At 36.4% G+C, this 129,445-nt stretch overlaps 7 protein-coding genes, 1 long non-coding RNA gene and 1 other non-coding gene across 15 annotated transcripts; 5 read left to right on the top strand and 4 right to left on the bottom strand.

Annotated features, from left to right (window-relative positions):
* Positions 1-20,662: 20,662 nt before the first annotated feature.
* LOC124534608 (beta-ureidopropionase-like) lies at positions 20,663-22,032 on the top strand. The gene has a single exon (XM_047110541.1). The coding sequence runs from the start codon at positions 20,834-20,836 to the stop codon at positions 21,995-21,997; it is 1,164 nt and encodes a 387-aa protein (XP_046966497.1). The 5' UTR covers positions 20,663-20,833; the 3' UTR covers positions 21,998-22,032.
* Positions 22,033-22,385: 353 nt separating this feature from the next.
* On the bottom strand, positions 22,386-23,922 carry LOC124534609 (eukaryotic translation initiation factor 2 subunit 2). The gene has a single exon (XM_047110542.1). It carries the CDS (start codon positions 23,813-23,815, stop codon positions 22,877-22,879), a length of 939 nt encoding a protein of 312 aa, XP_046966498.1. The 5' UTR covers positions 23,816-23,922; the 3' UTR covers positions 22,386-22,876.
* A 1,021-nt stretch (positions 23,923-24,943) lies between these two features.
* On the top strand, positions 24,944-28,303 carry LOC124534727 (28S ribosomal protein S30, mitochondrial). Its single transcript, XM_047110717.1, has 5 exons — positions 24,944-25,701; positions 26,315-26,453; positions 26,561-26,702; positions 27,077-27,232; positions 27,475-28,303. Exons 1-5 carry the CDS (start codon positions 25,259-25,261, stop codon positions 28,242-28,244), a joined length of 1,650 nt encoding a protein of 549 aa, XP_046966673.1. The 5' UTR covers positions 24,944-25,258; the 3' UTR covers positions 28,245-28,303.
* Positions 28,304-38,275: 9,972 nt separating this feature from the next.
* On the top strand, positions 38,276-44,056 carry LOC124534602 (putative elongator complex protein 1). Its single transcript, XM_047110533.1, has 8 exons — positions 38,276-38,754; positions 39,206-39,428; positions 39,510-41,952; positions 42,038-42,204; positions 42,273-42,492; positions 42,629-42,833; positions 43,466-43,616; positions 43,912-44,056. The coding sequence occupies exons 1-8, from the start codon at positions 38,416-38,418 to the stop codon at positions 43,980-43,982; spliced, it is 3,819 nt and encodes a 1,272-aa protein (XP_046966489.1). The 5' UTR covers positions 38,276-38,415; the 3' UTR covers positions 43,983-44,056.
* A 355-nt stretch (positions 44,057-44,411) lies between these two features.
* On the bottom strand, positions 44,412-46,312 carry LOC124534648 (leucine-rich repeat protein 1). Of its 2 annotated transcripts, XM_047110607.1 has the most exons (4): positions 45,544-46,312; positions 45,369-45,460; positions 45,123-45,277; positions 44,412-44,908 (listed from the first exon to the last, which is right to left on the bottom strand). In XM_047110607.1, exons 1-4 carry the CDS (start codon positions 46,112-46,114, stop codon positions 44,494-44,496), a joined length of 1,233 nt encoding a protein of 410 aa, XP_046966563.1. In that variant the 5' UTR covers positions 46,115-46,312; the 3' UTR covers positions 44,412-44,493. The 2 variants fall into 2 exon arrangements, with proteins under 2 accessions (XP_046966563.1, XP_046966564.1); XM_047110608.1 differs by lacking the exon at positions 45,123-45,277 and having other exon boundaries at positions 44,750-44,908.
* A 652-nt stretch (positions 46,313-46,964) lies between these two features.
* On the top strand, positions 46,965-49,961 carry LOC124534825 (G kinase-anchoring protein 1-like). Of its 5 annotated transcripts, none has more exons than XM_047110849.1 (7): positions 46,965-47,093; positions 47,295-47,484; positions 47,556-47,675; positions 48,090-48,276; positions 48,554-48,856; positions 48,978-49,117; positions 49,399-49,961. In XM_047110849.1, the coding sequence occupies exons 2-7, from the start codon at positions 47,308-47,310 to the stop codon at positions 49,432-49,434; spliced, it is 963 nt and encodes a 320-aa protein (XP_046966805.1). In that variant the 5' UTR covers positions 46,965-47,093; positions 47,295-47,307; the 3' UTR covers positions 49,435-49,961. The 5 variants fall into 5 exon arrangements, with proteins under 5 accessions (XP_046966805.1, XP_046966804.1, XP_046966800.1 ...); XM_047110848.1 differs by lacking the exon at positions 49,399-49,961 and adding an exon at positions 49,217-49,351 and having other exon boundaries at positions 47,295-47,466; XM_047110844.1 differs by lacking the exon at positions 49,399-49,961 and adding an exon at positions 49,217-49,351.
* A 3,983-nt stretch (positions 49,962-53,944) lies between these two features.
* Positions 53,945-114,848, bottom strand: LOC124534769 (A disintegrin and metalloproteinase with thrombospondin motifs 7). Of its 2 annotated transcripts, none has more exons than XM_047110780.1 (20): positions 114,338-114,848; positions 90,810-91,166; positions 84,685-84,901; positions 73,237-73,399; positions 68,672-69,286; positions 68,411-68,590; positions 67,934-68,184; positions 62,483-62,596; positions 59,270-59,416; positions 57,957-58,030; positions 57,709-57,875; positions 57,314-57,501; positions 57,044-57,174; positions 56,829-56,951; positions 56,592-56,740; positions 56,400-56,515; positions 56,211-56,325; positions 55,959-56,130; positions 55,476-55,609; positions 53,945-55,397 (listed from the first exon to the last, which is right to left on the bottom strand). In XM_047110780.1, exons 2-20 carry the CDS (start codon positions 90,985-90,987, stop codon positions 55,263-55,265), a joined length of 3,369 nt encoding a protein of 1,122 aa, XP_046966736.1. In that variant the 5' UTR covers positions 90,988-91,166; positions 114,338-114,848; the 3' UTR covers positions 53,945-55,262. The 2 variants fall into 2 exon arrangements, with proteins under 2 accessions (XP_046966736.1, XP_046966737.1); XM_047110781.1 differs by lacking the exon at positions 114,338-114,848 and adding an exon at positions 91,346-91,793.
* LOC124534770 lies at positions 82,261-97,638 on the top strand. The gene is made up of 3 exons (XR_006966759.1): positions 82,261-82,453; positions 95,589-95,788; positions 97,280-97,638. It is a non-coding gene; the product is annotated as an uncharacterized LOC124534770 (long non-coding RNA).
* Positions 114,849-126,792: 11,944 nt separating the features above from the next.
* On the bottom strand, positions 126,793-126,864 carry Trnaa-cgc. The gene has a single exon. It is a non-coding gene; the product is annotated as a tRNA-Ala (tRNA).
* Positions 126,865-129,445: the final 2,581 nt, after the last annotated feature.

Below are 129,445 nucleotides of genomic sequence, written 5' to 3'. Positions count from 1 at the left end.
ACCTACCTACCTACCTACCTACCTACCTACCTACCTACCTACCTACCTACCTACCTACCTACCTACCTACCTACCTACCTACCTACCTACCTACCTACCCTACCTACCTACCTACCTACCTACCCTACCTACCTACCTACCCTACCTACCTACCCTACCTACCTACCTACCTACCTACCTACCTACCTACCCTACCTACCTACCTACCTACCTCCCTACCTACCTACCTACCTACCTACCTACCTACCTACCTACCTACCTACCTACCTACCCTACCTACCTACCTACCTACCTACCTACCTAACCTACCTACCTACTTGAAAATGGTAAATTGATAATATTTCCCGCTATCTTATTATATATGCGTTTACCATTTCCCAAAAACGTTCTCTTCAAGGTATGCAAACGGAAACTAGGGGTTACAAGTTTTTTCTTATCTCTTGTATTTATAGTATATATATATCAGCTTTGATGGATTACTTTTTTATGTTCTTTCGTATGTATAAACGTTATATTATCATAAATATATTGTGAAGTAGCCGTTAATACACAGATTTCTTTAAATTTCTAATGATGTCCAAGAGTTAATATTGTAAATAGTTCGAATAGCTCTTTCCTGCAGAATAAAAAAAGAAAAAACTTCAACATCTGCTGCGTTACCCAATAACAACAATCCATATGACATAAGACTGTGAAAATTACTAAAATAAAATAGTCTAGCAGTACTTATGTCCGTGACTTTTCTAATTATTTTTATTGCATAAATGGCACTTCTTAGTTTCCTTGCTAGGGCATACAAATGGGTGCCCCACTGCAGTTTGGAGTCAGCGTTCCGACCGTCGACTCAACAAACTCAAGCCTATCAATTTTTAAAGTGATCGCAGAAGAATTTGATTTGACATTTGGCAGGGAAAAACATTACATATTTAGTCTTTTTTAACCGACTTCAAAAAAAGGAGGAGGTTCTCAATTCGTCGGGGCCTTTTTTTTATTTTTTATGTATGTTACCGAATTACTCGAAGATGGCTGGGCCGATTTTGACAATTCTTTTTTTTTGTTTGAAAGGGCATGTTTTACAGGTGGTCCCATTGTCAGGAGATCAGGATCTGATGATGGGATCCTGGAGAAATCGAGGGAACTCCTCAAATTTTATAGGCACACCTATAGTGATTTCGGTTTTATTCAAAGTGCCTTGGTCATATGCTCACGAAAAGTGACATTTGATGAAGTGGAACTGATGATGAAGACCACAACTAGTAATCAGAACCTATTAGTAAGTTACTATTTTACGGGCTTAGTTCTATTTCTTTAAGATAGTCGTCAAGCAATTTATGTTAGTAAACATGCCTATGATGAAGTCTAGCTGATGGTGGACTACCAGGAGAACTCCTCAATGATTAACGGCATTAAAGTGAATGACAAACACTACCAATTGTAATTATAAATAACAAAACAACACTGAAAAGCAGTAAATAAATTTTTATAAATAAAAAAAAACCGGCTTCAAAAATGAACTAAAAAGAAAAAAATAATCAGTTACATCCATATCCAATTTACGATTTTTTAATCGTAAATTGGATATGGATGAATTAATAATTTAATTGGTTTTTTTTTTATTTATAAATATTTATTGCATTTAGTACTAGATTATTTATGTCAAACCAATCCTACAAAAAACATTAAATGTAAAAAAAGTGACAAGTCTCTCGATGCAGTCTTTCCATCGTAAAAAGTTTTGAGATCTCATAGAAGCAAAGTCCTATTCAAATTATATTGTACTTATAAATCAACATTTAGTAATTGTATCAATAGTTTTCTTTATATTATAATTATAGTTATAAATGTTGATTTCTAATTACATAATAATTTGAATAGGTTTTGGCTATTATGAGATCTCAAAACTTTTTACGATGGAAAGACTGCAGCGAGAAGCTTGGCATTTTTTTTTTACATTTAATGTTTTTGGTGGGATTACTAATTAACACGGAATTAAAGATACAGAAGAGAAAAGCAAAAAAAAATACATGGAACTAACGCAGGGGGAATGTATCAAGGTCGAATCGCACTGGACGTCGTGGAGTCCTCGGGGCCTTATGGGTGGCAGGCTAGGCACTACATTTGCTATAAAAATATGTATTATGTTTCGCAGCTTCATTCTTTGCGATTTACTTTTAACATATTGTAGATGCGTTCCCACGTATCAGCCTTGCACGGATTTTCAGAGGGTACCTTCATTTTTTTTTTTTTTTTTTTTTGTTTACGTACCCCTCTGCCCGCCGGTTCGGTCTAATCTCTCTCGGACTCGTCATTATGTGTTTCCGTGTCGAAGCCGACGCACGTCTCTAAACTATGGGAAGAAAACGTAAACTACAAGAAGTTGCTGAAAAATCACGGCCGAAACGCCGCCGCATACTCAGCTCGTCGTCAGACTCTTCGTTGGATGAAAGTAAGTTCATGTACTAAGTGATGCGAACAACTATCCTGGGTTGTATCTGTCACGCTAAATGAATGTATATTTATACATTTCATATGTACAAAAACTTATTACTCTGCATATTGCAGGTCCTAATCGTAATACGATTGAAACAGTTTCTTCGCCAAGAAGTTCTGTCTACCGAATGGGCCATGATATGGCACAAGTTATGCCAATCGTTTCACCCTTACCGGCCACACCGCCAGCTGTTATGACACCACAGCGTTCTGCAGATGCCGAAGAGTTGGACTCAGATATTTTGGAATTACTTGGTGATACCCTGAAGCCAAATACATGTTTCGGTAAAAGCATGCACAAGGACGTTGCGGATAGATGGCAAGATATCTTAGGGAAGGGTTTGCCTAAAGAAACTAAAGAAAAACTTCTCAGTGAATATATGGTTCCGGATAATTGTAAAATGCTAGTTGCACCAATACTCAACCCCGAGGCGAAGGCGGCTTTAACCGATGCCACTGTTAAAAGAGACCATGCTTTATTGGATAAACAGAAACAAGTTGGTGTTGCGTTGTCAGCGCTGTCGCAGGCCATAGACGAAATTATATCAATTGCAAACAAAGAACATAAATTAAAAATACTTAAACCTATCAGTGATGCATGTCGCATTTTGTGCGAAGTGCATAATAGTGACACGAAATTGAGAAGGAATTTTGTGATCTCAGCCGTCAACTCGAACCTCAAGGATACCTTAATGGAAACTGGCCGAGACGATTACTTATTCGGTACCAATTTAGCAGAGCGGTTAAAAACCGCAAAAACAATTCAACAGTCAGGCGAATCGCTTCGTCAAAAGTTCAATAAAAACAATTTCGTATCTAAACCGAATTACAGAACACGTTTAAACTCTCGGGGCCTGCATCGGGAACAGAAGGTAACATACAGAGCCGATGCAGGCCGCGCACGAGGGCCAGCACGTCAGCCGCCGCCGCCGCCGCCGCCGCCGCCGCCCCCCGCCACGCGCAGCTACCGTGCACCTCGGGCCCCGCAACCGCCGTCTCCCCCGCCGCAGCGCAGAACACGACGCTAATGCAGACCGAGGTACGGTACGCAGGTCGGTTGCAATACTTTAAAGACCAGTGGTCTACGATAACGAGCGACCGTTATATTTTTTCAATAATTCAAGGATACAAAATACCCTTTATGTGTACGCCATCACAATCTATTTCCCCAGAAGTTATAACAAAGTCTGTACAAGAACGTGTTAATTTTGATAAATGTATAAATAAGCTTCTTAAGGTAAAAGCTATCTCAAAATGTGATCACGTTCCAGACGAATTTTTATCAAAAATTTTTCTCGTGCCTAAACCGAACGGCGATAATCGTTTTATTCTAAATTTAAAATGTTTAAATAAATTTGTTAAGAATACCCACTTTAAGATGGAGGACTACCGTACGGCAGCAAAATTAGTCACAAAGGATTGTTTTATGGCATCTATCGATTTAAAAGATGCTTATTTTTTAGTGCCTGTTCATAAATCTCATCGTAAATATCTTCGCTTCCAATACAATGGAACTTTATTTGAATTTAATTGTCTACCTTTTGGACTTAGTACTGCTCCGTATGTTTTTACAAAATTATTAAAACCTGTTTCTCATTTTCTTCGTTCAAAAAATTTTTTGTCCGTTTTATATTTAGATGATTATTTTTGTGTCGGTAGAAATTATACTGAATGTAATTATAACATCAAATATACAAAACACACTCTGGAAAGATTAGGTTTTTTAATTAATTATGAAAAAAGCTGCTTAGTTCCGAAGAAGTTATGTAAATTTTTAGGTTTTGTGTTTGATTCCTCATCCATGCAATTAAAGTTACCTGAAAGTAAGAAAATTAAAATTAAGGAACTAATTAATCAGTTTATTTACATAAAAAAGTGTAAATTAAGACACTTCGCAAGATTTCTGGGTGTTCTGATATCTGCTTGCCCCGCATTACAATATTCCTGGGTTTATACAAAAGAATTTGAAAGATACAAATACTTGTGTTTGTTAAATAACCCAAGTTACGAACAAGTTATTAAAATACCCTCATACTTATTAAGAGATATGTATTGGTGGATTGAAAACATTGATCACGGTAGTTCACTTCTTAAAAATAATAAATATAGTAAAGCAATATATTCAGATGCGTCGACCACGGGATGGGGTGTATATTGTAATAATGAAACAGCATTCGGTTTCTGGAATAGTTTTGAAATAAATCTACATATAAACGAATTGGAACTCATGGCAGCTTTTTTCGGTTTAAAAGTTTTTTGTAAAGATCTTTTTAATTGTGAAATTTTATTGCGAATTGATAATGTAACTGCCATCGCTTGTATCAATAAAATGGGCAGTGTCCAATTTCCTCATTTGAACAAAATCTCTCGTATGATTTGGCAGTGGTGTGAAGAACGAAAATTGTTAGTTTTTGCTTCATATATCAGTAGTAAAAATAATGATAAAGCAGATGCTATGTCCAGAAAACACTTTAGAGATACGGAATGGGAAATTGGTGTTAGTCAATATAACCAAATTATAGAAAAATTTGGTAAACCCGAGGTCGACCTATTTGCTAGTCGTTGTAACGCAAAATGTGAAACTTACGTGGCCTGGAAAAACGACCCTGATGCTTGGGTGATAGACGCTTTTACCATATCTTGGGATAAACTTAAATTTTATGCATTTCCACCGTTCTCGTTGGTATTAAAAATGTTGCAAAAAATTATTAATGATAAGGCAGAAGGAATCGTTGTGGTTCCTTATTGGCCGACTCAAGCTTGGTTTCCTTTAATAAAGAAATTGTCTATCGGCGAAATTTTACAATTCGAACCAAGTCCTAATTTAATAATATCTCCTTTCAGATTACCACACAGGCTTCACAAAAGTCTCTCCCTAATTGCCGTGAAATTATCCGGCAAACTTTATTAAGAAGATTTATTTCCCCTCGTTCAGTCGATATAATGTTAGAATCGATTAGTAATAACACATATAAACAATATGATTGTTCAATAAGAAATTGGTTAATTTATTGCTCGCGAAATAATGTCGATTATATGAAACCATCAGTACCTATAATATTACATTTTCTTACGGAAATATTTGACAGTGGCGCAAAGTATGGCACTGTCAATTCCACCAAATCTGCCTTATCTCTACTTTTAGGTAGTAACACCCTAGACGATGAACGAATAAAAAGATTTATGAAAGGTGTTTTCAGATTAAGACCAACCAATCCTAAGTACGATATTACATGGGACCCAAATATTGTCTTAAAATATTTATCGGAAAAATGGCCAAACGAGGAGCTTAATCTGGAAACACTTTCTAAAAAGACTGTAACCTTGTTATCACTGGTCACTGCACATCGCATACAGACTCTGTCATTAATAAAAATTGAAAATATTATCTTTAATATTCCTATTGACATTATGATTAAGATACCCGATTTTATTAAAACCTCGAAGCCAAATTCTTTTCAACCACTTCTTAAAATTCCATTTTACGATGCTCATCCAGAAATTTGTCCTGCTAGAAGTCTGCAGGAGTACCTAAATAAAACAAAATCTTTACGTAATCAAAACAATAGTTTTTTATTTATTAGTTACAGAAAACCTCATCATAAATTATCCTCTCAAAGATTAAGTCACTGGATTAAGGATACTCTTCAGCGCAGCGGTATTGACACTAGTATATTCAGTGCACACAGCACACGACATGCTGCTACATCAGCTGCGAAAAGGTTAGGTGTTAATATCGAACTAATTAGAAAAACCGCAGGTTGGAGTCAATCCTCTTTGGTATTTGCTCAATTTTATAATAGACAAGTTGTTGAAAATAATTTCGCTTCTTCTATTCTTAGTTTACTTTAAGATGTTTATTTAGATTATTTAATTTTTTTTTATAAAGCATATACCTACATAGTAAAATATACATATATATATTTCCATTTGTTTATTATTTTCTTATTTCACGTTACCTTCTCTGAACATCCTACAATATGTTAAAAGTAAATCGCAAAGAATGAAGCTGCGAAACATAATTAATGGTCAAACGAACTTACCTGTAAGTGAAGTTCGACCACAATTATGTGAGCAGCTTCATTCGAAGCGATTTACAATCACCCTCCCGTAATAGTGTTGAAATAATTTCATGCAGTATGCTTTACCCTACCCTGCTACGTGAAATAAGAATAGAAATACTTTAAACGAAATGACGAGTCCGAGAGAGATTAGACCGAACCGGCGGGCAGAGGGGTACGTAAACAAAAAAAAAAAAAAAAAAAAAATGAAGGTACCCTCTGAAAATCCGTGCAAGGCTGATACGTGGGAACGCATCTACAATATGTTAAAAGTAAATCGCTTCGAATGAAGCTGCTCACATAATTGTGGTCGAACTTCACTTACAGGTAAGTTCGTTTGACCATTAATTTTGTTACGTGTTAATGCGGCGAAAAGAACTACGCATCCGTATAGTAAAAGGTTTCGGACGGCACTGTCTATAGATAATACATATATACTATAATATCACTGTCTGTACAAGGTGTCCACGCACACATGCTTAAGCTTTTTGTTCGAAAATAAGAATATCTAATTTAAAAAATATCTATTGATTTTACTAAATCATTTACACAAGAATAATTTAGTATATTGCTTGTAGAATAAATTGACAAAATAATTGAATTTATATAACGGAGCAAGCATGTCTGAGCCCGTTTTAAAAAAACATGACGTCTGCATAACTGACGTCACGAGTTTCAGGGTTTCGATCTTTATCCATACTCGGAGGTTTGAAATTAAACTCAGGGAATATTCTTCTATGATTTATTCCAATATGAGACGGTCTGATCGCTTTGACGGCTCGACCAAGTCTGTCGATACCGACGGGCGCTTGATCTTTTATAACAAAAATAGGTGGGTAGACTTATTCACTCAACATAACAGCTGTTTACAAACATAAACATGTTTCAGACTAATTTAACCTTTCACAATTCACTAAAAATAATTAATTTAACAATCAAACAGTTTCAAATTATTAAAATAATCATTTCTGAACACGTGTTTTTCTTAAATTCGTGTTTCCCCGTCGACGTATGTAAGTATAGTTTTTTTTTTTTTAATATATAATTTGGATAGTAACTTTGTGATTTTTCCTATCGTACCAAATTAATTACATCATGTTTTCAAAACAACAAATAACTAGCATGTATCCTGAAGATTATCAAATATTTTTTTTTATGTGGTATACTGTATTGGGTCATATACTTTTTGCATTTAGATCATATAGTTCCCTTAATAGTTGAGTTTTGTAATTTATGTTAGTTCTTTAACAGCATATATCTTTTCAGAATATATTAAGAATGGAGCTTTGAATTTTGGTAAAACTTTATACAACCTGCTTCTACCGACCTTTAAGAATTCCAAACTCAAAGTCTTGTTTTTGCTTAAATGCGTCAGTTTGCATTTCAGGTAGTCGTAGTCATGTTTAATTTATTTTTCATTGGGCATGTCTGCTCCCTTAACTATTAAAATGTTCCACGTGTGACTGGTAATTTGTTTAAATAAAACTTTTGTTTTACACAAACTGCCGGTGGGTACCACTTTTATTTTTATACAAATTTTATTTGTACCGGCTTGGCGAACTTTGTCCTAATTTATTAAATATACCTATAAAATCATTTAATCCTCAGTGGCAGCTAGTTATAGGATAACTATACTATAACTAAATTTAGTATCTGTAATAATTTGAGACCTACATTTGAAATTACTTGTGTAGAATCCATCAATATATTTAGTCTTAGAACGTATAGTTAAAAGTTACATTTAATAAATAGTCTTCCATATTCCAACGAAGCCTTTCTAATATCTAGCAACGCGGTACCGTGTTAGCCAAGTTCAGGTAACAGAACTGGCGACCAGCACCTTAGGTAAAATGAATTTATGAAAACTTTTTAAAGTTAAATTATTTCTTTAATTTCCTGTTTATAAAGTTAATACCCAAATGATATAATATAAGCACATAGTATATATACATTTTTAATATTCGATGTATAAGAAGATACGTAATAATATAATAATGAACATAAAAACGAATTACAGACGCGAGAGACACAGCCGACATCGAAGGATCAAAAAGCCAAGTCGCTATGAACACTTGGCTACCACCAGTCAGTTATCCTTGTGGTAACTTTTCTGGCACCTCTTGTTAAAAACTCTTTATACTAAAGGATCGATAGGCAGTGTTTTCGCAGTCCCTATGCGTACTGAGCATCTGGATCAAGCCAGCTTTTGCCCTTATGCTACACGCGAGGTTTCTGTCCTCGCTGAGTTGGCCTTAGGACATCAGCGTTATTCTTTGACAGACGTACCGCCCCAGTCAAACTCCGCGCCTGGCAGTGTCTAAAAACCGGATAACGCGGGAGTTGTGAGGCGACGAGTGTTACCGCTATGCCGCCACTCTGCACGCTGGCAACGAAGCACCGTACGAACATTACAACCCCAAAAGTTAACCGCGTTCAGTTCAGATCAATAGGAAGGCCAAATTGCCATCATCCAGCCCATCGCCTAAAACTATACAAGATGCATATTCGGCCTCACACGGAGTTCTGCACTCACCTCTGGGCGGGTGCTCCCCAGTACCTTCTATTGAACCGTATCCAAATCAGAGCGACTCGAATTATTGACGACAAAGCTCTTTCTGATCTGCAAAATTATTTTGGCTTTGCGTATAAATGTTGGATCACTCTCGGTGTCTAATAACTTAGTTTATTAAAAATATGTTAATTTTTATATTTTAAAGTAGAGGGCATTAGTAGTAGATTAAATCGCGCTATCGTTATGTATTTTTAAAATAATATAGGTCATATGAATGTTTTAATAAATGCCTTTACGTTCGGGGTATAATCTCTCATTTCCCCAGGCTTTGTAGTACTGAGACATAAAGGTCCTACGAGTCGAAACGTTTTGACCATGATAGAAAGTGGTACAATTTAGGTACAAATAAATAAATAGTTAGTGAGTTGTGTAAAGTTAATGGACATAAGAAATGCAAACAGAAAAGTGACAAAAGTGCAGTGGCGCCCTCTGGAGGATATCGTTGAAGAACATGAAGTATTAAGATTGAAGTCAAAGTGAATAGTGATTTGGGGACTTAGAATAATTTGTGAAAAAACGACAAGACGAGGAATCTATGCCCGATTTACTGTTTGTCTGAAGTCCAAACACTTAGAATATTTGCTTAAATCCGAACTTCTACTTGAGAAATTAATTGAAAAATTCAAAGACAGAATTGTTTGAAATAAAGATGGAGGCAGATTTTAGAATAATGGATGATTTGAAAAATCAAATAGAAAGAGGAAGAATTAATTTTAAAAAATCGCCAAAAGATAGAGTTATAAAGACATACATTTTATCAAGATTGGAAGGATTGGAGGAAATAATTAACAGATTTTCCACCAAAAATGAAAGCATTATTTGTAGTTATAAAAAGAAAGTCTTAGAAGGAAGCAGTTACATAATGAAGGATGTATTTAATGTTGGTTATGAGGCTTATTTAATCTACAAAAGCGAGTTGAAGGAGATGTTAAACAAGTTAAATAAATCTACGCATCAGGTACCTTCTTTGTCTAATACAAATAAGGACCCTTTTGTTAGATTACCTAAGATATCTATTCCAATGTTTAGTGGTAATTATTCAGAGTGGTTTTCTTTTAAAGATTTGTTTGTATCGTTAGTTCACAATAATACTGCCCTAGATGATGTTCAACGTTTACACTACCGAAAAACTCAACTGAAAGGCGAAGCAGAACAGTTAAACAAACATATTCCTATAACGCAAGCTAACTATAAAAAATGTTGGGATTTACTACAAAATAGATACAATAATAAGCGTTTCAACGTGTTATGACTAGTGAATCATTCAACAGTTTGAAAGATCTTTTGGACACTACATCTGACTGTATTCATGAATTGTCTAATTTAGGAATAAAAGTTGAATCCTGGGATATCATTATAATCTATGTTGTTAGCTTGAAGTTGGACGCTGAAACTCGTAAGCAATGGGAATTGCACGTGAATAATTTAGGTGAAGAGTTACCGACCTTCACACAATTTAAAGAGTTTTTAGAAGGTAGATTTCGCGCACTAGAATTTGTAGAGCCTACTAAATCTAAATATAAGTCTATTCAAAGTAGTTTTAATCCGAAATCTTTACATGTCACTGCAGAAGTAACTTGTCCTCACTGTGCTGAAAATCATAAACTATTTAATTGTACCAAATTTGCCAAAGAAGATGTTAATAGTCGTAATGAAATACTAAAGTCATTAGGTCTTTGCTATAATTGCCTTGGTAAAAATCATACAGGTAAAATGTGTCGTATACCAATTACATGTCGTTTATGCAAAAGAAAGCATCATACGCTTCTCCATGGCAAAGCCAGTACGTTTACAGTAGCAGTTGCTACCGAAGCAGCTGACGCTGATCCTGAAACCGAGTCAACCCCGAACATGTCAACGAATGAGGCCAACAATGTAGCAAGTTATTTTGTGTCAGGACAAATTCAGTGTCAAACTTTGTTAGCTACAGCATTGATCAAGGTTGGAGCTAAAAATGGTCATCCTCAGATACCTGCTTGATCAAGGATCACAAGCATCTTTCATATCTGAAGCAGCTGTACAACTTTTACGCTTAAATAAAATTGCTACACAGAGTTATATATCCGGTTTAGGCGAGGGTCAATGTGACTTAACCTCCTATGTGGTTATGGTCAATATACAGTCACTACACGACCCTAATTTCGCATTACAAGTGAAGGCTCATGTATTAAATAAGGTCACATCAGTCTTACCAGAAAGACAGTTTTCCCTACCATATTGGGAAAGTTTAGATCGTATTTCTTTGGCTGATCCACAATACAATACACCTAATAAGATTGATATGCTATTAGGGGCTGAGGTATATTGCAGTATTCTGAAAAAGGAACAAGAATGTGAGGATATATTTTATAAAACTACAAAAAGGGACGCTTTTGGACGATATATAATGGAATTACCTTTTCGGTCAAATCACCATGAAGGAAATTACGAAGACACGCGGAATATTGGTATTAAAAGGTTATTAAGTCTCGAAAGGAGATTAGCTAAATATCCAAATCAAAGAAAAGACTTGTACGTAACAAGTGTTAAAGGAGTATATAACCCTCGAACATATGGAAGAAATCCCTCTTTCTTCTAGGTTTGGAAGTGACAAAGTATGGCTACCACATCACGCTGTTATAATACCAGATAAAAGCACAACCAAAACTAGAGTAGTATTCAATGCTTCGGATCGTAGTGCAAATGGTTTGTCGTTAAATGACACTTTAATGGTTGGCCCAACTTCGCAAGCAGAACTGAGACACATAATAATGCGATGGCGTTTGCACCCAATATGTTTGACGGCCGACATTATAAAAATGTATCGACAAGTGAAAGTGGCAGAAAAACACGTGGACTATCAAAGAATAGTGTGGCGAGAAGAGAAGATTTCAGAATATTAAGGGTAACATTTGGGTCCGCCTGCGCACCATACTTGGCGGTCAAGTCTCTTCAACAACTTGCTGTTGACGACGGCCATTTTTTCCCATTAGCCGCTGATCGAGTTAAAACTGACTTCTTTATGGATGATCTAATGACAGGCTGTCAATCTGAAACAGAAGCTATCCAATTATATGAGCAGTTTAATTCATTACTGAAAAGGGGAGGCTTCACATTACAGAAATGGGCAAGTAATAGAAAAGGACTATTGGAAACGATGAAGGAAAATGAAGAAAATGATAAAGATATAAAGGAAGATGAGGTTACAAAAATTTTGGGGCTTACCTGGAATCGTCGAACTGATGAATTCGACTACACAGTGAAGCTAGAATCCGAGACGGTGCCTGAAACTAAAAGAAAAATTATTGCCAAAAACTGTCGTTTATAAGATCCCTTAGGTTGGACAGCCCCATGTTTAATAAAAGCGAAGGTTTTCATCCAGAAATTATGGCTGTGCGGATATGAATGGGATATCAAATTACGGGATGAACACTTACGAGAATGGGAACTTTATCGCGAAGAACTGAAAAAATTGGTGAATTACCACATACCTCGGTGGGTTCGCAATTCAGATAGTGATATAAAAACGGAGTTACATGGGTTTAGCGATGCTTCTAACGTAGCTTACGCCGCGGTGGTATATCTTAGATGCGTTGCCTCTGATGGTAGAGTGGAATCGCACCTGGTAACCGCCAAAACGAAGGTTGCACCCATCAAACAGGTGTCAATACCCCGCCTGGAATTATGCGGAGCGGTTTTAGTTACAAAATTACTAGTTGAAGTGGCCAAGGTTCTTAACATCAGCAAATTGTATTTGCATGCTTGGACAGATTCGACGATTGTGTTAGCTTGGTTGAGTAATCATCCGAGCCGATGGAAAACATTCGTGGCCAACCGAACGGCAAAAATCCATTCTTTCTTAGATTCGTCGCAGTGGTCATATGTGACCTGTCAAGAGAACCCAGCTGATTTCGCGTCGCGAGGATTAACGCCAGTTGAACTGATATCGAATCGGTTGTGGAAGAATAGCCCAAACTGGTTACGTAATGATTCAATTGCATATTGTAAACCTAGTTCTATGTGCACTAAAGTAGATTTAGAGAAAAGATTAATAAAGGCTCACTCTTCTTGTGTACAAGACCAAGACGTGGATCCGTTTACTAAGTTTTCATCGTTGCGAAGGCTTGTGAGGGTGATAGCCGAAGATTTCTACGATTGAAGAGTTCTAAACTCTACAGAGAACCGGTACCACCATATTTATTGGTTGAGGAATTAAAAGCATCACTTACCTGTTCAATCCGACAGCATCAAGCTTGTTCCTTTAAAGTTGAAATAGCAAACATCTTAAAAGGTCAAAATGTCTCCAAGGGAAGTAAGTTAACGGCACTCAACCCTTTCTTAGATAACGACGGGATCATGCGAGTCGGAGGTCGGATTGAAAATTCTGATTTACCAGAACACAGTAAAAACCCTATAATTATCTATGGAGAATCACATTTCGCCAAGCTTATAGTCGCAGATGCACACGAAAAAACCATGCATGGAGGACAGCAATTGAGTTCTAATTATGTAAGGTCAAAATATTGGGTCACTAATTTGAGAAATTTAATTAGAAGTCATATTCATCATTGCGTTCCATGCATACGTAACGCCGCGACAACTCGGACACAGTTAATGGGTCAATTGCCATCATGTCGAGTTAAACCGGTCAAACCATTTTTGAATTCAGGTGCAGATTATGCTGGTCCGATAAATATTCGTGTTTCAAAAGGAAGAGGACATAAATCATATAAAGGCTATATTTGCCTCTTTATCTGCATGGCCACTAAGGCGATTCATATTGAAGCCGTATCAGATCTCACCACCGAAGGATTTTTATCTGCGTTTAAACGCTTCGTCGCTAGAAGAGGTCGCTGCAATCACTTATGGAGCGATAATGGCAGTAATTTTGTCGGTGCGGCTAGAGAGTTAAAACAATTGTTTTCGAGCGAACGGTCTCCGTTTGTCAATGAAGTCGCTGCTGCTCTAGCTAATAACAGTACGGAATGGTACTTTATTCCGCCCCAAGCTCCCAACTTTGGAGGATTATGGGAAGCGGGCATTAAGAGTACGAAATATCATCTTCGAAGAGTCATAGGTGACTCGACCCTTACCTATGAAGAATTGTCGACGGTCTTGTCGCAAATAGAAGCGTGCCTTAATTCCCGCCCTTTATACGTATCCAGTTCCGATTCTGATGATGATCCTCCTTTAACACTCGGACACTATTTAGTTGGCGAATCCTTACTGATAGCTCCCGATCTTAACTACGAGCGACTCCAAATGAATAATTTGCGCCGTTTGCAACTTACTCAGCGTATGGTACAAAATTTTTGGAGGCGTTGGTCTCAGGAGTACTTAACTCAATTGTTTCAGAGGTACAAATGGAATACCAAGGCTCCGGAATTAAAAATAGGTGACGTTGTTTTAGTTCGAGAGGACAATCTACCACCTGCTAAATGGCTTTATGGAAGGATCGTAAAAACACATCCGGGTAGAGATCAAATTACGAGAGTTGTAACTCTTCGGTATAAAAATTCTTTGATTCAGCGACCAACTTCTAAGCTCGTCCATTTACCTAATTAAATGTAGCGATTTTATTTTATAACTTAGTTAATTGAGTTGCTTACAGTCCACTCATATTGTTAGTGCTCTTTATACGGAGATGTTATACGTTACTTTCCTGTAATAATTTTAGCTATGTTTAATTTAACCTTATTCTTTATATTGTTAGCGTTAAGTACATATTAATTTTGTTCATATTTGTGTCAATTGTTTTAAGGACTATTTAGTCCTTGGTGGGCGGTATGTCTAATAACTTAGTTTATTAAAAATATGTTATTTTATATTTTAAACTAGAGGGCATTAGTAGTAGATTAAATCGCGCTATCGTTATGTATTTTTAAAAAAATATAGGTCATATGAATGTTTTAATAAATGCCTTTACGTTCGGGGTATAATCTCTCATTTCCCCTGGCTTTGTAGTACTGAGACACTCGGGAATGTTCCGAGGTATTGTTCGGATAATGTGCAAATTCAAAGTGCACTAAATTTTGCACACACGAATTGGTTGATGCAATTCGTTCACTTCTTTGTGGATATTGGCAGACCTGGGTTCCAGTTTTCAATTGACATTTCTCTTGTACGAAGATCAAATTGTATTTTCTTCTACAAAGTACCATTGAGACGCTCGACTTCACCATTTCCACGTGGATTATAAGACGTTGTTCTGCTACATGCAATTCCTAACGAACTTAGAAAAATCTATAAAGACTTTTGAAATCCTCCTAGAAAGCAGATCCTCTATCACTATGAATATAAAGCGGTGTTCCAAAGGTGTTAAATAAATCTTTCAAACATTTTATAACAGCTACAGTCGTTATTTCCTTACAGGCATATGTAAAAGGAAATCTACTGTATTCATCGATTATTGTTAATAAATACTTATTTGGAGTATTCGACGGTAAAGGTCATTTAAAGTCCATGTTTAGTCGTTCTAGAGGCGCTATTACTTTTTTTAATTGACATTTAGATTTCATAAGTCGAGGTTAATTTCGGCACAATTTGGCAAGATCGTGTAAGAAATTTTATATCATTTCACCGCATACAGTAAGTTTTTAATGCAAACACAATACATCATTTTACAATTCTGGGGTGACAGAAGGAATTATGCAATTCACGTAATTTATCGATATTCACATGAGCACATACTCTTGATAAAGCATCAGCAACTGTGTAAAGAAAGCTTTACCCGGATGATATGTTTTATTTAAAACATCATTTAAAATATCGAATTATCTAATTCGAGACGCAATCTTTTAAGCTTCTCATTTTTTATTTTACTAAATTGAGTTTGATCAAACATAAATAAAACAGAGCGTTGATCTGTTAAAATTAAAAAATTGCTCACTCAGCTTCATTGCAAAGGAAAAATGAGATGGTGAAAATACACTTTATTTTCTGGTTAAAAGGGACCGAAATGGGTATGTGTACGGGTCCTAGCGACCCGACCCGGCTTCGCACGAATGCAATGCTGTTACTAGATATGGCAGAGAGTGTCTAAATTACTTGTATTTAAGTGTCATGTATTATGTTGTTCAGATTTATATATTTCATGTTCATCATTATATACAAAAACCTTCCTGTCGAATCAATCTCTCTTTTAAAAAAAAACACATCGAAATCAGTTGCGTAATTTTAAAGATCTAAGCATACATAGGGACAGACAGCGGTAAGCTACTTTGTGTTTACTATGTAACGATGATGATTTATAAATATAATACTGAACAATAAAAAAATATTTTACCTTTTCACTATTGTTTATATTCAAAGGATCTTATTGGATAGGTAAAAGTTTTACTAAACTAGAAAACACAATCTAATACATTTCATTCCAACGTTTTCTGTTTTAGTAGATTTTTTAAACAAACTCCATTGAACAAAATCAAAATTTTATTATAATTATATTTATATATAATATTGTTGGAATGTCAACATCTGCGTGATATCACACAAATTCCCTTTAAAAAAAAAGGCGGGAGTTTTGTGGCTTGAATCGCCAGTATGGTTATTACTGTGTAGTGTGATCATTAACGATTATTTGTGTAGTAATATTGAACCTTTTTACTTTATATTATTTTATAACTAATGTCATAATGTCACACTAAGAACTATGTACTATTTTATGTAGAATAAAGCCATTTATACGGTGTTGTCTTATTACAATTTATTCTACATAAAAATTTAAATGTATTTACAAAATGGATAAATACTTGAGACCTGATCGTTTGGATATTGATCCGCAGCGCAACATTGGGGACATTGGAAAAGAACATTTGAGAGCTTTCTTACGGCTTCTGATTTATCTCTCGTGTCAGAAAAGGTACTTACATATAAAAAGCTTGATTTACTTATAAATCATATATCATCTAATGTATATACATATATCAGCGAATGTTCGACGTATGAAACAGCAATAGCTACATTGGATAAAATATTTATAAAACCTAAAAACATTATATTAGCAAGACATGCTCTAGCAACGAGAAAACAAGGAATTGAAGAGTCGATAGACAATTACTTACAGGCATTGAAACAATTAGCAAAAGAATGTAATTTTAGAAATGTTGACGCAGAAACAAATAAAAATGATAATATACGTGATGCATTTATATCTGGAATACAATCTAATAAAATAAGACAACGTCTCCTAGAAAATTTAGACATTTCACTAGATGACGCTTACAATCAAGCTTTATCTCTAGAATTAACAGAAATTAGTTCACAGCAGTTTAATATTAGCGTAAATGCTATTCAAAATAATAAATCTAAGAAGAATACTATTTTAGTGCGTCCAGAATCATCTCAATATGATAGTACAAAAAGTTATTCAAAAGAATCTTTTAATAAGCGGAAATGCTTTTTCTGTGGTGATCGCATTCATATTCGCAAAAATTGTCCGGCAATAGACGCAACCTGCCAAATATGTGGTAAGAAAGGCCATTTTGCTAACGTTTGTCGCAGTAAAATATATAATAATGCAGCAACAACTGAACAACACGAATCATCTGCTTGCATAGTAGCTGCATCTCCAAGCTCGTTAAAAAAAGCAACATTGCCTGCCTACATAAAGGGAATTCGAGCACACGCGTTAATTGATACTGGAAGTTCTGTGAGCTTTATTAATGAAAATTTTTTTAAGCTTTGCGGATTAAAGAGATTGCCTAGTAATCAAACTATTTCTATGGCATCGACTAATTTCACTTCACTAGTTGAAGGAAAAACTATTGTATCAGCAAAAATAGGAAATCACCAATATGACGGCTTAAATTTATTAATTGTAAAAAACCTTTGTGCTGATTTGATTATAGGTCACGATATACTTGAAGAACATTCATTTTTGGAATTTTCTTTTGGAGGACCTAAAGAGCCGATAATAGTTTGTAACGTAGCAGAAGCATCAGTTCCTGCCGTTCCTTTATTCGCAAATATATCTTCTGACTGTAAGCCAATAGCAATAAAATCTCGCCGATTTAGCGAAGACGATAAACAATTTATTACTCAAGAAATTAGAAAGCTTTTAAGTGAAGGTATCATTGAAGAGAGTACTTCGCCCTGGCGAGCTCAGGTTTTAATAACAAAAAATGAAAATCATAAGAAACGTCTTGTCATAGACTATTCACAAACAATAAATAAATATACGCAATTGGATGCTTATCCGCTTCCCAAAATAGAAGAAATGATTTCTCAAATATCGAAATATTTTTTCTTCAGCACAATTGATTTACAAAGTGCCTATCACCAGATACCGATACTTACTAAAGAAAAATAATATACAGCTTTCGAAGCAAATGGGAATCTCTATCAATTCCGACGTATTCCCTTTGGAGTTACTAATGGTGTTTCCAGCTTTCAAAGAACCATTGACTGGGTACTAAAAGAAGAAAAACTCAAAGACACATTTGCGTACTTAGATGACATAACTATTTGTGGTAAGACATTAACCGAACACAATGAAAATTTAGAAAAATTTTTAGCTGCAGCTAGTAAGTATGGTCTTACTATTAACAAGGACAAAAGTAAGTTCTGTCAAAAAGCTATAAATATTTTAGGATATAATATTAAAGACCAATTTATAAGACCCGATGCTGATCGCCTTCGACCTCTGACGTCTTTACCACCACCGAAAGATTTACCATCTCAACGTCGGATCGTTGGAATGTTTGCACATTACAGTCGATGGATACCTAATTTTTCTGAAAGAATTCATGCTATGTCTCACAATAAAATATTTCCATTTTCTGAAGATTTGGTACAAAGATTTCAATCATTAAAATCAGACATAATTAAATCAGCTGTTTATGCAATTGATTCCAGTCTTCCACTTACTGTCGAGACCGACGCCTCTGATCATTCTATCGCTGCTGTTTTATCTCAAGATGGTCGACCTGTCGCATTCTTTTCTAAAACTTTAAATCTAACAGAACAAAATCATGCAGCCATTGAAAAAGAAGCTTATGCCATAGTAGAGGCTTTAAAAAAATGGAAACATTATCTTATTGGTAAACCTTTTCGACTTATAACCAATCAAAGATCCGTATCATTTATGTTCAATAATAAATTGACAAATAAAATTAAAAACGAAAAAATACAGAGATGGCGTTTAGAACTGGCACCATTTAAGTATGACATAATTTATAGACCAGGTAAGCAAAATGACGTTGCAGATGCATTGTCACGTATATGTTCCTCAGCTCAAGCACAACATACAAAATTGATCTCATTACATGAAGCTTTATGTCACCCTGGAGTTACAAGAATGGCTCACTGGATAAAAATAAAGAATCTAACATATTCTATAGAGGAAATTAGAAATATGATAAAATGTTGTCATGTTTGTTCAGAAATATATACTATATAAACGATTAATATCTAAACGAAATATTTCTTATATTCGGTATGCCATCTTTCATACATTCTGATCGTGGTACAGCATTTATGTCTTCCGATTTGAAAGAATTTCTATATAATCGTGGAATTGCAACGAGTCTAACGACGCCATACAATCCTAGAGGTAATGGTCAAGTAGAACGCCTTAATGCCACTTTATGGAAAGCTGTACAATTAGCATTACGTTCTAAAGACATGCCCATTGATAATTGGGAATTCGCTCTGCCTCAAGCATTAAACTCTATCCGCTCTCTTCTTTGTACTGCTACAAATTGCACGCCACACGAAAGAATGTTTATGCACACAAGAAAATCTGCAAATGATGTTTCTGTACCTAGTTGGTTGATAAATTCGGAGCATGCTTTAATGCGAAAATTTAATCGCACAAATAAATATCAACCACTAGTTGAAGAGGTAGAATTGCTTCACGTTAAACCTAATTATTCTCACATACGTCTATCAGATGGTAGAGAAACTACTGTTTCAAACCGAAACTTAGCACCCTTAGGCCAAAGTCAAAGAGAATTTAATAAATTAATTGAAAATGAAATACCGAGTGATGTTGAACAAAATTCACCCAGTGAGGATAATACATCAGATTCTAATTACGAATCTACTGAAGAGCAATTACCTGAAGAAAACCGCTCCACATCTTTGGAAGAGGAAGCAAGTTTGCGTAGGTCAAACAGAGAGAGTAGACTGCCTACGCGATTACAAGACTATGTTTTAAATTAAAGTGTGGGTGAATGTAGTAATATGAACCTTTTTACTTTATATTATTTTATAACTAATGTCATTATTCCACACTAAGAACTATGTACTATTTTATGTAGAATAAAGCCATTTATACGGTGTTGTCTTATTACAATTTGTGTTGTAGATTGTTTTTCTTTTGTGGTAGATTAATTGGTATTGTAAATTAAAGATAATTATTTTAGAGGTTAGCCTACTTCCTATTTCTGCTTCTAAAAAATAAAAATATATTATATAACTCACACATAACAAATACTAAGAAACCAACGCCATCTTGCGGAGAGGGAGTAAATAATAAATATCTAATTCGCCAGTGTCGCATCTATATTACAGTCTATATGTTTTATCTATGGCTGTCTCTGTCCCCCATCGCTTATGTTATGTTGGTTAACGTCAGCTGACTGCACTTACCAGTCTGTACAGTGACTACAGTGTCACCACCTACCATTTTGACTATTAATTAACCAGTATATAACCCTATAATTTTAACATCTTGTAATTATTAACACTCGAAAGATTTATATAATATTCAACAAATTCGTAATTAAATATGGCAAATTCAGCGGAGCTTTCTAGTTTCGATAATTTAGTTGCTAATTCTTTAACAGGATTGGAATTGGAGGAATTTAATAGAATTTATTACGGACGAAAAGATCATCAATTTCTGAAAATAAATGAGTCTAATTTAGAATTTGCAAAACATAATAATTTTGATATTGCAGCCTATGATTTTCCTGCACAAAAGGAGGAAACCAGACGACCGCGCATCGTAAAAGTTGGTATTATACAACATTCGATAGCTATTTCTACCGATAAACCAATCGTAGAACAAAGACAAAGTATTTTTGACAAAATTCGAAACATAATTATTACTGCTGCCAATGAAGGCGTTAACATCATTTGTTTACAAGAAGCTTGGAGTATGCCTTTTGCCTTTTGCACGAGAGAAAAACAACCATGGTGCGAATTTGCAGAGTCTGCTATAGATGGACCCAGCATCCAATTTCTTAAAGAGTTTTCTGCTAAATATGGCATTGTGATCATTTCACCTATTTTAGAAAGGGACGAAATTCATGGTGACACAATATGGAATACAGCTGTCGTTATTAATGAATTTGGTGAAGTAATCGGTAAGCACCGAAAAAACCATATCCCAAGAGTGGGTGATTTCAACGAATCCACTTACTATTTTGAAGGAAATACAGGTCATCCTGTATTTGAAACAAAATTTGGTAAAATAGCTATAAACATTTGTTATGGAAGGCACCATCCCTTAAATTGGTTAATGTTCGGAATTAATGGAGCAGAGATAGTGTTCAACCCATCTGCTACTGTTTCTGGACTTAGTGAACATTTGTGGTCTGTAGAAGCTCGTAATGCTGCTATTGCAAATAGTTATTACACATGTTCAATTAATAGAGTAGGAACAGAAAAATTTCCAAATGAATTTACTTCAGGTGATGGACTACCTGCTCATAAGGAATTTGGTCATTTCTATGGATCCAGTTATGTTACTGCTCCTGATGGTTGCCGGACACCGGGTTTATCGAGAAACAAAGATGGTTTACTGATAACTCAGTTGGATTTAAACAAATGTCGCCAAATTAAAGATAAATGGGGCTTTACAATGACACAAAGGTTAGATTTATACGCTGAGAGTCTTAAAAAAGCTGTGCAACCAGAATATGAATGTCAAGTGATTAAAAAAAAATGAAACAAATTTGCACAAAAGTAACTTGTAACATTAACGAAAAGTAAACATATATTTTTATATTTATATTGTTACCCAAATTATTTCTTAATACTGTTTTTTTTATTATACAATTTACTATAAAATGTTGTTTTAATTATTATTATACATATTGGTTTCTACCAAATATGGGTAATATTGCTCGAGAAAATGTTAAATGACTTTCTAAACATCAACTTAATAGTCAATTAAAATCGGTTACATTCTGCTTTTTAAAAACTCATAAATTATCAATATAGACTACTAGAATAAATGTCAATACAAAAGTACAATAAGCAATGGAAATTAATTGTAAATAAATAATATTTTGTTTGTCATAATATAAAGTTAAAGGTAGAGAAATAAAACAACATTTTTAAAAACATTGTGTACCAATGAGAATAATACAGAAGTGAGCTATACATAAATATAGTTTATTATAGGGTACATCCAGAATTTCAATTTAGTTGTTCCTGCAACTGAATGCTAAAATATTCATTTTTTTTTATTTTAATTTCACAATGTTTGATCACAATCTTAAACTCATAATAGTTAAAAGAAATTGAGCCCGAATATTAGAAACAATGCACTCTTATTTACTTAATAAAAACAATTAAATATGTATATTGATGAGTATATTACAAATTGGAACTGAGCCCTATTGGTGTTAAAGCAACAAAATCTAAATACAAAACTGTACACCTGCTTTTCTGATAAATAAAAAATAAATTCACATCAGCACCAGATTTACAGCTGAAATAAACATTTGAAATTTACAATATATAAAAGCTATATGAAAGGGAAATAACTGACTGTACCCTGGATCTTCAATAGTAAAATTGATTATCACTAAGCACTAACAATCTATGCAGTCTTTGCACGCATGGCTGCTCTCTTTCCTGTGACAGCCTGGAAACCAGACTTGATACTGGCTACAGAGCAGCGGGAACCACAAGTTTCACACTGAAGGAAGAACAATCGGGTGTCTTTTTGTAAAATGGTATCTGGAGAGCGACATGTATGACATGTAACATACTCCTTTATATATCGACGCAAAACATTTTCTATTTGTTTCTGTTGGAAACGCCCCTTAATAATCAGTTGACTGTTACCATCTACAGATCCACTAGTTCCCAATTCAGCAAGTAAAAAGTCTAATAAATGTTTAGGCTGACGGTGAAGAGTTTTGCAGATTTCTGTAAAATTTGCAAATGAGGTTTTTTTTGTACCAATTCTCACTACTTGAGGAGGCCTCATAATGAACTTTTGTTTCTTGCCAGATACCATACTCGGGTTCTTTTCTCTCATAATATCAAATACGCGTTCAAGCAGTTCGTCATACGTATAATCCCTGTCGCCGCCGACCCAATCGCCGTGCATATCGTCCTCTTTCTCTTGATCATCTCCCTTCACATCGTCCTCAATCACAAGCTCATCAATGTTTTTCTTCTTTTTCTTTTTCTTAGTTTTAGAGAAATCTATATCCAGATCTAAATCGTCAATAACGTTTTCCCCATGAGGCTCAGCTTCTTCAGCGGGGGGCTTTTCGTCTTTAGTCTCAGGCAGAGCACTTTCTATCTCTTCCAAATTAAAAAAGGTCTTCTTTTTCTTCTTCTTCTTTTTGCCAAAATTATCTAAGTCGAGGTTGTCATCCTCGGGCACGTCGACGTCACCGGACTCCGCAGGTGCTTCGATACTCGTGGTCTCATTTTGCTCACCAGCAAGCGTAGAATCTATATCAAAACCAGTCTTCTTCTTCTTTTTTTTCTTTAAAGACGGATCAAAAATCATATCGTCATCCATGATTAACTTTTAAATCAGTTACTGATTAGTTTTAAGATCAACTTGGTTAGAGTGCAGAATGGAGAAATTTGGCATGCGGCACAGAGTATACAAAATACAATTATGATGTCAGTGTTGACATTCAACTAAACGCTTTGTTCCCTAGTTGTAAATGACAGAAAAATAAAGTTATCTAAAATCGTCTACTGTTCATGACATCGATTTATAAAAGATAATCTTGGTATTAACTATTCTCTAAACAAAAATATTTATATAAAAATATATATTTTTAATGATACACTATAAAATGTAGACAATTGTATTTATACTTATGTTATTAAAAGACAGTTTACATCAAACAAACAAACAGCAACGTTTAAAATGAAAAATAGTAGGTCAAGTTTTCTTAAATTTGCGCATCAGCAATCATATGACAACACCTTAAAAGAACTTGTAAATACAATTTACATATATATGTAAAATTTCAAAATATTGCATCAGTCCAGACCACATTTTTTCAGATTAATAACAAAACACAATACAATAATAACACCGCGAACCGAAATGTAAATATTATGTAATCTTAAAAGGGGTTAATGCACAGTTTTAGCAGTAATAAGTATAGGAGTATACTCAATTCTGTATATATAAATATATAAATGTTTTGCATACTTAGATTTATTGCATGATTGCATCAGTATATTGTTATTAACCCTAATGCTAAATAAAATATTAAATACATGACTATAAAATAAGTGACTATTTAATAACTGACTACAAACGAATGAAAAAAAATAATATTTTATTATGTACATATTTACGATACATGTAAATTATGAATGGTCAAAGAAACTACGAATTGTATTAATAATAATAATAGACTTCATAAAATCAAGTTTATGTAAGATGTTATTATATAAATCTACTGTTCTAAAATTAACGCAATTAAATTTAATATTATTGTGTGTTGTGAAAATTTTGGGTTATCAGCAAAACAAGATAGAGTAATAAATTTTTCATAAAAAAAATTATTGGTACATATTTATATAATTTATAAGTATTGTTTATTTAAATTGTTGATTTAAATAATAATAATATTTTGATTCCAACATTATTCAACAAAATTAACAATAGACCGAAGACAGCTGTCAAATAAAGGAAAAATATTACATTCGTGATTTACTAAATAATTTCTCAATCTCGAAATCGAAAAAATCTAAGCATTTTCATTTTTTAAACTACTTTCATATTTTGGTTATTTAATAAAGTCAATATTTATGCAGTAAAAATATGAATGATGGGAGTATAATCTTGCAAGTTACAACACTTTAGCTTTACCTCACCCAATACCCTAAAAATTATTGACATGACATTTAGGTAACCTCACATTCGATTCTAATATTAATTCGTAAAATTATTATTCAATTGAAATTGACAATCATATGGTTTTAAAATTTAGTAAAAATGCGTTTGCTTCGTATAAATGGAACATTCCCTAAATTAAGAAAACTCATATGTAGGCGATATGCTCAAGCTGTACAAGCAGAAGAGAGTGAATATACTGAAACACCAGTGTATCCTCCAATATTAGACATGAGCTTACAGGCTAGAAAATTGCGAGAAAGAGAGACAATTCATAAAAAAATAGAAAATATTAATACAGTTGAAGAAAAACAAATTGCTTTAAATATGCCTCGATATTACGGCTGGCAGTGCGTTATTTTACACGACGATAAAGTACCCTATAATGCATTGCCTTTGGTCCAGCATTACACCAGAACAAGTTTTAAGAATGTAGATAAACTTCCGGATATATATACACAATCGTCGTCAGTGGCAGACAGTGTGGTACAAGAAATAAAACCGTACATTGAAGAATGCATAGCCATTGAAAATGAGGGGGTGGAGTGAGTTCCTCAACTGTTCTTGTATTATTTTTAATTCCATCTTAATTTATAATTTACTCTTAAATACTAGTGCTTCTTTAGGATAACAAATTGTATTTCTATGACACTTGTTTTAAACCTCAAGTACAAACAAGTACCTAAAATACAAATATTTATGCAAATATGCATTACAAAGCTTTACAAATCCATAACTGACAAAGTTGATATTTTATATAAAAAAAGCAATAAACTTTTAAAAATTGTGTGTTATTTATTGATTTTAAGCTATGTGTTTAGTACTTGTACAGTATTCAAAAATATACAAAAACAATAAACAAACATCCAAGTATAAAAGAAGGACCCATCCTCAACTTCTACGCTTAAATGGCTACAAAAGGAATTTTAATTTTTTAATTTGTATCTCTTTTATTAAAAGTTAAAATAACATATCTTGTATTTTGTAAATTTAATATGACTTGAAATTGTTTTATACTTATTTTATTTGAACTAAACAAAGCACATATTTTGTCCTGCTCCACGCATATCAGTTTATAATTAGGTGTAGTTTCTGATAGAACTTTGTAATTGTCATTCTGTGTTAAATAATTGTTGTTCAATAAGAATGTATTTACAGGTATAATATTGCGACAATTCCTCATAAACCAGAGCAACAACAAATTGAAAATGCAAAGACAAGAAATATTGTTAAACAAATAAATAGAATCATATCAAACAATTTGACTGATAAGGTGTCTCACATTCTATCATCACAGGTCAGTCTAGTATTTATGTTCCTCATTGATAAATTATATTAAAGATTCTTTTGAAGAGTTATGTAGTTCGTAAATTATGTTTTTGAATTAATATTTAATATTTACAGGTTGACTATGATCCTCGTCATGAAGCATTCTGGTTCATTGGTGGTGTTGATGTCCCTAATAATGTAGTTAATTGGAGGAAAAAATTTAAATGGCTAAAAGATAGAGCACATGAACCCCTTGACAGGCCTGTACAATATTTGGGTAAGAAAATATTATATAATATTTATTTGAGAAAAAAATCATTTGATCATTAAATAATATCACAGATAAATTAAACTGTTATTAATCTGCTGAACAAACTGGATCTAGGTGTATAACTCACCTTTGAACTAAGTGGCATTAAAAGTCTCACTCTGCCACACCTTTCTTAAGGTTGGTGGTGTATTGACTGTGTGTGAAAAGGATTATGTACCTTGCAGGTTTATGTCTGTGGATTTGGGACCTACTTTTTATCATCTAGCGGCTAGATGATAAAAAGTAGGTTCCAAATGTCATAGTTTTATATTTAAAAATTAAAAATGTAAGCAAAATTAAACAACATAATTCCCTTTATGAATGTGACAATCCTGTTTTAGGCTCTCCATTGTTAACAATAAGGAATCAGCTACCTTTGAAGCCAGTAATACCATATAGTGAAGCAGAAAATCCAGAGTTTAAAGTGCCTATATATTCCTGTGTGCCAGAAACTTTAGGATACTATTCAAATTATCGACATGGTACTAATATTCCAGGTAAAAAATAAATAAATAATGCATGTTATATAAATTAATTAGTGTCATATTAGAATTTTATAGTGTGTTTTGCAGAGTTTTCCTTAGTTTTATGTATGTCACCGTAAGATTACAAAATTCGTTAGATTACAATCTGATGAGACAGATTTTAAACTGTCTATTAAATTATAAATAAAAGCATTCAGCATACAGCATTCCTTAGCTAGAGTTCGTATTATATTTATATATTTTTATTTTATCAGGTTTTTGGCCAGGCGATTTTGATGAATTTGGTATGCTATCATATCATGGCCGCGGTCACCTTCTAGACAGAAGTGAATCATATGGTGCTGAAGACAACTTGGAGGCACTCCATTGTCAAGCTATTAAGGCTAGTTTCGGATGGCTGTTAGCCCAAGCAAATTATAAAGGTTTTACAACGTACAATGACCTGACTTACCCTTTAGTAACACAGACTGTCATAACCAATGGTCATTTAATGTCTTTCTATGTCTATCAGTTAAATACCATTACCATGCACAGTGATCAAGTTGAAAATAATCCAAAACATAACGTATGTTTTGGCACAAAGCCATTGGCATTGTATGATTCTATTGAAAATGGTAAAGTGAAAGGCTTGAATGAAGAAGTATTAAAAATGTTAGTACAATTTTATTTAAATGCCCCAGAAGAGAGAGACCATGAGATGGCTCCCTTCCTGGGCAAGGAGGAGCAAATAATTGCTGATATTGAAGATGACAACAGGCGTTGTTGGTTAGAATCAACATACAAACATATAGTTTCAAACAGACCGAAACATTTCTTGCCACCGGAACTTTATCTCTGGGAGAAGATTTACAAGATTAAATTTAATACTCGATTTTTCGAAGCCAAGAGAAAGCCGTTTGAGTTTGATATTAATCCATTCAACAGACGGCTCGACGAACATTTACCTCCTTATATTCCGAAAGTTTTGAGGCCCTACCCGAGAAGCAAGAAGAAGTTTGAAACAACGTACTACCCAAAAGTCTAAGTTAAATAATGTAATATTTTACGTCATTAATAAATTATAGTCATAGTCATATAAAAATAGTTTTTCTTTTTATTCTTTTAATTGTCTCATTATCAGTCAATTTATCAATAATAATTATATTTATGAACATGGTTGGTCCTGGACATCCAGGACGCAGATACAGGTTTCACGGTAGCATCCGAAAGAGATCCTGTGGCGCCCGTCGATGACCGCTAGTTTATCCCACATACACTTACACGTCGAGGTAATGCGCAAAGCATTTTTTAAGCGACATTAAAAAAAAGGACAATACTAGAAACCTGAAGAGAACGGCACCCGCATTGCTTCGATAAAAAAGTCAATCATTACACTAGTTTACAGTACATCTGTAGCCGAACAAATTTTAGCTGTTGCTGACTACTGATATGCTATTTTCAAAAATATATTTAGAAGATTTTTACCAGCTCTAGTTTCTGAGTTTAGGTGTAAAACAGAAAAAAACATGTATTTACTAAGAAAAACTTTATTAAAAAAAATAATTAATCATTGAGTTCTAAAATACTTCGTTTTAAAGTTAGCTCATTTGTTCTTCTTAACACCGACGAGGAGGAAATACATAGGGTGCTCACCAACTTAAAAACAAACAGTGCTCCTGGATGGGATGGCATTCCAACAAGCTTTCTGAAACAAGCTCGATCTCATGTTGTTCCTATAATTTGCCACTTAGTAAATTTGTGCTTCGAAAATGGTGTATTTCCCTCCTCACTGAAGGAATCACTTATAACACCAGTATACAAGGGCGGGGATGAACATGACATTAGCAATTACAGGCCAATATCTGTATTGACGTCAATATCAAAGGTCGTGGAAAAAGTCTTAAATACACGGATTGTACATTATTTACAAAAATTTGATATAATAGCAGACAATCAATTTGGCTTCCAAACAGGTAAATCAACTGCAGACGCCGTAGAAGCTCTAACATCAGTAGTCGTAAACGATCTGGATGCCAAACGCAAATGCCTAGGAGTATTTATCGACCTAAAAAAGGCGTTTGACACGGTGTGTATCCCTATCCTTGTTAATAAGTTAGAACGTATAGGTTTTAGAGATACTCCACTGAAACTCATCAAGGACTACCTCAGCAACAGAACTCAGAGGGTTAAAGTTGGTGCTGCGATAAGTAATCGTGAGACTATTGACTACGGAGTACCACAGGGCAGCGTGTTAGGACCTACTCTGTTCCTGGTCTATCTTAACGATCTGTGCAACTTAAAAATAAAAAATACCAGAATTTTTTCCTACGCAGATGACACCGCTCTGATATTTTCCAATAAAACATGGGATCTAGTAAGAACTGATGCAGAACTAGGTCTCAAGGTGGTTGCGGAGTGGCTAAAAAATAATTTGCTCACCCTAAATACCCAAAAAACAAAATACGTTTCTTTTTCACTCAACAATAGAACGCAACCGACAAATTTTGATATCAAGGTACATCATTGCGCTAATACCTTGAGATCCACAGGATGTAACTGTCCTTCTATAGAAAAGGTGGATAACGTGAAGTATTTGGGTGTTATATTGGACTACAGGCTCTCATGGCATCCTCATATTGAACTGGTGGCTTCTAGGTTACGTAAACTAATCTGGATATTTAAAATCCTTCGACAAGTAGCAACAAAAGCATTAATTAACCAAATTTACACTGCTTTGGCCCAATCTGTCTCCATCTATTGCATCACAGTATGGGGTGGGGCAGCCAAAAGCAAATTAATTCAAATAGAAAGAGCACAGAGGGCACTACTTAAGGTAGCTTATTTCAAAAAGCGTAGGTTTTCAACTCAGAAACTGTACACCGAAACTGATTTACTCTCCATTAGAAAGCTTTTCGTATTACATATAATATTAAAAAAGCATACAAAATTAGATTACAACCCAAAAAACATGAATAAGCGAAGAAACACTAGTGTTGCTAAGAAAATACAGACACATACAAAATTTGCTCAATCACAGTTACAGTATCTTGCATCGCATTTGTATAATAAATGCAATGACATCCTACAAATATACCCTCTAACTCTGCACGAATGTAAACCGAAAATAATTGCGTGGCTAAAAAGTTTGAGTTATGATGATACTGAATTATTACTTTATCACGTTTTGTAGATTGGATTGGATATCTATACAATTAGCCATACAGACACACACACACACACACACACACATACACACACACACACACACACACACACACACACACACACACACACACACACACACACACACACACACACACATATACAGAGAGAGACACACACGCGAACGCGCTCTACCTTTAGCTATTATATATATATATATATATATATATATATATATATATATATATATATATATATATATATATATATACATGTATTTTTGTAATTCTTAATTCTTAGCTTGTTTCATCTTATAACTTTGAATTAAAGTGTGAATGTGTTAAGGAAGAGCGACTTCTTCTGGCACGGGAGCTCACGGCACTCAAAAGAAGAAGTCAACCTTTGAGATTTTATTGTACTGTCTTGGTTATTGATGAAATAAACATTTATTTATTTATTATTATTATTATTATTATTATTAAAGCCCTTCTATGATGTGTAGACTTTGGAAAATGACGTATCAGAGACCAATAGTCAGACATCACTTTTGTATCCCAGAAACGCAGCGAATTTATCACCATTATGTAATAGAATACATTTTAGGCTGTCAATGAATAAACGCCAGTCGTTTGGTTCGTATTGTTTCAAGCCCATTTTTATCAACAAGTTTTTGATATCTGAACAAAAGGTAACACCATTTTCTTCCCAAAAATAACGCCATAATTCTTTGTCTCTTTCACGATAAAAACTTATTTTAGTAATCTGAGGAAAGCATTTTTTTTTCTTTTAACCTTGATGCTAAAAATTCTAAAGCTTGTTTAGAATTATTTAAATCGCTTACAAGATCATCTAATTCAATTTGGGAAGCATTTTGGCTCATTTGACCTATATACCTTCAAAGTCTGCATCATTTTGTAATGAGCTTGGTCCTTCAATGTCTTTTTCTAAGGGTTCAGATATATGTTAGGCATCAGGTGAATGCTGCACTTGACGTTGAGTACTGCCATTTAGGTCCATTTTTAGTGTTTATACCGTTATACCGTATATATACCGTTCGTACGATCGATTTCTTGGTTCTCTCTTTTACCATTTTTCCATAATCCTAAATTTCACCAACTCTGATATAATTTTTCTGCAATCGTTAAACACATCTTCTCCGCATATATAGCAAAAATGATTTTTTAAACAATGTCTCCTTGAACTACTCATGACACAAAAACTTCAGATACCAATCTGAACACACTAAAATACGCCTGTTATCGATTAATATATACGTATAAATGATAAAAATCAAAAGCAAAGTACCTTGAGCTGTTCCAAATATTTTGAGGGTAGATTTGACAAAAACAAGTCAAAAGTGAATATTAAACCACTTGACCGTTATTAGAAGCTTAAATAATGAGATAGGCATATCCGATTCCCGTCACATTTTACCTCTCTTTCTACCCTGGTATGTATGTCTCTTTCGCACTACCCTCTCTTTTCACCTGGCTTGGTGGGAAGCGCTGGTAGCAGTCAGCAATTCCCTTGTAATCATTGGCTTGAAGTTTCCCGTCGGTCAACTTGTGCACTAGAAGTAATTTGCAAATTGAACAAAGTGATAATTGTGAAAAATTCTACATGTAAGTTGCACATTTATTTTTATATAACGGTGGTACCGTTCGCTATTGTTTAAATTTTTTATTTTTCTACCCTACATATATATTTTGTGTATTGTCTATAATAAGGACTTATTTTCGTTGTTTTTAGAATAGCAAACGCTCAATAGTTGTTTTATAATGGATAACGATGTTAATAGTCCTATTGAGCAAGTTGTGGCGGGTACATCGGGTACTAATTCACAACACGGTAGGCGTCGGTCAACCTCTAGTAGCGATAGCAGTGATAGCTCTTCCTCATCTTCGAGCTCGTCTGAATCTCAACGAGTCTCAAAGAGAAAGAAAAAGCATCGTCACTCCAAAAATCATAAACGCCATCGCCGTCTTTTAGAAAAACTGTCTAAAGAAGTTTGTGAAGTAAAGCAAAATGTTTTGTATAATGAGCATAATAATTACTGCGATAATGATAATGAATCATTTTTGTCAGACGTAAGTCGCGAACTTTATAATAACCAGTCGATGCAATACTGTAGTGATGTTAATCCCGATGTACCTAATTTGTCATTTGATATTGAAACTAAAATTAAGGACCCTGCTGTACCTACCGCCCCTTTGGAATTTATTAAAATGTTAAACGAAGTTCAACGATTTGGCAGCGAAACATGGTCTGACGTACGATATAGTGACACACAAAAATTATATAATCATTCCCCTGGATTTATAGAGCTTGAAACTAATGATGAGCTAAAGGGGTATGATAATTTACGTCATTTGGTACACTCTGATAAATCTTATGCTGCTTTCACTTTTTGTATTCTAAAGCAAAAAGATATTTTCTTAAATAGTTGCCGAAATTTATTAGCCTGGGCTAGAAAATCAGATGCTTCGCTTAGCAATCTTAATGAAAAGATTGAGGAAATATTTTTAAAGGGTGATTTTCAAAAGGTCTCCGCAGACCTATTGCAAATGTCTTGTGGTCATAGAGCAGAAGCCATAGAAATGAGAAGGGACAGCATTTTAAAGAGTGTTCGTGACCCTCTTATAAAATGTAGATTGAATAAAATTCCTCCTTCTAATACCCTTTTTTTTCATTCTGAAAGGCTCACTACTGCGTTAGAGAGTGCAGGTGGTGTGAGAAAAGCTTTTTGGCCCGTCAGCCAACCTAATAAAGGCAATGGTTCACGATCTAAGCCCATAAGTACTACAAGGCCACCCTCGCAGGGTTATGCCTCTCATACTGTACCATCGCGTGGTACTTTTACAGGTTATTGTCGAGACCATGGTACTGTCTCTAATGCCAGTGGCCATCATGACCAGCCCTCGCGGGGCAGTTGTCATAATTGCTTTTCCGTTGGCCATAATAATATTAGCCAGGGGCAATATAATCATAATCCTAGCAAAAAGAGTGTCTCTTTTCGATCTCGCGGGTCGACCAGACAGCCTTTTCACAGAGGACAAAAACGTAGGTTTTCACCCTCTGACAACAGAGGCAATAAGCGGCAAAAACAATGACGTGAAACCTTTCCGAGCCGGACATCTAGCACAATACGTCGGCCGCTGGAGGAAAATGGGAGCTCCAGACTTTGTGTTACAAATAATATCAGGGTATCGCATACCTTTTTCGCAGAAGCCTCCGCTGAGAATGCCAAACCTAGTATGCGATCGTCGTCACACCGTAGAGTCAGACGAAATGACTTCTGTCGTCCTAAAGATGACGGAACAAGGGGTTTTGAAACCAGTGGCCCTATCGCCGAGCTTTATTTCCCCCCTATTTCTTGTTCTAAAGACGGATGCGTCATACCGTCCCATATTCAACCTGCGACTCCTAAATCAATATGTGATAACCGACCATTTTCGACTTATAAATGTACATCGCATACCAGACTTCCTCCAACCTCGGGATTGGATGTGCAAAGTGGATTTGTTGCAGGCCTATTTCAATCTGCCGGTAGCCCGGTCACATCGTCGTTTCCTACGGTTGATATACAAAGAAAGAAAGCGGCAAGGTATCTCTAAAAGACTTGCAGAGTTTGGTGGGTGTATTCAATTTTGCCAGTTTTGCTGTCTCTCGGGGGAGGTTAAATCACCGAGCCACGCTCAACTTTCTAAATACATTACCAGATCAAATGGTTTCGATGAAACGTTCTCTTCCCGATCAAGTGCGACGGGAACTACACTGGTGGCTCAAAAATTGCCACCTGGCAACACTAATACATGTGCCTCCACCAATACATTTTCTTGTCACCGATGCCTCGGACCTTGCCTGGGGCGCACAACTGGACATCAGAACATTATCAGGCACCTGGAATGTAAAGGAGCAACAACTGCACAGCAATCAAAAAGAGTTGCTTGCCATTTTGAAAGTCCTGGAAAATCACGCAGAGAAAATGGCAGGGAGCTCGATAATGATTCAATCCGACAACCGATCTGCTGTAGCGTATCTTCGCAACAAGGGGGGAACGAAATCTCAACCTCTAACGAAACTAACTCACCGCATACTTCAAATCATGGACGATCATCGGATACACTTCAAAATCCATCACATTCCGGGTCTATTCAATCCACAAGCGGATTCATTGTCCAGGCTTCACCGTCCTCCGGAGTGGCATTTAATGCCGAATTGTACGAAGATCGTGTTTGTGAAAATGGGAACGCCTGTGATCGACCTGTTTGCGTCGAAGACCGCCCGAGTGGTGGCGAATTATGCAACCTTAGATCTCAAGGATCACGAGGCAATGTATCACGACGCTATCAGTATACCATGGAATTTTCCGCTGGCATGGATTTTTCCTCCACCCTTTCTAATACCCAAAGTGCTAATTCATCTGAACCAAGCAACAGGCCTATATCTCATAGTGGTCCCTCGTTGGGAAAAGGTATTTTGGAGAGCGGACCTGAAATCACGGAGCGTCGCACCTCCATTCACATTGACAAACCTGAAGCGGTTTTTGATCGACACAACGACAGGGCTTCCACCTCCGAAAGTCCAGGACATGACTCTGGAAATCTGGAAATGTGGGGGTGGTCTGAGAAGTTAAAATCTTGGGATTTCGCCCAGATATCACTACTTAGACGTTCCTGGCGGCCATCCACATGGAAAATATATAAAGTAGCGTGGTCTCGATGGATAACATGGGCAAAAGAGCATAAAGTAGACGCAACCAAACCAGAAGGTTCTGATTTAGCACAGTTCTTAGCTGATTTATATTTAAAACATAATCTATCTTATAACACAATTCTTCTCCATAAATCTGTAATTTCTACGCTATGTAATGCAGAATTGTCCGGTAAACTGAGTGAAGATGTTTTGGTCAAACATATTCTGAAATCCATATCTTTGAAAACCCCTAAAGTACAGAAACCTCCAATTTGGGATATTAGCATTCTGTCAAATTACATGGAAAATTATTCTGTAGATAATAATAATATATTTCAGACGGTCCGACACACGGCCACATTACTTATTCTATGTTCAGGTCGCAGGATACATGATTTGACCTTATTATGTGTGGATAGCGATCATTGTGTGATTCATGAGGATTATGTTATTTTTTGGCCTCTTTTTGGGTCAAAAACAGATTGTAATGATTATAGACAATCAGGCTGGAAATTGTTGGCCAACAAAGAAAATGAAAAATTAAATCCGGTGTATTGGATAAATAGAACGATTACGATTTTAAATGAAAGACGGAGCCGGTCAGGGTCTTTTAATTTGTTTATGACCCTACGTGGATCACCATCCCCAGCCTCCCGTACAGTCATTGCAGGGTGGATAAAAACGCTTTTGAGAGATGCAGGCATTAAAACAACTCCTGGAAGCATACGTCCCGCTGTAGCTTCGAGCAATTGGATTAACAATTTTCCTCTTGATGATATTTTGGCTCGAGGAAACTGGAGATCAGCTAACACTTTCCAAAAATTTTATCGGCGTGAAGTTTTATCTTTTTCAAATAGTAATTCCACCTTGACTTCACTGTTTAATCCTGTACATTGAAGTAATTTAAGGGATTGTATAAATTGAACTGATTTAAATGATTCATTTTCATTACTTAATTATTCATATCTAGCCTGTAAAAGGAATATGTTTTCAAATATTTTCATTTCGGTTGAATTTTAATTGTTAATTAATTGTTATACATTATTTCCATTTCTAATTAAAAATAAATAAATAAAATAATAAAAAGCTTATTCTTTCATACATTATTTTTATTAAGTCACATTGGCATCTTTTCACCAGGCGATATCAAACAAGTCTCATTATTTAAGCTTCTAATAACGGTCAAGTGGTTTAATAGAAGCGTTTTACCTGAAATAAAACGCATATTAAACTACTTACCTTATTAGAAGCTTAGCTTCTATTTCTGCCTGGTGCATAATTACAGACAATGATTACAAGGGAATTGCTGACTGCTACCAGCGCTTCCCACCAAGCCAGGTGAAAAGAGAGGGTAGTGCGAAAGAGACATACATACCAGGGTAGAAAGAGAGGTAAAATGTGACGGGAATCGGATATGCCTATCTCATTATTTAAGCTTCTAATAAGGTAAGTAGTTTAATATGCGTTTTATTTCAGGTAAAACGCTTCTATTATCAACCATAAAATCAGAGTAACAGTACAAAATATGTATTGGGAAGCAACAGTCAATATCTTAATTTCTTTAAATCTATACCTTAATGATTCCTCGGCTCCTAGGTTATAGATTGCGCGAACAGCCCTCTTCTGCAGCACAAATATAGTTTGGATAGCGGCTGCGTTACCCCAAAGCATAATACCTAGGACATTATACCGTGAAAGTAATTGAAATATACTAGTCGAGCCGTATCAACATCAGTAATTAATCTAGTTTTATTTACCGCGAATGCCGCAGGACTCAGTCTACATGCCAATCCGTTTATATGGGGGAGCCACTGTAACTGGGCATCAAGAGTAAGGCCAAGAAATTCAGTTGTTTCAACTGGATCCATCGATTCCCCATTGATAAGTACATCGGGTTTTACATTTTGCACATTTGGTGTGCTAAATTTTACAATTTTAGTTTTTTTATTATTTAATCTAAGATTATTTACGCTAAACCAAAGTACTATATCAGACATAGCATTGTTTACATAGTCATACTGGACCTATTTCCTATTAATTTTAAAAACCAAAGAGGTATCATCAGCAAACAATACTATATCGTGTTTGTTCCCAACAAGAAAGAGCAAGTCATTTATGTATATGAGAAATAGAAAAGGTCCAGGAATTGATCCTTGTGGGAACCCCATACCAAATGAGACCCCAGGAGACCTTGTCCCTTTAACGTCAAGCCTCTGAATTCTATTGTTAAGATAAGAAGTCAGAAGGTCGAGTGCACATTCTCTAATTCCATAGTGATATAGTTTCCTAGCATAGTAGCATGCGAAAGCCATCCCATAACGCCTGCCGAAGGAACGGAGTGGGTACGGCTGAAATAAAACTAGCTATAACGGATTTGAATCGCGTATATTAATTATTTTTAACATCCCGAAGTTTCGAGCACTTTACAGTGTTCGTGGTCACGGGTAGGGTAGACATTTAAGACAACATTATGGGTACGGCTGGTTTTTGTGCGAATAGGTGGTTGTATGTTTCGTATATGTTTGGATAAATATTTTTTTACTCAATCACGATCGACTTACAAAACAGAGCTATTCAGAGCAGGGATCGTAATGATTTTATACTTAGAAGTTGGCAGAAAAATGCGCTATTCCTGGGATGATGTTAAATAGAAAGATTTGTTTACTAATTACTTGTAATATACGAAGTCGAGAACTACAACCGATTTGAATAATACGTATACCATCAAACAGATAACTCATCTAGATGATCACGTCCTAGTCCTAGGACTAGGACGTGAAAATTTGAAGAAATAGGTGTATCAACAGTTATTTCACAGTATATTTACGATAATGTAATGCTTTTACAGAAAAATAAACAAAAATATTTAATAAAAACGCTTTTTACTTGAATATGGTAGTGACAACTTTTTTTGGCCATAGTATACGCATATTTAATAAAAAAGCAAGTTCATAAAGTTTATATTAGGGTTTTTAATTGTTACTTATGTTTAAACAAACTTTTGAAGTTTACATTTTTGACTTACTTCAAATTAAGCTAAAGACGTGATAGCTCAAAAATGTTTCATTTTTGCATAATACATATGAGGTATTTAAATTATTACAAATAGTCAACCCCTTTTACCTCTTAACGGGAATAACTCTTAATATCGAATAACCTGTATATGTATATAATCTGTAAACTCGACGTTAGTGTCAATCAAATCTCAAATGTTAGTTGACATATGTCATTGACATTTGTTGTGCAAAAATAACGTGGTAGAAACCCTAAGACCTTCCGTGTTTTAAAGTAAAAAAAACGAAGTACTACTATTTGTTAGACGGTTCCTGTACGAAACTACAAGATAAATTTAAATAAACATGAGAAACTTGTGCATGTGGCAAGTTTGTTCTAAAAAAGGATTTTGTCACTTGCAAAATAAGTTTTGTGTCTGTTACGGTCACCATGAGGATTCCAGACTGGGAGAGATTTTCATGTGCTCGCACAGTCTCGTTGTCAGCAGTGTTGATTCAAGCGGTGAAGTCAGGTGGACAAGAGATCTTTCAGAAATATCATCACCAGATAATAGACCAATTAACATAACATTATTGAGTTTATTAAATTCTGTTAGCATTGGACTAGCAAATGGAGAACTTTTTACTATAAGCAACTTTGAAGCTAATTGTGAATTGGTGGGCGTATGTGATAATGGATTGGTGGTAGGTAGCAACAATACTTACTTCATTCAATGGGGTTATATGTTATAACGGATTGATCTTGTAGCTTTAATTTTTTCATTTCAAAGTATAATATGATGTGGGTTATCTATGAATGGATAATGACAGATTTCTACTATATGTATGTAAATATGTAATATTAATAAATTGAGTAAATTTTGTTTGTTTGCATTAATAGTTAACTTCAAAGGATTCTGCAAAAAGAGTCAGAGTAGAGTTTCTGATTTATCCCTGATTTAAAACAATATATGTGCCCAGTCTATAGAAGCCACAACTTGTGATCCCTTTTTATTGAGTTTTGGTGGCTAAATATTTACTTAAAATATAAATGTAATGGTTGTTTAGATTGGAGATTTTGGTTCACAAACATAGGTTCTATGATACTTACATTGTTTACTTAACTAATAATTTAATTAAATTTTATAAATTTAAGGCAATGGAATGGAGTCCAGACCAAGAATTATTAGTTCTAGTTACAAATGACTTGAATGTTATTTTAATGTCTTGTACATTTGATGCAATAAATGAGTCTAATTTATTAAGTGAAGAGTTTGGTGAGAATCAGTTCATTACTGTCGGTTGGGGCAAAAAAGAGACCCAGTTTCATGGATCAGAAGGCAAACAAGCGGCTAAAATAAAAACTGAAGTAATTTCTGGTGAGATGTCTTTGAATTTTATATAAAATATTTTCTCTTTTCTTGAATTATATTTTAAAATTAGTTCGTCTTATTTTCCAGGCAACACAGAGATTGATGACAAAATAATTATCTCATGGCGGGGTGACGGCAGTCTATTTGCTGTAGGATTTACTATGGATGGCATTCGAAGATTCAAAGTTTTTGATAGAGAAGGGAACTTGCAATTTACTAGTGAAAAACAACCAGGCCTTGAAGCAAATCTTTCGTGGAGGCCGAGTGGAAACTTGATTGCTACTACACAACAGCAAGGTGAAAAAAAAAAGATATCTTTCTTTGAGAAAAATGGACTCAAACATGGAGAGTTTGTTATACCTATAAGTTCCACAACAATAGTCGAAGATCTCCTTTGGAGCTTTGATTCCGAAATATTGACAATATTATGTAAAGACACAGTAGAAAACATTCACAAGGTATTATTGTATACAACCAGCAACTACCACTGGTATCTAAAGCAGACTCTTGTTTTTAAGCAGGGTGTAAGCAAAATAATGTGGGATAATGACTTTGATGTGGCCAATAATAAGAAAATGCATGTATTATTGCTAGATGGCCATTATTTCTCCTACACCTGGATTTGGACCACTGATCATAGTAAAGGGAAAAATGAGGATGATGATGCTGTTGTAGCTGTTATAGATGGAAAAAAAGTTTTGGTTTCTACATTTAGACATGCAGCTGTTCCCCCACCAATGGCAAATTTGGAAATTAAATTTGATTCTGAAATTAATTCTGTGCATTTTGCTCCAGAAAATTCTTCAAAATTAAACATAAATTCGTTTGTTGTAACTACTTCTAAAAGTCTAGTGTTTGTTGAGCAAACTAATAGAAAACCTCTTCAATATAATATATCTAAAACCATAGCTTTAGATGACAAATATTTTTCATTTCAACATTACAATTGGCATTTACTAGATAATGAAACCCTCTTGTGTGTGTCAGTTGACAGTGATAACTGTTATGAAATAATTCAATATAAAATATCAGAAGGAAGTATAGTAAAAGAGCATACACAATCTTTGCCTTCAGCAGTAACAAGAATCCAATGTCACCCAAAAACTGAATCTGCAGTGTTTTTGCAATTGGATTCTGGAGATATTTTGGAATATTGCTCAGATGGGACGATTACTCCCCAAGAGGTTTCATTTCCAGAAGCCTGTCCAAAATTTAGTGCTGTAGCTGTGGACAATGATGTCTATTTCCTTGGGCTATCACATAAAGGTTGTTTATATTTGATGGATGAAATGGTCATTAATAATATTAGTTCTTTCTTTGTTCACTCTGATTATTTATTGCTGACCACTTTGAAACATATGCTCCTTTGTGTGGAGCTTACAAAGGTAGGACTTGGCAATATAGCTTCTTTTGAGAGAATGGAAAAATCAAATATATACAAACGGAAAATAGAAAGAGGGGCAAAACTGGTAATTTCTGTACCAAAAGATACTAGGACTGTTTTTCAAATGCCTAGAGGAAACTTGGAGACCATTCAACCACGGCCTTTATCCCTTAAAATAATTGGCGAATATCTAGATTCAAAAAAATATTTTGAGGCTTTTGATTTAATGAGGAAGCAAAGAATAAATCTCAATTTAATATATGATCATAATCCTAACCTTTTTATACAAAATATTGATGTCTTTCTAAATACTATACAAAGCAATTCTTGGCTTAGTTTATTCCTGTCAGACCTTGAAAATGTAGATGTAACAAAAACAATGTATTCAAGCAGCTACACCTGTAGAGAAAATATCTCAGAAGACAAGGTTCAGAAAAAGGTGCAATTTATATGTGATCTTGTAAGATTACATTTAACCAAAGCATCAGATAGTGCCAATAGAGTGTTACCATTGCTGACAACATTCGTAAAAAAAAATACTGTGAATGATTTAGAGGAAGCACTTATTCTTATAAAAGAACTTAAAAACAAAGAATCTGGTGGAACAAAGCTTCCAGTTACATCTGATGAAGCACTGAAATACCTACTGTACATGGTAAATGTAGATAATTTATTTGATGTAGCGTTAGGAATGTATGACTTCGACCTTGTGTTGTTAGTTGCAAACAAATCACAAAAGGATCCAAAAGAATACATTTCTATGCTTAATGATTTAAATGAAATGGATGAAGATTATAGAAAATATACAATCAATAAGCATTTAAAAAGATTTGACAGAGCAGTACAATGTCTTGCAAAATGTGGGCCAAGCAAATATGGAGAATTAAAGACATTTGTCAAGTATCACAGTTTGTATAGGATGGCTTTAGCACTCTTTCCTATTGAAGATGAAATATATCATCAAATATCAGATGACTTTGGACTGTATCTCAAGTTAAAAAAGCAATATATAGAGGCTGGTATCATTTATGAAAGAGCAGGAAAAAATGATAAAGCCATTGAATGTTACAAGGAGGCTTTAGAGTGGGAATTGGCATTGAAGCTAGCAGAACAGAGCCCAAGAGAAGAGTTCAAACGATTATGTTGGTAAGGGTTATTTTTGTCATTTTTATTTATGCGGTAAACTTATTAATCATTCATAAGAAACTAGAATTATTTTTTCAATGTTCAGGGATCTTGCTACTATGCTGAAAGATGAAAGGAGATTTAAAGAAGCTATCTCAATTTTGGAACAATTTTCTGAAGATAGTGAAGATATAATTAATTTTGCTATTGAGTGTGGACAGTACAAAGCTGCTCTGAGAATGTGTTCAAAATTTAATAATTCTGATTTCAAAGGTTTGTTTTTCATGTACAAGTCTTTATTTAATAATATTACTTTGTAACTATTACGATTTATTTTTCAGATACGAAAGTATTACCATCACTTATTGAGGAATACAAGTCTGTAAAGGACTTGTTACAAACAAATGGGACTAATTTCATTAAGTATAGGAATCGTCTTAAAGTTGTAAGGGAAATTAAAAATAAAAAGTCTCAGGATGATTATGAGACACCAAATGCTTACAAAGATAGTGATTTATATTCTGATGCTGGAAGTACGATCGCGTCTTCTTCGGGATCAGGGTACTGTATGCTTTATTTTTTATTGTAATGTAATGAAATGAAACAATATGATTAATTTCAATATACTCTTAACAAGAAAGAACTTTGACAAAGTGTTACTTTTGGTATTAATAAGCTTGTTTTATATGATAATCAGGAAATCATTTCGGTCAAGTAAAAATAGGAGAAAACATGAGCGTAAAGTCGCGTCACTTAAAGAGGGATCGCAGTATGAGGATACCGCTCTAGTTCTAGCTCTACATAGTCTCATTACCTCAACATATGAACTACGTCCACACGTTAAGGAAGTAAACATAGCCTTGTCATGTTTCAACAAAGATGACGAAGCTTCCATTCTTCAGGTAATTTTATTATTATAAAGTTTAAATTGAAACTTAGCCTATTAGAATTTAATTACGCTTGTTCTTAGCGAGTGTTTGTTGTTCTATTTTGCTGTCATAATATAATATAAATATATATGAGACAACACCACATACATTACTCTGATCCCAATGTAAGTAGCTGAAGCACTTGTGTTATGGAAATCAGAAGTAACGACGGTACCACAAACACCCAGACCCAAGACAACATAGAAAACTAATGGTAATCTACATCGACTCGGCCGGGAATCGAACCCGGGACCTCAGAGTGGCGTACCCATGAAAACCGGTGTACACACCACTCGACCATGGAGGTCGTCATATATATCATATATATCTATCATAATTACTATCAAATAATTGAAAAAAATGCCTTTGATTTAAATGTTGGTAGATATCTTAAAAACATACAATATTTTATTGAATCTTATAGATAGATATTATGTCTTTTTTATATATAAAGTTACATTTAAGTAAATGTAACTGTGTTTAAGTAAGTGTAACTTTGTTTAACTTAATTAATAATAATAACCAAAATATAATAATTTAATTCACAATTTACTTGCAAACACTATTATGTATTATATAATGACTACTCTTATATATTTATTTAGTCAAGCCTGGAGAAGTTATTAAAAGAAATGAAAGATAGCCTAAAACAGATCTGGAGCAATGAATTCACTTTAGAAGCCACAAATGCGGTCATCGCAGCAGAAAATGTCTCAGAAGGAAGCAGTGTTATACCACAAGGCATTGCGACTCTAGGTGGGTTTGAGTACAGAGTTATGTTGTACTCTTTATGGCTTATCTTAAGCAGAGGTTTACTAAATATTATGATAGTGAAACTAAAAACATGATTTATGAAATGCTTAATGTTTCTTACCGCGTCATTGTCAATGACGGGTGATGACCATTTGGGATCAGCTGCCTAAATGCCCGTTCGTCTATCTTAAATCTTGGTTTATTTGTATTATTAATTTTGATTCAATAAATAATAATCGACAGTAACACTTATGGATAAAAAATATGGTCTAAATAATAATTCAAAAATGTTTTTCAGAACCTCAACTGCGAATAGCTCCCGTAATACAAGATTTTAATTGGAAACTAGATGGATTAAATAATTCATAAACACATATTGAATTACTTAATTTTGTTATGTATAGATGTTCTATATTAATATAATAAATAAGATATGTAATATATACATTGCTTTTTCATTTTTTTCATTGACAATTTCCAAAACATACAGAATTAATTAAGGTTCACCAAGCTATGTAAAACTTTTACTTTGTATAAAAATTAAAGTTAAAGGTAAATATGTACATGGAGTATATGACAAAAGAAGTATGTAAAATATTAAAATACTGACTCCACAATTGAAAAGTGTTGAGAAAAATAGGCATTTTCAGAGTAGACCTTCATCTGAAGATGGTTTCTTACAGAGTAAGAAACTATATATATATTTTTATGTTTATAGTTATATTTCTGCACTAATAGTTTATTGTTTACATTTACTGTACTGCTTGTAGGTGTTGACAAATAAATAAATAAAATAAATGAAAATAATTAGCATTTATTTGGGTACAAAATAATAAGTCTTAATAATAAATAATGTTACTGAATAATAAACAAAATAAAATCATTTTATAAAACATTTTGGAGAACAGAAGTAACACTCAAAACCAACAGCACAGCTATGGTTATTGTTAAAGACTACTACTCTATACAAATCCTTTAGTTGAAATTCCTTAATAATAAAATAAGAGTGATTTAAAACTGACTTACCACACACACATATATTGGCATTATCTAATAATTCAACCAATGTCCAAGGTATTATGTTGGGTGCGTAGAATAATTTCTTGTTTAAAACTACCTTAGACGCAATATGTACTAAGCTGTTTACGTAAAATTCCCATTGAGAGTAATTACCAGTTTTTAAAATACCATTTCCAGGTATGAACATGTTTGCTGATAGATCTATGTAATCAAGTCGGCATTGCATCAGTCCACATGGCAAGGACTGCAAACTATTTTGTGATACTGTTAAATATCTGTAAAATGATTTAAAATAAATAAATAAATATACATTAAATAATAAATTATGATCATGAGAACTTTATTTTAAGAAGAATTAAACCTAATTAATAATTGTGAATACATATCCTATGTAATTGGACTATACTCCATTAAATAAAGAATGGTTTTCTTAATTATACCAAAAATGTTTTTAAAAAAACTGGATTCAACAGGACCACTGATAGCTACCTCAATGTGTTGATGCGCCCCAAGGAAGCTGGCAGTCTTTTTAGATTATTATTATCTATCTTTAAAGTTATTAAATTTTGCAATTTCCAAATACTTTTTGGTAGTTCTCTTATTTTATTGCCACTTAGATCTAAAAGCTTAAGCTTTTTAGTTATCTGCAAGTGATAAATATAACGACACACTCAATAATTAAGGTATTCATTAAAAAAAAAACAAAAAGATTGTTCCAATATAAAATAACATTACCTGAACTCCTAAAAGCCATCTCCAGTCTGCCTTATCTTTCACTCCAAGAGAATTGTTTGCTAAATACAGCTCAGAAATGCTTGGTAGTCTTCCTGTAAAGTGTAATATAAGAATTAAACAAGATATTTGTAACATATTATGATAATAAATAAATAATTGCTTTTTAAATACTCACCAAACTCTGGCGGTATCTTTTCTATTTCATTATTACTTAAATCAAGAACAACTAAATGGTTAAGTAATAAAATATCTCGTCGAAAGTTGCATAATTTGAGTCCAACAATGTGTAAAGATTCTAATGTTCTCGGCAGACCCTTAGCGGGAAATTCGGACCGATCATGAATAGTTAACTTTGTTGGAGCAATATTGTTTGCTGTTATTGCGAGGGAAGATAAATTTGAGAGTTTCAAGTCTTTTGTTTCTCCGGTAATGCACGATTTAAGTAGTCTCATAAAACTTTTAAGTTGTATAACTTCACACTTGATACATAAGTCATGAGGCGGCTCCTCAAACCTAATAGTAGCTTTTCCTTCATTAATACACTTAACAAAGACTTGTTTGATAGATTTTAATTTATATTTCGTGCCATTTTTATTCACCGAAGAAAAGAGCAATATAAAGTATTCATTTTCATTTTTCGGTTCCTTTCCTAAAGCTAAAGTGGACTTCAAATATTTGCCATTAGACCTTATATTTAAACTGCAATGTACTCTATTAATGACTTCAATTTGACATTGTAATTTCATATCGTTATTTTTTTATAGGTAATTATTATTTTCAAGTTCTCTCATTTTAGGACGAATAATGTTTTTACAAAAGCTGAGATGAGACTATTAGAATTACCAACTTGAACTTAATTAGTTCAACTTTAACTAGAACTAACGTTTCACTTCAATAGACATTTAATAAGCCCGCGAAAAGTTATGACTTATGAGTTAGGACAAACGTCAAAACAGAACCATCATTTTTATTCTGTATGTTTTAAAATGGTGTCACAACTCTCAATCTATCTGTATTATATAGTGTATTCTATGATTCTATGTCTAATAAATATACAAACTATTCTGCTAGAATACATCCAGGGTTAAGGTGATAAATTTTATATTTATCAATAGTGTTTGTTACAAAGAATAAAAAATATAATCAACGCCCTAAATTAATTAGGAAATTACTTATATTCCTAATTACCCTACTCTTTATGTTTATCACTGGTAGGCGCCGCTAGGTGGCTCGTAAACCATTGCACTATTGATGCTTGAATATATGTAACTGCTCGTTATAACTATTAGCTATTAAAACACAAAAATATTTCTTTGAAATGCACATACATATTTCATTTATTTGTATCTAACATCAATGGTAAATTTGAGAGTATCGGTAGGTAATATGTATATGTAAATGTATTTTAATAAATTGTTAGAATAATATAAAATCATAAAGCTGTAAATTACAATGTTTTAATTTTAAAAATAAATAATTCAAGGATAACATTTATATAGTTATAATAATAAATGTGGGTAAACAAGAGAAATGGATCTTCTAAACCAAAAAATTAAAAAATAAACAGTGGCAGCACTGTCGAACTGACGAAATAATAAATATTGCTGTCTCGCTCCATGGGCAAAAGCTATCTCATTCTTACAATTTACAATTTGTTATTTACATAAAGTAATAATAATAAATTGAAAATAAAAATAATTTTTAATCGAGTCTTAAAATTAACAGGTATAAATAAATATATGTATTACGTGTCGTGCTTTATGTAAGAAAAATATCCAGATTGGTGCGCGATTCAATAATATTAATGTGAAATGTTTGTCCAAAATTATTATTGTGAATGCAAAACCAGTATATTTATTGCTTAATATTGTGTAAATGGTTATTATTTTGTACTGTATACTTCATTATTGTATTTTACTTTTTCAGTTTTTGTCGAAAAATGGCTGCCCTTGTCGTACAATCCCGCTTTGCCGGTCTCAAAATAGAAGATGACGATCATCCCGCTATTGATAATCAAAAGTCCAAGAAGACTAAAACGAATTCAGTTAAAAAATTAGAGACTCCTAAGAAACCTAAGAGCATGAATGTCAAAAACCAGGTAACTTTGAGAAGCGTTGTAGGTGTTCTTAGTTCTCCTTTTTATAATATCCCTAAATCGATATATTTAACGCTAATATGTTTTTAAAGACGGTAACAAGCAAGAAACGTAAGAATAAGCCTGTCGAAGCCACTACTGAACAATGGGAGATGTGGAAGCAAAAGGATGAAGAGATCGTTGATGGTAACTTCGAAACACAACTTCAAGAGGTAAAGTAAATTAAATTATTAAAAAGAAGATCTCTTTAATTATGTGAAGATCCCACCGACATACTGTGTTTTAGAACTAACTTGAATCCTGTTAGAACACATTTTGAAGTATGGGCTTCAGTTGCCTATTCTATTAGGCTCTTTTTGAAACTCAGTCTTTGTTTTTATTATCTTATTTCAATAATTATTTGGTTTCAACTGAATTAATTTTTACATAGGTATGATTGAGTTGTCACTAAATACTTTTATGTTTGAAGATTATATTTACATTTACCTTTAATTAACATGCTTATCAGTTGTAAATTGAAAAAAAATAAATACTTGAATATTTAAGTCTTTAACTTTTTAGTTTTTACATGCAACTTGCTTCTAGAGAAACATATTTATTTAAAATATCTTATTTATAATTTTCAGGCAATTCTCTTATCTAAGCTCGATTATGAAGAGAAAAAAGATGTATACAAGCAGTTCAAGAAAGAAGCAGACTTAGAAAAAAAGTTGGAAGATCAATCTCGACCAGGCAATAGAAAACAGAAAAAGAAAAATGTTATGAGTCTGGAACAGTTTAACGAGATGGTGACTAATGCTGATGAGCCAAACTGTGAGTTAATTATGAATGCCATACCTTATTACAAAAATGTTTTACTCAATAATAGACTGCAATTGATTTTCATTACAATAACCAACATTGAACATTATTCTTGATTATTGCTCATAGACATTGACATTCTTTTGAGGTCTGCAAGTCTACAAGATCATTTGTAAAATGTTGCTTTTGTGTATAATTTCTTTTGACTTTGTCCATTTTGTTGTGTCAAAATCACCATAGTAATATTTGTATTTTAAATGATCCATGGTGTGATTGAATAACTTTTTAGTTATGAACGTCACAACTAAGAGTCCACTGGAAGATCAGAAACTTGTTGATAAAGATACTAAGTTTTTCGATAGAGTTGAAGATGATACAAAGAATGAATTGTTAAAAGACAAAATCATAGCAAGGGTTCGACATCAGACTGTGCCTGACGAGGTCATCACAAGAATACAGTTTGCTGAAGCTTTAGAGAGGAAAGACAAAGAAATATTAACATTAACCCAAGAGGTGAAGAGTTTGAAAGCCGAGCTCCTAACAGTCAAATCACGAAATAAAAAGTTATGTAATATACTCGGCCAGGGTGAGAGTAAGTTTACTGTTACATGCATATATTTTCTATTTACAAAATACAATATCAGTTGTAAATAGTATTAGTGTCTTCAAAGAACATATCTGTGTACAGATTTGATTTTTTTTTATTTTGCTAGTGAAAGACAAGGCAGAAATTTTGGTCGAGGTAGAGAGACTACGAGCTGTCCAATCTGAATTAACATCAGAACTTGCTTCACTACACACTGACTTGGAGAAGGAACGGTCTAAGAATGCAGATCCACGGGCTAAAGATAAGGTGAGATGGGTTAGACAAATATAAGATTTTCTATATTTCTTATCTAATAAATTATGTTCTTGTTTTAAAGTAAGTATATTAAAATCAGTGATATTTCAGAAATATCCTACAAAAAAGAAAAACATTCGGTTTGATGTGTCATCGGAAGCAATATTATCGAAAGAGATTAGTTCAGAAACACTTTAGATACTCGGAAAGACTTGTTTCTTTTGAAGTAATAAAGAGTTAAATATGTGCGTGTCTTTGATTTTTTTGTAAATAGAGTATTTTTCAATTTTCAGAAGAAAAGAGGGGCCAATGGAGACAAGGACAAATAGCCGTTAAAGCTGTTTGGTCCGTTTTAAGCCTAGATGTTACGTGGTACTATACATTTATTAGCTCTCTAAGTGTCTACTTATTTCAATGGTCAATTTTATATTGATTAAGTATGTGTTTTTCGTATAATCATTGTAAGAGCGAAATATGCTACAAAGTGCTGCTTCAACGGGAGATACATTATGTGATACTTTCCTATTTTTTTATTTATGTAAATTGAATTTGTTGACTATTATTAAAATTTTATTGCTTTATAAATGTCGAGTCATCGAATCCTAAGTTTGGTCGTCCACGTGTCGAGTGCACTTTGTAGCGCGGTCGTGGTCGCCTGTGAGCCGTTAGTTTGTAATTTGTTTTAATTCGACACAACTGACATTCCTCGACGTGTACCGTGCTGTCCTGTACTGTAAGCATTCAAGTTGTGATTCCGACTTTCTATAGATCTCTGTACTTGCTCTGTGATTTTGTAACTTGTATTTTTTATATTACTTTATATTTATAATTATAGATGTCACAATGTTTTTAGTTATAAATAAATTAAAATTAAAAGCTATGATTATATAATGTTTTTGTTTAATGTCTACGCTTTGGCTCTCGTGTCTCCATTTAATAAAAGTTAAGTATTTACCCAAAATTAAAAAAAAACTGTTGTATTATAATTTCTATTCTGTAACGTCTTGAACTTTTCGAAGGCGTGTCATGTCGAATTATGAGGTTAAAGGGAAAATGCACGTGTGCAAGCACCCTTCCGTGTAATTCAAGTCTTCGACATTGACGCGAGTGGTTTGCGTGACCCAAAAGGACATCAATATTGTATGGTATTACGTGTCGAATAAAATTGGTTTCGAATTAATGTGTCCCATTGATTTAAAAGATGCGAGTAAATCTTCTCACACTAACACAGGCATAACTTAATCTTGCGACTTTTATCTTGGTCAGAGGTCACCACGGTAAGATCGGTCGCTACGTAAAGGTAGGTGCTTCAAAAAAAATCGTCTTTTGATGAGACGCGGCCCTACGCTTTTAATTTAATGTAAGCATACTTTATTCAAGACGTACACTCTTACAAGCACTTTTGAATCGAAATTTTAAAAGACTAAGTTCAATGTTAAACTACCACCGGTTCGAAATGTATATAGATCGGTAATGGTTCAAAACTTCAAACAATTGCGGTTTGTGTACATCCCAATGATATTCTAATAACAAACAGATATGTTTATACGCATACTAAACAACAGAAAAAAGTGTGTTGCGCCGGGGACCGATTATTTTACATTTCGTTACAAGTAAAAGGGATAGCTTGATAAAAATAATAAGTAAAAGGGATAACTAGATGTTTTAATTACGCAAAACGTACTAGTACATAATTATGATGTATTATTGGCATAATTATGATGAAAACGACTAAAGGCAAACGTCCCAATTAGGACGTTTTCTAGTCTTCATTTTTTGCGCGTTAATGATATATCTGTTTACTAGAACATCATTGGTACACCCTGTGTCGAGCCTAGGTCAAAGCAAAAGCAACGAGTGCGAATCAGTCGGAAATCGACAGGTAAGATCTTTCCGAACACACTAGATATATCTTTGATGGATGGTTTGTCATCGTAAAACTTTCTTCCTTCACTCTCCTTTGTATGTCCATTAGTTGGTCTTTAAATAAGTCATTGATTTTTAGTTCAGATATCTAAATTAATTATCCTTTAATACATGATTAATTATTGTTTGTTGAAAATGCTCGTAGTTATAATGGTGTTATGTTGCGCTACTTCAATGCGCCTGCTGTGTGTCCGAGGCTTTGCTGTCTGCTGTTTTATTTACACTTATGGAGCCTTAATTATAGTGACTTGCACCGATTCATGATTTATTTTATTTTTTTATTTTATTTATTAGGTTTGCTAGCAGTTGTTACATTTTAATGATACAATTTATTAATTTACATACTAATTACTTTCTAAATGTACAACTATATTAAAGCAAACACGACATGTACGATTAATATATACATCCTGTTTAAGTGGTTCTAATTTGATAAAAATGTAAAAAATGATCACATGGTAGGAAAAATTAAAATTATTACAATTACAACTATTAAAATAAAGTTAAAACGATTTTTTACAATTTAAAATTTAAAATAAATTGGTTATTTAGATTACAATATCATCAATTTAATAATGGGTTAACAGTATTCAACAAACAATCTCAAATAAAATACAACAATAAAAATTTATAATATCTTAAAATTAAATTATATTATGGCATGCATTGATAACGAAAACAATTAAAATAATTTATCATTCAATCATAATAATATTGTTCCATAAATCAAATAAAAAAAAAAAAAAATAGATTATTATAACGTAAAATTTTGCATAAATTAAAAATTTGAAATTTGGACATCAATAAAATATTAGACGCTTTTAATTCTGTCTATGACTAGGTATCGGAACTTTGGGAGGCTTACAATGTTTAAATCTATTGAATCGCTGAAGTCATTGAGCAATTTGGACATTCGAGCAACTGCTGAGTGATTACCAAAAACGGTTTTCCGCCGTGGTGCGGAGAGAGGTTTTACTGGGTTACGAGGGTATCTGGATGGTGCTCTAAAGTTAAATTTGGATAGTAAATGGGGACAGTCAAGTTTGTTTCTAAAGATTTTATATAAGAATATTAGGTCTAATAAAGTTCTTCTGTTTTCTAAGGTCATCATGTTAAAATATTCGATTCTCTTTGCGTAAGACGAAATTTGTTTAGCAATACCCTCCGTGTATGCTAAGTGCCATAAGAAACGCCTCTGTATACGTTCTAGCCTCAGCTGATGGGTGGCATAATGTGGTCGCCAGACCATACTGCAGTATTCCAAATTGCTACGTACAAGGCTGTTATACAAAATAATTTTGGTCTTTACTTGTTTGAAAATCCTGCCATTCCTCAAAACAAAGCCAAGCATTTTTGTACTTTTATCAACGACATGATCAATGTGCAGGATATACGTTAATTTCTGATCTAAAAAAATGCCAAGATCCTTAATATGGGTTACTTCCGTTAGTCTCTCGTGTTGAAGGTAATATTGTGTCGGCAAAATGTTGTGTTTGCGTGTAAATTTTATGTGCGAACATTTTTTTATATTAAGTGACATGCCATTAGTCTTAACCCATTCGACTATTCGATTAAAGTCCATTTGTAAGAGGACTGAGTCGTCAAGCGAATGAATAATTTTTGAGAACTTCAGGTCATCAGCATATAGGGACGGTATGGAGTATTTAAAACACGTTACGATGTCATTAATAAAGATATTAAATAGTATTGGCCCTAAATGGGAGCCTTGGGGTACGCCTGTTGCTATCATGTGTTTGTTTGATGTGTAACCATTAACTGCAACGCAAAAACTTCGGTCACTTAGGTATGAAGAGAACCATTGCAGCGATATTCCAGAAAAACCATAAAGCTCTAGTTTCTGTAGTAGAATACAGTGAGGTACTTTATCAAATGCCTTCTGGAAATCTGTGTAAATAGCATCGACCTGTTGTTGAGAATCAATAGCTTCACTTAGATATTCAGTGAAGTTCACTAAGTTCGTACTACAAGACCTGCCCGTAACGAATCCATGCTGATACTCTGAAATGAAACGTTTCATATACACTTTTATATAAGGACATACTAAGGATTCAAAAATCTTGGCGAACGTGGATAACATAGATATTGGTCTATAATTTTGCACTAAGTTATCTTTGCCATCTTTATGGATAGGTACAATCCTAGCTTTTTTCCATGAAGTAGGAAATATTCCAGTTCGCAAAGAAGTGTTAATAATTATGTACAGTGGAAGGGCCAAGCTGGAAGCACAGTTCCTAATCAGGATAGGCGGTATGTTGTCAGGGCCAGAACCTTTTGAGATGTCTAAGCTAGCTAGTTTATTAAAAATCGTTTCAAGGGTGATTTCTGGAAATATGAAGTTGTCGCTGATACCTGTCATTGGAAGAAGATGTTTTGAGATATATTCTTGGGTTAGACGTGTGACATTTTTCGTCGGCTTGTATAGTGTGCTAAAATAACTAGAAAATAAGTTGCAAATTTCTTCTCCAACACTAGTTGTGATCGTGCCGTCACTCATTGATGAAGGGTAAGAACTTCTATTGTTTCTCTTACTTTTAAGGAAAGACCAAAACATTTTAGGGTTTTTGTGGATCTGAATCTCAATGTTATTATTATGGTTATTATATGCGTCTTGAGATAATTTTCTACAGCGTTTACTGATTAACTTGAGTGATAGATCATCCATTGGGTTCTTATATTTTTTTACGCGTTCTAATAATTTGTGTTTTTCTTTATAGATAGAGCCAATATTATGATAGAGCCAAAGTTGTAATATAACTGCATTGCGGGTGTGATTACGCGGCTTAAGAATTTACATTAAGTAAAATGTTTCGTTTCAAAATAAGTACCTTATTTGAATTACGTAAAGAAGCGGCTATATGGGCGGACCTTTATAGGTTTTAATGAAACAAAGTATAACAATGCACAATTTTATTGCCATCTCTAATTAAATACACAATTGTAATTATGTTTAATACGCCAGTGTGATATTTTTACAATATTAATAATAATTGCAGTGTAAATATGTACGCAACTAGGGTTAGTTGAATAAGGAATTGGAAATTAAAATTGTGTATCAATTGATAGACGAATTGTCTCCTGATGATTCTTAGAACCGAAACATCAGTTGACTCATTTACAAAATTAGACCTAAGTGTATAGTTAGGTATACGATAAATAAAAATACAAATACATTATGCATGATCACTTGAAAGATAGTAAGGCAAACTGCTCCGTTAATAATAAATATCGGCATGTGTTCCAATAACAGCAAGCATTTCACAAATTCAAAATTCTGATACACATAAATTTAAATTTAGACCACAGCACAGAGTATAATATAAAAGTAAAACTGCTGGTTTACAATGTCAGACTGAGGCAGAACAGATAAAATAAATAGTTATATTGTCTGGTAAGTTTTTCGGTTACTTTAATGACTAGTTGATAGTAGTAGTCTAGTGTATTTAGAACTTTACTTACGAATTTGTGTGACATTTAAGTGATTCTTTTATATAAAATATGAATTTATATTTATTAGTAAAACCTTAAAATTACTTATTACACAAGTGTCATATTGGCAGTAACCGCGATTATGGCAACGTGAATTTGATTTCTAATATATTTTTGGTCCAAATTTCATAGTACGTATCTACTAAACATTTTCACGTTGATTTTTATAAGAAAATACATACACCACTTTAATACTGTTACAGATTTGTTAAATTATTAGATAGTTGATAAAACTAAGCGAAGACTATGTTAAACTATACTTTACTTAAATAATATGGCAGTAAGTGGTAATTGCAGAGCGCTGTTAATGTACTGACCCACTCGATCCAGTGAGATTCGTACGTCTCCGCAAAGCGTTCCTATTCGAGTACTTACGTTAGTGAATATGCCTATTCGATGGGCTACCTTTAGTGTCGCATTAAACAATACAACTCAATTGCCTTTCATAGTCACCCAAACTTCACATCACTACATTCAAAATATTTAAGTCTGTTGCACTTGAACTTTGCACAAGCTGTCACCAGCTAGAAAATAATCGAATCGATCATTTGTCTTCTTAGCGTCGATCACCCGTCGCCCGGCGCTGAGCAGCTCGAGCGACACGATCGTTTGTCAGGGTCGAAACATCAAACTTGTCGAGAATCGTTACCCTACTTCGTAGTTACTTGTCCTCGAGATATCATTTCATCTCATTGATTCCGTTCGTTCGTAAAACTTCATTAGTTCAGCAGGCCGGCACGTCGACGCACTTGATCGCACTCAAAGGTTTCGTCGCCAAGTCACACTCGGAATCGTTGACGACGTTATTGGAGATTTTGTTCACGCAATGCACGCTACGAACTTTAGTCGCTTCTTCACCCTGCGGACAGAACAATACGCATCATGTAGCACCTCCTCATACACAACACACAAGGCACGGAATGCTCGTGAAGCTCACCGGCATGTGGCACGGCTTGCACGGCTGCCAAGCTCCGACCCACCAGTGCGTGCAGGCCGGCTGCCTGCACTGCTGCATGAGCGCCTCGTGGCGCGGCTGTTCGATGTGGTAGCACTGCGACAGCTCCACTTGGCCTGTAGATATATTTTATTTACCACTTTCATCGCACTTATTAATGGTCACTTCCCAATATTGGACACATTTATTCATATGTTGATAACTTAAGAATTATTACCGCCAGATTGTTTAATAATTTCTATTTTCCTTTCACATCTTAATCATAAGTTTCCTAGAGCATGCGTCGATTTGTTAAATTATGGGGATAATTTATCTTGAACATATCTAATAGTGCACGTTTATCTCCTGCCAATTATTGTCGATATACGAGTGGCAGCGCAGCTACGATTTTAAGAAGAAAACAGTTGCAAAACATATTAGTGCCGGTTTGTACTTCCTCGGAGACGGTAAGTGGTATGTACTCACGCTGCAGCTCGTCCACGCACGTGTAGTGGCGCAGCGAGCGGCCCACGCCGCAGCTGACGGAGCACGGCGACCACGGCGACAGGCGGTACGACACGCGCGGCCGCCGGGGCTGGTCCACCGTGTACTGGTACGTCACGCCCGGGTTGCGGTGCTTGCCGCGGAAGATGCGTTGCTGTTGGCGGAGTGACTCACGTCATTGCACGCTCTCGCAGCGAGGCGATACCGGGCGGGGCGAGGGCGGCGGGTACTCACGTAAACTTTGATATCTTCGGCGAGCGGCCCGCTGATGCGAACCTTCTCCCAGTCGCGGTCTCGCTCGTAGACCGCCTGCGCTCCGGCTACGAAGTATTCCGTCAAAGTCGCATTTCTAAACAGGAATCGTAAATTAGAAACCGATAGCTCTTCACTCGAAACAGATGTTCAGTCGAACGGTCGACTCACCGTGCGCCACTCAAATAGATTTTTCTAGATTTCGCGCTGCCGATGGAAATGTAATTTCCAGGACTAACTTTTTCTTGAATTTTCACGTTTCTTGAACCGGCTGGAATAACAGCAACCTAGAAAGATTAACATGTTCGTTAAAAATAACACACGTACACAAATTATGTAAACATATCAAAATAATAAACTTGCCTCACTAAATCCAGATTGCCGAGTGGTGTCCTTATTGTAGATCCCTTGCACCGTTTTACAGGCAGACCCATTACCCCCACATACTCCACACTCATCCTCCTCAACGTCGGAATTTACGATCCAGTCGCAGCCTACTTTATAGCAAACCCCTAATGACAAAAGTGTGTTAAAATACATATGTGGAAAACATTTATACATATATTTTTTGAATAAAGTGCAAAACTGTTGAATACCAACCCGCTATGCACATGTCCCTCGCTCCGAGGTTCTGCCGGCACGGGGTTCCGTCCGCTACAAACACTCCAATCACTTCAATGTCCTTCCCGTCGCGGGGAACGCATTGCAGATCACAAGGTTTATCTGCAAGTCAATATAAATGTGTGAAACATCAAAAAACTAATAGAAATATAAGCCCTACATAAATGCGGTATTGTTGTTTCTTGCGCATTTACCTTGGTCGATGTAGGGCACCCACTCCGAGATAGTTTCATTGTGGTAAGTCATATTGTTAAACTTAGCGCATTGAACTTCTCTAAAAGTCGGCTCATTGATAGGGCACGGCTCGGTATTACATACTTTGTACCTAAAAATAAAATCAGAATGTAAACCTCATATCGCATACAATTTTTTTATGTATAACTTGTTAATATATAATTTGAAAAGATTCTCAATTATTTTTAGTTTAAGTGTGTCCGAAATGTCCGAAATAGGAGTGAACTCACCGGCTCCTGTCGCCGATGCAGTAGTTTCCGTTGTTGAGCGGCTCGGGGTTGTTGCACTCGCGCGACTGCGTGGAGACGCCGGCGCCGCACGTGCGCGAGCAGGCGCTCCAGTCGCTCCACGGGCCCCAGCCGCCGTCGCGCGGCTCGGGCGACGGCGTGCGCGCCACGCACGTCTGGTTCTGGCACCACTGTAACGCGACATAGGCTTAGTTGCCAGCGCACTAACTTAAACTAAGGGCATTGTTTGACTACGCGACGATTTTTGTTTTTATAAAATATATATGAGACTTAATAGTTGTCATTCTAGAAAATGAGTAGCCTTGATAAAACGGACAGACAGACAAACAGATCAAAAATACTGCGTTCAGAAATGAAACAGTAGGAGTTTTAGGTACCATGTTCTCTCCGCAAGTGGTTCCGGGCGCGGCGGGCCGCAGCATCGTCTTGCACGTGTTGTTGACGAGACACCACAGATGCTCGCAGAGCTCCGTCGGCTTGGCGCACACCACCGCCTCCTCGCCGAACTGTAGGTGACATTGCGACGCCGCGTCGAACGTCACTCCTGACATTCATTATGTATTTGAGTTAAATTATACGCCGTTACTTACAAGCGTTTAAGCCGATAGTCAACACTCGTTCTTACCCGCAGGTACTTCAGGATACACGTAAGGCTCTTCTTGCGACGGTCTGTCACTAAGACACTCACCGAGGCCGGCGCTACATAAACGACAAAAGATTGTATTATTACAAAAAATAATTATTTATGTTACAAAACTGATTAAATATTTGAAGTACGTTTATTATATCAGTATCATGTAATAAGACATACGAGTATCGGAGTATGTATGTCGCGGGACGGCTTCGCTTAGGCGTCTCACTAACTTCAGCTCAAGCTAGTTGTACAACATCCGGTGTCGGAGCATAATTGCAGTACTAATCTACAGGTCTGCAGGGCTACTTTCAATTTTATCGCGTTTTAATTAACTTAAATATATAGCTACCGATAAGTATTTCAAATAAACCTCGGGATGTATCTTTGCAACTCCATTATTTTTCTTTACCGCAATGGCGAATGAGATTAGAACATCAAGTAAACCGCAGCCGGTGCTGGATTAGTTCTCCATAAACCGAACCCGCGAAGTCATTATAAAAAGCTGACCGCATTGGATACTTATAACGATGTATCAAAATATATTGAAGATTGAATTTCGGGGCCGCACTCTGACAAAACCACCTGTTAAGTTTCTAGTCCCTAAATGCAGTAGTAATTTTAAGTCTTGGGCAAAAACACGATGAACAAAAGAGATATATTACCTATGCATTCTACTTACATAAATCCCATTAATACCCTTTATTACGATTGCATAGTTTAATACTTATAAAGCGTAATACGTTGTGTTGTGTGCTTGTGTGATGAGAAACAGTTGCATAATGCGAAACGCGGCGGCACACGGTACTAGACGCGCATACAGTGTAACAATTTCGTTCCCTTAAACGATGTTCGTTTAATAAAGATTGTCTACATGTTTGCATTGTGCTGTCAGTTCCCTTCGCGGTGCTCAGTAAAAGAACAAAATGATAATAAGTAATTTTCGAATACGTAATTGGGCTGACTCGATCGCGTCGGATCCGACGAAAAGTTCCAACCGAAATTCATTGAAAATATCTGTATGAAAGCTAATTGTGGCACCTACCTAACAATTTTGGTAAATTTCACCAAGTTAGATTTTATATCTAAAATGGGTTCACGTCTTATGTTTCTTAACGACTACTATAAGTGCTGTGCTGTGCTGTATATTATTGTGATAATATACTAATTTTATAAATAATAATGGAGATAGTCGTATAATAATTAAAATAACTAGTTGCATTGTTAAGCATCAGTATATAATTAGGAGCGTTATTGTTTTTGTGTTCACGTGTTACACTAACAACATTAAGAAACCGAGAACTTACTCTAAAAAGTTAGTAACATCCCTCTTGCTGCAGCGCGACCAGGCGACCTGCACGGTGTCCGCTTCGAAGATTGGCGTCATGATGTGTAACGTCGAGCCTTCGCGTCGGTGGCAGCCAATTTTTTCTGTATCGTGGTACAAGCCGAAGCTACAAACAAAATAATTCCATTAATATAAAAGTATTTCCATCTAGAGTTATGATGAGAAATTCACAACGGCTCTATCTACGGCCCCAAGTGATGAGCAATTATCGTTATTTGTTTTGCAATTTGTTGAGGAAGTCACATTTTCAGTTTACACGAGACAGGAAAGTAGAGCAAGTGTTGTTGCGCGCTCTTATCTCACTGATAACGCCAACCGGAGGCAGAGATTTGAGACATTTCTATAACACGATAGCAACTGTACACTACATGTACAACTATTACTATTTGTAAAAATCTAAAGTAACTTTTAATAATCGTAATAGTTTAATTTAAAACAAAACATAAATGAATGTTGGTTCTACTTCTTACGGACTAATATGAAGGTCGTCTAAAGGTCAATGTTTCTCCTCTGAACACACTACCTGTCACGTTGAAACTGCGTCAGTATTTATTGTCTCAAGTCAGTTCGCTCTCGCCTGTAATCCGATAACTAGAGTAGAGGTCCAGTGGCCTCTGCTATAATAAGCCAGTCAATGAATCAAAACGATGATTAAGACTGATTTTATTACCGTTGACTCAAAAGTTCACAACACTATAGCGAACTGACTATTGATTGCGATATCAAATGGAAATAAGATGATAAGTTTTGATTACGCAACCACTCAAAACAGAAGAAGGTCAAACACTTGGGCTTTGTTTTATTTGTTTCGGTTCCACAATGTCTGCGCCCGTTGTGAAAATAATATCATAAACATTGTCTTTATAATTCTTTCTTCAACGTATGAATACAAAATGAGATGCTGTAACAGCACAAGGGAAATAACGTCGCTTCGTTGTAGTCGTTTGTAGCGCGTGCCGCGTGCCGCCTGCCGAGTGCCGCGGGACTCTGTTTCAGAGGGTTTAAAGATCAGAACTAGACCTGAAAGCATTCGTTTCCATTTAACCAATAAAGGCAAACGCAGTGTTCTATCATTTTTGATTCCACATGAGTTCTACCCACATCTCGCATGAACTATATTTCATATTTCATTCAAGTGTATTTTATGGTAGTTAAAAAGTCAGCTAATTAAGATTATTTCACTTCTTATAAAGTCATTCATTATTCTTCATTGCGATAAGAAATTGAAAAAAATATAATGAGCATGTGTGGGCCGATAGTGGAGCGGCGTCAATGCACCGAGTGCATTGTACCCGACGAATGATGCGCTCATATGTCTACGAGCGAAAGAAGGTCATTGGCTGTGCCGTGTTTGCGCTTACATAACATGTTTGTGGAGATTGTGAGCCTCTAATGCGAACTGTAACAAGTAATAACGCCGGCTGTGTACAAATAAACGTAAGCCCGTTTTACCTATCTTATGTTATGTCATATTTATGTGAAACTTAACATTTAAGTAGTTTTAGATTTATAGTCGCTGAACAATAAGTAATATATCGTGCAACATATGATTTCGACGATCGGTGCAATGGTCGTCGCAACCGGCGGCGCCTGCGCACACGTCGCGACTCGACTCCCGCTCGTGGCACAGCCCGCTCAAGCCGTAATACACGTAACGTCGTACTGTACTTCTAAAAATCTGACTTATCGGATTAAAGTTTGATATGGTTGGAGATATATACATTTGTAAAGGCAGTTTACAGAGATTTACAACGTAAACAAACCGTCATGTTTTAAAAAGGTCAATGTGGTCAACAATGTGTAACTTATTACACAGTTGGTAATAACGAAATGATATGAATATTTATTAGTGGGCATCCACCATATCTAAAGCAATCGCTAGGTATTGAAAGATACGACAAAGCAAACACTGCCGAGTTTTCACAAGACTCTTTCTTGGAAAGCGGCGTCCTTGCGGTTTTCTCGGTCTAGAAACATGACTCAGCCTCCTCTAGCGAAGCGCTCAGCAACCGCCGCCGACAACATTATTAATAAAACATTATTTGCGAGGTTTCTCACACAAATGAAACGTTACATGTGTTGCTGTTTTGTAAATACCAACTAAAACTTCATTCGTTTCGAGTGTGTGCTACGTTCAGTCTTTACAATACGAGTAAATGAAAGTAAGAGGTAGTCGAGATTGTCGCGGACTGCGCTTCTGTTGTAATATTTTAATGATGCGTTTTACGAGTAACGAGAGCCGCGACGTAATGGTGACCTCACCGTTATAGTGTAGGTGAGGTCCGCGTTACCTCCCATAGTCGGCTCGCAGCGTCGGCACGTCTGTTTTATTATTATTCTTCTTCATTAAAAATATTTCTAATTTATAGCATTTTACACTCATTTGTGTACTACAAAAACTCGTGCAGTATTTGAGGTTATTAATGGTCACGAAATAATGTTGAGCAATCTGATGCAATAAACAGACGTGTGCTATCGAGCGCTATTACCAAACCGAGATTAAATCTCGGCCCCCTTAAATGTTAAAGTAGATAATAAAAGATTTATGCCCCGTTAGAGCATGGCGCAAGTTCTAGGGAGTTAAGGTTTAACTAATGCGCTTTTAGCTCATGGCCAGCGCCGCAGTGGCGTTAGCTTCATCAGTTTGTGTGATTACTTCGAGCTATTTCATTTCGTTAAAAGATAAAGTATTTACAACAAAGTTTTAACAATCGATTTTTAGTGACGCTTGCTGTGTTACATTGAATATACTTACAAGTTTTATAAGCAATAATTCATTTTACGTATAGAGTTAACTTGTTGATAGGCTTAACTTTGTGTAAGTCTATCTCGGCCGACCGTTGATCACATCTTCCAACGTCAAATACTTAGTGTAAAGGAAAGTATTTTGTTTATATGTATTGACGAAAATGAAAGTAAAATGGGAAGCACAAATTGCTAAAGCCAGTGAGGTAGTTAGTAAAATATGATACTATTTAGACAACGGTAAAATAGCTGTTTTAAAAAAGCTGTGAACAATTTAATACTATGCAAGTAAAACCCAAGCACGTCCAAAACTATAATTTTCTTTTAAACACAAATACTGGTTGATGGTTGGTTAATTACTTAATTAGCGTGTATGGGATAATGCCGCTAGTGCAGTAATACGTGTGACGGCGGCGGCGGGACTCACTTGTGTCCGAGCTCGTGCGTGATGGTGTGCGCCAGCATGATGCCGTTGTCCTCGTTGACGGAGCAGCTGCGGTCCGGCTTGCACATGCCGGCCACGTGCGCCACGCCCAGCGTGCTGCAACGTTGCGTGCATTGCATATAACAACATTCATTAACATCTACATATGTAAAAAAATTGTGAGCTACATAACAGAGATCTTCCTTAAATTCTAAGTCCTTCTTAACTGTTATGACATACTTTTATTGTAAAGAATTTTATTTATTACTCAAAAATAAATGCATACAAAATTACCTACGAAATATATTTTTAACCCTAAACGGTTTTACTTGTTTTTCATATTTTTTGTTTTTTTTTTTATTGCTATTGCGAGTTGTAATTGGTTTATGTTCATTTTAATCGGAAACTTGATCAATTTATGTTAAAGAGTGTTATTGCAATTTTATGTTTTCCAAATAATTAAAATATATAAATAAATAATCCAATCCTCCTCTCGGTCGAGGCCTCGAGGGGGTCGCTCTTAAAGGTGCGATCCCAAGACAACAGATTAAAATCACGCAAATAATAAATAATTGACTATTTCTCTAAGTTAACATTATGTAGCGACATCTAGTTTTTGAATACTTTTAGAATACGTGAGATGGTCGATGAAAGCCGAAGCCCGCCAGTGTCGTTTATTACAGGATAACAGGTGTAGCGAAATGTGATGGCGTGCTAATTGTGGTAGTGGGAGCTTCGTAGTGGCCACGAGCAGCGCGGCCGCGAGGCGTCTCCATAATAAAATTAATGTTCTTAGGACTGACACACAATTTCTCTTTGACTTCGATAGAAATAAAATATCGCGATGTCAAGATGTACACGAACAGACCCGAAGTAAGGCGACGTCAACGTCACAATCTTTGAATCGATTCTTTGCTTAATGGCTTTCGTTGCAATCTTTAAACTAGTTCGCGATAAGTGGCCAACAACTAGATATGTCGCTATCCTTCAGACGAACCTCCTGTCGCCGGCGTGGACACTCTCCATTGCTAGTGTGTAATACTCTTAATGTAATGCGTAACATAATGTTTATTTAATCTTTCGTAAAAATATTAAATGCTTATATTAGATAACGAACCGGCCCGGCGTAAGTGAAATTTGCGCGTTTGTAACGTAAGTAATGAAACTTTCGACTGCGAGAAATTGGCGATCCTTGGACCAAGCAAATTTGTTGTTATTGCTTTGTAGCTAATTAATTTCAAAACGTATAGTTATGTGTACGAGTTCTAAGGCAGTTAGAGCGAGCGGGCGGCGAAGACGCAGCCGGGAATAGGCGTCTAAAAATATAAGTGTGCTGACTCACGCGGAAGCCGACGAAAAGCTCTATAAATTCCTTTTAATAAATTTAGTATTTCAGTTCTGAAAACGTACAAGAGCCGACGGTGGCTTGCCTTCGTTTACATATTAGGAGAGAATTTTTCATCATACTTAGTAGTAACTGTTTGACGTACCGAGATATGTGTTTACGTGCCCGGTAACCCGTGAGGGGTGGCAAGAGGAAGTAATAATTCAATAACATATTCAGATAAAGCACAGCTGCATCTGGAGTTTTACTCTCAACATTTAAGGACGTCAAAGTGTATGTCGTTAAATCGTAGACGCGCGTTGATGTCTATTACATTGAACAGGTGTGATTTAAAAGCAGTGTCGTTTAAAATAATTTATAAAAAGATTTACAAGACATGTCAATAACGATTATTTATGGAGTTCACCTTCAATTTAGACGCCTGTTATTCGCCAATGCCATATAGTAGCAATCAAACTCAATTTTCGAGATGTAATCATAATAATTACATTTTAATGATATTATATTCTGACTCGAGTTCACGTCTCGTCTGATCTCGCACTCATTAGCTCTCGGTAGAGTCAATAAAACACAGAGGCGGCCCGTTGTGAGAGAATTATTTTGAAGGCGGCGAAACGTGAGCGAGGTGTGTGCGGTGGCTTTGGTGCTAACTTGAAATGAAGCGCGAACGCGACGCGGCGTCGTGTTGGGAGCAGCGCAGTCCATACCCCATAGTCCGCCGCACAATTAGAGGCACTGCGTACTTTGTATTCCACATATCCGAATATCATATAATATTTTAGAAACAGTATGTCAGTCAGGCATCCTGCGATGTCATCCATTTAGGTCATACATTTGTCCTCGTCCTTTATTGATTCATTTCATTTGCTACTATTACTATTTGTATTTTTTTTAATTTATTCTTCAATACCAAATTTAAGAAGCTTTAAAGTATAAATAAATCTTTTTAATAATTAATTGGGCCGTAGGTATTATACAGCAAAAGACGAATTCGTTTAGAATTCAGAGCAAAATCACCGTGGTGTGATCTTGCTAAAATAAATATTTAGAAACTCGGGGAGATGTTGTATTTTGAATTTTAATTCTCGGTCGACAGCTTTCAAGTTCAAATTAAATATTTTGAAGCGTTTTCTACGATACGTATCACTATACCACGATATTTAACGTTGAGTCACAGTTCTTTTTACTTTAGGCATGAACTTTGTATTTATCTATACATATAAGTTGGAGTGTGTTGTAGTTTTGTTTGTAATATTAAAATAGCCCTTTTTTACACAATGCATATGTATTTATACACATAAATTCAAAGCATTATTCTAAAGCTCCTATAGTATCTCCAGCTCAGAACTACCAACGCTTTACATTATTATATTCGAATTACGAATGACCAACATGATATCAGTTTGCATCACACTGTAGTCTTACGTTTACATTTTCCGAGGGCGCGTCGATGTATGTGAGACCTCTTCGAGAACGTAACACAGAGGTGAGATAAGTGGGCGAAACGACACGCAGACTGCGTGGCGTCGCCGCGCTCATACAATCCGCAACGCGACTCAACATTCTTGCTTATTTATAAAATGAGAAATATACAAGAACCTGAGTTAGCGGGTAATATTATTAAGTATGTTTAGCATTAACATTTGAATTTTTAAATAAAATGATGGCCATTTAATAGTTTTAGAGCACTGGCTTTTAGTTCTGGGCTAGTAGTCCCGTGAGCTACAAATATTGGTGTGTGGCACACTGCATGGTTCATTGGGATTCCGACGCCGCCCTGGGGCTCGGCACCGTTACGAAGTCTCATTGTCTTGTGATTGCCGCCTTCCGAGAACATTCGACTACTCGTTTGTACCGTTTCCCGAACGCTCTGGGCCTCCTTATTGCATTCATTACACACTGGTTTTTCGGTAGAGTGCGTGCCCCGCACCGAAACACTCGTGACTCTTTTTTGAGTTTAAATTTACTTTCCTTAGATGAACCTTTAAAAGAAAATTACAAGTAAATCAGCGCAGTAGAACTTATAAATTTAAGGAAATATTCGCCAAGTATTTAAAATGAATATAATTACAAAAGTCGGATGTGTCTGTTTCGCATCAAGCGCCGCCTTCCCGGTCGGGCGATGTTTGTGTGTGCTGTTTAGACTATATCGCGTTAACTGCATTGAGTCGGATTTTATATAGGTTATCTGTAGAAAACATTTACTATAAATAATTACTCGGCGGCGCTAATATTATCTTCTGTTGCTCATCCAGCTGAAGTGTTTGTACAGGCGCGTCGGGAGCGGTGGGCGGGCGGCGTTGTGCAACTTACCGAACGTTACCGAAAACGCTCGTAATTATGTAACGCCATGAGCGTATGGGCTTTTGTTAAAATTATGAATGCCCATTTCGTACATAGTCGATATCCTTGGCCTTAATGGCGGTACTTTGAAGTGACCGCTTACCGCGACCGGAGCTGTTAGCCATTTGCAAACATACGCAAAAAATAAATACTACATATTAATGGAGGCCTTGCGCACTTGAATGGATGAAACCGAGTGTGGAATTAATTAATAATTAAAGTAATTGTTACTATACTTAACATATTTTTGTGCAATCTTTTTTTATATTTATTGTAAGGTCATAACTGTCTAGATTCGGAAGTTTACTAAGAATTTGTAAAATTATAAACAAATCATATTTTAACGTTGAATTACAAAAATAATAATCAGATAAGTTGGAGTTTGTGTGCTTTAGAGCTCAACTGCGAGAAAAATGTTTGACTCGAACTAAACATTCAATGATCGAAGTATTTTATAATAATGTTATGCATTCGTGCTCTTGCGTCTTACGGCATAAGTTATAACCGTAATAAATGCCGTTTCGGCGACTCGTTTGACGTTTCGTATAAACATTATTTTTAAAGAATTTAAAATTTATTTTTTATTTTTATTAATATGTCAATTTTTTCAAAAAAATAGTTTAGTAGATCTTATCTATAATAATAAATACGCTACCGGATACAAGGATCAACTTTGCACATACATACATATAATCGTACGTATGTGTAATAATTCCAGCGTGTCTGTCGACACACTCGTAGGCTACGTATAGACACGCCGGTCCTTGCTTAGATGGCGTTCGCGCCGTTTGCCCTTTGAAGGAAATTGAAGATCTTTTATCGCTGAATACGGAAACGACATTCCTGGCTCGACACAACACATGCAGGACTTCGATCTTGGAACTAAAATACTCAAGACTTGATGTTTATTTATAGTTATCGTGCAAGTGGAGGTGCATATATTATTTTTTAAAGCAATACAGTAAAGTATTTGATTACGATATTGATGTTTTCAAATGAGAAGTCAGCGCGTCGACAGGTAGAGAGGCACCGCACGACCGGCGGGAGCCATGTTCCCGAGCGTTCTATTTCGCGTCCAGTTACTCATCGCCACTACTTACTCGCTAACAGACGCCCGTTTCTGCCATTGACCTTGTCTCGAGAGATTGCGAAAAAATTATTGCGAATATCAATTATGATAGCTATAGCTGTTTCCCAACGATTGGATGCCGAAATAAACTTACTTTGACGAGTGTAACACACGGCCTAGACTCGCCGACGATGAGAGCCTCCGACTTCAAGAGTGGGTTTTCAATGAAACCTACTGTTGTTAACAATGATTTCGATTAAGTGTTCATTTTGATATTAAAATAAAGTGAACGTCCACCCACCTATGGCATTCGTTGCGATAAATGCGTCCCACCTAACATCGTCGTAGTTTTAAAGTAATCACGCCGTGGGCCGGCCGGTGGACCCGCAACTGGCACACTACACATCCCGTTAATAGGATTAACTATTTAATTATCGTGTAGATTCATTCAGTGGGCGAGCCGTTTCATAATATATACCTTACCACTGAGATTGTCGCGAACGAAAATATTTATAATATTGTCACTCGCGATAAACTAACGAATACTGGTATGTTTATATATTAACAAATGTAATTGTATGATTGTGATAAGAATTACCTTATGTTTCGTTGGACATTTAATTAAGACAGCTTTATAGCAAACGTCTAAATTACTCGTTCTTACAATTGTATAAAAATAAACAAAAATACTTCATACCTACAAGGAGTGTCGTGCTGACTGCAGATATCTTGCCTGGTCACGAGGATGGCGACGTCGTGGTGGTGGGGGTCCTTGTCGTCGTTGGGGTTCAGGTGGTGTTGCCAGCGACAAAACGACGCAAGAGTGGAGTCGGCGTTCGTGGTGACGGCCAGCTCGGGCGCCGCGGCCGTTTCCTCGACGAGGATGATCTTCACTACCACCACTTTTATGTAATTCCCGATGGACGGGTCCATGTACAGGGACGACACCTACATAACGTTCATTGACTTTATAACCAAACATACCATACATATACTACACATATACATCATTCACTAGACGGTAATTCTGTTATACGGTGTGAATAGTTTGCGCAACATATTATTATATCATTAATATAGACACACCCATATCCAAGTGGGCACATACATTATTTATCATCGCATGTAGTTGTTAATAAATTGTGTTCGACACATGTTTTGTGTCAATGCTCACCATGTTCATAATAGTGAGCAGATAAGTTTCCAAGTTGCCTTGATTGTGGAAATCGGTCATAGACTTATCGGCGACGAGTAACACTTCAACGTGCCGAGGCTTGCTGACAGACCGCGTCGCGCGCCTCGACGCTTCGTAATAGCGCCTGTTTGCAGGCTTACTGTAAGCGCGATTATATTTCTGCAAAGATAATAAAGTAATACATTTCTATAGTATTAAACATCTCAGATTATATAGAATATGAATGATTGATGTAAGCACCTTATTGTATCTCGATTTATTTACTTCCTCATCTTCGTGAGGGCTTTTGAAATTCTTCGTCTTCCACTGGTAGGGAGGCTGCCTGGTGGCGCAGTTCTTCGATCTTCTCCGCCTTCGCCTCGTTCGGATACGCCGTGGTCGCTGCTCGAACCGCGGCGTGTGATGCGTTCTATTTTTAAAATGTGTCCTTTCTAATGAGTTACTGTTCTCTATTGATATGCTTTTGGATGACGTCGACGATGACGTCGGCAGAAGTCTCCTCTTGTCCATTCTTAATTTCCTCTGATTCCTTCTAAATGCGACAGGGTCGCGTCTCATGGCTTCCAATCTTTTTCTCCTTTCTTCTAAATAAAGGTATCGACGGTGATCCATGGCCTCTTTTTGACTCCTACTACCGTTTCGTTTGAGAGCATGTTCCGAACTATGTCTCTCGTTATTATTCCTACTCATATATGCCGCGCCATGTACTTCCCTTTTTCTTCTATGGAATGCTTGGACTTTATCAACAGCCGACCTTTTGAATACGACGTGCGGTCGGCCGGGAGAGCCGTCGGTGGGAATTTGATTTGAGGGTTCAATCCAATATTCGCCGTGCTCCGTCCGTAAAAGTCCAGCCTAGAGATGAAAAATAAAATGGATTACTTGTTACGATTAGGAATTAATTTATTTATTTTCCCAGTTAGCAGTCGCCTGCAATACATTACTCACGGCTCGTTCGGTCTCGGGCGGCTCGTGACTTATCGCTCGAGTCGAGTAATGTTTGTAAATGTAAAAATTTCTAAAGTAACACTAAATAGCGAATCGTCTGTTAAATGTCAAACCGGTTCGGACGGCAATGGGTCAACAAATCTCGCGGCTGTTTGCTGCTAGCGTTAGATAAATTGATTGATAAAGGGGCCGACGCAGTTTTGCGCAAAATTTAATAGAAACTATTCTGTCCGGATGATATCTCGTGCCGTCTCGATGATCGCGCATGATTGCTGAATGATTTATATTTGATAAGCGGAAACTACAAAACAAACTAAATTCCTTATGAAGATAATCAGCCGGCTGAACATAACACGAGAATAATGTATGCGTGCTGTCTATACACACTTGAATTTAGATTGATGATACCTAATATTGCCTATAGCCTATTCCAATCAAAATACGAATAAAGATAAACAAACTCTGAATTTAGGTAATTCATGCGCTTTGCTTATTACTTAGCTATATTGTGCACCGCGAAGAGTTATATCTGTATTTATAATATAACATTATTACCTCACTTAACTACTTAAGTAGGTATGCCGACTTTAATTTTACTTCCAAAACTACGATAACATGTTTTATAACGACAAAAATTAGAATTTGGAACTTATTATTGTATAGGTACATATACATATAGTTATGAACTCCTCAAAACGTTAAATATCTCAGCGCTGTTACGAATGCACAGTGTGGTCTGCGAGCGCGAGTCACGGACGTTGGCAGAACGATCGAGATAAATAATAAGCAGCTTCGTATTATATAAACGACAAGTCAAGAACGTTACTAATGCTAGGGTCGTTAATTACTCATAATTATATTATAAAATGAACGTGTCGAGTAACCAGTCTCGGGATTACTCGCAAGCGAGTAGTGTTCGCACAATCTACCGCTGCTGTCCGCGCAGTCACTAAGTTGAGCGACCGGCGCGGCCGAAGCCAGTAGTCTGTGTGTCGCCGGCCTTGTGGCGGGAAGGTCGCGAAACCTGCCCATTCTTTCTATTATTATCGACTATTTGATTTCGTTGTTCAGCAATTATATGAGAAAAATTTATAGATATCGTATTTGTATATTGATTGTTACGCTCATGACTTGCGAGTATTTCAGTTATATTTGTACGTGTTACTACGAACTGACTAAATGATTTACTATCACCTAAATCATGTATTTTGCGTCGAACTTTAATAATAATAGGGTTACTTCTACTTTTTCACTTCTTTATATACAAAAATGTTAAAAAAGAAACACTTTAGAAAACAAGCTTTATAATTGTTGTACTAACGCACATAAATATTTAATATATTAAATTGGCGGAACCTGGAACCCAAACAAGCCGACAGATGTAAAATAAAGGCGACTGGTCTTGACTACAATGTACACTATCTATTAAACGAAATAGGATTATGGCGAATTAATTGTTTGCGTTTAGGTAAGTGTTGATATTAAACAAAACCACTTGGGTGTCGCTGCCGGTCAAGTGGCGGTGAAGTGGATCAGTATTACGGATCACTTGTCTTGCTCTTTATTATTTTAAAATAGACTTTAATCTGAGAATGTTTACCTTACGTTTTAAAGTGTTTGCTTTTGGCTAACGTGTATTCGTAACTTGAAGTTATTTTTGCATTTAAATATTTACTATCATAGCAATGTGTGTTAACAAAACAATTTACGAGATGCACTCTGAGTCTGTGTGTCTGACACACTGTTAACTTTATTGCACGACTCGCAGTGTGTCACTGTTTCGGAATCACGCCGACTGCTGTTTTCCACATATTGCGGACGGACACACGGTATGCAGTAGTCCTGCTGTTTAGATTTCTTAAAGTACATTTTTGGGATGTCTTGCTACATTCTGGTTTTCGATTTTTAAACGGGCTACGGATATACTGATTGCTTTGCCTTCGCGTATTATGCCGTAACTAAGCGTTCGTTATCTCACCTTGGATCATACAAACTCGTTTCCGAACACCACACATTACCATAAAGAACGTAACAACAGCTACGCTTTATCGCCGATAGTTTCTTTCTCACGGAATTATTTAGCACCCCTTTATTGAAACACGCCCCTATCGCGAATGTCGAGAGACGAATTTGACAAACCAAAACAGTTTTGTGTGCAATCATTATATAATATGCAAGAGCCATTCAAACTAATTACAAGTTCAGCGCTGGGTCCGTGGGCGGGAGTTGTCTCATAAATCAATTAAGCGATCATAAGTTGCGAAACTTAGCGCTCTCTACGAATGGTGCTAAATCGAGTTTCACTCCACCATCTCCCAGAGTGACGCGTTGCAGTTAATCGAAAGTGTCTCCGGAGAAAAGTCGCCGGGCCGGCGATCTCCGCGGAACCGTGTAAGCGATGCAGCCAAACGAATAATTTTCTATTCGTTTCATATTTTTTGCAGAAAAATCACTTTCGCTGGACACAATGAGTGCCCGGTGTCACTTTCCCGATCGTCGCGTTGCGCAACACGCAATTAAGTGTTAGATGTGTCTGCGCTGCGGCTGTCGCGAGCGCGTCGGACCGCGACGCCGACCGAAGGCATTCAACGATTCACGTTCGCATAAAATCTTCTCAAAAATAACTTTTCATTTGAATATTTCTTTGTTACAGTTGAGCAAGCGAACCATCTGGCATAAATTACAAAATGTATAATATATTTTAATTTTTGGTTTTTAACTATGAGTTAACAGCCGCGCAGTAATAATATTTTACAATAAAAACTTATCAAGATTGCATTTAACGCACGACTGAAAGGTATCAAAAAAAGACGCCGATGGATATTACGAAAATTCTATTATACGAAGGTTGAGAAGTTAATGGCTTATATGAATAAATTAGGTATAATATTCATATTTATGTTAAACGTAATTATATGCTCACGTTCATATATTTTTGTTTTAATTTAATTTAGTTTTACGTCATCTATGTAATAATAGTCGCAGACATCCCATTTGATAAGTCTCAACTATATAAAATAAAATTTTATAATATTAGCATTATAAAACAACATTTTGCACATTTGAAAAAAAAACAGTTCCGCGATCAGATAACACATTACAACAATAATAAAATACTACTCATACGCATTCAGGAAATCATTTGAAACCTAAAAAAAGAATTTATGAGATAAATAATATGTAATATCTTACTTTATATTCTATTTAACCTCACATTTAATAACTATTAAGGCTCGGAGCACACGAGCTGTCTAGGTTTGAACTATATGCATCGAGTTCCATTTGTAAAATTAGTTGGGGAATTCATTAAAATATTTAATTAGATAGAAACGTAATTAACACGACTGATTATAAATAAAAGTAAGAATTCAAAGACGAAAAGACATGGTTTTATTTTGCTTGAAGAATTTAACCAGCGCGGACCGCACGCACGGAGGTACGAGCACCAGTGTAGGGCCGGTTTAGGATTGCCGGTATTTTTGTAGCAATTGGCGTCTTTAAAAGATTAATCGTTAGCATAAACATTATTCAGCACGGGGCTACGATTCATCGAACAGTACGTACAATAACGCCGTAATTTATAATACGCGACTTTCAATTAATAGATATTTTATAATTACTCGGTCACACTCGTCTTTCCAGACAAATATTACTGTACTGATTTCCTAATCTCTTTAATTTGAGTTTATTTCACCACGCCAAACGGCAAATATCGCAAAATGTTATTGTAGTTTATAAACAAAAACGAAGCTTACAGTAACTCAGTGGCGCGCGGATAAGACCTCGCCACTTTTAATCTCTTTACAGTTTGACTTAATTAAAATACTAGTATATTTGTTCCGTAGGATTTGACTTACTATTCCATCGCAGGCTGAAATGGCAATGTTGGACTTGGGTTGACCCCTCACAGAGCCGGTGTAGTGGCAGGAGGTGGCCGACTGCTGCGGCCGGTCGCGCGTGCGCCCGCGCGCGCTGTGCCTCTCTACCACCAAAGCCGGTGTTATGAATGTCACTGAAGGCCTGTAAAAAATACTTCATTAATAACATGTCGTTAAAACGTGGACACGTAACCTTAACTTACACGATAAATCGTATCGTATGAAGTCATTGAGTTATACTTCCAACTCGATACATGCCTCTACAGGTCGGTTGACAAACAGTCAATAGTTCGGCGACGATGCTGCGTCTCATCCTAAACAATTTGAAAATGTGTATGAAGTTTAAAAGATGCTTCAGATAAGAAACGAGGAAGTTTCGAGTTGAGGGCTCGCAACTTGCAAGTGTAAAATTCCAACGCGCGCTACACAATGGAAACATGTACCGTAAATACAGCGAGAGAATGCTATAGTGACAACACAATAAAGTGGTATTTATTATAAACCGTGAGCCCGCGGTACTGGTTCCAGGCTGCAGCTACACGCACGCCGAGCCTCCGCCGAAGCACGTAACCAGTATAAACGGGGAGCTGGCCGCGAGTCGCATTCTGCAGTAATTACACCATGTGATGCATTTAACGTCGAAAAACGATGTTATAAAATTCAATGGCTGGATCTAAGACGTAAAAATATTTTATTCGTCTATAAAACTATATTGGAGCGTTCGGTGCGTCGACGTTGTTGGAATCAATCGTTTTAACAGCACGAGCGTTCATATGATTACATTATGTAATATTTAGTGTATCATTTGAAGACACGTTTTGTAAGGCCTAAGTTAATTATATTATAAGCGATCGGATACCTACTAAAATCTTTTTATTTCATAAAACAGCAATTTTGCCACTTTTTTTTTAATTCAAATTTGTGTTTTTTATTGAGTAGGGTTTATCGTTTGAATAAAATCGTTTATACTTACAATCCGAATTAAACTCTGATCATAAAATATGTTAATTGTTGTTTAAAATTCGCAATTATTTGTTAATTGATTTTTAATTAGAAAGTTCATTATTGTAGCATTCTCCAACTGACGTTTCTTGCATTTAATATATTTGCTTAACCGCCGCAATATAACATTTTATTACTTAAATAAAAGCTCGTTTGATTAATTGCTATTTTAACGGTTATATTATTTCCCATATCTGGGATTTCCAATTCTTTAATTACTTGGTCGTAAGACAAGCGGAACTAATCCCAAAATGCCGATTTGGATTCCTTTTTGGAACTCTTCCGCCTGCTCATGTCGTTTGTTCTCACCTAACCTCTCCCCATTATTGTGATATCTATCATTGAAACAAAACTTATTGTAATAACGTTTTCTTCGACTGATTGGTACCTTTATAGAAGTAGTTTATAGTGGTAATTTTTTCGGACTAGGATCAGGCTCGGATGTTCGCGGAATGACCCAAAAAGTTTAATCACAATCGGATGTCTGGTTCGGGAGCGCATGGAGCGCAAACATACAAACATTCACCTTTATTTATATAGACAGATTATAGCGAACTATAACATTTTCACAAGAATTACAACTGCAGCGTGTTTCTTGCTCTTCTTAAATTTATTTACGTTTTAAATATTTAGCAGAGTTCATTTTGATCGTGGTAATAACGATTAATTTAATTCTTTAAATAATTTGCAGTTACGATTTCACGTAGGTATATGTATATTAAAATTATAAACTTGGTTGGAAAATCATAATTTTCTTAAGTGATTAATATAAAATATTCGCAATAACTAAAAAGCACCGATGTTTCACGCTCAATGTTAGCCGAGAGCAATAAATTGCACTTTTAAACGCATATCGGCTAAGGCATCTGGCCACGATGGCGACGACCATAAAAAGTAGATTTCGAGTTAACATGCGGTCAAGATTTATCGAGTGAGTATTGCCACGAACAGCTTTAGATATCGGACAGAAGACTCGGTATGCGACGATTTATTAACGGAGACAGAAAAGGTGAAGATAACATTACGACTTCATTTCCAGCGGACTCGCGCGAGTCGAGCGGCCGCGCCGTCCAGCCGTCCGATAGATGATAAAGTGCAAGCGGAAGCCTTTTTGCAAGCAAATAGCATTCGGCTTCACGTGAACACAGTTGACAGTTAATACAGTAGAATGCACATCGCATACTTAAAGTCTCGTAATTGCCTCCGAACAAACAGCCTTGGGGAACGTGAGCTGCCGATCGGCGAGCAAACAGTTTGAGTGGCGACGAACGCGCAGATAAGATCCATTACAGCAATTAGTAGACGCAAACATGGTCGGCCGAATACGAATACGCGTCTGTGACGTTTGCAGCGAGCAGATGTCACACAGACAGCACGCGCCTACCGACCGTCGTCGGTCAGCGACGCGTCGACGACAGCCACTCGTCACTGATGCTCTCGTCTGTTTGCGAACTAGTACTATTCGACTAAGACAATTCAATGATATAATAAATATTTATGGCAAGCGTCCAAATTTCCAGCGCTTCAAGATCATGTTCCGAGAACTCGACGCTTTGTTGTGGGGTAGTAAAAAGTTAAAAGAACATTATTTTTTATGGACGACAATATTAACTTTCAAGATTGTAAGCAAATTAAGAGTCGCATACGATCGTAGTGTTACTGATGTACGAGTATATACATATTCTATGGCGAACTACGTATATGTAAACTGAGATCACGTGGCCAGAGTTCAGCAGTGTATATTTTCTGTGCGCATCTCTTTCTAATCGGATCGTACACATTATTTTCTTCCAATATTGCTATATGGGAAAATAATGAGAGGAAGGAATACGTAGACGAAATACAATAGTCTTGCTTCGATACGTGATTACGGACCTCCACACTAAAGCAGATGCAAGTCCTGCGGGCGCTGTGGTCCCGGCGCCCTGTGGAGCGAAGCCTTTATTTTATTGGCTTTTTACGAGGCCTTCGCACTTGGACCTTGTCATGTAGTTGTATTGAAAGAAAGGCGATTCTGACAATCGTATTTCATTTTACAACACAGATATAATGGCAAATAAATTAGATTTGGAAATTGTTTTCACACCTTACAGTTGCGTCTGAGTTTCCCATTTTGCAGAGTTATTTCAATTTTAAACTGTAACACTATTATTAGTTTTCTATACAGAATAAAGTCTGGAATACACAATATCCTTTTACTTTGTGATAAGGCTGTGCAGAAGCGCTTGCAGGAGTAGGTAGCCCCCGCTCATGTGTTCATCTGTTACTAAGTACCTGGCATAGCTGTGTTCCGGTTTGAGTGAGTGGACCCGGTGCTTTGTATATTGTTACAAAAATAAAGTCTTAATATCTTTGTCACCAGGTGTGGTAGCGCATTGGTGACATCCCTCATATCATGGTCATTATTTCTGAGATCGCCTGAGGCCAGTGGTGTCCACGTGCTATCCATATATAAGAAGTCCATTCGCACGTCAGTATACATAGCGAGAGACCGTTAAAAATATTTTGTTCGTGAGAAATCTACTCTCTTTGTGAATCACAACTGTAACTCTAGTTATGTCTGACTAATTAAACAATAAACTAATAAACTGAATCACATAGTTTTACAATTCTCTTTATTGTGACTACGACAACAAAACGTATACAAAATTTAGTTTCATAAAAAATATTTAAAAATTCGACGAATCTGTAGAGAGATCTCTAAAGATGCGTAATTTGGATGCGTTGGAATTGATAGTTTGAATGTTCACGGAAACAAAACTCATCGCGCCACAGAATCTGTTGGAATGTTGTAGATTTATTACTGCTTTATTTTTTTAGTAAAGTACAAATTGACAAAGGAATTAAATACTGAGAAGTTATATGACTTATATCGAGCCTAGCTGCAGCCCGGCACAAATAACCTGTCTGGCGCAGGCGCGCTGTGCCCGACCAGTGTTACCAATGCGAAAATTTATTATCGATGGCGCCAATTTAACTACCATTAGCTTTACAACGATTAATGTTTTACGGAGTTCTCGAGCCGCATTCCTTTTTAAATGCGACCTGACAAAAAATCAATTTAATATTAATAGCTTGACGCCTTCGCTCTTCCAAGTATCCCTTATACCTTAAACGCAGCTATCGTATATTATTGCCGTTATAGCCTTTTTTTGGACGCAGTTGGTAAATCGAAGTTAATAACATGTATTTATACAGTTACGCTACACGCGTATATGGCTGTCGTGTCTTATACAAAGCACTCGTTGACGCGCCGCGCCGACGAATGCATAAACAATTTTAACATTGACCTTATAATATCACAAGTTGTATTCACGTTACAAAGGCGTACAAATTTGAGAAGTAAAAAATAATTTCACTTAACAATTATAATTCGTCGATTAAATAAAATGTAGGCTTTAAAAGCCCGAACGACCGTGATGGGCAATTGCACAATTTGCGGCACCCAGTCATTGTATTGCAATAATTGCCATATTAATATGTATGAATCGATCTCCAACGACGATCGTACGTCGGCTTTCAAATTATCAGTTTTTACAGCACTGCCATTAAAATGCATGAGCATTGTATCTGGGTTTCCTGAATACGAGTAGATGTCGAACGAGGTCGCGGGTACGGGCTGTACCTTCGAGTACAAAAACTCTTCTCGTGTACAAGTTAGTCATCCATCAATATTCCGCCTGGTCGCCGACGGCCGCGCCACCGTGAAGGTCCACCGCGCCTGTGTGCTATGTACAGCTGGGTTTTGCTATATTTTGTAGGTCATGCTGCCATGTAGGAATCGGCCGTCGCGGTTATGATATAGAAAGTGCGTAATCACCGCATTTTTGTATGAAATGCGTAAAAAAGTGCACGGGTAAGTTCTCGGTAAGTTCTCGGTAGCGCGATGCGTCGCCCGGCGCGGCGGTCACACGAGCGCGAGTGATAGCCGTCGTTCCGAGAACTGATTGCATGAAAACGCGACGCTTCCGCGGCGCCTCCGCTTTGATCCCCAGTGCACTGCAGTTACTCAATGATTTAGCCCTAATGTAAACTGTGCCAGCGTTATCTAAACTGGGTCTTCCGACGCGCTAATTCGTCTTTACGCTAAGAGGTTGACACAATTGCGTGTTATATGGGACGTAAGCAATGACACTAATTACAGTTTTATTATTTTATTGCCTGAGTATAATTTTTAGTACGCGTTTTAATTTAGCCTACAGCAGCTTTGTCGGTCACAGTAAAAGCTGCATCGTATGCATCAATGCGTGCTTTAACCGTTAGGGTCGGTTGCTCCTCCAAAACCTCTCAAAAGGAGAGGAGGCTCTAGCCCAGCGGTGGGGCATTTGCTGGTTAAATTGTTGGTTAAGATGCACAGCGTCATAAAAAGAAATAAAGTGCAGATTTGTTACTCAACGAAGTAATTCATAATTCGTATAATGTCACATCATCAAAGTGTGTCGCACGAACACTACGAAAAGATCAATGAGCCATTATGACGAGCTATTTTGCGTCGATCTAATATGTATTTATTCGTTATTGTATTCAGTGATCCAATTTTGCATCCGGGATTATATTGTCAGCTTCGAGAAACAATTACTGAGATCTCGCTTAAATAGAAAACGCAATAATACTCAAAGAAAATATGTTTTCAACGAGGCCGAGTACCAAATAAGGCGGGGTCAAGCGATTGACAGGATTGGAAATATTTCAATAAAGTGTGCGGCGAATAAATAAGTAGATTTTACCTCACGCCGGGAATCTCTCGTGACCTAAGAAGGGCCACGGAGCGGATAGAAAATCTAAAGAGAGCTCATATAAGGGCATGAAATCAGAGGAGTGAAGTGTTTATATTTTATTCAATGAAATATTTAAACGTGAATCGAGGTTGAGCTCGAGTCGTCGCAGTTTATTTTTCTCGTTATTGAGTTCCATATTTCTGATCGAATGTTTCCTTTCGTCTTTAATTTGAAAGTTCGTAATGATTTAAAACAGTACTTAGCAATATTGTGAATGTTTTCATTTATGTCTTATCCTTTATATTATTCGGCAATTCTTTTTTACGGTGATTAACGTCCGCAGCCGAGCGGAATGATATATCTGTTAATTAATCAAATTGTAGCCCGATACACGCGGCAGCGCCGCGGCCCAAGAGCGCACCGTCGACGCCGCCCGGCTCCGCGCGTGTTTCATATTCACTTACATCAGTATCATATTCTAGATCGTAGCTATTCGTTTGGGCGATACCCAGTTCAAATATTCTATATTAAGCTTATATTAAAGTCGCCGACTGTTTTCATCTAAGACCGAGTCGTATCGATTGTATCTTTTCATTGGTTGCATTATTCGCGACAAGAATGCTGCTCGGAACCAGATCGGGAATTCATTAAATCGAACTCAAGATAACAAGCTACAGCTTAAGCTATCAGTGAAATTGTGTAACTGCAGTTTTGTCATGTTGCCTGAAGAAGTTATAATGTGTACCTCTAGATACCAACGTCCAGTGCCGAGGTGGATCAGAGCGCCTCGACCGAGGATCGCGGGTTCGGTGCCTGTGCCAACTCCGCTGAGTTTCACAACTGGCCTTATAAATAATGTAATGACTAATAATGTTTGGATGTCCGGGGTATCAGCAGTCGTGTTTTAATTGTCTAAGGCAAACGATTGTTGTTAAGGATATTAGATACGACTAGAACGGTACGTGAATTGTACTCTTGTTTAATTAAGGCATGTATTCGTCTTATTTGAAGTATGTAATACACATTGCTATGTAATCGTAACTTAAATACTTGCTTAACCTCTCACTTCACTCGTTCTCACAGTCCTTGAATCTCCGATAGGTTAATCAATCATACTCGTACACTCGCCGTAACACAGCGCTGCGCCGCGGCGCCGGGCGCTCCGCCAGAAATAACTAATAATAATAACGATTCGTCGTCGTATTCGAATGTTATTGGAATATATTATATGTGTAACATCTACTACTTATTCAAAATTGTCAGTGATCCTTTGGCTTAATAGAACGATAGATCACCAGGTCACAAGTTCGAATTATACGTATCTTAATATATAAAAATCCAGTGTCACAATGTATGTTCCCAGTGAACTCTTCACCAACTCAACCGATATTGATGAAATTTGGCATTTATGTGTAATTTGGTCCAACTTAAGAGATAGGATAGTTTTCATTTCGATTAATGGCCTCAATGATTTATAAATAACAATAAACTGATTATCAAAGTTGATTGTTGTTATTAATTGTAAGTTACGAAATTTTTTAATTTGTGTTAAATTTTGTCTTTTAAATCCTTCCTTAATCACTCAGCCACAGCAACGCGTGGCCGGGTCTGCTAGTACATTATATATTATCTCTCATCATTATATATGATCTGGCCGATCCGAATCCGAATTTACAAATTCCTTAGAAAATGAACATTAGCTAAATCGTACCCGAGCACCGATCCTACTTAAGTTCGCAGAATATGAAAATACCGCTGAACGGCAAAGACTGCTTCGAATCGATTCGATTGCAATCGAAAAGTCAGCGTTCTGTTTGATGTCGGTCTTGCATGTCGAGTTGACGCGATTGAAGTCATTCTTAAAACACACAAAATTAGGAGAGAACTCCCGAGACACGATGGAATCATTTGACCAGCTTATTCCCAAGTGTAACTCGTACAAGTGCCTCGCAATTTAATCATAAAATAATTTTGTACACCATAATGTACTTTGAATCTCGTAGTTAAAAGCTAAAGTTTAGAAAAAAGTGCACCGAAATAGCTGGTACAATTTATTAGCACTGCTCCCGCGATCAGTGCGGTGTTCGGCGCGTGGCCAACCGCTTGTACGAAATTAATATATTCTTGTATCCAAAACAAATAGCGAAGGATGTGGTGCGCTCTGCATCCCGCGTCCATTTTGTTGTATAAACAAATTATTTAAAAGATTTAGGTTTCATCCGTAAGACGCCGTGAACATCGGTTTGCAGACTAGTTCATCGTTTCGCTTCACTACACACGACACACGGTCGAACTAGATTGATTTAAATGTGGGAAATCCTATCCTATACCAATACTAATCATATTCTGCTCTTGTGTGCAATTGATAAATAACAATATGATAGGTCATTGCACTGAATACCTATCCGCGTGGAACGCCTAACTGTATAAAAGTATTTAATAAGAATGATATAATAATCGCGCGCGCGTATATTTTATATGTTTGTCATAAAGTCATCGTCGTAAGACAATAAACAATAAATAAGCGATGACAACCACTGCTAACGACAGTAACAACAAAGGCTTCGCCCGTACTCGTGAGTGTTCGTTGTTTCAGTCCAAACTCTAAACCTTGACTTTGACTTTGACTTCGCCTGAGTGCTGATAAGAACATACAACATGGCGATGTGTGTGTCGCGTGTCCCTCAAGCAGACGACAGACGGACAGGCGGATTTATTAAGATTTATGTTTATTCCTTGGAAGTCGGCGCTCGGTGTTCAGTGGAACGGTCGTCTCGAGGCCAGGGCTGCGGAATCTTATTTGATAAATGTTTAATATTTTTCGCTTTAATTGCTTAATTAACTTCTACACATTTAAGTTCGAAAGAATGTCGACTCGAGATCTTAATTTATTCATATATTTTTACCGTTTCTGATTTATGACACTGTTCCTAAAATTAACAATATTTTTTGATCCTGTTTTTGTTTTTAGTTTTTTTTACTAACATGGATTTTTAAGCGTGCCCTGACACCGTTTGAGTCCGAGGTTTGAAATAAACAAATTGTTTAATGCTATTATTTTATAAAGACAAATCGACAACTTTATACACAGTAAATCGCTTTTTGCTTATGATGTCCATTTCCTTTTATTTAAAAAATGATTCATTTTTAAATTGTTTAACTATTATAAAATAGTAATAAAATAATTAGAAAAATGACAGAGACGAGACGTACCTAAAGCAATTCGTCGATAAGATAGATCGAGTATTATCTCCGCATAGTCTGTGATAGCTAACGGTCAAGTGTTAATGTAAGTGTTTTGTCGGTGTCATTAGCGTTCGGTTCCGGTGTGCGCTCCGCTTCAGGAAGTTACTCGCTGTTCACTTATTGAAACAAATTGGCAACTCTTTGTTAGTTTGCATCCGGCGTCGCAAGGACGACAAATTTATAATAATGCGTAATACACGACGAGCTACAGGAGATTAAATAAGGAGAGTGTGAGTAAACATTTACAAGACCAATAATTAGTGACATTACGTTAGAACTTGATCGGTCTTTTTATGTTTAGTTTTGCTTTCTTATATTAAATGGTTTGAACTCTGTACGGGGAATATAGTAAAACAGACTAATGTAATATACATCTAATGTCAAATTGAATGAGAAATGGGCGTATTCTTAAGTTTAAATAACTTCACTTTCAATTTTGGCCGGCGAATATTAAGACGAAGCTCACACGATGGAAGTACCGCGCGTTTTGCGATATCATTAATCTTGATTTATGATATCAATATAAGTTTGTTCGCATGATGAATTCATTTCAAACATGAGTGGGCGTTACATAATGGAAAAATATCACGATGATTAACTTGATTTTTTAATTTAAATTATACTTTGCTCGCAAAGAGAAACGCTTCGTAGTCAGAGATAAATATATTTGATTAATTTGAGATCTAATGCGAAACGAACGTGTTCCACGATAAGGTGATGAAGTCACTGGCGTTTGAAATAAATACGAGAATACTCGTCGGTGGCAGCTGAGATGGCCCAGTGTTTAGAACGCGTGTACCTTAACCGATGATTGCGGGTTCAAACCCAGGCAAGCACCACTATATGTGCTTAATTTGTGTTTATAATTCATCTCGTGCTCGGCGGTGAAACCTGCATGTGTCGATTTTCATCGAAATTCTGCCACATGTGCATTCCACCAACCCGCATTGGAACAGCGTGGTGGAATATGTTCCAAACCTTGTCCTCTAAGGGAGAGGAGGCCTTTAGCCCAGCAGTGGGAAATGTACAGGCTGTTACTTTACTTTTACTTTACCCGTCGGTGATAGCGGACACGAGTTCAAATACACGAGAAGGTCGAACAGTAACGGAAGCGGGAATAACAGATCGCGACGAAACTGAGAGAGCTCTCGGCTCTCGTAAGGCTCTCCGGGAAAGGGGACCGCGGAGTGGCGCGCTCAGCAGTCGGGATCTGCGACTGAAGCGCTGCTATTCCTCCCCCGTCACACGATCGCACTCGTGTAGTAAATCGGGTAATTATGATAAACGCTCGAATGCTTTGATTTCGAAGAAATTTCGTATACTGTAACTTATTAATCTTGTTCTTAAATATTATTTGCGTTACTTTCTTTTCCGCACCGTCGGCAATGGCGATTTAATTTGATAATCACTAAGCGTAAATATTCTATATTTAATAAATGAATTTGATTTGATTTGTAACGAAATGTAAAATATTATTGAATGGAAATTGACGGTTGTAGACGTGTGTACGGTGCACACGTCTGCCTCACCCACATTTAACCGATGCAACCGATTAGTACTTTAATAGTTCGAGTATGTGTGACTCTTTAAATTTATTTAATACTGGTTTTATGTATGTGTCGGTAACTACAATAATCGCACCTCTTCAAACAAGAAAAATATTGCAAGTAAAAGGAGGACAATTTTTTTTCCACAAATAGATTGTCTTTTTTGTCCTTAAATATTAGTTTGAATTAAAATTAGTCTATCTTTCGTTGGTCAATTCACAATTGTTACTGAATCCAAATTTCAGCGAATAGGCCTCAGTGTAATTTGTGAATGTGACGCCTTGCCCAGAACATAAAAATTAACTGCATGCTTGTTTGTGAAAAAATACTGTTCAGTACTTTAGGAAAAAGTCATTTATTTTTGCAGACAAATATTCCGAAGAGCACGCGGCCGTGACGCGGCGCAGTGTGAGCTACCGCTCCGCACGGCGCGGCCGGACTTCGTTTGACTGACCGTCTGTCTGTCTGTCATATTGTCACATGTAATATTACACGGTTTCAGTTATCATCAGCAATGTACTGTTTGGTAATGCTTCGCCATACACTTCGCTTTTGATATTCTCGTGCGGGGCGTGCGAGCACATGCGTCACTTCGATACCGCCACGGTCACTGCTCTCTTCAAATTTAATGCACAACACGCGAAATTGACGCTTATCTGTGCAACGGATTATATCGAGTGGCGCGATTGCCGCTTCGAGCCGTGTTGATCTACGTCAACGTGTTACGAAGTGTCCTAGAATATTCTTTATCGCTGGGCGCATTTTTATGGACAAGTTGCATTTTATGTACGAAACTAAAACAATGCATATAGTATGAGTTATATAATTTGTTAGAATAGGCAACTCCAAGCAGCTAGAGGAAAGAAGCATAGCTCCTCATTTTGTAATAGCAGAAGAAGTGTAATGGAACTTACTTCAAGTCTAGCCTGAGGTCTCGGCCGTCGACTGTGAGGTTGTAGTGCAGGGCGTGCGGCGCGTCCCGCTCGGCGCGCACGTCGCGGCGCGCGCGCGCGTGCCCGAGCGCGTGCGCGTGCTCGAGCGCGTGCGACACCAGCGCGCCGTCCCGCGTCACCTTCACGGGCGTCACGAACTGCGCCTGCGACGTGTCCAGGTGCTGGTGCGAGTAGATGCCTGCCGAGGGAAGCGACTCATTGAGGTGTTTCTGTGCGTGTACATATGGAAGTAGCAGCTTCGACTTCATTCGTTAAGAAACCTTTTAATAGCAATCATCCTTTTTCAATATTTTCAACATTGAGTTCTCATTTACTTTAATCTACCTATGCTACTGAGACTATGTAAAACATATTTTGTCGAGTCGGCTAATTTATATATAATAGTTAAGCTAAAATAATTAAAATCTGCGTGAATACTGTTTTACGTTTTGCTATTGCCGCGGAACATAAGAATATTTGGGGGCTGATAGATGATGAGTGGGTCGCGGTTTAATTCCTGGCGACGAGCGCGACAGCGCGCACACCGCGAGCCGGTGTGAATGTGACAGATGGGTTAAGCCGTTGGCGGCGTGCGTACAGTCAGAGCTACGGCCGAGGTCGTGTTACGGCTTGCATCATCGGCGGCGAACACGCGCCGAATGTAAACGCAAGAGGTTATTCGTGCAGGTCAATGCTGTCATATTTTGATAGTTTCCGTTTTTCTAGGAACGCGAAGTCATCTAAAAATATGCAAGTGACAGAAATAGCGACATAACAAACATTCTGAAAAAACATTTGTAATGTCGTTAGTGGGATGGCATCGCTCGACAGCGGGATCTCATTATTTGTTTTACGTCCGAGTTAAGATTTACGGCCAATGCGACGGTCGCTTTATCCGATTAAGTGTAAATTTGGCGTCTAATGAGATATTTGTTTTCAAGAAAAACCTTATTCTTAAGGTTGTTCGATAATGATCCGTGCCCAATGTAAACAAATACTTTGAAACTAATTATCATATTTGACGCAAAAATGACTATTTAATTAACTTCAAATAATAAAAAATGTACAACAGGCTTTTATAAGTACGTACGTTGCATTTTTTTATTTTAGATAAAACTTGTGCTATAATAATACAGCCGAGAGAAAACCTAGTATTAATATCTCATTCGTATAGAATGAGTTAGGCAATCCGTAATTGTAAAATGTTTAATAATTATAAAAAGGATAAGGAGGATAAATGTTAAACTTCAAACGGTCTCGTAAGTTTTGGCAATAGCTGTATAAATTATAAACGCAGCGGGCGTTATTGTTTGGGGAAAATAGCACTTCAGTGAGGTGAATAATGTGAGTCTTGTTTGAAGTCGAGCGAACGGAGCTGATTTCCATTATTTGTAAATATTCTGTTCGAGTTAATGATATGATATTGTGTACGTAGTTACAATTAAAGTATCGTTTATTTTTTTTATTAAAAACAATCCGTAACGTTAATATATGTTGTTATCAACGAGTAATGTCGTGTGAGGTCAAATATTGTCTTTCTTTTTGTCCATCCAACACATTAAGCCTATCGAATGATTTAACGTTTGATAATATTCTTTCTTTTCGAAGTCTATCAAAACATTACTGCGAACGTGTTCTAGCGTTATTTTTACTCATTACGATAAATAGGGGTTAATGAAACAATGAATGTCAACTTAGAAAATGAAGATCATACTCCAGGTCATTGTCGCGCCCTGAGAAATAAATATCACTCATTGCTTTTCACAGTACAAAGCGCAACGGAGCTGCCTCCTCAGACAACACGCTTCAACCGAAGAGCACGAGCTCATATCCATTGACTTCGGGTGTTTATAATTTCACCTTACGTGATATACATATGTTGTTTCTACTGAGATTCTTCCACGTGTACATACACCTGCTATATACTGTTTCATGGAATAAGATATTTTGTCCTTAAGAAGAAATTACTTCATCTTCTTCTTGAGGTAAGTCTTAAGAAGAATGATGTTTACATGTACCTACTGGTACTGGTGTTTCAAAATAAATATTATTCTATACAAAATAATATAGATGATTAAAAGCGCGTTGTTATATAAGTACACTTATCTACACTATGTATGAAAATTTAGTTAAAACACTTATTTTAATTATAGACGAATAATAACTCTCGAGTTTCTGGCCGGCTCTTCTCGTTACCTGCATTCTGAATCTGAAGACGACGATAATCGAGCAGTTTTTATTTAATATTTTGATTGAATATTGAAATAAAAACAATATTAAAGATTACCGCATAATCAAGTTTCTATAAATAGATAGATATATATTTTAAACGTAATTATAGATTGTTGTTTTGGTTTTAAATCTGTATCCAAATTGCTTTTGATTTCAATTTTAAATTGTAATTTGCTTGATCGTCCTCGTACGTGGACGTTACAACACTTCTGACCGAAATGTGATTATTAATTTGGACTTTACGTTGGGCCGGTACGTGAAGTAACGAGCTCCTCAGGATCCGTATCAAGAAATTTAACCAGAATTTTAATGCATTTTTTACTATTTATTACCACTCCGCAGTGTAATTATATACCATCAGTCCATCAGTTATGTGTGGAGCAGTGGGACTACCTTACCCCGGCATGGCGTAAAATAGTCGCATCACTATGATAAATAAATAGAAATATAATCTCAGGCGCCAGACTGTACACGCGCTGGTTGTATTTTACACTTGATGCGTTTGTCAAAGATCCAAAAGTCTGCCGGTGATCATATGAGCAATTTCCTAAGAAGTAGGTTCGCGTGGTCAGCTGCAGTCAGCAGTCAGCACCGCGTAACGCTAGTCATTCGACACCCGCCACTAGTAAGGCCACACAGGTTTCACTTGCAACCTCACATTTTTCCCATTCCTTACAAGTGAGGGCATCTCTGTTATTTTAAATACAATGTTTAATTTTAAAATTTCGAACCAGTATCACGCGTTGATTTAGCTTTTTTTAATATCACCTTACGTTGCCAAAACCTCGGTATCAATTACGATTAAATAGTCTTTTTTATGTAAACAATGTGGACCGACTCATCGTTTAAAGAAACAGGATAAAAATAACGAAAACGCAAAAGGTTATCAGTTAGTCATTACACATTAGTTACCTCGCGCGAGCACAAACCTATAATGTAAAACACGCTTAGATAATGTATTATGATAACACCCGAAATGATTGAAGACGAAATAAAAATAACGTCAGATTATATTGAACACATTGTGAAGTTTCGACGAGGAATATTTAATACCGAGGCTTATTAAAATGAGTGTCGATTACACGAGTTGATATAGTTTTTGTGGCGGCCGCGTGGGTGCCTCGCGCCAGACGAATGCTCACGAGCGTGTTCGTCGGCGAGGGGCTTGGCAGCAATTATTGTCTATTACCCCGGTGCCGCCCCTACCGGACTACATGCCCGCGTCGCGTCGCCAGAGCACCGACCTCGCCGTGCGTGGGTGGACATTTATAAAGAAAACATAGACAACAAACGTTGCTTCACTTTTCTCTGAACAAAGATTTGGCACAATACGCTGTCGTTTACATTGTTTACAATTACGACGTTTCGCTCGGAGGCTATTCGTTGCATGTCATTCAAAGCATCGCCCTTTACATTCGACATCCAAAAGTCTTACACTTGTGAGTAATTACACAACAGGCAAGTTTGTAACGGATATGCAGTTTCCAATGCCCTGATAACATTAATGACGCGTTTCCAACGGAGTGACAACTGCTGACGCGGCGCTGTGACGCCGTCACGCAGCGCTATCTGTTCGAGTGTATCAATATTTTAATATCATGAGGCTGGAGAGCTTGTGTAGTTGCATGAACTAATCTAACTACAATCCAAACATTATTTTTTTTAATTAAATTCGCGGGTCGCTTAGCAGCGAGAAGCAATCATAAACATCGCCTAATATGGAATACTGTATAGAGCTATATCCAATGATTTCTTTCTTATTGTTAGAAAAACTCTCTGTGCAGAAACCTGTCCATAAATTGCGTTGCGTTCAATAATATTCCTTCGCATGAGTACTGAATGAAAACGTAAACAGTCAGTCGACTGAATACGTATACAGTCGATACATGTATGTACGTACCTATTATTATTTTTTTCAATTACAAAAAAAACACGTTGCTAACTCGCGAAGATTAATTTTGTATAATATGATAAAGCAAGTTACATCATTCTTAATTGTAGTTAATCAGAGTAAGTAAACACAGGTATTATGCGCGCTGCGACAAGAACTAATGATTTTAAGGCTTTCGCGCGGAGAAAATTAGGATGAACCGAATCTATTGTCTGTATCTGAAGAGTTGATATGTTTATCAATACATCGATTTGTCAGAGATCATTTACTTTGTTCACCTTAACTGGCTTCACTGGTACAGAGCGGGTAATAATGATCATACGATTGAACGTCAAACACGCCGTTTGTTTTACTGAAACAGTTAATCTGCATCCGAGTCGCACCTTGACATTAAGTATCGTGATCTAACGAGATATTATCTGTTATCTGTGCGAGGCGAGTGACAGCTGACGTCACCGTTCGCGTCACTGACCAAGATTCGCTAGTTTTCTCCATAGAAGATAAGATTTACTCTGCAAATATTGATACAGTTTGATAAGAACAGATCGTTATACTTTACACTTTCAGTGATAAATTTTGACTATTATCACACATTTATGATAAAAAAAATTATAAATAATTGTACTCGTATTGAAATAACCTTGAAAGTTGTCATGTCATAGCGAAAATTAGATTTGTTTTCTATTACATAATAAACCACTATAATAATTTAGGCATCGGTCATTGTAGAAATTAATTTGATAATTAAATCGCAGAAATGAGTTTGACCAGTTCAACGACCCGCCTGGATGGCTGCAGGGTTTGCATAATAGGTTTGTTTTGTAAAGCATGCCAACGATTGCTGTTTTATGGTCTGGTTTCATTGCGCTCATGCCTCATTTGTGCGTGCTTTCTGTTTGCCCCGGACTGTGCTGTCCGCGGTCTATTTTCGACATGTTATTGAGATCGAGAATAAACTATGTTGCTGCATTGCGTTTAAGTAATTACTTCATTTCTGAAACATCGGTGAGAATTTGTGCTCGTTATATCGAGAGTAGATCGAACCTATTTATAGCCTGATGCTGTTTCTATTCATTTCGTTGAATTGTTTACGTGCAGTCGTTCGATCGAGGGACGAGAATCGACAAGACGACGTAGTAATCAATTCAGTACATTGAAATATAAAATGAGTTTTTAAAATAGACATGAATCCGACAATTCAGCCGATTTAGTAACGCGACACTGTAACGTGAGATACAAATCCTTAAAGATCTGCACGCTCGCTCACACTCGGCCACTCGGCGACCTTCATACTATTCCTACGTGTGAGTCCCCATCTGCGCACGAACATGAGACGGTAAAACCTTTCAAGGATACTTTTACCCCGGAAAGATCGTTTAAACGTATCCAAGCAACATTTAAAAAAGGAACAAGTGACGCACGAGGCCATCCGTCTAAATTAACAATTTTATATTTAGCATTTAAAGTGATTTAAATACAAGACGTATTTACAATAAGAATGCGAGCGACAAGACGCAGACCTAATCCTAAACCCACAGACACGGAGCAGATAATCCCTCGAAGGCAATCTCGGCCGCCGCGTCCCTCGGGACTCGAATCCAATTATCAGCATCTCAACGTCGCGGGCGCAGACGACTCCCGAGATTAGGTTTACAGCTTTATACGCTCGACGGTCACATTATCTCCCCATCCGTCAATTTTAATTGCTTACGGTTATTTGGGATTCGTGTATTATTATTTTATCTTGTTTGGATGTCACATTAATAGCCCCAACATGCATATCGAATTGCTTTCAAATGTTTTTGTAATTTCAATTTTCAATAATTTAATTTATTTTTATTATTTATAAGTAATTTCATTTGAGGTAGAAAAAAATATAATAATTAAAAAAGTATGACTGTTAATAATATGACACCATGATATTTGTAAATAGTAGAAATATTTTAGGAATGTAAAATATATAAATAAAATAAGGAGGACTCACCGGATCGCAGCGCGTCGCGGACGGCGTGCTGCACGTCGGCGGCGAGCTCCACCCGCGGCGCGCTCACGGGGAGATGCTTCGCGCCGCACGGCCACACCACCATTTGAAATAGTACAAGTTTGAATATCGAACACCGCACATCCATCTTTGTGAGAGGTCGGCAGACACCAGCACGCATGTTCGGCACCAATGCTGCCCCTGTTCTTCGCCGCTGGCTACGGAGTGGACATGCTATCCACTTCCCGCCCTCGCAACGGTCGCGGCGCGTCTTATGAACACGAGCTTGATATTTTGTGTTTATAGTTCGATATCGATATTGCTAGTCCCCGGTGTGGGTGCACTCTCATTATAATGGGCCTGCAAGGAAAATGAATAAAGATTTATAATTATGTCTTAAAATATACCTTAAATATACGCTTGTCGAAAATTACTGTCTGGGATTTTATCGGAATACGAAGTTAGGATTTGGAGTCAATGAAAATATGAGTGTATCGATCTCTATAACGATTAATAAAATTGATGTAAATTTTACGTACACTACACTAATTGCAGTTACACCATGTAACGATGTAATTATAGCACAATTTCACTTTGTAACGCAAGGCTCAGGATAGTAATCCACTACCGACGTTAAGACAATTTTAGTTCTTTACGAAGCCCGAGCTCCGGCAGAGCGAGCGAGTGATACGCGAGGCGAGTTGTCAGCGCGGCGCTGCCCGCCCGTCGAGTCGAGGTGCTATCTCTAAAGTGGTACCATGTGTTACATAATTTTCGTTATTAGGTAGATAATTTTATCTCACACTTCACCCGCTTGTGTGTATACACATATTATAATTATGTCGTTGCGCGCGACGCGCACGGCGACGAGACCTGTTCATTTACTTCGAGCGAACGAGAAAATAATAAATATAAACGAATTTGAAATGCTGTAAGCTTTACGCAACCGATGAGACAAAGAGTCCGTAAAGAAGTCGCGCGGGCGCTCGACTGCAGCGCCGAACAGTTCGGGAGCTCTTTTATATCTTAAGAAGGTAAAGACTTCGATTGTCGATCACCAAAATGGGTTTGATTGACAGACATGCATGTTTTACCATAAACAAACGTTTACAAAACACGTAATTTATGGCTAAAGGTCAAAGAATTTTCTTATTACGATGCGTATGTTTTAAAAGTCGCGCTATGGGAATTTACGAAACCTTAAATAAAGAATGGCTCGGCATATGATTACCACTGTCGGCACTCATTAAAGCCCAGTTGAAATAATAGCATACTCACACCGTCGTTGCGTAGCGCTACATAGCAGACGTGTTTGTGGAGTTGTAAACGTATTCTAGGAATAAAAGTTCTGAAAGGGCTAAAGGTGGGACGCAGGGCCCACGTGCCGGCGATAAGGAGGCGCCCGGCGACGCGGCTCCTCGGTAATATCATCTCCTTTCTGTTTGTTTTTTAGGAATGGAGGCGCACGCACGGCGCCACGACATGTCATTAAATCCGGAGTTCGGGGTTTCAAAGTTCGGAGCTTCGGGACTTAGTAATTTGCTTTACGCGTGGCCGTGACGTAAAGTTCTATTTTGTCTCTAGATGGGACGCGCTGCCCGTTGAGATATCGACAATAAGCTCCTTCAATCCTATGATTATTTGTCATTCAGATTTCAGAAGCGGCTTAGTGGACTTTTTATAACTAAACAAAGTCTGAATACTACAGATCCACGTTTGTAGATGCGTGACGTTGGTCACGTCAGCGTGGTAAGTCGCACGTGGTGAGGTAAGTTTGTGCCCATTGTATATAATCGAGATACAGGTCAATTGCGGAAATATCAATTGCAATTTTTTCTTGTTTTATTCAACCCGCGAATTGATCACATTTAATTAATATTCAACTACTGAATCGTACTGACGACCTTATGACGTGTACAAACTGTACCGCGCTCTTTAGACCTGACAGGCACGCTTGTAATTATTCCAATAATTAGTAATGTTCACGCGGCGGCTGCGCGCTCGCCGTATTTTCATCTGTGCAAGTATTGCTCTGTTTACACGCTGTTGCTACTTACCAACAGCGGACACGTTCGATAAATACATCGACTTCGGTTTACATACTCGTGCGTTTGTTATCCGACGCACTTGTGTAAATCCGATTCCGATAAGGTATATTGTCTATAAGAATAAGATGTCTTCAACTTCCTACCGTATCTTACTGTATATTTAGGATGTTCGTATTATGTTATAATATTTTTAATGGAATCACAATGGGCTCACGAGTTTATTTGTAAACTCTATCCCTATTATTGGAACGTCCTTCATCGTCAAATAACAAAAGCCGTTATGATGATATTAAGTCGAATTTAGGGAGTTTATCGTGATTGAACAAGTCTTGAAAGTATCCCACAGTTAGATTTAGAACGCGTTCGACTCGTGCAAGTTGTCTAAGGATGTTTCCTTCTCTGCGGAGCGCGGGAACAATGAAAGGACAACAAGGCATATGTTATGGCCGGATGTGGATCCGCGGTCTTCGGTTAATGAACACGTGTTGGGCACATCAGCTCTTAATGAAAGATATAAACGTAAGTGAGAACCAACAAAACTCAGAGATCTCTAATAATTTTACATTTCAATTAGCATTCTCACAGGAAACTATATCTTCGCCTATTTCCAGCCGGCCAGCTAAGTGCTAGTACGCCTCACCGCACTCTTAATGTATTTTTATGTGTTCTTTTTAACGTCCAATATTTCTGAAAGTGACCCAAATAACAAAGTTTTAACGAACATTTACGTGAAATTTACGGAAATCGTAAAATAATGGTAGAATTTGTTTGGATAACATTTATCTGACGAAGAAATCGAATAAATGTTTTCGTAATATTTTTTTCTGAATATAAAAGTTATTTTCTTTGAATTACCTACGAAATGTAGAAATTTGCCCATGCGATCGATAGTTTCCGGTCCTTCTCGAATCATCCCGCGCACAGTCTACATTCTACATTGTCATCGACTTCTCTCCTTGGGCGTCATCGATAATGCAGAGGGATGCCTCTACATTACTTATGCATCCCAAGGTTGTCAGTTCCCGTTTAGCTTTGATTTAATGTTCTTTTAATATTTTAGTTCAATTTCCGAAGTAATTTCTTAGCAACATAAATATAAATTGAAACTTGTATCTCGGGCGTCAGTTTTTAAGTCTGCATAATAACATCTCATTTCGCGTGATTTATCTTAATCTTTACAACTCTCCGAGTTGCCGGTATCACGTAGTATCTCGTTATCAGCGACAGAGATATCGGTGTGTGTACAGCGCTTAATCTCAGCGCTGACCCGATTTGAGTCTAGACTAATAATGACGTACGTCCTAGAATCAAACTCTTCCCACCGGTGTTCGTTAAACAAGAGATAAGGGAGATTTAGAGTGGAGTGTTCATTGAGGCCGGCGCGCGGCGTTTGAGAGAGGTCATCTATATATACGCACACAAACAAACTAATACTTTTCTCTTATTCAACAAAAGTCCACAGCAAATAGTATTTGATATCAACTTATTGGTATTGCAAAGGTAACTTTTATCTGTCTGTTTTTCTCTATTCATAACAGCGATTGATCCGATTGATATGCAACTTTCATGTTGTTGTAGCTTATATTTTATGTTATAGGTTAGCGGACGAGCATATGAGCCACCTGACGGTAAGTGGTCACCATCACCCATAGGCAATGACGCTGTAGGAAATATTAACTATTCCTTAGATCGTCAATGTGCCACCTTGGGAACTAAGATGATATGTCCCTAGTGCCTGTAGTTACACTGGCTCACTCACCCTTCAAACTGGAACACAACAATACTGAGTACTGTTATAATTTCAGGACTGATATCGTCTAAACAGTATGTATGTGTAACTCCAAAAATACTTAATATACCGACGAAGCCAGACAGAAAATTATGAATAGCAAAACTTGAACAGATTTGTAGGTGCCCAAAACATTTACAGACACGGACAGCATGTACGATGTGCTCATGAAGTGGGAACTTTAAGTGTTACAAAGTATTAAACCTGGTAACAAAAATATTGCCATTTTTACGCTTTGCGATTTTAATTCGTAATATTTAAAATATTAGGAACAATAAATTCGCTAACGGTTGAGGCTCGACTATTAACGTTTGTCTGCCGATTTAAAGAACAGCACAAAATACAATGCCAATACAAGCCCAAGCGAAACCGGGACGGATTGCTAGTTTCGTTTAGGTTGCAAACGCAATTAGCGTTTATTTATATCATACAAAATGTTCCAAATTAAATCACTTTTCTCCACACATGTACACTTACAAACGTCCGCGAAAATAAGTGGCAAAGTTTTAGTTTAGAATTAACCCACAACTATATTGCATAAATTGGGGAGTAATTAATGCAGCTTTTAAGAGTAATTCTATAAAGAAGCCATAACGTAGTCCGGCGTCCGGCCATAACCCGGCGGTAAGGCGGTGCAAATCGTAACACTGCGAGGCTCAATTACAAATTCCGAGACGATATCAATAAAATCATAATTTAACTTACGTAGCGCTTTACACTTCGGATAATTTCATACGTTTTTTATGCAACGTGACATCAAATGAACATGTTTATATTTTTAAGGATTGTTATAAAGACACAATATTGATTCTGGTTATTTTAACTTTTTATCTCGGCGATGACTGACGGAGCGTGTTTACTTTAGACTCCGCTTATCTTTTGTTAGTATAATATAATGCTCTTCCTGTGAAAGTCTATTTTAACAAAGTACATTTATTGTTTTAGCCGTATAAAGTACGCAATGACGACGTCATGAGTAACAAAAGGTTCGCTAAGACGAGACGATAAAGGCCCGGCGCCACTGGGGTCGCCCGGCGTCGGCGTCGCGCTGGCCGGTCCCACGATCACCGCGCAGTCGGACTCGACTGGTACCCGTATTATGGTCTACACCGCTTTTTCTCGGCCCCGTCTCAAGAATATGTAATGTAAGTACAGCACTAAACAATAAAGACAGTAAAACAGCATTTAAACATCCATAATAAGAAACAGCAAATTATGTCCCATTACAGACAATGTAAAAAATTTGGTATCTCGTATAAAATTATTTTATGTAAGCTTAACGGGGTTTTGTTTTTAAATTTTACGAGATTTACTGCACGTTAACTTTTTTATGCGTATGCGCATGTAATTAATGTTGCGCTTATTGATGCTTTATGTTGCTTAAATGTTTACCTAATTTAAACATTTTTTGATGTCCAGTAAACACATTCTGAAAGTTATTTGCATGTTTTCCTTTAGCAGTAATGCAACTGTTTTTAGTTGATGTTTAAATAAACAATAAAGTTGAACATCCTGTGAAACATATGAATACGGGCGATATTCAGCGTGCTTGTGGGCACGTTGGGGAGAATACACTTATGGTGACATTCAATATTAGTCGCTCCGAACATAGCGAGATGCCGATGTAATTACACAGATTCCTCAACTATAAAATTAAATAAATGTATTCGAAGAACAATAAAACACATCAATTAGCGGTTTGAAACAAGAAAATATAAAATGTTTGCACACAGTGGGAAAATGTGCGACGGTGAAATCATGAAGTCGGTGCACGCTATAGTTAGAACAAGGCCTTAGCGGGGCATCCGTCACCGGCCGGCCGCGGCTTCGTCTGCCGTCACCGCGCCGGACGAGCCCGGCTCGGATTATTACCCTTTGTGCAAGCTGCAGCTACTCGAGAAATAGAACAGCCATTATAGTCGTTCCTTTAATATCAATAGGAACCTGAGCGTTGCTACTCGCATAGCTATACCTAATAAACTAAATTATTCAAGTACATTCTCCTCATCGATTGAATTATAAATATATTTAATACGAGATAAATATTAAACTCAATATATGAAGTTCTTTACCTCATTTGTGAAAATGAAGTACTTTCATTAACGAAAGTACATAAGCCGATTAAAGCATGTGGGAAACATAAGTCGCTAACAACTTTAAACACTCGTCGATATATGTATTAGGCAAGCGTCGTGAGGCTAATTAAATAAACATATTCAGAACAAATGAAGTTGTAACGCGACGCAGGAGCCGCGTAACCTTTAACTCGCTAAAGCAACCGGTTACACCTCTAATGCTGCCCATTGTCTAGTGTCGCTTTCCTTTCGGACTCGTACTTACGATAAAAACGCACGCCGTGATAACAATTATTCAATCAAACTAATATTATAAACGTCTATTTGGTTTTTCCGGATTCTAGTGCGAAACTGCTTTTATAATATTTAAGTTAATAACTCAAAGCCATATGCATTTTAATGTTGTTGTTTTGTCAGACATATCTGTTAATTTATTTGGATAAATTGTATGGTTTCGGTAATATACAGACTAGGAAAGCGACGCATGAAATATTTGTGGATAATTTGTAAAATATATACAGAAAATTTAGTTGAGATTAACTAATAACTAATAATGGACAGGGTTGCCGCACCGGACGGGCGGCGGGACGTAAGAGGCGAGCTCGAACTGCGAGAGGTGCGAGGTGCGTGCGTTGGAATGCAGGAAAGATGTCTGGAAGTGGAAGAGAGCCAGGCGCGATGGACGGTATGGCCGGAAAGAATGTTACTCGTGAGATGACGTCACACTGAGAACTGTGGAACATGAAGACATGCTGCGCCAACGATAACGGCAGGAGGATGATGGTGATGAATTGAGACTAACAATATTTGTTTAAAAAAAACAGAAATAAATGATCATTCTAATTAAATTTATGGACACACACTGTTCATTTTGTTCTGAAAGAATGAGAGTTTTCGTTTATTGTGAATTAGTGCTAAATCAAATCAAATCCTTATCAAATAAAATCCATATCAAATAAGTACAATATTTGTTCTAAAGGTTTTATTTTAACTAAAACAGCATTAATAAAGTTGCTGATTTACAAAAACTGTTAAGTTATGTAAACCTATAGTTTCGCAAATATAAAAAGTCTTCAATAAAGGAACGAGTAAAGACGACGACAGCACGACTGCTAGCAGACGGCGTAGTGCGAGTCCGAACGGCGGCGGCGGCCGGCGCGAAACTTATTGCACAATAATATTTGTTTGCATATCTTTATTTAAAATATATTACGAGTAGAAACCACAAATTTTACATAAACCTGCGCCTAAAAATAGCTTTATCTTAACATTATCTTTATAAATTTCCAGCGATTGCTCAGCTCTTTAATACAGCAAATTTATTTTGTTATCTTTCAGTGACTGCATATACTTTTGTTAAAAATACTCTTTTGCTCTCGTAATATGGTATCGCATTATACTATTCGTCTTCTAGGATGTGGCGTTCCGTAACCTACGATTTTTACCCATAGTAAAGACTATAACGTGACTTGTTTAATTAATGGTAATTTTCTTAAACACGAATAAAAATCAATGGCAAGTGGGAGGCGCACTATTCCCGCGGGCGCCGGCGCCCGGCGGCCAGCTGGCTGGATTACCATAATTTATTTAAATATAAAATCAATAGACATCAGTCGTGGGACGACATCGCGGGTCGCCCATCAAATGCGACTTTCGGTTCCATTGTTACTCCGAAACATCAGATAACAAGTATTTCATAGTTTACTTTCGATTGCATATTTTGCAAACAATGTTTAGTATAAAATTAATGTCGTTACTACTATCATTCCATATTTTATTACCTTATAAAATACTTTATTACTAATAACATTCTCTAGGTTAGGAACTTTCTAAGGCGGCGACTTTACGGAATGTGATGTGACAGAGCCAAGTCCGAGTGTCAGAAAATTTTCAAGAAATACTGGTCACGTCAATGCAGTGGTTTTTAATGCAATTTGCGATATTGTCGATGTAATGATGATGACCTCGTGGCCTAGTCGAGACAACTGCGAGAGATATTGTAGACGCAGTGCACAAGCGCAGTGCACACACAGTACACGCTCACGTTTCGATGGAACGGCAATTGCCATCTCCCGCGTCACACAGACCTTCGGCGCTCACACTACAGCTTTCTTTGATTCCAAAGCACGAGATCACAAACTCTACTAAGTCCCGAGTTCGGGGCTGCTATTCAAAAGTGAACCCCGAACTCGACCTGTTCGTATTGGAATGGCCAACCTCGTGGGCCTAACATAGACGAGATCACTGCCGTCTGTTGATAACTTGACACTCGAAATGTAATATGACTCATATTGACTTGGTAAATTTCTCAAATATATGAATTTATCAAAACCTGATTATTTCACGCCATTGACAGATTGAGTCGTAGTTATTGAATGGGAGATCCATTACTGGCTACTTAATATGCCGAGCGGCGCGCTACGTCACAAGTCACAAGGATCAATGAAACCCAAGTCGTGCATATACAATTGTGATGACACTGGTTGTGCGCGATAGTTTCCACCGTCAACTATCGATTTCGCGGAATAGCGATTTAAGACCGCATGCCAATGTTACAGATACGTACATGCGAAACGTTTCGCGCGTACGTGTAGGATGAATTATCGGAATAGGTGCACTCTGTACAGTGTATACGATTGACAGATGTTTGTCATATAACGAGGGTACACTTTGATGTGCTCGAGAATAATTTAACGGTCAAATTTTCATTGAATCGTAAATGTGCTAGATACATTTTCTGGCATCAGACTCGTATCTACGACAGTTTATATCATATAAATATATCGAGGTACTAAACGTTCCTAATGTGTTACAAAAACAAGGAAAGAATACTGTCGATAATATTATCCAATCACAGAGACAATCAGTAATTAACTATTATACGAGCAGCCTCATTATACTACTTATATAAACATCGTTTTTTATAGAAACGGCTTAACACAAGATTGCCAAAAAAACGCGCCCGACCAGACGAGCCGCTAGAGCAACGAGTTATTCTAAAAAGTACCTGATTGTTTATTCAAAATTGTGTTTATTTTTGTAATATTCGACTGAAACGTTTGAAATATCCGTTTCTAGTTCGTAATCTGGTCCTAGGAGTGTAACTTAAAGTGCCTCGGCGTGTCAAGGATGTCACTTTACGACGGATTCGAACCTATATACCGGTTCTCATGGTAGGAATGTTAATATATGAAATAAAAATTTTAACAAAAAGAAAAACCGACTTCAAACAAAACACTATTTTAAAAAAAAATTTTAACAAAAAGAAAAACCGACTTCAAACAAAACACTATTTTAAACCGACTCCAAATATAACAATAATTATAACTACATGATATAATCGTTAATCGACTTTTAAGTAGCCTAATATTTTTCATTTCATTTAACTTAGGAAGACTCTAAAAAATATGTTGAATATGCAATTATTTTTATTACTTTTTCGTGCATATTCATTTGTTTTAAAATAGTGTTTTGTTTGAAGTCGGTTTTTCTTTTTGTTAAAATTTTTATTTATTTTTTGATTTTAAGTGAAGCTGATGTTGACTAACTATTTTTTTTTAATATAGATAGATTAAGCGTTCCGTTTATATGAGTCAGAAACTACTTCGAGGACAATTTCAAAGGAAACTTGCGAATAAAGCAAAAATAGACTTTCGAGAATGCGGATTTAATACGTCACGCGGCGTAAACTACAAGGATCCCTCGAAAGAGCTGTAATCGAACTCAGCAAAAAAACTTTGAAAAAGACCAACTATATTTCGTACATCATATGACATCACATCACATACACAAAATTTGATTAAAGATAGTAAGAAATTCTGCCCCATATCACACCCTAACTGCGAGGCGTATAGAAGTTCCATCACTACATAGTATAAAACAAAGTCGCTTTCTCTGTCCCTATATCTTTAAATCTACGCAACGGATTTTGATGCGGTTTTTTTTAAAAGATAGTGTGATTCAAGGGGAAGGTTTGTGTATATAATACATGAACAATATAGTAAAGAAACACTGATAATTTTAGAAGTTTGCGATGTGATGTCGTAAATACACAAATTCTGTAGTATATTTAGTATCAGTATTGCACCCGTGCGAAGCCGGGGTGGGTAGCTAGTTGATTATAATATTCGACTATGATAATTACATAAACATAACCACATTACGGAAGGTGACTCAAATATCCAAATAACCTATAAATAAAAGATTCGACTGAGTATCGCTAACATGCTCCTCAGAATTGTTCCGTTCCCTTCCGTTCTGTTACTTTGTCATGGATCCTGAACTCAGAACCTTACCAAACTTTCACCAAATTACCGTTGAAGTATATATTTTATAATAAAAAAAGAATTATCAAAATTGGTTAACGTGATTTTCAGTTATTCACCGATTTGTCGCGTATATACATAATGCAAATTTAAGACTTATGTCGTTTTCATATGGATACCATCATCGGAAAAAAATTTAAAAAAAATGGGACCCCACGGGAAGCACTACCTTTCAAACAAAAAAAAAATTATCAAAATCGGTCCACCCAGTGAAAAGTTATGAGGTAACAAACATAAAAAAAAAAAAAAAAAAAAAAAAAATACAGACGAATTGATAACCTCCTCCTTTTGGAAGTCGGTTGAAAATGTGGGTCTCACCGTTGTAGCACGAGAATAGTTTGTTAATTCGTAATTCGGAGTGTTCGCGAATGAGCCGAATGTAGGCTTAGTGTGAAGGATACTCTTGATATTTAACCTTAAATATTCCTTACTTACTACGAATAAAAGTGGGCTCACAGCTCGGAGCGCGGAAGAGAAGTGTAAATATGTGAATTTTAATAGTTATTAAAAAGTCAAGGAGACTATTTAAAACAAAGAAGTTTCTTCGTCATATTAAGGAAGAAATTACACATTATTTCTAAAAAAATACTCCGAGAAAAAAACAACTGCTACTTTTATTTTACTGCCGACGCGCGACGTTTTGAATATAAAAAAAACACTTTATCAAGTATTTAACTTTAAATGCTTCATTAATATTTTAACGTGCTAATGAATAAATTAAATTGTCAGTCAATACTCATATAACGTTTCTCGGCGAACGCGAATAGATTGCTGCCGTGAAACCGCCGCTATTACTGGCATTTATAGCTTACAGGATACATGCTTACACATCATTATTGTATATATGTATATATATATATAGATGTGTGAGCAAGGTATGTAATTTGAAAATTAACTACTAACGACAAATCACCTAGTAACTACTGCTTTTTCATCGGTCAAACCCAGGATTCGAAATCAAGCCTTCATGATTTGCAGCCGAACAGATTAGCCGCTAGACCAATGAGGTCGTAAATTATAGTAGTAAATATTTGATACATTAATTTTATGCCTGAAATAATAACGCAATAAAGTACGTAGAAACGATTATGTTTACGAATGGAAAGTTGAAACATAAAATATAGACCTAAATTAAGTTAACTAACGACCGCTCGTCTAAGGGAGGAAATGCAATCTAGGTATACATTGTACTTTAGAGCTGGCGCAGTGTACAGTGGCACTTAGACGATGCCTACGACTACATGTGTGTGAGGTGTCACATTAAAATGCCATTAACCTCCTGCACACTCATAAAAAGAGATTGGCGACGAGTATAGTCAAATGTTTATGGGTGGATTTGACACACAGTGACAGTTCAGAGGTCGGACGCGAAATTTGAAATTAATACTCACGGAAATCATTCAATTACGTCGAAATAACGGTACGCTTTATTTGATTTTTGACATTTTATCTTCCATCGCCTCGAGTCTTGTATTCGGAGCTCATATTTCATTACTGTGTTTATAATCGGTTGGTAAATGTATTGTAGTTATCTTCAAAATATTTTGAACTATTTGAACTTGCGATTTACTAGCGCGAAATTTAAAATACTTTACCTAGCACACAAGCCGTTACGTCTATTTTATCGAGGGGTAAATTAGGAAAAGTAATGGGTATTTTTCCTTTGCGAGACATCTATCTTTTTACTAAAGTTAGTCTAAATCTGTTTAGTGTATAAGACACATATATAAATAAAATATCATGTTGCTTATTCATGAAAAATAATATAAATGTATTTAATATAAATTTGTCTTGATTGAGCTGAGATGGCCCAGTAGTTAGAACGCGTGCATCTTATCCGATGGTTGTGGTTTCAAAGCCAGGCAAGCACCGCTAAATATTCATGTGCTTAATTTGTGTTTAAATGTCGATGTAAGTACAAGCCTTGGTACTGTCAACCTTCAGGAATCTGGAGTACTTAGGAACTTTTTTAACAAATAACATTGCGGGGTCAGTAAGGGTACGTAATTCACGGTGTCATCGTTTGGATAGTATACTCGTATGTGTCATTATGTGCAAGAGTGTCTATATCAGCAATGATATGAATTATTCCCCTCGGAATAGTAGTGAGCTGTGCAGATGCACACACGAGATCTTATTAAGTTTAAACAATTAATTTATTTAAACATAAGCTGAATAAATACACGATAATTATAAATAAGGCATAGCGCTCAATACCAGACTACATAAAAAGCGCGGAGGTAGTATTTGTCGTTTTTTTGTTTCCCGGAATAATCTACACAGCGAACCGCAGTTGCTTTATAATTTACTTAATTAATTAAATACTTGAAATAAGTTGTAAAACATAACCTCATTTTGATTTCAAATTAACGTTGACATATTACATTATAACATGGTATTAATATTGGTACATATCGTTGTATCAGCCTTAATAACATAATACTATTAACAATTGTCAAACGTGACATTATCGAGCTCATTGAAGCCGAGCACCGAAGTGACACTAAATGCGACTAAAATGTAAGGCTTTCAGTCGGTGCCTTGCTCTTCGTTCAGCATTCTCAGTAAGTTGATAATCCCTGGCGCTGTGCGGCCGGACACATCCGTACTCTTTAGTTAAATACAAAATGGCGTATCTCTCAACTGCGCAAACTTGAGTAATTCCTCTCAGTTATGTTTCTATAGAATAGAGCTACGAGATCAGCATCTATCATTATCACGATCCTATTGCACTTCCTGTACAATATTAGTCCAGACGCTATTAGTTTGATATGAATTTTCGGAAGATGAGTAGTTTGGTAGTTATGTCCCCTGAGCTCATCTTCAATTACGACTCAGTTTTAACTGGCATTTCACTAATTTCGTCTATGGACGGATTATCTTCATATAACACACAAACCCCCATTAGTTTTATAATATTATTTGAGTCAGGCTAACAATAACATTACTATTAAAACAAGTAATTGTCCAGCTGTATAACGTGATGTATTAACTATACTAAGTTTAATATTTATAGGGAAATAAAACAGGAATACGTTTACAGCTAAAGTAAGCGAGAAAAAGTTTTTACATTTGGCAGACAGGCTCCACCTAGCAACGGCATTCGAGAGCATCTTCAATCTTCCTATAAGTGAGGATCTATAAATAGACTTTTTACTGTTGAAATATCAAGACAGAAATGGATTATCTAACGTTCGTACAACAGATTAAATAACCAATAGTAATAAAACTTAAAAGTGGTTTTACATTTTGCACGCAGCGAGGAACGCGTAGGACGAGACGAGCAAGGGACGCATAAATCTATCACGGAACGTCTCAGGAAATTGTGAAATGTACACTCGCCGTGGCCGTCGCCGGCACCGGCGCTGGCAGTGCGAGTGGGCGGGCATAGAGTGCGGGCTTTGAACAATCGAATGCTTTCATTAAATGCGCTTAATGAGGTCCTCTATCAGAGCGACCCAACGTCCCGCAATCCCCTCTGCTGAAATAGTTTAACTTATGGGAAAGTTAAGGCGTTGTGTCAATTACATGACAGATCTCGTATTTATATGTGTGATGCGATGTTTATTAATAAATTTAAAGCAATCTCAACCAAAACCTTTCATTTTATATCAAAGAATATTTAAGTTTTAATAGCTCGTAACGGTTGTTAAGTCCGGTGTCCGTCTCGTCGAATAATTATTATAGTAAGGAAATAGGGCAAGGACCCTTATGTAGGCGTACACACCGGTGCAGTTGGTAAAACCTGGTTATGAACATAACTTACCTAAATATATAGATTAAAGGAACAGTTCTTTAATCTATCAAACTAGAAAATTTCCACTAAAATGTGTAACTATAGTCAGGGCGTGTGTATCAAACGAGTACATGACGCTATTGCAAATATCTCCGCAAATTATTTACGACTCCTGCGCACCTTCGTTAACACGAGCGCGCGTGAATTGCCCAATAAACTTGACAAAATTGATAAAGTTTACGACACGCTGGGACCGCGCGACCCGGCCGCTGCCTTATGTAATGAACTCTTGCTCTAGGATAGCTATCCATATACACTCCGACCTCTGACACTATTAGCGCGAACACACTCGAAGGTTCCGAATTAAAGTCATACTTTGAAGTGATATACTGATCAGCAGCACTCAAACGAAGGTTCTCTCGCATACCTTAATGACCGTTGCAATTCAATTAATGAAAATTCAGTCAGAGAAATAAAACTCGCTCCGAGCCGAACTCTGTTCGAACTCTCTGGAAAACTTAGTTTAACCAATTTCTAGTTTACATTTATAAAATCCCTTATTAGTACTTACATATAGGTCATATGATATTCATATAACGGTCATATTTCATATGTCTATATAACATATTAGATAAGGTAAATAATAGAAAATAAGCAAAAGACTACTATAGTCGGATAACTGACTTCTATGTACGTATAAGTATGTATATCTTCCTAATTAATTATTAAAATAATATTATCTAATGATATAATATTGCTATAAGAACTGCACGTTACTATCAGATTTGTATTATATTTTGAAGCGATAAAGGAATAAGATGAGTGCGGTGGATCGCTTGCCGTGACATTGATTTAATATTGGTTTATGTTATCTTACTAAAAAAACCACACGCGATAAAAACTTTAACTGTACCTGCGAAATCGCTGCGGTTAGCTATCAACAGAAATAAACCGAGATGCGAATAATTTTAATTGAGAAGATTACTTAGTAATAAAATATAATTACTTACTAACTATAATCAAACATATTTAGCACTAAGATTAAAATTTATCACAAAATATCGAAATTAAAACATCTCGAACATTAAACAAATAGTTATTTGTTTAAAAACAGCCACAATGCATTACATTTTAAAATATCTTTACTTCGATAAACTTTGACCCAATCACTTTGAGGAATGTTCTGCAATTAAAATAAAAGTCGGAAATAATAAATTTGCTTATAAAAAATATAACGTCAGATATAATGTATTCAGGCAAGTTGTATTGAATTTATTAGTCATTAATTACAATGTAGGAGAGCCTAAGCGAAGCTGAGGAGATGATAACACAAACGGACTCATTCCCAAAGCGCGCAGTCGTCGCGCTGCGATTGTGCCCCGTATCACTTTACGTCGCTAATTACATTCAACGAGCGACGCATCTCCTTCCTACACACGACTACGGCCACCATTTACGTATCACGTTGACTGATATATTTTCTTTTAAGCGTAGTAATATATGCAAATATATGGATACAATCATTAGCGCCCCAAGCGATTACTCCGCCTACTCCGTAGCCAAACATGAAGGTACTAAGCATTATACTTCCACTAAATCTTGTTACAAGCTCGCATAAAAACCGACGCATCGTGATTAGACTCAAATTTTAACTAAAGATTTTGAGTTCAATCTGGACGAGGGCGAGCTACAGCATCGGGCAAACAGGAAACATTGGCAGGAAGCCTCATGTAGGTTGTATAAAATATCAAGCTTCGATACCGGAGGTATATTTACGATAGTTCAGATGTGGTTGAATAAGCTCTGAGCCAACGCTCAACGGGATGTAACCTTTACCTCTGCAGCGGAACATTCACAGACTCTCATTCAGCACGTCACAAAGAGCCGAAACCGATGTTCTTCTCTCCAAGATGTTACGCTCGACTGGGCGGGACCACCCACCCTAGTATCCTATCTCACAACGACGATACTCAGTACTGTTGCGTTCCGTCGAGAATGAGTGAGCCATTGTAGTACAGGCGCGAATAGTTCGTATTTAATACAATACCAATGTGGGTGATGTTTACTACTCATCGTCAGGGATTTTTGAACAGGATGGTTTACAGGTAATATTAATTGTAGATTCAAGCTAGTGAAAGTTTTCTGTGTGGGTAATATTAATAAACTGAATTTAATATCATTAAAACTATGATATTGCAGTAACATGTACGGAGACTGTCACGAAATCTTCCCATTAATAAAATAAGAGTTTTTGCCCAGCGGTGGGCTTGTAATATAGTATAAATGAAATGTAATACAAACAGCTTGGTCCAAAATAAATTATTCAATGATATTATAATAGATTCGTTTAAAAACGAAATGGAAGCTATAGGAGAGTAATATTTTTAAACATAGCCGATGTTAGCTATTTTTAAACGCGCTTTCATTGCGCGGGTACGAGCAAGTTCACGGAAAGTCGACAGGAAGTTTTATTGAACTGCGATATTTGGGGCATCGTGTCAGACGGATGAATCGCTGTTTCAGTAGACCACGGCGAGCTATTTGCCATCTGGCGCAGAGTAACCAAATCCGAACGGTAAGTCTCTAAGCCTCGGAAATAGAACAGGCAGCCATGTTAAATGTACTCACTCGTCTCGTCTGTGTCGGTTGACCATTTCTGGCGTAAAATCATTCGAAAATTAATTCGCACTAAAACTCTGTGTATATATATACCGAGAAGACTGTTATACATTGCAAATAAGCAAACAAAAAAAGGCGCTTCGCGTTGGCGCTGTAATAGATATTAACAATGCTTTAAATCGTCAATGCGCCGTCACACATTGAACTTATTTTCTTCTCAAATGTTGTCGCTTATTTGCATAAGCACATGAGATCACTCGAAATCATACTGGACCACGATTATGTGGAGTTGTTGCTTGATAGTAAAATCATAAAAACCACTATGTGTTCCTGGCGGGCTAATATAGCCACCTAGTAAATCGTGAATATGTAGCGAAGTAACGTATATAGCAGAAACATTGTACATGTGTTTTCCATTAATTATTTGTCTATTGGGAGCACAAATACCAAATTCTAGGTTATATAAAGAACTAGTGAGGCTGACACGCGCTGCGATGCCTGCTGAAATTACTTCGTAAATAATTACGCGGGTCGGCTCGCACTAACGCTTGATTATCACCTGAGATCTGTATCGTGATGTTTGACTTTCTATAACTCAATACCGTTTTTGTATAATTGTTTTATTTTTAACCTATTTTCGTTTTGTATCAATATCTGAATGTATATGAAGCATTGTACTGCAGATAAGTTGAATTGGAATCTTCGTAGTTGGGTGTATATGTTCGAGTAAGGTTTTAAAATTGTTACTTTTTTCGTGCCATTTGTTTCCCAAATTCAAATTGGTATTATATATTTTTAATTTACAAAATTAAAAGACATTCTTTGTTTTTTAATTAAGACCGTGACTTTACATGAATGAAAACAATGAGAAACTATGTCAAGCAAAATCAAGAAAACGTATTCTTATAATCGAGAATGGTCTGAAAGCCAAATTTGAGTTTATAGATCGTTGAACTTACCCGCTATAACTAGGTAAGTTTTAACCGAGGCAAAGTGGGTCAAATAAAAGTTTTCCTGCAGTGAATAAGGATCCATAAAATCGGCAGTTTATTTTATAGACTTATTTATAAATATTGAGGCTACTGACTCCGATGTCAACGGGTAAGAGTTGAACGGTCTCGCGAAATAGACTAAATCATGTTCGACCCACATTCGGAGATCCGGTAACGAGTACTAAATGTTTCGTATTAATTACTCGGCGGTTTTAGAAGGGTTAGAGAACTCTGAATCATGCTGTTATTTATACCTTTAAAGTAAGAACTCGACATGATTATAACGTGCACGGAAACGTAATATTCTATCTGTAAGTAGATGCACCACTGTTGGGCCTCATCGTCGCCGTGGGTTGGTGGTATGTGTGTACATTTGCGAAAATTAAATCTAAAACAAACATCTCATCGATCGAGCGATATTTGATTTTACGTACATATTCTATTGATTTTAGTTTCAGCACTAAAGGAACATGTTTTAATAAAACCATATCGCAAGTTTATTTAATAATTAATTGTACTTGACGCTCTTGTTTGTCATTTAACGTTCAATTAAATTACTTTTACATAAATTGTGAAACACAAAACTGTCAGCAGAAGCTAGAAAGTGAAACATATTAGTGTAAAGTGTTTGTCAAATCAGCCGACGTAATGGAACTGTGTCACGCGGAGACGTTACCTCGCGCAACTGGAAAATTGAATAAATTTGTAACATCAGACCGTCACAATGGCTAGTTACGCGCAATCGCCGGCCGCGCCCGCGGTCGCTCGACACGAGCTGCGCATTGGCCGATCGGGCCACGTTAGTGCCCGCGCCGTAGGGTCGCGGAGTTAACTTATACAGCCTATGACCTTCTCAGTGAACGGATATATGAGGCAAAAGAATTATTCAAATTAGCCACCGGCCCAATATCTGAGATAAACGCGTTTCAACATGCAGCATTACATTATCGGCGTATTCGTTTACAATAATGTAATTCCTTTTATTATTTTATCGATAAAGTCAACGTGTGAAGGGGCATTTACGTAATATTTTTTGTCTCTATATGTTAATATGTTTTATCACGAAAGATTATTATTACAGTAATCTTCCCAATTGTAAGAAAGTACGATTTAAGTTGTGAGATTTCAGATGTATGAACGAGTACATTGATCGCCATACGAAAGCTGCGATTGCAACTAATTGTTACATTAACAATAAACGTACAACGTAGACGCAGCGAAGGCTACGCAGCCAAGTTCACGATCGCTCGTTCATCGACCGCTCTTATCATTATTATTCAAGTATTCAAAGCGGTACAAAGGGATCATTACCGGCGCGCTGTATTATCGAATTTATCGTTCTGCACTAGTCTCTTTATACGTTATCACGTCGGCCGCGGAGCGAAATAAAACATTTATTGATACATTATTAATTAGGAAAAACATTTATTACTGCAAGCGACATAGAAACCGTTCTAAATTTATATTAGACGTTGAATTATATGTACTGATAACATATATAAACACTTTATATAACGTTATTCCGCTCGTTTCAGTCCCACTGGCGCAGAGATAGCCTTTTACATAACATGACACAACGGGTTCTGTCGTACGTGATAAGTGAAATATCTAGTTAAAATTAATCTACTCATATGCATGAAATAGGTACCGTAGATAAAACATACGAAAAATATCGTTATTCAATGATTTAATGTGCTGTATATAATTAAACCGGCCTCACAATAATATATTATAATTTTCCTGAAGATAAAGAAAAACTGTTGGCTACAATCGTGCATTTTAAAGATCATAATACCCATAGAAACGATCACGTGTAACGTATAACTAAATTTATTGCAAAAGTACGACTGCCAGTGACAGTTAGTTATTTTAGACAAGTTTTTATTTTCATTGTTGTATTATTTTTATCTCGCACTAACAACTCTCACCAACACCGACCTCCGTAGTTAACGAAAAAGGCATTTTGTCTGCATGTCGAAGAATATAGTTAACAAATACTTGTCTCAATGCATCTTACGAAGCGAATTGGTAAATCTCTACATCTTATAATTTAAGCTGCGCGCTGACGTACGATACACGTTTGTATATATTCGTAGGTTTCGGTTACTGTACCGTCTGCGTTACATTATCATTCAACGCGTTCCTCTTATTAGAAAAATCGGCCAGCGACCGCTTTGCGATTTGCATGCAATACTTTCGAATGCCCACAAAAGTGAAATTCGCTTACATTGATACACAAATAGACCACCGCTGTTTCTTTTCGTTTCGTCTTTTGTTGTCTTTGAACAATATTATTCAAATTTTTGGAAAAATTTTAAACAATTATCGTGATTTCACAAAAATATATTTGTAACTATTTTTAATATCCTCGATTTTTTAAAATTTATTTTTAAATATTTTTGGAAACTTTCTGCTAAGTAGCAGTCGTTGCACATAAGTAACAATAAGCGAAATAAGACATACATCCTATTATATAGATTTAAACTAGAACTAGACCACAAAAACGTATTTATAATGTAAAGCAAATTATTTAAAAAATAGTTTCCGTGCAAAGATTCCGTTCGATGTGCAAGCGGCTTAACAATGTGCCCGCGATATTGTTGTATGGCCTTCACGGGGGCCGCGGATCCGCGCTCGCCGAGTTCACGGCGAGGGCTACTTTTATTACTACAGTCCATTTAACCCATTTCGTTGACGTAATCCAGTTGCTTTTATCGCTCGCTGTGAGCTACGGAGCAGGCGCCTATAATTGATTTATTAATGGATTTTAATAACTATTAATTAAACGTTATGAATTCGCTAAACCTTGCTCATCTTTAAGCGATCACACTAAACTCGTCGTAAAAATCGCCCTCATCAATGATCCCTCAAACACTATTTCAGACTCATCGTTAGCTGCAGTTTGAATTTTACAATAACATCAACACGAGAGTTATAGGTCACAGGTGCCGACACTATAAGACTGCACCCTATCACAGCAATGTCAAGCTTTTGATAGAGTTCATAATTACCTCAACTCTATCTACGGAGCGCGCGAACTCGATTATATTTGCATTAATTAACGAAGATTTCCCCGCTTTTGCTCATTAAAGTACAAAAAGACATTGTATAACTGTTGATTTTTATTAACATTGATTTCCAGAGTGTAGAGCGGGTCACGGGCAGGCGACTGAAGATTATTCTCGCGTACAAATGGGTTGAGACGTTTAGAGGGACGGCTTAATTGTTTTAGTCGCCTTATGATTGGGCTTAGATTGAGGGAAACCATTACGGTCACCAACTAGGAGATATTTCTCACGAAAGGACTGCAGAATTAACGACGACACTTTAATTGATACGAATGGCTAGCGCGGCGTGCGAGGACGACCCGGCGCCTCCCGCGGCCCGTGGCCTATATAATGGCACGATCACGTACTATCAGATTGTGACTCACTTTTTAATGGATGAAAATTTAATATGAGCTTGTATCGAATTGCCTCAGCCCGATCTGAACTCGACAGAGATCTGATAATGTAAAGCAATATATTTCGTTGAGCACTGCGCCTCATGCATATGTATGTTCGATACGGCCGGTAATGTTACTATGACCTTGTTAAGTGTCTTAGGATTTTTAATGATAGCGAAGGTTACTTTATTTCTAGGGATCCGCGCTCGGTATCTCCGTTTTATCGTAATTATAATTACGAAACATAAAAATATATTAAAAATAGATTAAGTGCCGTCGGACATTGTTTACTGTGACCCCGTGTCGGTGTCATCTACTACGATAGTCTGCTGCTCGCTATCTCTAAGCTGAGGACTAACAATATGGCCACTTTTGTTACGAGTGGCCTTAGAAAAGATAGCATGCTGTCAAATCAGGTGAATAGCGTTTGCAACAAAATCAACCCGAGAAACATAGGAGTCGCATTTAAAGTTTTTCGAGCGCTCAACTAAAACGAACGCATACAGAAGATGTTAATTATGCAAACGTAGTCTCTTCTGCGTAATGTGTATCATGAGTTATATACGTAATTATATAATAGGATACATTGAGCAAAAATATTTTTTATATTTAATAAACTTAGATGTATTTAGTTTTGTTTTTTTTTCGAAATTAATTATCGAATCAGAAGCTGCTCGCATTATATGTTTTTAATTAAACCGGATTTTCAAGAAAACGATTAACATCAGACACAAAGCAATATATTATTATTTCCTTTTATTTTTTTATTGTTAAACTGTTTAATCATAAATAACTTTTGGGACATAGGTTCATCTGACGCTCCGATAATACTTTTTCCGAGTACGTTATATGCGATATACTAGTTTAAAAGTTTCGTGCCTCATTGAGAATGTAATTTAAGCAATACGAATTATAAACTACTGACCAGACGGGATTAAGCCAATCTATGCAATAGGTCACTATCACGTAGACATTCCAAGAAGTGCAATCCGTTGGTCGGGGCGCGGCGCGGCGCCACCCCGGGCCCGAGACGAGGCCCTGTGCCTGTAATTACTCACAAACCGGAACACAGCGACACAAAGTCATTTGTACTTAAAGGCAAAGTAACTGGTCCGCGTGCGGTATTTTTTAAATAATATATCAATACATTTACTGTTCAATTATAGAGTATTTAGTATTTTATGATAAACATCAGATTGACATGTCGGGCTTGCTGAGTCGCAGAACTTCCAAACACGATTGAGGTACAGAAATTGTGTCAAAATTCTCCCATAATACCAGAGGCCGTCTCGTGCTATGAACGCGAGTGCTTTTCCGACGAGTGCATGTAAACCGAAACAATTTGCACGTCGGCTCGCAGCTCGCAAGGCCGCTGTTAACTAATAGCAACAAACATATTCTGATAACCGGCATTCTGCTAACAAAAGCGAAAGTTAGCACTTCGAACACACAAGTCATTCAAGTTTAAAATCATATGAAATGTATCGACACATCTACTCTGAGACGGATATCGGCTCACGATGTCAATACAATGTAACTACGTATCCCATACGTACACATATAGTGTTCCATGGCTGCCGAAACAAGGAGTTCTTCTCGTCGTTTCTTTGTCATAACAGTGCTGACACGAAAATATATAAATCAGATAACATGTCAGCCGTCTAATCTCAGCAAAAGAATAAAAAACTCGTATACGACCGACTGTTAGCCAAATTATTCGCAAATTTGATTTCCAATTAATGAAACTAGTTTTAGCAATAACCAAATATAGTTCCAATAGCAATCTATATCATTTAATTATATATTATTAATTTTAATAACATATTTTTAATCTTACAAATTTATCGGAGACCGAAAGGGGAACACAAAATATGTATATTAACTATTTATATTTCGTGTAACATTTTAAGAACGTTCATATTACATAATTCAAGAGCAAATTAATTAAATTATGCATATAACTGTATCTTCATTCAATAAATTATTCATTTTATAACATGTTATTACATACATAATATAGTAAAAACTATCACCAGCCTGTAATGTGCGCTATCAAAGTTCACGCAAGTTATGAATGGAGCAGAATGATGAATGAACACGAGGGTCAGTTATATCATTATTATTATTTATTCCTCAGCATTATGAAACTATCAGTGGAAATTTTAATGAAGAGTTTTCCTTCGGTTATAGAACTACTTACTACATGACAATTACAATTCTTAAAATCTTCGAACTTTGGATAGTATAGTATTTCGACGTCCTTGTAATAATAGAAATTTTATAAAAATATTTGTTGACGAGTTGTAATAGTTTAATGCCGATATTTATTTAGAAAAAAAATCTGGTCTTTTAAACTTTCGTTACTTACATATTTGGGGTAAAATAAATAATTCATATAAATATTATTTCCTCAAGCAATTCAAAATCAAATGAATGAAAACAACAAAATTAAAAAAAATTACAATATATGAGAATTTGGTAAAGCAAATGGTCCGTACTCACTCAATCAAGGTTCCGTCGGAGGCAGCGAGCTGGGCTGGACATGATGAGCTCCGAGCTCCGAGCAGCCAGCAGGCGGCAGGCGGCAGGCGGCAGACGGCAGGCGGCAGGCGGCAGACGCAGCAACTCTTGCTGGTAAAAAGTGAAATTTCACGACGATTGACGACGACCGCGGTGTTAATTTATTCACTCGCAATGAAAAACGTGGATCGGCCGATGCCGCGGTTTGTTCGCGCTTACTATATATAAACACGTGTTTGATAATATGAAATCTGATGCCCAAGCAATAAACAAAAATCGTTTAAAATATAATGTTATATCTGTATATGTTCGGAGTCAATTGATGTGTGCGATATTAATTGAAACGCGTTTTAAATTAATCGTAAGTGCGTTCGAGAGTGGTCGGGTGTGCGGCGAGAGCGCGCGAGCGCGGCAGACGACTCGGGAGTGGAGCGCTCGGCGCGGCGACTTGCGGGCCACTGAGTGTGCGCCCGCGCACCCGTTGCCATCGCTCCTCGACTCTTCCAATTTTAATATTTGAATACGCAGGGCGCGCGTACTCTTTTCCGAACCGATGCTTTATTTAATATGGCTGCGTACACAAAAGCTTATGAATTATACCTCTCCCTCGTTGCTGATCGACTCTCTGTATTTTATTTTGCAAAACGACTTTGATTTGTTTTTATAAGAGTATGTTAAGTAAGTTGAGTTCGGTACAATATCTTTTTGAACATACATTAAAGATTCTAAAGTCCCTCGTCTTATTATATGATTTAAGAAATTTATTTTTAAATGTGGTCTCCAGATAGAAGAGAATGGAACCACAAATAATATATTGCCTGTTTGTCCTAGTAAATATTTTCAGGAGGCGTCCTAAAGCTCTGGCAATTTTAAATAACAGAATCTGGTGCAATAAAGTCGAGCCATTAATTTATTCGCTATGTATCTTTACCAAAATAGAATATGTTAAAACACTTTGCCCCAGTTACACGTACACGGGGTACCATGGAAATGTATGATGCTATTAACTGGAAGGTCGCCGCAAACGGTGATGTCACCAATCAGATCGCGACTGATTTATCGACACCACTTGCTCGGATTAGGGCCCCCTAACGCAAATTAGAGGCTCGCATTGTGTATCATATTGGATTAATTGGAGTCATTAATGTAAACACAAATTATTGCGATCGACCTTAAGTTTATTGCCACATTCTCATTGACTTCCATCATCTTTTATTATCCTCTTTGATTATTTGATTTTTAGGTAACTGCAATGGGTAGGCAGCGCCCGTAACAACATGAAACAATATTGGAAATGTCTTCGAACAAACATACACTTCATCGCCAGTCCATATGTTCAAATAGCGATACTTTGTATGTTGTATTTGGCTCAGAAGAGAAGTGAGCTGATAATGATCTTGAAAACTGTCGCTAGATTAATAAGTCTGTCTCACTTAAAAATTGTATTCCAACATTAACACAACATACAAAAAAATGTACCGTCTTAAGAAAATGTGTGCTAACAACACGGAAATATGGATTGAATGTCAATACGAATTGTTTTAGAGCCCTGATGGCTCAGTGGTTACAAGGCCGGAATCGTGACCGTGAATTCTGAAAATGTTCTTTGCAGTACATTGACAGTCTATTGAGGAAGGTTATATAAAGTGGATAGTACGTGCAATGTCAATCGAAACTGTCACTTCGAGGCAGAGATCATTGGGCTATTCGTAGGTTAATTATTCTGACTACCTTCCTCAAAACACAAAACTAAACTCCACAGAACACAAAAGTCTTAAGTTAGCACTACGGACTTGTACCTCACACTATCGAGACAAAATTGCCGTTAAAATCTCGCAATTAAACAGCATGTTGTGTTTATTCTTATTGACAAACTCTTAAATTAATTTGCAAAGTGTAATCTGGTGCGAGAAGATCCCAGTCCATTATAAATTCCTATCGACCTAATACCCGCGGCCCTGAGACCACTTCAAACAAACTTCCTAATAAACAACTGCGCAGCTTGCTCTGAAAATACACCCTTTGCCATAGACGCTTACCATTCAGTAGTACTGCCATCACTGTGTGTACTCTCAAATAATATCCTTTGAATATCGTGTTTACTACGAAAGTTATGCAATAAATTAAACACTAATTACCTCAGTAGAGGAACCTGTCACAGAAACGAGTGTATCCACTTTCTACAAAATATAGAAATACTTTAATTAATTACATTATATCGCCTCTATGCTCCCATGAGCGATTCCAAGAAACGCAAGTGATTACAGCTAATGCCATTCAAGCATTGTTGGACATGTATTTTGCGTAGTCGATTTATACCATAAACAATCACCGAGGAAGACCGTCCGCGAAATGGGTCCATTACTTGTCCGTTTCATTTTTAATTAAACATTTCATAAATTGTCTCCGTAGTCGCATAACCGGTGTCTCAGTCATCAACTCGAAAACTGTTCTCAATAAGCAATTATTTATCGTCTACTTCCGCGTTGTGAGCCTAATAAAAGCAATCAGCCGATAACGAATTATTTATATTAAAACACATCTAGTTACCTTTCTTTACGCTCGTGTCCTCATAAAATGCTAATAACATTTCCGTTCGTAATTATCTAGATACGTTTACTGTTCGGCATAAGGCTCCGATATAGGAAACGTGTAGGACGTAGGTATACGAGTATGTATGTGTACGAATCCAATCGTATGTGATTGTGGTTTCTGTAATCTCTGGATTGCAAAATTAAATTTCGAAACGATGATCTTAGCTTAAGAATATTGTTTTTTTTACAAATAGAAATGGCATTGCCAAACACGTGATTCGCTTGAACCTGCTTAAGCTTTCTATTAATGGTATATCAGTGAAGGTAAAACTAATTTATATTGTATTTCGTGATACAGTATATTTTTTTTATTTAATTTGAGAGTGTAAGAGGTATGCGACGAGCTTCTAGGAGATATTTTAAGTCTAAGATTAATGCTAAAATAGAAACACAAACATTTAAACAGTTTTATCACAAACCCGCCACATAAACTTGTACTCATTTCAAAGAATACTTTTAATTTGTAATTGAGACATCTGTAGCACACAATTCCGATATTTTCTGTAATTTGAAAAGTATATGTCGTCATAAAGCTATAAGCATCCCACATCTCACACCCAATTGTACGCTACAGTTATATATTCTTTGTTCGGCCCAAAGCCAATAATAATATGATTTAGAGTCGGGCGGCGGCGGGCGCCACTCTCATAAACCACGGCGACGCTTTCCAAACCTAATGATATAATTAACTTACAAGAGTATACTCTAGTTTCGTGTTACGAGCTTTTCGATCTATAGCACGCACTATACGAGACGCTAAGAATACACAGTTTTATGTTTATACTCATTATATATAGATACACTCACTTTGACCCATGAACCGCCATTAATGTGGTTACGTCCTGGAATGCCAGGGTCATGACTTTGTACAGGACTAATTGACTGGTACCACCTATTCACCTGTATCACAACTGTCTATTAGAAAAGGTGACCATCAGAACCCCATCTGCTCCTCAAATTATTGAAAAATTTAGAAAATTATATACCTATTATTGAAAATTTTAAAACCCTACCAAGATTAATTCTCATTTAAAGTCCATTTAAATATACACCCATATGTACATAACGCGGTTCATTATAATTCATTGCATGTTCTCTGGATAGAAAAAAATCTTTCATGCACAGACACGCCGAGGTACAATTGTAATCGGCTTATGGATTATCATAAATAGAAAACGGCAATGCATTAAAATACGAAATCTTACATCTCACTTATATGGATTGTATACCAGTAACTGCGCGCGGTTTCGTCCATTAAACGATACCTCTACCAGTGTAAGTTGAAGTGTAGTTTTATTTTGAGAAAAAGAACTACACTACGCAAAAAAATCTTTTGGAACAAGCGCGTTATACGAGTAAATAAATAATTAAACATGAGATCCGTACAATTGATTGGAGAGGTTTTTTAGGTAAATTATTCAATACGACACACATCCTTCAAATGGTACACTCTAGTTGAGTCACTAATGGAGGCAGAGCTCGGCGCGCTTACGTATTCGGGGTGCATCTGTAGAGCAACAGACGGCGCCTACCAATTCCAACAATGAACGCAATGACGGCCCCGACATCTATCAACAGGGTCCCGGCCGCTACTTGGCAAGTCCCTCTTACATGCGGAGACTTGTCGTTTCGTCGCAGATAAACTCAGCCGATGCAAGACTGACTGCGACTCGAATGAAATCGCAGACGAGAATTCGCAGATTGCAAGACTTTAAAATAAAAGCAAGTATTCTTAGCAAGTGTCGAGTATAAATCTAGAAACATTTATAGCAATCGCCGAGTACGTTATGAAACATCGTTACAAGTCATGTTATCTGGTATGTTTATTGGCTGTGAAACCGCCGATGTCAAAACATCAATAAAATCATTTTCACGACATGGCGCGCGGCGGGTGTAAGTCTGCCCATGTTTACGCGCTTGCGACTTAAGACGTCTGCAATCATCATTCGATACATTGTCAACTCGTTTATCGCGACTGTGGAATGGCTGTTTTGAATCAAAGTTTCACTATAAATAATCAAAAATGCTATCCTCTCTTAGTGTCAGTGTAACCAGCACTGGTATTTCTTTTAGCTTTAAATTACAACGAATCGTTGATCCAGTTGCACTTTGATGCCTATGTAAATAGGCATAATACGCCAGCATATGCAAATATCGGTCTGTGCACAACTTTACCACATTAATAAAATAAGGCTACTCTCAGCCAGTATTAACTTTTATACTCTTATTCTTTTCCATTTCCTAAGCGCTATTTATGTCTGATATGACTACTACTGTAGTCATATGACTACAGTAGTAGTCATATCAGACAGATCAGATCAGATCAGTAATATCAATGCCTTCAAAATTAAGGATATCACATTCTTGTTTTCAATTATTTACTTTATAAGTTCGGTGGGCAGACGGGCAAGGCCCCATGGTAAGTGGCCTAACACCTATAGACAATGGCGCTGTAAGAAATATTAACCATGTCGCACATTACCACCTTGGGAATTAAGATTTAAGATATTACGTTCCTTATGCCTGTAGAAACTGGCTCACTCACTCTTCAAACTGGAATACAACAATACTGAGTACTGCTGTTTGGCGGTAGAATAACTGATGAGTGGGTGGTACCCAGACGGGCTTGCACAGAGCCCTACCACCAAGTAATTAAAAGTATGTGTGCAAAACAGTGGGTAGAGGCCACTCTGAGAGGCTGGTTACTCGTTTTTTTATGTTATTGTCAGTTTTGTATCTATTCTAGGCATAATGTGCTTTCAGTACCCGGGACAAGTAAATGGAATTAATGGATGCGGAAATATATTTTATTTTAATAGTATGGAATAAAATGCACGAACAGTTATTCCCGCTGTCCTTACGGCGCTCCAATGTCTTAAATATTGCTGAACAAAAAACAATCTGGGACAACCTTGCTAATTTTTTATTAGAAATTTGTTAAATAAGGTTACTCAATGAAATTACTTCTATCTATCCAATTAAAAATTTGTAGAACTGCAATCAATGACATGCATAATTTATCGACTTCTTATCGTATTTAGGACATTGAAATCTGGTTCATTCGGATTTTGTTATTCAATGTATTTCAGATTTATACTAAACACCAGAAATATATCAATTTTATGTTATTTGTTTATCCAATTAAGGAGCCTGTCTTAAAATAGGGTACTGCTTCGTGACAGACGTTTTCATAAGTAATTTTTTAAAACAATCGCTTTTATTATTATTAATTCCTTAATGAAAGTAATTGGATCAAGATTATAATATTCTTTATTCAAGTAATCTAAAAGCATAACAGTGAAATCTTATTATAGAAACGAATACCGTTTCCCAAGAAGGATGTAATAACTTTGCGAAGTCGGAAACTAGGTAAGAAGGTAAAAATAATTCTGATGAAAAAATCTAAAAGCTACTACAACACACACGCTTGTTCAACTGTTCTCTCAGATCACGCGTATAAAGTAACAAGTATTTAATATAATTATTTGAAGATCAATTTTACATAGCAAATAAAGTTAGAAAAATATTCTCGATTCGCGGAGACTAATCCGTTCGAGGATACAAAACTCGCTACGTTAAACCCAAAACTCGGCACTTAATGCGATTGCTGCGAGTAGCGCACAAGTCATAACAAATCAGACGTGCGCAAGCGCTTCGTATCCATAAGCATCAATCACATCAATGTCACGATGGAGTCCCAGCGACCTATTTCCACCGCAGTTTCTGCTACCACGGCCATTCACCCAATGAGCTCATCGCCCCAGAATAAAAATTCGCTCGCTTGTATCAATTGAATTTGTGTATTTGGGTACGCTTTCTCAGCCGAAACTAGACGATCTACTTTTGTTTGGGAAACGCTAATTAATTACTATAATTCGAAATCTTTTGTTCGAGTTCGATCGCTTCTTCACTGAATCTGAAAAAGATTAACGAGGACGAGTGGGAGGCACGCAGCCTTCCTTCTTTGCTTTAAGCGTATATTATCTCATGGTTAATTATAATGTTCCTTAAATTAAAATGTTATAATGACTGCTATTAATTACACAATTTCTTGAATGATTTTCGAGAAATTAATATTTGTTTTTTTTTTAAATTAGTAATCTTAATTTTATGATCGAAAGCGAAGCCCGTGGCGTCTTTTAGTGCCAATTACGTTAGACTAGATAATTGTTAGAATTAGTACTTTGGCCGCGATATCGTGTAAGCTTCACACTTCATAAAATTTGAATTTAAATAACATATACCTATTACATTCGTTAACTGCTCAAAACAAGTTACTTTGTACTGACCCTGTAATAAATTAATGAATTCATAAAACAAACTGACAACATTTGATGGATCGCGACTGACAATCCGACAATGTAGAGGTTTATTTAATTATCGGATTTGAATATTTATGTGACGCAATTACAATAAAGCCTTCCTAGCGGCTCGAAATGTGTCCGCGCGTAATTTGTAAGTTTAATTATTATTAGTGTTCTGTCTAATGAATGTACTATTACGAGCTGATCATATCACTGCCTTACAAAAAATCTAAAACGAGTATTTCTGCATCTAGACTGTACGATATTTGTGTATTAAAATAACTTATCAAGTTTTCGATCAGTCCATTCGATAGTAATTTAAGATAGGTAACGCAAAGGCCGCAATAACGGAACGAGGATATCTACGTTTATTTCGCAAGAACACTAGCGTATCGGCGCGAAACGTCTCGTAACTCACTGAATCAATAATTGGCCTGCATTTTATAAACATTATATGCATAATAATAATTATAATTTATCTTGAAATCGTTCAATTCCTATTTTATTTTACAGGACAAAAAGCCACCTAAATGGACATACTTCATGTGGGGCTTTACAGGCACTAAAAATCGAGCTCTCACAGGCCTCTTGGACCAATAAAATTACATCCATCATAATATAATGTTATGTTTTTAGATTGATTTCTTTTCTATATTTAATTTCCCTATTAATTAATTTATTATTTTAATTATTATAATTGTAATATTAAAAAAAACTGACCGTATTTTTAGTATTAATTATTTTCCAAGCAAGATAAATAATGATAAAATTGTATTATATTTAATTATATCGGAAAATATTGATTGATTGCCGGTTCTTCTCAGTAGAAGAATCTTATATTATTATATACCAATTCGATGATTCAAAGTCAATGTTCGTTTGAATCTTGATTAAGGCAATCTTTAATTTTGAAAATCAAGAAATGCAAAGCCCTTGCTTTTTATCATCGAACTTATATACCCAATTAATTACAAATTGTGACTTTTAACATAAGAATCACAGTTAAACTATAAAATAACAGTACAAGGTGAAAATGAAAACAAATGTCGCATTTTTATTAAGCGTCTAATAACATTCTGTGTCATGAAACATCCACCGTACTCACAAATATATGTTTACGCGAACTTTATTAAAAGTTCTGTTGTTTACGCGGCGGGCACGCGCTCACGCATTTAAATGTGCCAGTCGCTGGTCCGCTTGTTCGTGTGCCGAGCGGGTTGGTTTTCATCGATATAACTTCATATTACGTATTCATCGAGCATGAGCCGAGGACACGTGCTTATCCGCGCACCGCTGCCGGCCACCCGTTACACCGGCCACTAAGCCTTCGATGAGTATGATCCGACGCGTCTTACATACATACAACATGTTCTATTCGGATATTATTTTTTCAAGCTCAAACTCAAATAACTGTATTCAATTTAGAAGCATTACACTTTCCTATTAATGGTCAAATTAAACACTACCACCGGTTCCGAAAAAGAAACACCCTGACCTGAGAAGAACCGGCGAAAGAAACTCAGAGGGTCTTTATTTGTGAAATTAATTAAATTCATGTTGTGCATGAATAGAAGCAGCCAGGAGGCGTTCGTATCTTTCCCAAAGTGTGCTATCAAACATAAACTCACTAATTGTTTATTGTGATCTTTCGCACACAATTGGTCCTTAACATTTTTTTTTTATTTGGCAACAGAAGCATTTTGAACGCTTTCGGGGATCCTGTTGTAGAACAGTATACATTGCCTCACAAAAGAGTTACTGACTCTATGTAGTCGAGTAACAGGAGTAACAAGATTGTGTTTGTTCCTTGTACCAATGTTATGAGAATCACATTTTCTCATAAAATCATTCATATTTTTTCGAACATACAAATCATTACAGAATATAAATCGATTTAATTACCAATACGAAAATAACAAAACAAACCATTAGCAAGTAAGCGCAATTGTCTCGAATATAATAAAAAAAATAACCAAAAAGGTTACAATTATGTGTTTTCCTGCTCAATATCGATTTATATAATATAACTATAAAATAATAATATATTTAATAAAACAATTTATCGTATGTCCCGCCCACGTGAAGCTGGGACGAGTAGCTAGTAAATTACAATTGAAGGGAGCCAATAGCACTGAGATAGACTCTTTATATTATATAGACCACGGTTGGCGGCGCACTCGCTGTGTAAGGAATAGTTAATGTTTTTTACAATGCCAATGCCTTTAAGAGGATGCTGAATGCCTAGTGGTAGAGCCCAGGCAATGCATTGAATATTTGCTTCATATCTTAATTGATTTATTTCATTTATTTTTTTATTCAAAAAGCAACCTTTTATTTCACTTGCTTCCGTACGAGTAACCCCGTCCCTTCCGACGAAATTACTACACAGTAAGTTAGTAGCAAGCTTTACTAATATTGATTACAATATTGTGTTAGTGGCCTATCAACGGCTACAACTAGTTTGCAGATAGGAACACGCTAAATACAAAGTTATTTAAAGTATTTTAATCCGAGCAAAGCGCGCGGTCTAAACAGACTATTCAAAATATTTAGATAGACCTCGCTCGCTTGGAATATGGAACACGAACACAAATATACACGCAGCACATGCACGGGAACCTGCATAGCAAAGTTTTCCGATATATTTATCAGCTATATCGATTGTATATAATTAATACCAAACACATATAAAGTAATTTTATTATTTCGATTGACTGATCTTGAAGCACATTCATTAATATTTATGCGCTGTCTTGGAATGCATTTTAACGTTTTTAAAATAATTTACCGAGGCGAAGTAAGCGGCCGGTTGGGACACCTAATGGTAAGTTGTCAGTTATGCGCTCCCGCGCGAAGAAGGAATTAGAGAAAGTCCATGCAATTTGCTCATAAGTATCTCTTTGATGTTTGGCACTGAACAAGGACCTTCATCAAACGTAGTATATCTCTTATTTTAACTATTATAATTATGTTTAAATTATTAATTTTAAATAATTACATTGTGTAATATAATAATGCATGATGAGACTACCTGTAAGTAGTAAAACTTTTGCCTGTGTGAAATGTAATTTATTTTTTTATTAGTCCTAATAAAAATTAAATAAAATAATACATTATACAACACTATCTACGTATACACACGTTAATTTTGAGTTTCACTAACTGTTTCACTAACGATACCGACATTGCGAGTTGAAATAAATCAATCAAACGACATTTGGTGACGAATCGCCAATAGATTTATGAAAAAATATATTCAAGACCTTATTTGAGACAGACCGCTGATAGCGCGGCACTCCGATACTTAAATTGTTTATTTGTTTATCCCTTCCGCGATTGCAAAAGGCTGCGCAGTATCGGACAGCGACGCTGTCAGTTGAAATGAATCAATTCTTACATCGACAATTTTTATTTATTTCATTTGTAGGATTAATTTTCAATGCGGCGCTAACTGTTGTGTTGATATGCCATTTGTGACGTTTTATTTGTGACATTATACTGCACAGAGCGATCCAGTGTAATGCATGTAATTGCGAGCGGGATAGGTAGTGGTCTGGAAGACTACTAAATATAAACCTAACATGTTCGGACCCCTGTAGAATGATTATAAGTCGAACGAATGAACTAATACCTACAGCGTTTTAATTATCGCCCATAGAAACTGTTTATCTGAAGTTAACTGGATACTTTCCTCAATGTAATCTCTAAGATAGTTAACAACTTGCCACATACATACATACATTCCGTTCACATTTTAATATTTTAATCTAATAGAGAATCTTAGCACGATTGCGGGTCAGAGAGCGCAACAACATTTCCAAGTTTTCAACACACAAGACTGCGGGGCAACTGAGATATATCTCACTAATAAATTAAGATTCGATTTAGTAATAATTAGTTCCAGCAATCTCGGAGATATGCTGTTAAATTAAACTATTCAAAGTAGTGAGTTCAAAAGTCATACATAGCCGTGCATGCTCATGTACGTTTCTATTAATAACTAACGTCTTACACATATTGAACACGGACGGACGGACGGTTAACGCTTCGCTTGAATAAAATAAATAAATCGTACGATAACAATACCTTCTACTCAACATTAAATGCAACACATTATTCAAAACCAATGTAATAATAATAATGTATTTATATCATTCGTGTACGACCGTGGTGCGCTAAATGTAGAGATTCTTACTCAATATATTTATATTATGATTAAAGTAAAAGGTCAAGTTCGGAAAACTGAGCGAGTTGTGAGCGTTTACGGCGCTCGAACTAAAACAAGATTCGGTGTTCAGGATTCCCAGAATTTCCGTAAGCGCTGCACGCCCGACATGTGTTCGTGTAAACATTACAGGCTCCGTGTAATGATGTAATAATGCAACACGCAATAGATACTCGATGTGTAACGGACCGAAATTATTATGGTTTCCGTATTATCCTTAGGAAACGTTTATCCTGTTCCTTAAACAGCATTAAACAACGTGCAGCAGCTAAAGACGTCCTACTGTCCTCCCGTGTCAAGAAGAGATTGCACTCATACCACTGTGGTGAAGTTCTGAATAGGCTTACATATGACACATACAACTACATTATTACGTACTACATATTTCGGCAAGCATTCGAATTAGCTCGGATTGAAACCGCAATCTTCAGCTTAGATCCTCAAATCAGATTAAAATCTAATATTCAACATAAGAGCTCACTTAAAAATACATAAATTGTAATTTCGGTATTATTTCTAGTTAATAAATAACTACTCAAGGTGTACAACTGAGGGACTCTTTTATTGACGAGCCCACCGCGATGACTGGTCTCTGGAGTGGGCGACATGTTAAACATTGAAGCTATTTTTTAGATATTACCTATTATTTAGATAATGTCATTAAATGACTGTGTACGGATAGTGTTAGTATATATTACACTTATACAGAACTTGACATAGATAGTAATAGACAAATTTAATATTTTTTAATCAAAATATAATTATATCACACGACACATTTATGATATACCATGAGTCACGCTGATCAGACCATAAATCACTCGTAAATACAGCAGAAAGATCTCGGTGACATATTATATGTGTATATTATGAATATGTAACATACACCATTTTTATGGCAATTATGACGTGGGTGTGCGATAATTAGAATGATTAGTACAGCACGTCTGATAAAATTAATTTTTCTTTACACTTTATTAAAAAAGGTTTTGGGATAAAAACTTTTTTTGGTGCGGGGTAAGTAGTATATTTGAAAATCAAAATATTCTTTATTCAAATACATTCATAATATGTTGCAGAGCTAGCAGTTACATTTTTTGTTTGCAATATGTTGCTTTGTTGAAATGTGATATTTAATAGTAAATAATTCATCCAATTTTCTGGAGCTATTTAGACGAACGCTGTATGTATTACACACGTATGTACTGTTCAGAGCTTTATCTCTTTTGATTTCAAAGTTACAACAAATTATTTAACTTTTTAAAAGTGTTAAGTATAATTATTAATAGCAAAATTTATAAAAATAATTGCGTTTGGAGGTGCTGGGATTTGAACCCAGGACTTTCAGCATGCGAAGCAGACACTCTACCACTGAGTTACACCCCCTGTCGAAAGCTTTCGCTAAAATTTGTAATTGAATCCACCAAAAGCCTTAAAATTTAAATAAAACATTTACAGGTTTTAAAAAATATAGTCATATCGATTCTATTACTAGATAATTAAAACTATGGAAGAGAAAAGACTTCTAAAGTATAATGCTTATAATACTCTATACTAAGTATAGAAATCGTGTTGGGTTAAGTGTGTGTTATGTGCACATATGTTGTGTCCACCAGCATGGTCTCAAATTATGTCTAGCGAGATAGCGCTAAACATGTTTTCTTTCTGCGTAACCTTATGAAGGCAGCGAGGTTTCCTCCACAGCCCTGATGTAGGTTAAGCAAATAATAATAAAACTAGTATCTGGAACAAGTTTCATTATCTACTTGTGATTTACTGACGATCTCACGTCGGACAAAACACGTCGTCTCTACGGATACCTCTGATTGAATGACATTTCAAATGAATAGGAAAAAATGTTACATTAATGACAAAATATCCTGTGGAAGCACTTCCGCGATCAGTTACGCGACCGCTCTCCGGGGAATACTAAGAAGGCTACAGTATTCAAATCCGTGTGAGTCAGCTCCCCGCGAGCGCGACCGAGGCGACCCACTGACACCACCCACTGGAAAACTGGACAGAATTCGTAATTAGACTTATCACAGAGATAGAACACTGCGATACGTCAATCATCCATTGTGCGTGGAGCTAATTCTATTATTGACATTTAAAACAATCGCTTCGATGTGTGCAGCCTCGCGCTCGTGATGCCTGGTGCCGGAATACACTTAAGGCACCCACTCCTCAAGTCAGCACACGTAGACACGTTTTCGAAGTGAAATTAACGGGGTTGCAGCGAAACGAGAGTGTCATTATCATTAGCCATTATATCGGCGCGTTTGTTTGGGAACGCTCGACTACAAATTACACAAGCATGTTTTCATATTAAAACATGTGCATTAATTTAAAGGCTTCGCTGTGCAGCTCAAAGGTACGGAGAGGTACGCATTGTGCCCATGCTAATGCGGGCTCCACTGCCCTCTGTGGCGACGCCGGCGTTCGGAGCATTGCATAACATTGGTACACGTAAGTGTGCACGCGTCCCGCGAGACCCTCTTCGTAAAAGTGCATTTCATTTGAATAAACCTCACATGTAATATTAAGCACCTGCCCACAAATGGGTGCTAAAATGTTTGTCAGTACTGAACATTAATTCTCACTATTATTATTTTAGGTAAAAATTTATACGTAATATGAAAAAGTATAAATGTTTTGCTAGGTCGAATAAGTATCAGAAATAGACGTACTACAAACGATAGTTATGACCTGACTTAGAGGTATTTTTGGTCACTGTCCCTATTCACATGTATAGTGTATATTTTGCTGTTACTTTTTGAAATAACGGTTCAATATTAATCGTTCGGCTTTTATCTAATTTTGCATGATGTCATGCGCGTTTATATGTGTATAAATTAAAATCATGGACAAACTGTTTTTTTCTTAAACGTTGAATTTGCTTTACACACTTCAAACCTTCCCTGCACCTCCTAACCTGATAATTTTGTGCTGTGTAATACAGCGTTACATGAATGAACAACAAAAAGAACCAACCAAAAACTGAATGCCTGATAACGAAAATTTGCATGAGCGAAACGTTTATGGAAACTACCTTTATCGCTGTTTTAATTCAACAAGTATATTTATGTGTACGTTCGAGCAGATACAGCCATTCGACTTCGGAGTGGTCTAGATCTGATGTCGGGACATGGGACATCAAAGTGGAGGTAATTTAGAGGTAATCGAGCGTGTAATGGCTGTATCATTCATTGGGCGTGGGCGAGACAGATCAACGACTGCTGCGCCACGAACGAGACATAGTCCAGTGAACAAGACGGGGCGCGTATGTAGTCCAGCCCGACCTCAGAGGACATGTCGCCTACTCGCAGAGTATTGATTACACGAACGCGCTCATTGATCGCTAGATAAACGGCCAGATGTTTCGACACTTTCCCTCAGAGCACTCCATAGTACGCACCCACAGTAACGTTGATTGGCATCGCAACCTGAGATGAAAAACCAAAGAATATGATGTTGTATCTAATTTTATTATAAATATATATAATATTTTTGTATAAGGACGCTTAGAAATCTTTATTTAAACTAACATTTGTGCTAATTACTTATTTCTATTTGATTACATAACAAGATTAGTTTAATCTTCCGTTAGTTGAAAAAAAAATCAGTATTCAAGTATACATAAAAATATTAGACTCTAACGCACAGAATAACCTTTCTATCATATGATTTAGATTTTAAGATTAGGCCCCGTACACAAATATAAACCTCTAAGTATCTCGCAAAACGGGTTGTACAAATGAAATGTATACGTCTGCTGTGTACACAGAGGCTATCGAAGAAGGAACGCCAATTATGACGTTGAAAAAAATTAATATGTCTAATGTATATGCATATCAATCTTATATAGCGAGTTATCAACGCAACTTATCTACGAGTACAAGGAAGACGAAACAAAATAATATCTTATTATGATGCGATTCTAGATTATTCGACTGTAAGTTGTAAC

Source organism: Vanessa cardui, chromosome 13, assembly GCF_905220365.1.
Source record: "Vanessa cardui chromosome 13, ilVanCard2.1, whole genome shotgun sequence".
NCBI lineage: Eukaryota > Metazoa > Arthropoda > Insecta > Lepidoptera > Nymphalidae > Vanessa > Vanessa cardui.
Note: the sequence above shows the minus strand (reverse complement) of the source record. Positions and strands in the feature narration are given on the sequence as shown.

What these genes read in the sequence shown, in the direction of transcription:
- LOC124534608 (XM_047110541.1), top strand. Translation starts at nt 20,834, where the DNA reads ATGGCAAATTCAGCGGAGCTTTCTAGTTTCGATAATTTAGTTGCTAAT.
- LOC124534609 (XM_047110542.1), bottom strand. Translation starts at nt 23,815, where the DNA reads ATGGATGACGATATGATTTTTGATCCGTCTTTAAAGAAAAAAAAGAAG.
- LOC124534727 (XM_047110717.1), top strand. Translation starts at nt 25,259, where the DNA reads ATGCGTTTGCTTCGTATAAATGGAACATTCCCTAAATTAAGAAAACTC. An exon ending in ATTGAAAATGAGGGGGTGGA is followed by an intron (nt 25,702 to 26,314) that starts GTGAGTTCCTCA and finishes ATGTATTTACAG; the next exon opens with GTATAATATTGCGACAATTC. An exon ending in ACATGGTACTAATATTCCAG is followed by an intron (nt 27,233 to 27,474) that starts GTAAAAAATAAA and finishes TTATTTTATCAG; the next exon opens with GTTTTTGGCCAGGCGATTTT.
- LOC124534602 (XM_047110533.1), top strand. Translation starts at nt 38,416, where the DNA reads ATGAGAAACTTGTGCATGTGGCAAGTTTGTTCTAAAAAAGGATTTTGT. An exon ending in AAAAACTGAAGTAATTTCTG is followed by an intron (nt 39,429 to 39,509) that starts GTGAGATGTCTT and finishes CTTATTTTCCAG; the next exon opens with GCAACACAGAGATTGATGAC. An exon ending in GCGTCTTCTTCGGGATCAGG is followed by an intron (nt 42,493 to 42,628) that starts GTACTGTATGCT and finishes TATGATAATCAG; the next exon opens with GAAATCATTTCGGTCAAGTA.
- LOC124534648 (XM_047110607.1), bottom strand. Translation starts at nt 46,114, where the DNA reads ATGAAATTACAATGTCAAATTGAAGTCATTAATAGAGTACATTGCAGT. An exon ending in AAAGATACCGCCAGAGTTTG is followed by an intron (nt 45,461 to 45,543) that starts GTGAGTATTTAA and finishes TACACTTTACAG; the next exon opens with GAAGACTACCAAGCATTTCT. An exon ending in GATGGCTTTTAGGAGTTCAG is followed by an intron (nt 45,278 to 45,368) that starts GTAATGTTATTT and finishes TATCACTTGCAG; the next exon opens with ATAACTAAAAAGCTTAAGCT.
- LOC124534825 (XM_047110844.1), top strand. Translation starts at nt 47,308, where the DNA reads ATGGCTGCCCTTGTCGTACAATCCCGCTTTGCCGGTCTCAAAATAGAA. An exon ending in TATACTCGGCCAGGGTGAGA is followed by an intron (nt 48,857 to 48,977) that starts GTAAGTTTACTG and finishes TTATTTTGCTAG; the next exon opens with TGAAAGACAAGGCAGAAATT. An exon ending in ATCCACGGGCTAAAGATAAG is followed by an intron (nt 49,118 to 49,216) that starts GTGAGATGGGTT and finishes GTGATATTTCAG; the next exon opens with AAATATCCTACAAAAAAGAA.
- LOC124534769 (XM_047110780.1), bottom strand. Translation starts at nt 90,987, where the DNA reads ATGCGTGCTGGTGTCTGCCGACCTCTCACAAAGATGGATGTGCGGTGT. An exon ending in CCGCGACGCGCTGCGATCCG is followed by an intron (nt 84,902 to 90,809) that starts GTGAGTCCTCCT and finishes TTCCCTCGGCAG; the next exon opens with GCATCTACTCGCACCAGCAC. An exon ending in GGCAATCTGGATTTAGTGAG is followed by an intron (nt 56,516 to 56,591) that starts GCAAGTTTATTA and finishes TAATCTTTCTAG; the next exon opens with GTTGCTGTTATTCCAGCCGG.